Source organism: Sinohyriopsis cumingii, chromosome 12, assembly GCF_028554795.1.
Source record: "Sinohyriopsis cumingii isolate HCF-2022 chromosome 12, ASM2855479v2, whole genome shotgun sequence".
Classification (NCBI taxonomy): domain Eukaryota; kingdom Metazoa; phylum Mollusca; class Bivalvia; order Unionida; family Unionidae; genus Sinohyriopsis; species Sinohyriopsis cumingii.
Genome location: NC_142972.1, coordinates 45,634,225 through 45,774,441, shown reverse-complemented (window position 1 = coordinate 45,774,441; position 140,217 = coordinate 45,634,225). Strand labels below are relative to the sequence as shown.

The 140,217-nt window shown below is 35.3% G+C and overlaps 1 protein-coding gene and 1 long non-coding RNA gene across 2 annotated transcripts; both read right to left on the bottom strand.

Annotated features, from left to right (window-relative positions):
- Positions 1-53,061: 53,061 nt before the first annotated feature.
- On the bottom strand, positions 53,062-62,982 carry LOC149786374 (uncharacterized). The gene is made up of 2 exons (XR_016424915.1): positions 59,513-62,982; positions 53,062-59,436 (listed from the first exon to the last, which is right to left on the bottom strand). It is a non-coding gene; the product is annotated as an uncharacterized LOC149786374 (long non-coding RNA).
- A 3,240-nt stretch (positions 62,983-66,222) lies between these two features.
- On the bottom strand, positions 66,223-134,754 carry LOC149786373 (sacsin-like). The gene is made up of 8 exons (XM_089975931.1): positions 134,653-134,754; positions 130,676-130,785; positions 123,837-123,964; positions 119,912-120,025; positions 114,859-115,006; positions 100,325-101,973; positions 86,754-97,589; positions 66,223-66,816 (listed from the first exon to the last, which is right to left on the bottom strand). The coding sequence occupies exons 2-8, from the start codon at positions 130,779-130,781 to the stop codon at positions 66,532-66,534; spliced, it is 13,266 nt and encodes a 4,421-aa protein (XP_089832057.1). The 5' UTR covers positions 130,782-130,785; positions 134,653-134,754; the 3' UTR covers positions 66,223-66,531.
- Between the last annotated feature and the right edge of the window lie 5,463 nt (positions 134,755-140,217).

Sequence of the window (140,217 nt, the reverse complement as noted above, 5' to 3'; positions counted from 1 at the left end):
TGCCCTTATTAGCTATTTGATTGGACCATATGAATCAATATGAACAACGTGCATTGGCATCAAAAATCGGCATGAGAAAGATGTGCAAGATGCTGAACAAATCAATAAATATAGTCGACTGACAATTTTGTTTTTCTCTTCAAATATCAGAACAGTTTGTATCAAATAAAATTCCTCGATATTTAGTAGTTGTTTTTAGTACCTTGTTTGCAACTGATTCTATTAATAGACATCGTCCTAGAAATATTAAATATTTTGTGTAAAGATATACCTGACATTTCGAAATCATGTCTAACATGGCAATTAAGCCCCTTCAGGCACCAATACAAATATATATTTTAAGCGGTCAGACCAATGTTCGCTCCAAATGTTTATTCATGACTATTAAAAGTAATGACAAACTATCGAGAATATCTGGCTAGACAGAATTATTTAATATCAGATGCACGAGCACATGTATTGTTCTCAAGCCAGGTCCCAATATCATTATATGACATTCTGTACTTATCCAGGTTATTTAGTTTGTAACAAATATCACACAAAGCATTGCAGTAGGTCCAGGATAAACTCTTCGACACATATCTGTCCTTAGATTTCAGGTAGAGAATATATTGATCTTCGTTTTCAGCAAGTCTTTTCATAAAATTTGCGAGATCTTGAATAGTAGAAAAATCAGCAGTGTTAATATAAGTGTCATTCGGTAGCAAATGGTTGTATTCGGAGCATCCACGCAGGACGGTAATCAAATCTAGAGGTAAATACCCAAAGAATTTCTCCGTTACGTAATCCTTACAGAGAGAATTTTCAAAGCTTAGATAAAATTTGTATTCTTTCCAATATTTTCTCTACAATTCTTTTTTGGACATTTCCTTTTGCCACAGAGCCCAAAAATATCAACAGAAACATATTTTTGTAAAAGACGAACAAAGTCATCCCGTTTGCTGACGGCATTACAATGGCTTACTATCCACGCAGCGAACTTTTCCTTGGCTCGAAAGATTGCCCTATATTCTCGCTCAGGAGTGTTGTCATTTGTCAACAAGGCACCGTATGGCTGTGGAATATCTGAGTCCAGTCGGTATGTCATAGTCCAATTGAAACTTGATCTCCACTCTTTCCTTTTGAAATTTCTGTTAAAGTAGTTAAATGCTGGCTCAAGATCGAAGAAAATCCACACCTGATTAGGATCACGTTCTGATGATGTAAGTGGCACATTGCCTGGAAAACTGGCTATATTTCCAGCAAATAGTATAGATCACTCTCCTTTAGAAGCGATCGATTATATGTGACGATGCAGTTGCTTTGAATACATCTATGCATGTTTCTATTACATAACTCCTCATTATGTCCGTACCATGACGGTTTGTCGTACCAAAGAATCTTGAAGATACTGCTCGTGTTCTTAAGTATTAGGGCATTATATCCTTCTTCCGCATCAGTGAAAAGTTGCGGAACATCCACCAGTTTATATTTTCTCTGTTTTAAGATGGTAGATTCATTGTCTACAGAATTACGTTTGATATACACAAAATTACTTTTGGCAGAAATGTGTTGGCTGGTTTGACGGCCGAAGATAAAATAAACACTCCACGACACAAAATTATAAATTACCAGATTCAGCACAGTTCAAGAGAAAAACACGAACAATATAATCCATTTTTCTCTAAAAGGAATAGAAATAAACTATCAAAAGTTCATATTACATTAGGAAACATTATTTTCTTTCATGAAGGTTTACAAGTAAAAAATGTATTAAAATTTATTTGTAGACCTTTTAATGTCCATAATTCTATTTTTAGCATAAAAGCCAACCGTATAAAATATTGTTAGTTTGTAGGGGGTGGGTGGTGGGTAAAATTTTATTAGGGGGTTCACTGAAAGTTTGACAGTTGCTGACAAGGGGGGGGGTTAAAATTGCCTAAACCGGATCCGTCAGTAATAGATCATGGTGCTATATCCTCCTATACTGCTTGGAAGACTTTTACATCAATGGTTTGCAAGTGTGTAGTAATGTTCCTGACCTTGCCTCCAATAAGATCGCCATTGCTAGAAATAGAACAATCTTTGAACAACACCTTCTTATGAAGCACTAATGAGACTTTATTTAGAATCAACGTATCTGGTCGTCTTTTTATGAGAGAAACAAGTTTGACATAATGGTGAGGTAAGAATTCTTATTCATACCTATAAAAAGTAATTTAAAAAATATGGAGATTCTCTGGCTAGACAGAATTATTTAATGTTAGTGGAAAAAACACGTGTCTTGTTCTCAAGCCAGGCCACAATATCAGTATACGGCATTTTGTGCTCATCGAGGTAATTTAATCTGTAACAAATGCCACACAAACCATTGCAATACGGCTTAGGTATACTCTTCGAGACATATCTGTCCTTGGCTTTGTCACAGAATTAGGCAAAGAAATAACTTGGTTTTGTTTTAAAAACAATTAGACTATTTCTCGTTGTACATGCGTACAACGTTATATAGGGTGAATGTGTTTGCAATACGGCTTAGGTATACTCCCCGAGACAGATCTGTCCTTGGATTGCAGGTAGAGAATACATTAATCTTCATTTTCAGCAGGTCTTTTCATACAATTTGCAGATCTAGAATAGTAAGGAATTTAGCGGTGTTAATACAAGTGTCTTACTGTAGCAAATGGTTGTAGAGAGAATCATCGCTGGACAGTAATAATATCTCAAAGAAAATACTCCACGAATTTGTCCATTTTGTTTTCCTTCCAGAGAAAATTTTCGAAGCTCTAATAAAAATAAATTGCAATCTTTTTCAACATAATCTCTGTAATTCTTTCGTGGACATTTGATTGTGCCGCATCAGTGAAAAGTTGCGGAACATCCACCAGTTTATATTTTCTCTGTTTTAAGATGGTAGATTCATTGTCTACAGAATTATGTTTGATATACACAAAATTACTTTTGGCAGAAATGTGCTGGCTGGTTTGACGGCCGAAGATAAAATAAACACTCCACGACACAAAATTATAAATTACCAGATTCAGCACAGTACAAGAGAAAAACACGAACAATATAATCCATTTTTCTCTAAAAGGAATAGAAATAAACTATCAAAAGTTCATATTACATTAGGAAACATTATTTTCTTTCATGTTGGTTTGCAATAAAATATGATATTTATATTCGTGAGAAACGAACAGATTTACTATCTTTTGAAAATTCAAAACTCTTAACAATTTTAAAAAGTAACACCTTTTAGAGGTAGATGTTATTATGCATCTGCTAAATAGTTATGCCTTAATTGAGAGTTAGAACTACCATACCATAAATAGGAATAAATTCTTCGATGCTACGAGGAAATGTTACTGACACAAAGCGCATCAATTGTATAACTCATAGATATTCGAAATAGTCTTCAGACACTAGCTATCGTTAAAATATTAACATAAATCTTTACGGATCAAATAAATTGGCAAATTCAGCATATATCATCAACACGCTTTATTCATTTAATCATTCAAAATAATGTACGAACTGAAATGAGGAATATATCAATGCATACATACCTATTTTGCTATCTTAATGACATATAATGTATGTACATGCATTCGCGGTTATGATTGCAACAATAGACTTTTTCATTTTTATAAATATTATGTCTAATAATTTCAAGATGCAATTTACACGAATAGGAAATTCAAAGTTGTGTCTGACATCTTCTCCTGTTGAAACAATGATAAAAAAGATGCAGCTATTCGAAAAATGTAGAGGACATTCATGCCATTAAAACTTCTTTTAGAAGAAATAGCAAACGGACGTAATCAGATTTTATAATGATGGTAATCCTCATGAAAATCACCTATCACTCCAGTTTTGGAGGTTTCAGAATCTATCTGTATATGCATTTCATCTATTGAATTTTATCTAATTCTTCACCTAAAATACTTAACCTAAAAGTGCATTTTTGTATCCTTTTCCAATTTTGTTTAAATGTTATGAGCACTCTCTGACACGCATAAGCACGCCTTATAATATAAATGAAAGCTAACGCACTAAGAACTGGGCGTTTTAGTGGATACAGGCCTCTCAAAAAATGTTTTGCATTCTAATGTAATCTATTTTGCATGACAACTACTCAAAAAGCCCTGAAGGTCGTTTCAAGCTTATACGAAAGGAATGATTAGTTCGACCTCATGTGTATCATTATGGGTTATTTTAGAATGTATTTGCATTCTTTTTATATCATCATTACGTAAACTAATATGTTGCAAATCATTGTCCATACAAAATGAAAAGCCAGGTAAAGGATTACAAATTTCTTATAATTCTAACACTGTAGAAATCCATTTCTTCTGAATGTACTCAGCTTGAAATATTTAATCAGTAAGAGCTGTCAGTAGCCATAAAGGCAAAATGAACTACTTATGACATGTCCAAGTATTATATCAAATGTAGTTAAGCTACTGCAATTTAACGGAATAGACGATACAGTGAATTATATATGTATAATAGGTTGCTTATTAAATTCAGTTTTTTCAAATATTCGTGGTTTTCTATTAAAACATAAACAGACATCAAATATTAAACGAATCAAAGGTATAGGTTTATCTTACTCTTTTGAAAGACAAGAATTCGAATTTTACCAACTGAATGATGTTTAATTTTAAGTTTTATTATTCAAATGGATGTTAATACAATATATATCTTTCATTAGCATTGTTTGATTAGTCTTGTTAATTGTCTTAGAAAAAAACATTTTTACAACTTCAAGAGGGCTACGAATATACAGCAGAGGCAAAAAAGATCAAAACTTAGTCATACTTGTTAGGGATACTTCTAACGATGAGTATAGGTACATGTGCTTGCATGTAGTACACATAGTTCTGTTATAGTGTTAAATATAAACGTAATTATATACTCAGAACCGATGACCTGAAACTATTTATAAGAGACCCTATTTTTATGAATTTAAATCATTTTCTCTTAATTGTAATGTTGTACTATAGACATAGTGACGTTATTGCAAAACATGACATGCTATGATTGGTGGGGGGTCTCTTTTACACTTGACCACGCTGACACAGCATTATGTAAATATGTGAATGATAGCATTCGTGTGAATTGTAGGAGTGATATTTGGTGGAAACGTGACAATTTGTCTTTACCACTGCATCAGCAATATCCACATAACGCATAAATAAAGTTCAACAGGTTGAGAAAGTCTTGCTGCGATAAATAAAATGCTTCTACGGAATCAAATTGGTTTCATCCAGTGATAGCATGCAGATTATTTGCTTCGGCATTACTGAATATTATATAAAGTTGTCGCTGATACTTCGTGTTTATCAAATCTTCAAGATTCTTACATTAGGAGCAATTTCTAAATTTAGACATACAGTGTAGTGTTATAACTTAAAGGCTATAACAGATTTAGATATTCCAGTATTTCCTGTTTATTTTTACCAGCTTTTTTGTGGAACACTACATCTTCATGGAATCAGGCTTTCTTGTTTTCAAAAGCTCTTAAAAATATAGAGGAAGAATCAGCATAGAAGACAGATCATTTCTTCTAGTTGTAATATATCAAAAGTTGTGAACATTCGAGGGAAAAAATCATATTTAAAATTTAACAATTCGTGTCTTAAAAAGCTGAGAAAAAATGCAAGCATTTTTCTATTCAAATCTTGACATACATAACTATTCTGATTTAATTTATATTTTATTTAATTTAATTGTTTGTTTGTTAGTTTTAAGTTTTTACATTCCATTACATGCCATTGTATTGTAACTTTATTTACTGGATTTTACATTTTTCAGTATCTCAGTTGACCCTGACTGCGTTAAGTAAAAAACTAATAATATAAACTTTGTGTCTAATGCTGACCTAGTTCCTGACCTTGATTAAGAATCAGTAAGGATTGAAAAAACAACTTTTTAAAAAAACAACTTTTCTTTACCAGAGTAAAAATCATGGGTTTTAGTCAATGCCATACTAGGAGTACGTGATGTTAGGCATGTAAAAAGCTTCTATCTTGTTCTAGAAATATGACCATATGACTTTTAGCCGGGAATCTGTTTTGAATCTTAAATTAGCGTATAGCCGTTTTCTATAGAGTATTAAGTAATAAGGCTCTTAAACATCGATGTTTAAAGGTGTTTTATTGTGACCAGTTTGAGTTTAAATTTTAATTTTTCTTCAAATCATTTGGATTCCAGTGGAATATTTTCCTTTGAAATTACTTGTGCTCTAAATTACTTCTTGGAGAAGGACAGTTATCGAACTTTACACAGATTTCAAACACTGGAATATTATTTTCTGTGATTCAACAAAGAACTGTTGGCACATCAGTACGAGGCTGACCACAACATCGTTATTTTATTACTATTTCTTTTATCTTTTAATTATTAGATTATTCTTGGACATGTTTTGGATTGATGCGTATAACCGTAATTTCTTTTTCTCATTTTAACTTGTTTTACTACGGAAACTATTTATTTGTTAATTTGTACAAAACTTGTTCTCTTCACTCTTTTCTTGTTGTTTTTGTAAGAGCCTAAACGTTAACACAAACTATTGATTTAAATGTAAGTTTCAATGCCATTACCTTTTCTGAATAAATCCTGTCCTACTCATATCTCGGAACAAGATAATGAAAGACTAATAGCTCACTGAGTACACATCTGTTCAGAGCAATCCTACAGTACATACTGACCTCTTAAAAGATGAAAAAGAAAAAACTACATAGTTAAGGAACACTTCTGTGGTTTTCGCATCTGTTCTCTTTTTCAATTTGCACACTTCTTAATGCCACACGAATGTCTGGTTCGAGCGTCGGCCTCGTATGCGGGAGGTGATGGGTTCGAACCCCGACCGAGTCATGCCAAACACTTTCAGCAATGGTACCAGCAGCTACCTCGCCTTGCGCTCAGCATTAAGAGGTAAGTGTTAGGATTGGTCGGCCTAGTGTCAAAATAAGATGAATGGGTGCGATATGATGGAACATGTCTCCTGCATTATGTCCCAGTGCTAGACATCACTATAAACATTATGTGCATTTAATTTTGTATTATCTGTTGTTATTTTATTTCTTAATGGTTAGATGTTATATAGATTTGTATTTTGTACTTGACCTTGCCCAAATCAAGGTTAGTTTGTACCTGACTATTGCCATTGATTTTGTGAATAACATAAAACATAGCTAATATTACTAGGTGATAATATATCAAATATTTGGATCATTATAAATGTGAAAATGCTTTTCTTAATATGAGTCTTGTACAATGGAATACCCCCATTGAATAACCTGTTGTACCTGATGTATCCCATGTTCTTTATGATAGTTTCAGTAATAGGCCGTGTCTTAATGACAACTTAGAATATTCTGGAGATGAACTTTAAACCCTCATCCTGCTTTATATATAATGTTGTTTACTTGACAAATTACTTTCTATTCATGAACATCTTTAGCAGACGCAGTCTTTTTGTTGTGTTCAGTATTTCTTTTGGGTAGAATGATTAATTCAAATTAGTATTTACTGGAAATCCTAAATGCCCTTCAATAATATTATTGGACTGAAATAACAATTTCGAATTATACTGAATTCAGACATGGATATTTTGTGAAGTATATTATTGCGAAACATCAAGGGACTGTTACTACGTCATCAAACACAATAATACTTTCAAGACTAACCGCCCATCAACAGATTCAGCATTATAACTTATTTAGAATGTCATTGTAATTCACTCACAACTTGACATATTTTGACTTGCTTGTTATAAAACTTTCTTGACTCTTTATGATTTAATTCACAACACTGTGAGTTCTTTTCACATGGCTACTTTGAATTATTGGGAAAAACTTATTTGTTGAATTTTACAAATTTAATGTTTTTCGTTCTTTTATGTGAATTAGTTTAAGGCCACGGAGTATATATATATATATATATATATATATATATATATATATATATATATATATATATATATATATATATATATATATATATATTATGCATGTTAGTCACACCTCTATTTCCATATTTAGGCCTTCTTTAATTTTCTTCTTCTTTTGCCTCTTCTTATTCATCTCTCATGAGATGAACAAATGTTACCATGTGTAAGCTCTTAAAATCCTCTAGTATATATTTATGCAATCAATTAGGAGGCGCCATTAAAAACACCTAATAATCAGAAAAAATATTAGTGACTGGACTTAAATGACCTGCTTCTATTTAATACTCTGTCACCTATACATTAGCGAATAAATTTTCCACTCTAGGACAAACGGACACATTTTTAGGAAAGCTCATAATAAAATACATTTATTATTCAGGTAAATTTTAACACAGTCATCATAGAGTTTAAAAATGATGGAGAAGCAAGCCTTAAGACTCGAGGCTACATCTCTTTTCCAAACAGAAAAAAAAAACGGATTTTCTAAGGCTTATATGAGTTTCCGGTTTTAAAGAAAACACTATTAATTGTCTATCGCTATAACGGGATTAGACTAATTGTTTAGCATTGTACAATACGGCTCAACTGTCAAAGTTAAAAACGAACCGGATCGTTTTCAACGTTAACAAGTGAATCCTGTCTGATTATTCTGCATTTAAATTGTGACCAATTACAAACGGCTTCATTTGTTTAGTAAAACATATTTTGGTTCGTATATATAATGGAGTAGTCGATATATAGTTTTCCTAAAATACTGTTTTCAAAACAGCAACCTCTCAGTAAAAGATTCATTAATGTTTTCATGACTTGACGAAATTCAGCATGAATTGCATTTACTAAATGAAGATCTTGTATTTATATTTGAAAATAACAAGTTATTGCACTATTAACCATTTTATCAAAAAATCAAAATGTATGATGATAGGGCAATAAAAATGTATTCTGTTGTTTTCCCCTGTATCGTCTTATACGTAATGGCATTTGTCTACAGGAAAGAAAGTATTAGCTCAAATGAACAGAATAATGGCTTGAGCTATTGTGATAACTTTTATTTCTCAAGGGTCCGTCAGTAATAGCTTATGGTGCTATATCCTCCTATACTGCTTGGAAGACTTTTACATCAATGGTTTGCAAGTGTGTAGTAATGTGCCTGACCTTGCCTCCAATAAGATCGCCATTGCTAGAAATAGAACAATCTTTGAACAACACCTTCTTATGAAGCACTAATGAGACTTTATTTAGAATCAACGTATCTGGTCGTCTTTTTGTGAGAGAAACAAGTTTGATATAATGGTGAGGTAAGAATTCTTATTCATACCTATAAAAAGTAATTAAAAAAAATATGGAGATTCTCTGGCTAGACAGAATTATTTCATGTCAGTGGAAAAACACTTGTCTTGTTCTCAAGCCAGGCCACAATATCATTATACGGCATTTTGTGCTCATCGAGGTAATTTAATTTGTAACAAATGTCACACAAACCATTGCAATACGGCTTAGGTATACTCTCCGAGACAGATGTGTCCTTGGATTGCAGGTAGAGAATACATTAATCTTCATTTTCAGCAGGTCTTTTCATACAATTTGCAGATCTAGAATAGTAAGGAATTTAGCGGTGTTAATACAAGTGTCTTACTGTAGCGAATGGTTGTAGAGAGAATCATCGCTGGACAGTAATAATATCTCAAAGAAAATATTCCACGAATTTGTCCATTTTGTTTTCCTTCCAGAGAAAATTTTCAAAGCTCTAATAAAAATAAATTGCAATCTTTTTCAACATAATCTCTGCAATTCTTTCGTGGACATTTGATTGTGCCGCAACGCCCAAGAACATCCACAAGAACATAATTTTGTAAAAGACTGCCAGAGTCATTCCGTTCGCTGACGGCAGTACAACGACTTGCTATACTGCAGACTTTATTTGGCGCGAAGGATTGCCATATATTATGGATAAGAATGGTCTTCATTGGTCAACAAGGTACCTTAAGGATGTTGAATATCTGAACCCAGTCGATCGGGCATGGTCCAATTGAAAGCGATCTCCACACTCTCCTTTTGAAATTAGTGCTAAAGTAGCGAAAGGATGGTTCAACATTGAAGAAAATGGACACCGGACTAAGATAACTTTCATTTCATGTAAATGGAAAACTGTATATTGCTCCACCGCCTCATTTCTTTCGTATTATGAAGTTTTGTTATACTATATAATTTTTAAGATACTACACATGTTTTAGTCTATGAGGTGTACTGAATCCTTCTTCTCCAGCCATGAAAGAGTCATTGTTGACAGAATCTTGATATTCACAAGTTTAATATTGGCCAACTGGTTCGATGACCGTAGATAAAATAAATATTTCATGGTGTATAGTTATAAATTAGAAGATTCGACGCAGTACAAAAGAAGCACACAATCATTATAAAGAATGCTAGTAGGAAAAAATATATCCTTTGAACACTTTATAGTACGTTTTGAATTAGTCATTTCCTCATGATGTGAAAACATTGAAATCTGAGAATTATCTTAGTGAGAAAATAGTATATTTACTATATTTTAACGAATTCAAAGATATTTAAACCTTTGTATGGAAAGTGTAATACCTTTCCATTGAGATATATCTATCTATCTATCTATCTATCTATCTATCCATCCATCCATCCGTCTATCTATCTATCTATCTATCTATCTATCTATCTATCTATCTATCTATCTATCTATTCCTTACACACTGAATCATACCGTATGGCTTTTAAATAGATATGTGCTCCATGAAATATCAACGTTTCGGTCATACTTGATAAGACTGTTCCTGTGCGAAAAACAGATAAGAAATACTTCAGTGTCTTTTATAACGAAAAACGTGTGGCTATGTAAATTAGGATATATATATATATATATATATATATATATATATATATATATATATATATATATATATATATATATATATATATATATATATATCAGGCTGCCTCAGGGTCTGTTATGATTGACTTGATATGTTGATTATACAGTTCTGCTAATCTCAACACTTTCTGTATCAGTATTGTACCCCATCCACACATGAGGATAAACGATACTGTCACATTTTTTCAGGCCTTCATCAGTAGATAATTTTTAATTCATACTCCACGGAGATTCGAACCCAGGTCGTCCAGTAAACGGCACCCGTCGCATTGCCTGCACACACGGGCCCATATCCCCTCATGACTAAGCACTCATCACCAAACAATTACGTTACTCATAGAATTAATCATATAGAATTATAAATATACACCAGACTGAACAGAAAGTGCTTTCCCTACATTCTACAGAAGAATGATTGATATCAGTAGGCAGAATTATTTTTAAATATTAACATACAGATTAGAAATTTTTTAACATACTCTACGGAGATTCGAAGTCAGGTCCGCCAAAATTGTAATGACATTAACACCACTCGTACCCGACCCACCAACAAAACATGTCAGACTGGTCCAGTAGTTTGAAATGAGAGATTAAATACACCCCATCTCTGATTGATCAAATATTTTTAAAACATTTCAGTGGAACATCATCAAACCTGTCGTTTCAAATATGTGATTCTATTTTCAAACTATAGTGTTTTTCAATATATTTCAAGGTTCTACGTTCAAATATTGTTCATGTATTGTAACCAATGCATAAATGGTGAGGTGAATTTATTGAATTCTGCCTTTACTATAAAAAACAAATTGAAAGGGAGTTATCCTTTGAATTTGTTTACATTTGTTCTAAATTCAAAATACATACTTAATTAGTCAAAATGAAAAACAAATAAATATATTTTTCTGTAATATCGGTGTCTTCGCATAGAATTAACTTATGTTAACGGTACTACCACATATTACCTTTATCTAAATTATATATGAATGTGTCTGCTATTATTTCAATCAGATAAATAAATGTCAATCACAGACCAACATTCGCTAAGAACATATTTACCTTTTAATAACGGACAAACGTAATGTTATGCCATCTTGTAATTTTAATGGAATTAGGCAACTGTGTTATCTTACTATATCAATTTGCTTTATTGTCTGTACATGGTAAACAAAATAATCTAGGTCAACTCTACAAGATCATAATCACAGGTAGACAATTTGAGCTCTACGATTACATAATGATGATTAACATTTTGAAGCGAAAACAATTTCCAGTCGTGGGCAAGGAATGCATTTGATTGCAAGGTAATTTTTATAGTTTTCTAAGTGTGAATGAACTCTATCTGTACGACGAAAATATGTCAGGTAATAATCTATCGAAACGAGACGATTATTTTAAAACTGGAAATATGGTATGGAGAAAACAAATAGGCTTGACTATACGAGCAAATTCCAAAGTCTACTTCAAACGATCCCTACTATGACAAGAGAGCACACAAAGAAATAAACTGTATTTTCACAAAATTTAAGGAGACAAACTTACCTTTGTAAGTCAGCATGTTGTGCCCTTAATAGTCAAATTCAAAGAAATATATACGTGAGTTCCCTTCAGAACACTGCCTGTTTCAATTATAAAGCGGCTTGTTATACCCATAAGTTACACAATACCGAGTCACCAGCTACAACTAAAACTTAAGGATCGACCTTTCGTGAAGTTGCAGTTGAATGAAAAATAGTGTCACTCAATCGCATAATGTGATTAGCCGAATAATGTACAGCAGCAAAGAGGGCGAATCCCACAAACTATTTCGCTTAATAGAGCCTTCTATCGAGAACATTTTTGATAGAGCGGTTCTTTTCACAAAATAAACCCTCCAGTCAGTAAACATGACAAAATAGGCTTTCTCTGCTGACTTGAAGGGTTATCTCATGAAAATATCTACCTATACAACTATTTCTGCTAATACAAGGGTCTATCTTGCGAAAACACTCGGTGTTGTTCAGCCCTCTCTGCTGCTCTCTGAAAAATTGTCAGTGACTTTGTCGCCGAAATAAGACCGTAATAGTGAGTTTTGTAAACGCAATTGTCGCCATTGTTGTTGTCGTCGCCCTTTCTGCTGCTCTCTAGTTAAAAATTGTATCTAACCCAACTCGATACCGTGTTCGAGGATCATGTAAATTTATCGTTACAAATCCATGTGGTTTTGCCTGAGCACGACTAAAGAAATGTTTAAACTTATTTATATCCATATCGCCGCTGTACCAAGTCTGATGTATATTTCGTAACGTGTGTGTGTCAACGCCGTTGAACAGCGCAAGTATGTTAGTTGTCCCTGATCACTTTCGGGATTTGTGTATATCGTTGAGTTACATAAATCACATCCACGTTTTTATGTCTGCCGCTGAAAAAATCCTGGCAGGATTTGATTGTTTGTCCAACATCACATCGTCGTACACAACTAAATTATTAATTGTCCCATCAATATCATCGATACTTGGTGATTCATCAATACTAGTAATAAATTCAATAACATCATCACCGTCGCTTATCGATTTTGCATTCTCGTTAAAATCTTTTAACACGCTGTAGCATCGCTGATCGTCCACAGATGGAGCTACCAAATACAACTTATCCCACTTCATCCACTTCATTATTAAATTAAGTAACAACTGCGTCTTACCGCTCCCAGATGGGCCTATAATTATCATTCGAATTGAATTTGGTAGCACCGAGTTATGTTTGATTGGCTTTCGTCGTTTTGTAGCAGAAAAGTCAGTGATCTCCATTAGATATATTATTAAATAATATGAATTTATATTGTGCGTAATGTAGAACACGTACCCCAACTGCAGACATAACAACCACTACAACAAAAAATAATTGACAAGCTATTACAGGCAAGTGTGAACGATGTGGTACAAAAAAGTTCAAATTTATTCCGTCAGGTAAAAAAAAAAAAGGAGGTGATATCGCAGCCAAGTTATGAAAATTACCAGGAGCTCCGTGGGCTAAATACCCAGGAGAAAAACATCTTCCGGGATATAATTACTGCGGTCCTGGAACCCGACTTGATATCAGACTTGATGCCTTAGATCAACCAAACCCCGGAGAAGAACCAGTAAATGCTATCGATAGCGCATGTCATGTTCATGATGTAGCTTACCGAAGTAAGGATTTGCAACAGCGCCATCTCGCGGATGTGAAATTAATTCATGCGTTAAATGCCATCACTGATAAATCTTTCAAGGAAAGGTTAGCTAGCTGGTTAATAAAATCTGCAATGAAATCTAAACTTGTATTTGGAAGTGGAACTTCCCGCTCGTAATTAATTATAATGGAGTCAATTTATTATTCCCCAAGAGGATACTGGAGAGGTAGCGCAGCAATTAGTAACTTGCCAACGCAGCAGCGGTTACACGTGATACTGCTAAAAATTGGTTATCCCGACAGGCAATATGGCAAATTTACCGACCACCGCCTAAACAAAGTCACTTTGCACATTTCGATGTTAGTGTGCCAAATGAAGTTCATCAGGCTGATATATTATTTCTGCCACATGATACCATTCGTCGCCGAACATACAAGTACGCGTTAACTGTAGTTGATGTTGCAAGTAGATACAAAGATGCGGAACCGTTAGCGACTAAAACAGTATCTGAGGTTGCTTCTGCGTTTGAACGAATTTACCAACGAGGACCTGGACCACAAGGTGGTCTGCGATGGCCACAGCTGCTACAAGTTGATCCTGGCAAAGAGTTTCAAGGCGCAGTATCGTCGTTGATGAAGCAACATAATGTCACCATCAGACGAGGGCATACTGCAATTCGTCGTGATCAGGCAATTGTTGAGCGATTTAATCGAACACTTGCTGAGCGGTTATTTGGATATCAGTACGCGAAGGAATTCATTCAGGATAACTGATCGCGCGAATGGGTTGCAAGATTACCAAGTGTGATAGCTGCGCTAAATAATGAAATTACTCGAACAAACAACATGAAACCTATTAATGCAATTACCAAAAAAATATACCCGTACAACGACGTAATTTCCCGACGCAGCCAGCGCTGGGTAATGTCACTGTGAGATATTTATATGAACCAGGTGAACTTGAAGGTGGTAAAAAAAGAGCGACTGATCCTATCTGGAGTATTACCTCGCACAAGATATCCACCGTAACTAGATCCACTGGCAGACCAGCAATCTACAGGTTGGATTCAACTGCTCCTCAACGTGGATTTACACGTGAGCAATTACAAGTAATTCCCGAGGACACACAATTACCACCCCGATCACTTAACTAGCGCTGACGCCTCTACGTCGATTACATTCAAGACGGGTCAGCATCACATTATCGCGCGTATGACCACGACTATTATCTTTTCTATCTACGGTAAATTGTCTTGAATTTTTATTCGAATACTGCCATAACATTACACAATTACAGCTCTCACAGTGATTACTCTGCTGTTGTTTCAGTGTCATGATAAATTCAACATCAAGGTCGAAATCGCAATTATTTTTTTTGTCACTCTGTTTGTAACCGGCGAGTTTTTTTCTTATTATGTCGCTGTTGTTTTCATTATTAATTTTATCAGCGTTTGACTCTTCCAAGACAATTCTTCGCATTTGAGATATTCTTCTGACTCTGGACACAGCCAAGTAAACCAAGTTTGACCATTCGATTCGATCATCAACGATCCAGACAGTTTTATCACTGATAGTCAATCCTTGAGATGAATGAATTGTCATTGCGTATCCCAGCGTCCACGGGGATTTGTTCATTTTTAATGCATCTTTGACAACATTGACATCAACTGTGACAATATCATTCAATACTAAATTCTGTTTCCTTGACTCTGTCAAGTTCCCAGGAATATCAACATCTATATTCTGTAACCGTGTATCAGCTGGTCTATAACATAACGGCACTGGCAACATTGGAAACTTTTCTTGTTGTAATTGAAATAGCTGTTGTTGAAGTGTGTCTCTATCCTTCTACTTGCCACTATCAAATCGTCTGGTTTCCACACGTTCCAAAAGTCGTTCATTGAAGTTTCAGAAATCATCTCGCGCATAATTTCGCATTGAATTTTATTCGGTTGTAATCTGATTAATGTTTTAAATTCCTTCAACGTTGCATCAAGTGCTCTATGATCATAAGACACTTCTTCATAATAATCAACAAAATCTTTTAACCACAAATGCGGAGATGGACCAACAAAAGGTGGTTGTTGACCGTGATCGCCGCACATTATCACTGCAGTATTTTTTTGTTAACAGCCAATCCAGGAACAATTTTAATATATCTAACGGTACCGTACATATCGCATCCCAAATTATTTTCCCGGGAATATATTTTGTTCCCATTCGATCTGGAGTCCATACACCACCGCTGTATTTGAAAAAGCTGTAATAAGTACAAAAATTGACTCCTCGTTGCTTCATCTCCCTGGCGAGCCTGTGTGTAGGTGTTAGCACAATCATATCTGAATTTCGAAATAATTCAATCGCTCGAGTTGTCTTACCAGAACCACCCGGTCTGTTCAAATAAACAGTTTTGTGTCTAGTGATTGGATCATACACAGATGGTGCGTTCGACATTTCTGATAATTCTGATTTACAATAATCATCCTTAATTTCAACATCAGCGGATTCACAATATCCATGTAACATTTCCTTTTTTATTCTCCAAGAACTCCATGATTCATCGTTGCTTGTAAAACGAGCCAGTGATTCTGAGTATCTGCTACTGATATAAAATGAATCCGTTGCAACTCTAACTGCAGTGTCAGGAAATCGATTTATCATTGATAGCAAATTTATAGAAACATAAGCCAGCATCGAAGATCTTAAATGTGTGTATTGAGGCGATTCTCCGCTAATATAACTTACAACTGTGCCCAACTTTTCCCCGTCGGACAAGAGCGCGTCCTCCCGATTACAAAATATATTTCTTGCAACGGCATCAGCAATTATGAAATTTAATTCAGCATCATCGATAATCAATCGTGAGTGATGTAGTTTATGATCATATGCACCACCTTGAGTAAATTTACCGATTATTCTTCGTCCGAGATCTTTTGCTGTTTTTTCACTATTGCTGAGTTTAATCTTAAGAACTTTAGGAGCTTCTTTAATAATGACATCCATGGGAGTATTTGGACTCTCTCGTGCATACTCTTCAATGACTTCATCTACACCGATACGCTCCGGTGTTGGCGACCAAACTAAAGTCTGCGGTCGATATGATATGATTGCTTCACTGACAGTCAACGATACCAGTATTCGGCTGTCAAGCATATATCGCAATAACACTATTGGTGCCCAACGCTTTTCACTAAAGTGTCTGCCAAACCAAACATAACAGCACGGATGAAGTTTTTCGGCAAATTTAAACGAAGTCACACGAGCAAATCCTGTCAGGGAAAAATCGGGTAAAGGACCGTTTATAGCAACTCGTGTCTTCGAGTTCGTGGGATGTCCAAATCGCTTAAAATATTCGTTACACTCACCCATCCTGAGAAAGCTTCCCGGATAGTACGCAATCATATCCACGGAAATCATCTCGCGGTGGTCATACCAGGTATTCCACAGCCCGCCGTGTCCATACTCGACACAACTCAATTATATATCCGAGAGAAACTCACTTCGGGTTGGTCTCCACGAATTTCTTTCTCTTGCGGTGTGAGCGGCAACACTCGGAACTGTAAAACAATTAGTTAATAACTGCTCAGTATTTTTAAAATCTTCGATTTTCACATATTTCTCTGCGAGTTTTTTCATTTGTTGTTGCAGAGATTCCGTCCGGTATAATTCGCCGTTAGATCTTACAAATTGATTATATTCGCCATCTTCGGAACTTTTAAACAACCACATCGACACAGGATCATTTTTACTTGTCTGTTTAATAAAATCAAATATATTCTCCTGATAATATCTCACAACACGATCCCGCGGAACTATCGTAACTGCGTTAGTCCAAGCGTGAGCGTTATGATCAATGATATTTATTGTAGCCCCGTATCGATTATATTTCGATTAGTATAATACTTCCTCTGTTATGGTTGTTACGGTTATGGGAAATCTTAATGCTTTTTCTAGCTCGGCGACATCGTTTATTGACGCTCCTGTATCCTTGACTCGATCCGCCCACGCTGCTATCTTGGACTGTCTTAACGCAGTCAGACCGTTTCCGCGTATCGCATTTTTAAAATGTTCCATTACTCGCTCGGCTACACAATTGAGCTCCAACGACGAAGTCGTTTTCATCGGGGTGAGTTTATCAATTTTTGTTTTTTTTATCGGATAGATTCCATAAATGACCGCGGTCACAGGATACGCTCGAGCCTAATATGGTTTATCAATCCCGGTCAGCGCTTCTGGTTTGGAATCTTTACTTAACAGAACAGTCTTTCCGCTAGCAAGGACAGGGTCTAGTTTGTCACGGATAATCCACGTATCGGACTCTGCTTGCGCAATAAATTTTATTCTGAAAAAATATTTCTGAATATCAAGATAATCAATAATTGTTTTTGCTCGTGCATCATTCATTGTAGCATCGATGACTTCGTCAACACTGACTCTGTCAATGTCGCGTATAATTTTAAATGACGACCACACGTGAGATGCGCCGTCTTCGCGGAATTCTTTTTTGGCATTCCTGATAACATCAAACAGATCCGTCAGGTCTCGTCTCCGTGAATCAGGGGTTAGTCTGTCAAGATCGAATCTCCCGGCACCGATGGCAGATAATCTTTCAAACCCCTCCATATTATATTTAAGACAAATATTTAAATAAGAAATATTATATATAGAATGCACCGATGCAAGTGGTTTCAAGTTGGGTCCGTACTTCCTTGTAATAAATTCTGCAGAAAAGAATTCTGCGGGACACATTCCCAAAGCGTCCGAAGGGGGAGTTTAGGCCAATACCCTGCCTGCGATGTGGTGTTGCGATCAGGGATAAAACACAGTTATGTGCAAGTTGCGTAGGAAAACGATACCGTGAACTCAAGCGATATTACAATAAAAAAAATAACGACCTTGCGCTGAAATGTGAGCGCGATTATTTAACTAAGTTTTCAGATAAATTATGATTTAGACAAATACATTATTATATAAATGAGCCAAGAATTTGTCCCACATCCTATCATTCATAACTATCGTGAGGGAATAGTCAGAAATTGCAGGTTGAAAAAACCAGTTGATGTTGTTAGTAATACTGGTTATCTTAGATTTACTGTTGGGAAAAAGAGGTATCATAATCACAGGCTCGTGTTCGAGTGTTTCTTTGGAGAGATCAAAAACGATCTTGTACTTGATCATATTAACAACAAAAACTTGATAATTCTCTTCAAAATTTACAGGTTATCACGCAGAGCGAGAATTCTGCACGAGGTGGTACTGGTAAATTTGTAAAAATTCCCAGAGCTGTCAGATCTTTCAATATAAGTACCTGTGAGGAAAAAATATTTCACTCAATGAACTCAGCTGCCAAGTATTTAGGTATTAACCCCCGTACGGTTCAACGTGTCGTAGACAAAATATACAAGTCTACCCTCTCAAAAACATGTGGACAAAAGATTATTGTTAGGTACTTCACTATAATCCGAGGATTTTTAGTGAAAAAGGGAGATAACTCCGTTAAGCATATCTCATGCAATTAGTTTCCTCCCTTTGCACAGACTCCTTGAGATTGTGCAATACCCGAGCGGTATAACAATTGAGTTACAGTCTATAACACTTCCGCGTTCACAAGTACAGGTATTTTTCAAATCAAGCTCAGATTTTAAATTTAGTTCAGAACTTGTTAACGATATACCACAGACGGGTAAACGGTTCTCCGTGTACAGGTAACACGATCTCCAATTACTTCCCCTTTGACAAAGTCAAAGTGATTTTGTCAAAGTGACTTTGTCAAAGTGACTTTGTCAAAAACTATCAACACGGGCGGGTGTAAAATAAATAATATTTTTTTCACAGATAAAATCTTTATTTTATTACACTTGTTCGGTTTTATGGTTCATCTGTATTTATTCTGCGATTATATTTAAGAAAACAAGCACGAAAAACCGAGTGTGCTATTTTTTAATTTCCAAGTATCAGTCAACTTAAATACGATACGATCTTATTAGAAGACGGAGTTTTCGAAGTTCAACAGCAATCAATACCATCTCCTCATATCCGCTCATGGCGGATGCTTTTTGCGTCATCCAGAGGCTGATTTTGGGGGAATGGTATACTTGCTATTGAGTGTAGAAAATGACTCCGTTAGGATAGTCGTCTTACTGTAAATACTGTAAATACTATATGTCTGTGCCGTCCTTAATTACTACTGTAAATAGTGTAAATACTATATGTTGTGTCGTCCTTAGTTACTACTGCAAATAGTGTAAATACTATATGTTGTGCTGTCCTACTGTAAGCTTGCTAAAATGCGGTGGCACTTTAGAAGCTTTACAAATGTAAATATTATGTATAATACTGTAAATAGTGTAAATACTATATGTTGTGCTGTCCTACTGTAAGCTTTCTAAAATGTGGTGGCACTTTAGAAGCTTTACAAATGTAAATACATGTAAATACTATATGTTGTACTGTCCCTATATGAACCTGCCAGCATATCATTTAGGTAAGCTAGGGGCTCACATGGGGGATGTCTCGTCACTCGCAAACACACCCTCTGGGCCTTCTAGACTGTTATTTGACAGGTTAGTGGCTCACATGGGGGTTGTGTTTCCGCTCCTGAGTTTGGTAGGATGTAATAAGACACCCTAGAGACTCAAGGAGATGTGGTGTCAATTTTTTTCTTTAAATATATAATATTATATATATGAATTACGAAGATATCAATGATGTGATTGTTGCTATTAAAAAATTAGAAGAGCGCGGATTTAATATATCACTAAATTCTGAAACAATTATGTCTTATTTTGAATCATTACATGAAGCTAAATGCGCAGGGCGTTATATTCTTCCTGCTCAATATCGATTCATAAAAAGAATTGAAAATAATTTGCATAAATCGTTGGCTACAGTAGAAGAAGCACAAATAAATGAATTTGTTTCATTATCTCGTGCAATAGAAAAAATTAGGCTGGAATTAGCTCAAGATTATGAAATGAAAAAATAATAAATACGCGGGTAAGAAAGTTAAAAAATTGTATGTCCCTTGATTTCATCAAGGACGAAATCAAGGATGATGAAATCAAGGCTGACGAAATCAAGGAAGTAAATATCTCACCTTGACTTCGTCAAGTACTTCGAAATGAAACTGAAAGTAAAAAAAAAGTGATATATTTTTTTTTAATTCCTTGTTTAAAACAAGGCGATTTTATCAACGCGATAGTAGTTTCCTTAGTCGGCGGGTTTAATGCAAGAGTGTGCATAATTGAGAATTTGATCTCTGTCACATACAATTGAAATAATATGCTCGCGTCTGAGACTATCTAACTGTTGCTGTGTTAGTAAGAAGTCTTCGTCTCCGTATTCGTCAATAATGAATTTAACGTTAATTTCTTCTTGTGCAAATGCAGCCCTAACTGCTTGCTCGAGCGCTTGTTTGTCATACACGAAAACATTTATGTGGTGGTACATATAAATCTAATCTAAGATCTAAATACGCGTATATATTCGAGGATTCGATGTATACCGCAATGCGCGATCACAACATGATCTTTTGTTAGTTGCTGTAGTTGCGCATCAGTCAGTATAAAATCGTCATTACCGTATTCATCAACAATTATTTTTTCAAGGGTAACTTTTCTGGTGCTGACAGCTTCATCAAGAAGTTCTTTATTATGTATGAAACATTTCACGCGGTGATACATTATATAATACTTGCTTGATTAATTGTAAATTAATTTTTTTTCTTCTGCTTTTTACTAAATTCGCATGATTTTTACTAGCAAACACCCTATCAAAATTAGCAAATCAGACGATTTCTGTGATTTTTACTAGTAAACACCCTATCAAAATTAGCAAATCGGACGATTTCTGTGATTTTTACTAGTAAACACCCTATAAATTTCAGTGAATTTGTCAGTGTTGCAGAAAATATAAAATAAAATAAAATATTTTTACTGGAAAGTCCCGAAAATCGATGATTTTTACGATTGAAAGTCCTTAGGACTTGGAAATCCTAGGATTTCACCAGGAGACTAATATGTAGTGTTTCATTCCGTAAATTAATAAGGTGGCCACGTTGGTCTGTCAGCGCGAAATTTATTCTGGTCAGGCACGGATTATGACATCGTAGATAGACCGGATTGATCGGCTCTTGCACAATCATAAATCCAGGTGGTTCTTTCGGAGTAAACGAATAAAGAATAAATCCTTGCTGGGTTTGATTTGATACTGTCGTGTCCGTGTTGTAACTGCCATCAATGACATCACACACAAGATTGACCGCGACCACTTCAGTTATGTTTACGATGCCCGGGGATACATGCCGGCCTTGCCCTTCGGGGTTATTGTTGTGTCTGAGGACAGTTGGCTCCGGTAGTGTTTTTTTATATTGTGCGGGTATGTCATCAAAGGACTCATTGATGAGGTCGGTGACTGATTTTCTTAACTCGGGCACGTTATATCCGGGAAATTTAAAATTCGGCAGCGTGGCTTCTGTCAGTGAATATGCAGTTAGAAATTTTTGTTTATAGTGAGGGAATTGTTGCCTGAATTACTCGCTGGTTAATATATTCCATGTCGGCGGCAAGCTGTTTTAATATTTCAATCCGCGTAATCATTTCGCTGCGTGAACTTGTTATATAAAAAAGATGTTCTTGGAAGAGCCGCCGTAGCTGTGTTAGTTGTGTTTTATGTAACTCCTTAATTTCTCTAAAATATTCAATAATATGTTTTAGTTCAAGAGTAGAAGATATAATTATTCCTTGGGGACCTCGTTTACGAATAAAAGACCACTGAATGTCGTCCTTGTCGGAGAAGTCAAACACAGTATCCAACGTTGAACTTTTCATACCATCCAGACGTTGTTTATATGACGGGGAAATTTCATGATATGACTGCGCGTCAGTGACATAATCAGACTTTTTAGGTGTTGGTGGTATTGGTTGTGCCGGTGGAGCGACTTCAGGCCATCCTAACACTGTTCTGATTGAACTATTATATATATCCACGGCGTAGTCTGGGGTGTTTATTTCGATCGTGGACCACAGCGCTGGCTCATGAACAGTTATTGCTATTTTGGATTCCTTTGTTGTAATATTTTTTATTCGACGTTGTAATTCCTCATTGATTTCTTCGATTTGATAAGACCCGGTTGGTAACCTAATGACGTTCCAGTCTGGCGTGCCATCGGGTTTATTTTTCTATGCAAACACAAACGAATTATTTGCTGGCAATCCACCAAACGATTTTAATCTGATATTGGGCCAACTGTGATATACTCGTAATTGTGCCAACGCGATCTCGCTTACTGGAATTGCAGTTGAAAAATTAATATTGAATTCTGGCTTAGTTGAGGTTACTGTTAACAAAGATGTTCGCGCCGGGTTTGTATTTGCGACTATCTGTTGAAGTAATTCCGTCGACATTGTTATTAATCTGCTGTCGTTTCAAATCGAAGTACTTTATACTCTGAGTATAATCATTGTACATCTTTGCCATTTGCGCGAATTCGGAATCTAATATTGTTGTATCGTCAAGACTGGATGATATCAGCGACGACAATTTCGAGTAGGTGCTCGTGGCCGCGTTGTTTAACTTTTCATATTCGTGCAATTTTGTTAGCGCGCACGAGGATATGTTTTTCGCAATAATATTAGCAACTCCTGCAATTGTCGTTGATGTTGAAACTGTAATTGTAACCGCGATTGCAGTTGTCACTGGTGTTAGCGCTGATAATAATACTCCCGTAGATGCAACTATCGCGGATACCGAATATACTATTGTGTCTAACACGATTACACGCCGTTTGTATTTTTTTTACCTTTGCTGTGTATTTGTTAGTAGTAGTTTTTAACTCTGACTGCCATTCGCGCACTTGATCATATTTGTATTGTTGCGCTATCAACTCCGTTGCCATTTATTATTTTACGCAGTAACCAATTGAGACATTTCAGCTACAAATTCCAAACACCACCAGTAAGATGTTGCGGTTAATTTCTTGTTGGTGGATTGCAGTATAAATATTTCTTCGGTTCCGCTATTTAATATGATAGTCACAACCCCGGAATACTTGTCGGTGGAATGTCTCCAGGGATATGTTGTAAAAATCTCAAATTTTGCAGCACTGAACACAGAAAACCTGTACACGCCACTGGCTGTTGCTATATATTTGATAGTATTATTTTGTTTAGACCATGTTGCAAATCCAGATGATACCGTGTACACTATGTTGGTGATATGCCCGGGAGTAACTCCAGGTGGGATTTTAATCAAACTGGTTTTGTTAACGATCTCAGGAATCCCCATTACGATATCCCGCTGTGTTTGTTTGATCGTGTCAATGTTGGTCTTGATATCAGAAAGTTTCATGTCGATGACGGGAGGAGTTCCAAAGAACTTATGCGTGGCATCATCGGTTTTTTGAACGTTTCTTCGAAGTCTTGTGAACGCGTTTACATGAACATCATACTCGGCCCGCAACGTGGTTAGTTTACCGTCAATGGTGGTAGTGCCTGTGTCAACATATTGTTTGTTTGCGGCATCTTCCGGCGATGTTGGATCTCTCAACGCGGTTATTTTGTTACCGTTGAGATTGAGTTCACCTGTCATTGTATCACCGGTCTTTTTTACACATTCCCCTGCATCTTTTTGAGTATCATCTCGCAACGCCGCGATTGATATCAGCGAATCTCTGATTTTTCCGCTATCAGTGAACACAGGAAGGTTACCCGAAGTAGCTTCAATAACCCTACTAATTATTTCATGCCATTTGATATCGCTGGTTTTTAGTTTTCCGTGCCGGTCCTGAAAAATAACAACCTCATCTGGGTCTATCTCGGTCAGACTTAAAAGATTATCGATTTCATCCTTGGTCGCATATTTTGATAAATCCACGTCGGTGCGCTTTACTTTTCTGTTGAGAAGAGATCTTCCGTAAATATCAACCATTATCTGATAGGAAACTGTTTAAATTGACCCATGGTATACTCGTGCACAACTTTGTGAGGTGGTTTGGTTGACGCTGATATCGCATCAATAACATTCAATACTTGCTGGCCACATATCGAAGGATCGGTCAGTGTTTGTACTGGCAGTGTTGGGTACCACACTTTTGACATTGACCCTGTCAAGGACGCGGGGACATCTTTTGTACATCGGAGAAATTCGACTGGCGGTGCTAACCCATACGAATCAAAATAGATAATTCCACGTGGATCGATCGCGTAAGCAACCCAGTGAGTTCCTGGACCATCGCTGTTATCAAGATTAAAAATTCCGGTTTCTGGATTATTCGGTTGTTGTGGTAATTGATCTCGCATAAAGACGCCTCTGAAATTTTTTATATTTAATTGTTTAACAGCATCAAGCAAATCAAAATTGGACGTCGGTGAAAACACTTTGTGTTTCAAAACACTTTGTGTTTTCAAAACCGTTTTGGGTACCATGATGGTGGAGTTCCTGGAAGTCTTAGCTCTGATCCGCGAGCGGATCTTCCCCTTTTTTTTGTAGCCGCTCCCTGTGGCTTTTTTCAATGCCATTCCAGCAGCGGTTCCAACAGCTCCTAACGCGGCAGCCTTAGTGACTGCGGGAGCAGCAGCAGTGCTGGTATTGCTGCGAGAAGTGGAAATATACCACCGGTTTTAACCATATCTTTGATGGCTTTTGGAGCGAAATCAAGTTGAACTCCGGTTTTCGCTTGCTTTGCTTTATTGAAATGTTTTAGTTGGGTTTTAGTCAACGATAACTTGTTTGGACCACCATTAGCGATCTGATCATTTTTTAGCGTTATCGTTGTCCCACATGCGCTCGCGTTTTTCGATTGTAATTTTTTCACCTGACCAGGAATCAGAGTGACATTAACGTGACTGTATGACATTTTATAATAAACACGATTGATCTAATTGTTTACACATTGCTTTTAGCAATGCTACAAGTTTTCCACTGGTGCATCAACGAATCTCATCCGACCGCCAGCACCTTCAAGCAACATTGCTTTATCGCTGAGTATAACAGCAATTGCTTTGTACTCAGCTACAACCCCTCTATTCACGGTAGCTCGAAAGTGTATATCAACGACAGACTGTCTGGTTAAATCAAGATGCTCTAACGAGAAGTAATAGACTGGATAATGAGAGATAAAATCCAATTGTGATATTTGCAAACCAGTATCGATATTTAGATCACGCGCTAGATATTTCGTCAATCGTTGATATGCACGTGCAACATGATTATTACCAAAATGTAACAATCTGTTCTCAGACGGTTCTTGATGTCCGTTTATTCTCAGAGAAACGTCAGTGATACCAAGTTGATCAAATATCATATGCGAACGTGTTTCATTACCTACTCGTGCAACATCCTGAACAGCAATAAAAATATGTCGCGGCGCGGAAACTCCCTGCTGTGATGCTATATGCCATGTGAATAAACCATTGATGGCACTCTGAGTACTATCTGTGGTTGTTGTAAGCCACGATAACAACAATTTTTTGCCTTGATCCATAAAAGAAAGCAGTCGCTGTTCTTCAGTAATTGCAGGAGTCATTACCGGCATCCACAGTGATAGTTTTGTTATGTTTACCTTACCAGGGTCACCTAGAGGTCGCCATATAGCATCATTATCGTTATTTTTTCTAACAAGCACGACCGTATGTTTTGCTCCAAAAATTACCTTTCTGACATCTCTACAAAATCCAATGATGTGCGACAGCGGAATGGCACATGAAAAATTTCTACGATTACCTTTCAACATTTGTCTACGTGCAGCGAAACCTAAATTAAATTCTGTATTAGCGCTAATAATCATGTCTTCCACATCGATATCAGCAGGATTAGGGACAGCACGGTTTTTTTGGTCGTCTAATAATAACCTGATCACTGTTAGGAAAATTAGATGCGTCCTTGGCAAACATCATTGATGGACCAGCTGATCTTGTATAATCATCAGAATATCTTGCTAGACCAATTATTGTTGTAGCAACATCGACATCCTTCTGAATCGATTCGATATTTTTTTCCATCGATCGTGTAGATAGCACTATCAAACAAGGCTATAATTCCGTTTTTGACAAAACCAATTTTAACCGCATCCCCCGTATTCTGTATCATCTGTTTTTATAATTTCACCTTCTACTTGAATAAATGCTTCAGCGGGCAGGAAATATCTACTTGTATCCTGAACCTGCAATTCAATTCGTCCTCGTTTATTTGGCTCTCGTGCGTCATAGGAATAATACTGATAATCACGCACTGATTCATTTTTAAGGACCGGTTCGTCTATGTCGAATGCTGGGTCGGATTCCCGTTTAAACATTTTATTATAGAAGTTATCGTCTAAAACGAAGACCACTTCCCGCCACCAAACTTGTGTTTATTTGTTCAGGATTTATCAGCGCTGATAGTTTTTGATTTGCAACTTCATTTATTACTTTACTAACATTTGCGGGCATTTCTGCGGTGGCTGGTAATTTTACTGGTGGTGGGGTCCTGTGTATTAATCGTGCTAGTCTGTCCTTGATTGCCAAGAATGCTTTACTGGCAGCGCTACCAACAGCGCCAGTAGCTTTATCTTTGATAACGTCAATAGCTTTCATTGATAATTGTTTTGCGATCGGTATTGCTTTAGGTGTCATCCTCGCGAATAAACCCCGAACAACATCACCAAGTCCGTTTCCATAAGTCATCCTGTATACGGGTACTCGTGAATTTACAACCCTGACCATAACTGGTCTACGATGAGAATTTTGTACGATCATTTTATTTAATTAGTTATTTCTCTAATCGCTATCCGTAAGTTCATCAATAAGTCCTCGGTAGATGTGAGCATCCATGATGCCGCCGCGAAATAATCGCTGACAGATATCAGCTGCTTCATTAATTATTTCTGGTGAGTTATTTCCAACCCGCGCTCCTCCTAGGAGAACTTCTAACCGCGATACGTCATTGATAATATTGTTAGGGCGGGGAATAAAATCACCCCCCAAACCACTGCAAGTTGCGCCGATGTCGGGTACATCGTAAAATACTTCTGGAGATCGTGGTCGTTTTTTGGTTTCTACATCTTTTGCAAATTCTTTATACCAGGGATCTTTTGGATCAATAGGTAAATTTTTAGAAGCAAAATATAATAAAGGAGCCCAGTCTTCGTGTTTTATTTTTTTAACGTGTTGAGGATTTAGATAATTTTTTCTAGAATCATAACCATGTGCAGCAATATCGAGTAATTTATCCCGGTCAGTAAAAACACTAAGAGCTTTACGGGTAAAAAGTCCTACAGGTGTATACCGAGATTTCTCTTGTTGCTGCATCGATGAAGTTTGCTCAGGCAGTGAATAGGGAGGTGGAGGCCCTTGTCGTTGTTTACCTTTGTCAATCTCCTGCATTGCCTTTATAAGTTTTGCAAATTTTAGATCGTCAAATTTGACAGCTTTTTTGTTGTAGTATACACGATACGCCCATTTAACAAAATTGTCATCAGTCGTGGACTCATATTTCGTGTTTAAAACTTTACCTTTGTTATATAAACCCGCTAATATCAATTCAGGTAATTTTTCTTCTGGTGTGTTCTTAAGGAGTTTAATAAAAGACGGATCAAATTTTGCAGTCAGTTCAACACTTTCTTTTTGCTGCTTTGGGTGCAGCAGCTTCGGCGACTTCAGTGCCTTCTTCAGCGGTGGGTGGAGGTTGAGCTGCAGTATATCAGTTGGAAGATCTCGTAAAAGTTTTTTTGTTTGTTTGGTTCTTCTAGCAATCTTTTCAGCCTGCTCAGCGGTTTGTTTTAGCACTGGAAGAATACCCTTTTCATCTCCCAATAAAGCTCTTTCTGTGATCTCCGCAGCTTTCCCATTAGCTGTTGTAACGGGTTTAAATAATTCTTCTGCACCTGTTGCAAATTCAACTTGTGCTTGCTGACGTTCTTGTAATTTTTGTCTTACAGAATCTCTCACAGGAAGAAATTTTTTTATTGCGGCTAATCGCTCTCGAGCTAGTCTAACGGAATGTGCTTCTCCAATGTTGGCCATTATTGTTAACTTAAATTTTTAATTCAGAGCAGCAGAGAGGGCTGAACAACACCGAGTGTTTTCGCAAGATAGACCCTTGTATTAGAGAAATAGTTGTATAGGTAGATATTTTCATGAGATAACCCTTCAAGTCAGCAGAGAAAGCCTATTTTGTCATGTTTACTGACTGGAGGGTTTATTTTGTGAAAAGAACCGCTCTATCTAAAATGTTCTCGATAGAAGGCTCTATTAAGCGAAATAGTTTGTGGGATTCGCCCTCTCTGCTGCTTGTACACAGTCGTAGATACGCACCATAAACCGTTCCGGAAAATACTTACCGCTCTTTAATTAATGTAGGAATAACACAGCCTAAAGATGCAAACAAGTCAGGCCTGTATCAGCATCAAACTTATTAATATTCATATTGGCACAAATGATGCAAATAGCCTTACAATTCAGGAATCTTTACTTCAGACAGTGATCACATTTTGCTCATTATATCTAAGTCATCTAAAATATTAATGAAGAATGCTATCTTTCCATGGCGTCTGAGATCTTCCTTTAAAGTTTGACTCTGATGTATGCCAATCATGTATTCCTTTACGATTTGACTCAACTGATGCACAAACAGCAAATGGTCTCGACAGTAAAATGTCGGAAGTGGAATGCCGCGAAGGCTGAAATGCTAATACTAATTAGTAAATCAGTTTCTTGTCCATGCAATCTTTTAATTCTAACATCCTGTAATTACACAGCTATTTAGGTACCTCAATTGACAGGAATGGGATCAACTTTAGGTTGTGGCAGTTCCCTAGTCGGGGACTTGGGGTGAAGTCCCGGTGGAGACCATTGGGAGGGGGGCTCTTTTTTAAGCCACTGCATTATAATTACATCGGAAACCAATGTAATACGTCTCCAGACCATTTATTGAACAACAATATTTAGGAAAATTTGTCTCTGTTGATCCTAAAACTTACGATAAATTACATGTTGAAAACTCGTGTATGAAAAACGATATTCAAAATGGCTTAAAAAGCTACTATTTTGAAATACAGGTTCAAATGTATTATGCATTATTTAGCACAAAATGTAAATGGTAAGATCATATGTACCCTAGAACACCGTAATGATTTACATCACAAAGATACGTTATTCTGGTTTTTAGTGAAACATTCATTGATATTTAAATCAAGGTCCAAGTATAGGTTAACACAAGTACAATAATAAAATCCCTCCAGTAATAACTGAAATGCCGAACAGGAGGTTGTCGTCATGTACAAGATTGTCATGATTTCTAAGGTAAAAGTCAAGTACGAATACAGTATTCCTGATAGCTTTTAAATGTACAAACTCTATAATTAACTTTCATCTGGTCCTGAAGGAAGAGTCCACTTGGTTCTTTCTTTTGTAACAACAGATTAAAGGTCATAGGCGGTGACATGGCGAATTGATGTAACAACAGGTTAACCTCAGTCAATGTATCTCCAAAACAAGAGAAAGGACTTAAGAGTCGAGACTGTTTCTCTTTTCCAAACAGGAAAAAGAATTTTCTAAGGCTTATATTTGCTTTCGGTTTTAAAGAAAACACTATTTAATTTCTATCGTTATAAAATAATTAGAATAATATTTTAACATTGTAAAATACGGCTCATTTGTCAAAGTTAAAAAACGAACCGGATCGTTTCCAACGTTAGCAAATGAATCATGTCTGATTATTCTGTTTGAAATTGTGGTCATTTAACAACTACTTCATTTATTTAGTAAAACGTATTTTGGTTCGTATATTTAATGGAGTAGTCGATATATATTTTTCCTAAAATGCTGTTTTCAAAAACAGCAAACTCTCAGTAAAAGTTTCATTAGTGCTTTCATGACTTGACGAAATTCAACTTGAATTGCATTTACTAAATGAAGCTTTCGTATGTAATTGGAAAATAACCAGTTATTGCAATATTAACAACTGAAACAATACATTCAAAATATGTGATGATAGTGCAATAAAACTGTATCCGATTGTTTTCCCCTGTATCGTCTTACACGTAATGGCATTTGTCTTCCAGAAGAAAAAGTATTAGCTCAAATGAACAGAATAATGTCTTGAGCTATTGTGATCACTTTAATTTGTCAAGTGTCCGTCAATAATAGGTTCTGGTGCTATATCATCCTATACTGCTTGGAAGACTTTTACGTCAATGTTTGGTAAGTTTGTAGCAATGTGCCTGCCCTTGCCTCTAATAATATCGCCATTGCTGGAAATAGAACAATCTTTGAACAACACCTTTTTATGAAGCACTGATGAGACTTCATTTAGAATCAACATATCTGGTCGTTTTATTATGAGGAAAATAAGTTCGATATAATAGTGAGACAAGAATTCTTATTAATACCTATACAAAGTAATAAACAATATGGAGATTCTTGGCTAGACAATTATTTAATGTCAATGAAGAAACACATTTATTGTTCTCAAGCCAGGCCACAATATCATTATACGACATTTTGTGCTCATCGAGGTAATTTAATTTGTAACAAATGTCACACAAACTATTGCAATACGACCAGGATAGACTCTTCGAGATATAACTGTCCTTGCATTTCAAGTAGACAATATATTCATCTTCCTGTTCAGCAAGTCTTTTCATACAATTTGCGCGATCCTGAATAAGAGGAATTAGCCGTGTAAATATAAGTGTCTTTCAGTAGCAAATGGTTTTAGAGAGTATCCTCGCTGCACAGTAATCATATCTAAAGAATAATACTCAACGAATATTTCCGCTTTGTATTCCATGCAGAGAATATTTTCAGAGCTCAAATAAAAATAAATTGTATTCTTTTCCAGCATTTTATTATTTCGTGGATATTTGATTGTGCAGCAACGCCCAAGAACTTACACAGGAACATAATTTTGTAAAAGACGGATTAAGTCCTCTCTTTGCTCACGCCATTACAATGACTTACTATAATCCGAACTTCCTTTGGAGCGAAGGATTGCCCTATATTCTCGATATGGAGGGTTATCATTTGTCAACAAGATACCTTATGCCTGTTGAATATTTGAATTTAGTTGATTGGTTATGGTCTATTTGAAATTGACCTCCACTTGCTCCTTTTGAAATTAGTGTTAAAGTAGCGAAAGGATAGTTCAACAATGAAAACAATTCACACCGGGCTAAGATGACGTTCTTTTTGTGTATGTGGAGACTTGCCTAAAGTTCCACCACCTCATTATTTTCGTGTTATGAAGGTTTGTTGTACCATAAAAAGTTTAAGATGTAACTCATGTTTTAAACATTTTATGGATTTGGATTTTTGAACGTAGCTTTTAGCAATTTTTCAGTCATATCGTTACGATATCTGCAGTGCGACAGTTTATAGCGATGTCTAGCAATGGGGCATCATGCCGCAAACATGTGGCATGATGTCCCACCAAGTCACATTATCCTGACACCAGGCCGACCAGTCCTAACACTAACCTCTTAATTCTAAACGTCAAGCGAGGTAGCTGTTAGTAGCATTTTTGTAAGTCTTTGGTATGACTCTGCGAACCCACGACCTCCTGCATACGAAGCGGATGCTCTAACCACTGGGCCACCGGTGTGGTTATACATTTTATGGTACAACAAACCTTCATAATATGAAACTAACGAGGTGGTGGAACTTACTGTTAGGGGTATTATAGCTTACGTCTGCATCCGCGAAAATATGCGGCACATTTACCAATTTGTATTTTTTGCTCTTTTAAATTGAAAGAATCGTTGTTGACAGAATTTCGACATTCACAACTTTACTATTGGACAACTGGTTTGATGATCGTATGTAAAATACATATTCCTGGTGTATAGTTCTACATTAGAAGATTCGACGTAGTAAAAACGAAGCACACAAGCATTATAAAACAATGCTCCTAAGGAAATAAAAGAAAAAATATATACTTTGAAAACTTCATAGAACATTTTGAAATAGTCATTACCCTAATGAAGTGAAAACATTGAAATCTGAGAAGTATCTTAGTGAGAAAATAGTATATTAACACCATTTCAACGAATTCAAAGATATTTCAAAACCTTTTGTTCGGAAAGTATAATAATTTTCATATAATTACTTTCACGTGAAAATTTAGAGAGAGAAAGAGAGGCAGGTCAGCACATATATCTCATTTCAATCTAGCACCTCTTTTTCTCGCATATCTAACATATGAATTAGGTACATTCTTCCACTGGATTGTTACAATTCTAAGACTAATCTTTGCTGTATATAACAAGTCTACTAATGTCCTCGTGAATTTTGCACAGACAGAAAATTGAAAGTTGGCTTGCAACTCCTTCATCTGTTGAGAAGGGGTGCAGCTATTCAAAAAAGGAAGAGGAATTTAATGCATATAACATTTATTTATAAAGTTGTAACAAAGTGAAAATAATCAAATTTTATAATGAACAGAATCCTTGTCAGAATTACATATGATATATCTGTTGACGCGTTTCATCGATGAATTTTATAGGACCAAATCCTCACCTTAAATATGTAAATGTACTAGGTATATTTTGGACCTGTTCTCTCCTGATTAAATGTTGTCCCCACACTCGTAAGCGCGAACACACCCTTTGGATGACACATGCATGTTTGTGCAGCAAACACTGGACTTAACTTTTTTTTAAATTTGGAGGATTCAGGCCTCCAGTAAACAGCGTACATCTATAAGCATGAGGGAATGCTCACATGCACACATATAAAGACACTTCTCAGTATTGCAACTAGATATATGGCTTGACAATTTTGAGATATATTTCATGTGTATTAACGTACGATTAAATCTAATTAGCATGACAACTACTCAAGAGCCAAGAATATAGGAGTTTAATACTAAATTTGACCTCTTGTAAATAATATTTTGTTAATTTTGAACGCGTAGGTATTCATGATTATCATCGTCTTTTCTCAAATCAATATACTGCAGCTCATTGCCCATACAGAAGGAAGAGTTGGCTAAAAGATTACAAATTTCTTTAACGCAAACCATATGTTTATTGCAAGGACGTTGTGGCAGGTGTTAAGGTCCCCACTACGATCACAAACAGTCCGAAACACATTTTGCCTGGATACCAGTCTGCAATTTTGAGTCATTATGATATTAATTCTGCTAACATCTGTAGAGTACTTTTTCATAGCTTTAATTAATGTTTGTTGAGTTTGATAAAAAGGTTAAAATTAATAATTGATATTTAAGTGACGTTTGGAGTAAAACTATTACACACCATGTGCGATTTGCAAATATAGTCTGTAACTTTCAAGCATATAAGGGTAATGTATTTTATTCCAGTACGTACTTAGCTTGCAATATTACACCAGTATAGCTATTGGGGGTCATAAAGGCCAAAAAAAAAGCAATTATAACATATACGGGCTGGAGTTACCTAATAACGCATTCATTTAAACTTCTGCAGTTTAATGTTATTTATGATGCATTAATTATATCTGTATATACATTTTTAAATTACATTTGGTTTTAATTATTTATGGTTTTTATATTAATAAAATACCAGTCGTAAAGTCTAAAACGAAGCAGAGGTATAACATCAGCGTGATGCAATCTACTTTGCTCTTGCACATCATGTTAAATGTAATTTTTGGAACTGGAACAATTTTAGTTTTAAGTTTTATTATTCAAAAGGTTATTGCTACATTAAGAACCCTTAATTTAGCGCTACGTGTATTTAGTTACTTTAGTTATCTTTGACATTTTTGCAATATCGAAAAAGAAATGGTTTTATATTTCTTAAGAAAGAACAAAGTTGATGTCATCTACAGAAGAGGTACAAGTAATCAAAGCTCGATAAAACGGTCCGAGATTATTTGGCTTACAATGAATATGGTTTGTCTCTTCTTCCATCTAATCAGAAAAGCTCTGTTGTTCAGTTACATATCTGCGTAACGATTATATTTTCTGAACCGGTAACCAGAAAGTGTTGATAAGTAAAGATATATTTATATATTTAAGTCATTTCTTCTTAATCTAAATGTTCTACGACATTTTGATTAGTAGATATACTGATGTCATTAACGAAACAATGCTGGCTTTTTCATTCGTGAGTTGCTCTTTCAGACCCTTACCATGCCTTCTCTGCATTTAATACATCATGTGAATATGTGAATGATAGTAGTTGTGTGAATTGGAGGAATGGCTTTTGTTGTAATTATGTTACACTGCTAATTTAACCACTCCATCTGAAATATCCCCAGAATACAAATGTAAAATCTCACAGGTGGCGAACGTCAGTCTGAGAGAACACACATACTATAAAGAATTAAAACACGTGTTTGGTAAACTCAATTTTGTCTCATCTAATGATACCATAAAGATTACGTGCCTTTAAAATGCTGGATATTTTCAAAGTTTCACGTTTATCATGTTTTGTTTATTAAACTCCGATATTATTCAAGAATCTCTTCAAAGTAGGAATGACATCTCGAGACAAGAAAAATATCACCCTTTACCAAAAAATCAAATTCAAAGCAAAATCCCGTTAAAAATTAAATAGGCGAAATCAGATTAAATTAATATATTTTGTGCTAAACGTAGATTGATGACCGTCACAATTGTTAATATCTAGTGTTAACTTTAAAAACGTTTTATCGAGTAGTCGTGTTACTCGATGGAAATGATTGGTTTAATGACACTAGGGTTTGTTTTAACTGTCACAGCTTTTGAGCGGAATCATTTCTCTTCATGGAATCAGATTTTCTAATTTTGAATTAACGCAATGCTTTGGCAATTGTAATTCTCCTGACACAGACCTATGACAAATGTAATTCAGTGGAATTAAACTGAGCAGGCTGCCTCAAGCTCCGTTATTATTGCCTTGTGATGTAGATTACACAGTTCTGCTAATCTCAACACGTTCTCTATCAGTATTGTGCCCCCATCCACACATGAGGATAAAAAATTATTTTTGTTAATTTTTTTAGGCATTTAACAGTATGGCGAGAGTGAAGAAAAACCATTCTAATGATAATGGTACTGTCCTAGTAGTGACACAATTAAAAGATAATGATCAATCTATTTGTTTGCCTTGTAATCTGAGGTCAATAAACTGGCATATACACACACACACACACACACACACACACATATATATATATATATATATATATATATATATATATATATATATATATATATATATATATATATATATATATATATATATATATATATATATACATAGAGAGAGAGAGAGAACAAAAATAGATAGACAGATAGTTAGTGGCTCGTATTTGTCCGTAACTGAACGTGGATGCCGATATTGGAAAAACAATAATATACATGACTTTTGTCAGTTTGGTAGTAAACGTTAAGCAAAAAGACCTAACATGATTTACGAATTGTTAGGTAATTTCTATTGGAAATATGCCCAGTCTATTTCGTTGTGTCATACGTCAGGTGAAAGTCGATATCTTTCTTTAAGCTGTGTTCAAATTTAAACTGAGTGGAATGTTTAATTTAAGATATCAATTGGACTTGTAAAGTGTTCATTGATGTTTAGTACTAAGTCACTATTTTGCAATTAATGTGAATTCAGTCGTGTACACTCTGGTATATAGTACTGTGATAGACCAAGACTTATGGCACAGCTGTACATGTATACTGGAATTCATGTGTAATTCTCTGTAATTGTGGACTTCTGATTGAGCTTCCATAATTATTTGGGAGTTAATTCTCACTACTGTACGTTTCTTCTAAATGTTCACTCTGTGTTATAGGGAAATAAATTTCATGTTGAATTTTATTAAACCTTTTTAGTTTTGATTTTTATATTACTGAGTTTAAGACAATAGATTCGTAACAGAAACTGGAGTCTCGTCGTTATTATTATTTTACTAATTAATGGATGCTATTAGATGTATGATGAAAATTCATAGTTATCACGCATAAAATACTCAGGGGCAATGAACGATAATAAATATTTAATTTCCTTTTTCAGAGAAAAGCTAAGAGATATTAAGAATGCATCTGTAGAATCAGCAAATAAAACGATCGTTTCTTATAAATGCAATGTATATAAAGTTGAGACCTATATGAGGAAAACATCGGTTTGAGAATTCAACAATTCGTGTCTTAAACAATGGATACACATTGAAAAATAATACAACACGTTTACAATTGAAATTGTAATATACATAACTATTCTGAATTACATGCGAACATAATCAATTAAATATAAGTTTATAAAACTGAACTAAATCTAATATTTACGGTAACATTTGCGTTAATTAGCAACTGATGAAAGTTTTATGTATTAACATTTTATTACACTTCATGCTTATATACTTGTTCTTCTTTTAGCAACATACTCATATTGAAAAAGAGGCACATTATTCACATTTTCTTTAAAAAATACATATATTTCATGTTTCGACTGGATAAATATCATTCGATATATGGAACCTTGTTCACATTATTCTTCATAGGTTTGGCACTTGTGTTAAAATGGTTCAAATTAAAAGAATGTTTGACTATTTGATGCGCTCTACTTTAAGGGACATTGAAATACTAGTGAATGTCTCTGATATAGTAAAGACCTTTTAAATTGCTTATTGCTACGAATCTATGGTCTTAAACTAGGTACCAGCAAAGAACGAAAACCAACATGGTTTGTAAAATTCAGCAAATATTTTTCCCAGAATACAAACTGCAAAATTAAAAAGAACTTACAATATTTCAATTAAATTCCATATAGTAAACGTTCTATCACAAGTCCAAATGCATCAAGTTAGAAATGAATTCCGGTAGTATTTCAAATAAATTCCAATACTGAACGTGCTGGTGTGTCTGTGTTCACGATCGTTGTAATCTGAATATGGCCTAAAGTATTACGATGTGCTGAGAGCTTTCTGACGTATCACAATAATATAATTAAAAAAGTTATTGTCTGAATCAACAATAATTCCTAATTAAAGTTTCTGTTCAAGAATAGTATTGAGCAGTTTGCAATTAAAGTGAATAATAATTTAAATACATTAGTCAAACCAGCCCTACAATATAACACACCAGTAAGAATAATTATGTTTCTGATGTTACGGCACGAACAAGTAAATCCATAGTAAACAAGTTTATAAACTTCTAAAAGACCCAGGTTGTCTGAATATACCCTGTAAACTTTACGAAAACTTCCATTCTAGATGCTTCTTTGTCAGAATCAATACTGTATATTTAACTCAAATTCAAGTACACATGTTTACCACTACTAATGATCTGAATATTGAATCCACAATGATAGATACATATTTAGCTGTGAATTGTAGCTTACAAAATAAATGTCACTGGCAAGGTACAGCATGAACTTAATTTTGGACATGGTGTAATTCAAAATACAGATGTAATTAACATGTAATCATTACGGAAGCCAACCATTAATACAAATTAAATGTACATAACAATATACCAGCATTTGCATTGTACAATGTTTGTAAAATGTTTCCAGTAGCAAGTATGTACCAAAGTATAATTGCTTCAATATTTGTAGATATGCTCGTAGGAAACCTACCGTGTGTATGTGTGTGTGTGTGTGCTTTGTGTGTATGCATGTTTTCTGTGTGTGTGTCTAATAACAAAAGAATCTTAAAGTAGTTCTAGTTAAATTGTCAAATACATTCAGCATAGGCCTTTCTTACACACTGAGTCATACCGTATGACTTTTAAACATATATGTGCTCCATGCAATATCAGTGTTTCGGTCAGAGTTGATAAGTTTGTTCCGGTGAGAAAATAATATAAGAATTGCTTCAGTGTGTTGTTATAACGAGATACGTATGGCTATGTAAATTCGGTTTGGTGAGCTGTAGCATAGGTTTATTTTCACATAAAATGCAAATGCATTTCTGAATAAATCCAGCACTTGTCAGAGCTCGGATCACAGTCTATGAAAGAGACAAATTCTCATTGAATGAACATATCTTTCATAAATGAAATAGCACACGTTATGCACGTGTCCTAAAATGCAATCGCACGATACATGATGGTTCACCATTTCGGCTGAACATGGTAAGAAAATGTTACGGAGCGCAATCCATTGGCCAGTCCCATGAAGCAAACCTTCATCAGTTCTGACTGAACACACTTAATACCCTAATTAAGATTGTCATACTGGAATGAATGTGGACAACAGTGCAGAGACTCTCTCTCTCTCTCTCTCTCTCTCTCTCTCTCTCTCTCTCTCTATATATATATATATATATATATATATATATATATATATATATATATATATATATATATATACTGGTTACTAAATCATAAAGCTGTTATCACGTTATATTTTCGGTGGCATTCGTTTTAATCATAACACTCTCACGTGCAGTTTTATCTATATCATGTATGCATGGTAACAAGTTTATACACTGAGGTTGGTATAGCGTAAGGCTGTGTAAATAAGATTATACAGATATGTCATTTTTTTTCGTAACGTGTGCATAATCATTTCAACAAATGAAAATCAGCTGGGGTAGTTACTTGCTTTTCTGAAGCACATCGGACACGTGAAACCTCTTCCAACTGAATGACACACGAATGTAAGAGCTCTCTCTCTCTATATATATATATATACATATATATATATATATATATATATATATATATATATATATATATATATATATATATATATATATATATATATATATATATATATATAACCAGCTTCATAGGGATCGCAAACAGTGAATTGTACGAGTCAGGCCCACACAAAGCACGTAATCCTCCAGCTTTTCAAGTATTCTTGATGGGCGAGTTTTTCTTGTGGGATGGTTGTTATTGAAATCCATATTGGCAAAGATTACGTGAAGGCAGCTTCGTGATTTCTCGACATGTGTTTTAGGCGCAAAACAACATATAGTTAATATGCTGGAGAGCTTGTAATGAAAGGTACAACATAAAATTAACTTTGCGTCTATGTTTGACGTCGGATACACCATAGGTGCAAGGGTCTCTACGTCAACACATAGCCGCTAGGATTCTCAGCCATTCTAGTCATCTATTGAGCAGCAGTTCGCACTCGTTATAAGCTGGTGTTGATGGAGTATGGAGTAATAACGCAGCTCGCAGAAGAAGCGCCCGACATCGACAGGGTAAATTATTTGCATCAAAATTGGGTTGGTGCGCCACGGATGACACTAACAATGAACGAGGATGCAAAGCAGGTGTACATTGAGCACTGCAGCCACGCCACTCCCTATCAAGTAACCTTTCATATTAGATTATTCATACAGGATTTGTACTATCGCTGTAACAATCCTGCAAAATCCGCTAGATTTTCGCTGAAAATAATCAGCGAGGCTGAGACGACCCTAAGGCAAAGACTAAACTGTGGCGCGTCCTCTACAAAATGTACTTCCGAGAGGTGCATATCTGTGAATACGTGTTGGGCGGGAATCGGTCTATTGCCAACAAATTTTGCTGATCCATTGTAATTGTAATTGCTCTTGAAATCGCTACTTTGGGCTGCATTCTGGTTTCCATCGCCGCAATCTGAATTAGACGGAGTAGTAAAATTAAAAAATAACACAAATTGTTAGTGCCTCATAAATAAATACATTAATAAACTGTTGAAAACCGTTCAATTCCAGGATTTTCCACCTGTATAACTGGCTATAATTACTCGGCCATTCACACTTGGTGATATGATAGCTATCATTCAAAAATTACTATTACCATCAGAGTTAGGGAATATTTTTGACAAATACTCACAGCCTATGAGAAGTATCAAAATGTGGAGTTTGTATAATTAAACATGTCCGTAAAAGATGCCTCATCAAGATGCCTCATCAAGATACCTCATCAAGATGCCTCATCAGTCTGACTTGAAGATGCTTACAATAGTTTAGTAATAACTGGACCAGTCAGAACTATAGATGTATGAAAAATCAATAAAAGTTGCATCACCTGTTAACTGTTACATTTAATACTTTGGTTATATACAGACTAATATGAGTGCACTAAAATAGCTTACTGGATAGTTTGCACATAAAATTTACATCTGCATCAAGTTGGACAAAATTATAATTATCTGACGTTGGTTCATAGTAGCAGTCTTCACAAATAAAATGAAAAGTTATTAATTTAATCTCTATAACGCAGAATGTACCATTTACTGCATGCTTGTATGCAAAAGAAATTCTTGCTTATTGCGAGACAAAGCATTTAAAAAGCACCATTCTTAGTTTATTTAATCGGCTGTAATCAGTGCTCAGTCCAACATTCCTTGGTAAGCTCGGACATAGAGAAAAATTTTAACAGTTTCGACAAGTCAACGTAATAAAAGAATTCACACAGTGACCATATTTTGTTTTCAACTACTCTTTTCAACAAAACACTTAGTGCAACTTCTAAAGCTATGATTAGTAAATAATATTATTTTTTTCGTTCAGTCATATCAGTTACAAAACATTTACCATTATCAGGTACGTTTTAGTTTCCTCTATGCTGTAGATCATCATAGAAAGCCATAAGCGACAATCCTATGCCACTTCTATGATGAGACATTACCGATTTTGTGTACTCGAACAAACATGCTTCTACGTAAATTTAAGAATTGTTCATTGAATATCAAAGTCAGATTATTCAAATCTTATTGTTGCACTATGTATTGTGATCCTCTGTGGACAAACTTTAGTGACTGTATGAAAAGAAAACGAGTTATCGGTTATAATAATAGTCTTCGTGTTCTATTAGGTCTTCCTAGGTGGAACAGTGCCTCCTGCATGTTTGTAAATTATAATGTATTCAGTTTTGATGAAGTAATGAGAAAGTATGTTTTCTCAATGATGACAAGAATATCTAATAATAACAACTGTATCATGAAATCTCTTTGGAACAATGACATTCATTTAAATTCTCATATTATTAGTAGATAGAACAAATTACTCTTTAAATGTGCCATTTAATTTCATTCTTAACAATGCATGGCACAATTAATTTTTATAGATGTATTTGTATACCTGTATGTATGATATATATATGTTCTTTTATGTTTACAATGTTTTTAATTAATAATTATATTTTAATTTAGAGGCATGGAATTTGTAATTTGGAATAAAGAATTCTTATCTATCTTATCTTAATCCGCTACACTCTTTTTTTAATTATGGCAGCTTCTTTTGGGTTTTCTTCTCGTTTCTCAATAATATGCATAAACCTATTGAATCAGTCACTGCAAGCTCGAGTATATTTTGTTATCGCCAGTGTGACTTGTTATGTATATTTGATATAATATTTTTTTATTTAATTTAATTGTTTGTAAGTTTTAAAATCTTTTTATTTTTTATTTCATTACATGTCAAAATAATGTAGTTTTGTTTACTAGTAACTCGATATTTTTTAAATTTAGTTTGACCTTAAATATAGTGCACGATCTGCTGACATAGTTCCCGACCTTAATTCAGAAATCACTGTGGCAAGTAAACAACGTTTTATTTTATCTTATTCTTAGAGTAAAATGATTGGTTATTGTCATGGTCATATTGGGGCTACGAAATATTTGAAGTAAATACTTCTCGAAGATTCTGGAAAGTTGACCCTCATCTGGAAATCTGTTATGTGTTTCAAGTTACTGTATTATCTTTGTTTATAGAGATATCTCTCAGTTGGGCTTCTTAACAATTGGACGTAAAGGTTTTTTTTTTGGGGGGGGTGTTCATTTTGGGGAATTACATTTTAAATTTTATTCAGATTATTTGGATTCTAAAGGATACTTCTTTTTCCTAGAAACATTTGAGTGGTCATATGGAATTCTTGGACTAAGAAATTTCATTAATTCAAACACCGGATTATTGTTTGTGAATAACACTGACCTTACAACACTACAAATAATACAGTATACGTCGTCGCCTTCCGCCTTGGATTATTCATCAGGACTCGAACTTGAATTCATTAGAACATTTCATTATTAGAACTTCTAAAATTTAATTCCTGGATTGTTCTTCGGTTATTTTTGGATATCATTCTTAAAACCTTAAGTTCTTATTTTTTCATTTTTATATATTCATTTTTTTTCCTTCAGGGTAATAAATTATTTGTTAATTTTTTTAAAGCTTGTTGTTTTCACTTATTCTTCCACAATATTCTCTTTTTAATTCAAGCTGTTAGTTGGTTATGTCTTTCTCATTACAATATGATTTACACGTTCTTCTACTTATACGCTGCTCTGAGTGTGAAAATCACTAATTTCGTCAGAGAATTTTAATTTTACATGATGTGTTCAATTCCAAATGCTCCTTTCATGATCTACTAACAATTGTGGCACTTGATCAAGCATCATCGAATAACTATTGATTCTAAGGTGTAACTGCTTATCACAGTATGTCATTAGTTATTACAACAAATTGTTATTTAAAGCAACAAAATGCTTAAGGTTTAGGAAAAGAATAGAATATTCAAGCACGAATTACTATCATAAGCTAACTACTACCCCCCTCCCCCCCCCAATGTTGTAGAATGCGTGTGCTTATCTAGTTATTTACTTTCATGGTAATTTAAACTGAAAAACATACAATATTAAAATGGAGGATATAGCAATTTCTATATCTATCATACTGGAAATGGGCTGTAACTATCAACATAAGAAAATTAACTGTATACTTTGTATTGAATTCTACATGTCAATCCGTATGCATAACAAAATGTAAACACTCGACACGCAACGATATCTAACTACTGTTTTTCAGTTAAAGGTACCTATTGCCAGATAAAATACAATTATAAAATTAAAAGATTATACTATTGGATTTGTTGGTATCGAATTCCTTCTGCTTTCTAAAACAAAACAAAGCATTCGAGTCGACGTGTTTATCTTCCATTTACGTCGTGAAAGAAACACAGCTTGACATAAATAACCAGATATCTCAGAATTATTGGAGAATGTATAGTTGAATACCTATGCATGTAATCTATTTCACGGATTCTAAGATGTAAACGTCTCCTTATCTTAATTCAAGATCTTGTATTAGTTCTGCCATGTAACGTTCGAGTCTGTCATATATTTTCGATGTAATTTGTGCTCTCATTCGAGAGATGTAAAATATGTGCTTAAATGCAAATGTTTGTTGTTTTTGTAGGGTTTAACGCCATTTTTCAGCACAAGATAGGCTATACATGGCGGCCAGTATTAATGTGGAGGAAGAACCTAGAAAACCCGGAAAGAACCACCGACCCACAAGAAGCTACTGGCAAGCTTTCTCACATACACACATTAGCCGAATCCGAGACTCGAACTCACGCAGACAGAAGTGAAATGGCAGTGATCCGTAAGGTAGAGAGCTTTAGACTACTCGGCCACTCGAGGTCCCGCAAATGTTTGAGTTTGCTGTATCTGTTACCGCTGTATCAGGCATCAATATTAGTTCTTAAGGGATAAAAGTCCTCCTAGCGCTGGCAATAATCGTCATCGAAGACTAAGTGATCCATTCAGACAACGCACATTTTTAATTTTGAAATATATTTTCGGAGCCATTTCTTTAATCATATTAATTATTTAACAAAACATAGTTGCAGTTTTGATAATCTCTATGTTTCTTATTGCAAAGTCTGCAAAATCTTTTTCTTGCAATTTCAAGACTGTCTAAAAATTGCTATAAGAATAGTATTGTGTCTTACCTAAATCGTAGAGAGTTCATTTTTGGTCTAAGCGGTAGAAGTTTTAATTATATATTTTATAATGAGACACTGAAATATATCAAAGGTAGAAACAATGATGTCGTCGCAGTGGTAGGCCATTTTTATCGCCACAGTGGCGACTTCACTTTTGGAACTTCTTTCTAATCAAATTTGGGATAAATATGTGCTCTTGTGCATGTTATTCAAATGGTTTTTTTTTTTCATATTTCGGCCTGAATTAAGCAAAGAAATCTCTTCATTTTCGTTCGGAAATAGTCATTAATTTATCAGAATATACAATTTATACAACCTAAATTTTTACAATTTCGCTGTGCTAAAATGTATTGTACGCGTTTAGATGATACTATTATTTGTAGCGAAGTGCAGTAGTTAATCGTGTCGCATTTGCATAAAATGGACAATGTTTATGCAAATCGACAATTTGTGTCTAAAAGTATATATAAAAATACGTTTTAGTGGATATAAGGAAATATTTTACTTACTCGAGATAAGGCTGAAAACAGATAAATCTGGGCAATTGTAAATAATCGGTTTGATTATCTATACTTCATGCTGCATATATTAAATTCGTTAAATAAAGACAAGTTACTAGATAAAGTTCCTCCATAATGTAGTTCTTCAAATGCTACCTGTTGTCTTAAAATCTTTCATTTTTCTTTTCTAACCATTTACCAACCAATATGCTGCCAAATAAAGGCTTTGCAATTGTGTTTCTGTACTTTTCAGCTCAGTCTGTGTAAACAACTTTATGTATGTATGTTAAATGTTGTAGTCTCGTGCAGTTTCTAACAGTAACAACAAACCGTAACTTTTAGATGATGTAATGCCTTATTTATCATTTATGTGTTCCAGATGCTTCGGCCATGTCGACTCCGCTTGGCTTCATAGTTTATCTCTTATACTTTGTGGAACTATTTTTAACTTTAAATTATGACTACGCTGAAGGGATAGCTTTATTTAATGTCGTGAACCAGCGCTCTGTGTGTGTGTGTGTGTGCAAGTAGGCAAGGTAAATGAAAATTTAGATTTGTATTGAGTGGGGCCAGAATGAATATGCATCACAAAATTCAGGGATGATACAGAATTCAGGGATGACACGTTCCGTTCTGTTTGGCTAATATTTGTTATTCTCTCTCTACATACATACATACATACATACATACATACATACATACCACTACATACATACATACATACATACATAAACTATTGAATCTCATGTCTAGCTTGTGAAGTAAACTTTTTTATGATTTTATCATCACCCAAACATACCTCAATTGCAAAAAACGAAAGCGCAAGAAAACAACTATCACCGAAAGTAAGGAGATACACTTACTTTTGGGCAGCAGCATGCTGTATCTTTATAAGCCAAACGCTAAGAAAAATATACTTTAGCTTCCTTCAAAACTCAGCCTGTTTCAGATACAAAATTTTCGTGTCACAATCACAAATTTCACTAAACGAAGTCGTCATACTCTACAAAGGAAAAGTATGGTCCAGCCTTTTGTGCAATTTCAGTTGAATGATCTATATGAGTTGCTATACGCGCATGTTAATAGGCTTAGGATAACATGGCATAGTCGCAGTTACGTACTGTGACGAAGTACATGGTTGGGGTGGGGTGCTCCCAATATTTTGTTTAAACTTTTATAGAAGTTCCACCCAGGCTCTATTTTGTTGGAATTTCAATTCAGTGAACGATAGATGTACAGCTCCGAGCCCCCAGTCAGTAATGCCGATGGTTAGATGGTTAAATATACAAAAAGGTTGAAATTCAATGAATAACAATTTAACAACAATTCAATAACCAAAAGATTCCAAGTTCGAATTACACTCCTTCCGCTCGACCCTTTACCGCTCCGGTGGCCTAATGGTTAGAGCGTCCGCCTCGGATGCGGGAGGTCGTGGGTTCGATCCCCGGCCGAGTCATACCAGAGACTTAAAAAATGGTACTAACAGCTGCCTCGCTTGGCGCTCAGCATTAAGAGGTTAGTGTTAGGACTGGTCGGCCTGGTGTCAGGATAATGTGACTGGGTGGGACATCATGCTACATGTCTGCGGCATGATGCCCCAGTGCTAGACATCACTATAAACTGCCACATTGCAGACATCGTAGCGATATGACTGAAAAATTGTTAAAGCTACGTTAAAAATCAAAATCACATCACATCACATCACATCGCTCGACCCTTTAATAAGCCAATTGCAACACGTCATTGTCCTTGTTATTCTATTCATCTGCTGGATCCTTTCGCTCTCCTATTTCTCCCAATTCATTCTCATCTTCCTCCCCGACCTTTTTCCAAATTCCTTCTCATTGTCCTCCTCGACTTTTCTAGACTCCTTCTCCTCCTCCTCTTCATTTTCACCCACGACTACACTTCTGTCGACTTCGACTGTCTCGGCTACTGTCTCTATTCCGTCTCCAACTGTTGAAGACATGGAACTCAGTCGAACCGGACGTTCTCTGACCCCTACAAAGCATCCTGTACAAGGACGGTACAATATTTTTTCTTAGCCCTCTCATCTCACACAGACAAAATCTATCATCAGATAACGGCTATTAAATTTCTTCGGTCACGCATTTTTTCATATCGAGATACTCTTACGTTCATGTATGGTAAAACAAACGTCATAATACAGCACGGTATCAATTACTTCTTATACATACATCAATAAATTCCTTTGCATCAGCACATATTCATAATCCCGTTATGCTAAACAATATTACAATAATCAGTTGCATTTCCATTTCCTTCCATAAAACTCATACAAATATTCAAATATCCATGCTCTGACATATGCATACATCCAAAGTGTGTGTGTGTATATATATATATATATATATATATATATATATATATATATATATATATATATATATATATATATATATATATATATATATATATATAATTGTCGGAAAATGTTTTAATTTATTCGGATTGTATCATGTACCCTGGTATGAAAGTAGATTATACAAATCCAAACAATTTATAATTTAGAAAGCTATATTACCTTTCATGAACAGAGTGAAATGTATGTAAATCTGGATAACATTATTAAGCTCAGTTTGCAATACTCTAACTCAGAAACGTATGGAAGAAATGTTCATGAAAAGATAAGAAAAGTTTTCACAATGTTGTGGTATTGTCAATGCTTTGAATGAAAGATGGATAATTCTTCAAAGTAGTTGCATTTCTCAAAACATCCACATTCTGTCACGAAATGTTCAAAATGTAGTTTCAAACAAGAATAATAATAATACTCTCTAGTATTATCTGAAACATTTATATCTTGGTTGTCATTATGTCCTCTTTTTTCCCGATTTAAAGGACAACATAATGTAAGAACGCAGCATAATTGATAGCCATCCCATGTACGAACTTGGTTAGAAACTTTCCCAAGAAGGATCTTATCTGGTTCCGACGGAAGAGCGCACCTGGTTCTTCCTTTGCAATAACAGATTATATTTACAATGTCCTTGAAACCACATTATCCAGTCTTCGTATCGTATCGATACATGCTTAAATACCAGACGATACTGATATAACCAAATACACAAAAAGCATTAGTTCTGTTTTGCGCCTCGTGTTTTTATTACACATTATATGTCGACACACTTGAAATTATATCACCACCAATACATGCAGCACTATGTACCACGTGATAAGGACAGCACTTGAAATAACTATGTTGATTCTTTTGATTACTCTTGCTATTATGTGTTGTCGCTTGAAATGGAGCACAAGATTCAAATTATGCTTCACCGTGAGAAAAAACGTGATCAATTTTACGAAATATATCAGGAGCTGTCGTCTCATTTGTTGTACACATGTCTAGAAAAGTGCATACATTTTATTACAGCTACAGAGCTCATTTATTCATATCGGCTTTATCGCTTCCATTTGTTGTAAGTGTAAATGGTAATGTCATCAGTTTTTGTTAAATAAGTTCTTCATTCATAATGCAGAATATTTGTTTTGGCGCATTTTGGTACGTTTTAGTAATCTCTTAATCTGCAAAGATGTTTTATGAAAAGTCGGATCTGTTTATCTAATACTTGTAAAGGCGAATTGTTTTCCACAATAACATATATTATCTTGACTTCAGCCTTGGTAAAATGAGAGGACTATTTCTAGCAACTTAACTCAGCGTCAGCTACCCTCTCCTACTAAATTATTTTCAAGGAGCTGCATTTAAATGTGCCTTTTGACATCAGCCTTACCTTGTTGCGATCGTCTTATATCTTCTGCGCATACAGTACAGTAGATGTGATTTACAGAAAGTATTGACTTGACAGGCTGTTGCTCCAAACATTTGCTGCTAAATGTTGGCTTGCGTACATCAGATCGCGATAACAATTTGCTTGTTTTCTCTTAATGGGTGAGATCTAATTTTTACGTGGAAATTTACCAGAGATGGTTAGGAAACCATAAAAGCATTAGTTCAAAAAACTTCCCTGAGTTCCTACTTTCTCCAGTCAACATCGACATCGCTATCAGTATGCTAAAATTATTCACAACAGTTTTTAATAGTGCCTGTCAACGAGTGCGCAAAAAACAGCGTATGAACTGGATACTACTTACACGCTGAAGCCTTGGCTTTGGATGTTTTACACCCTGTGGCCTGGGTTTTCAGATGTTTTACACACTGAGGACGTTATCGGGCGTTAGTTGCTGTGTGAATCGGCAACTGACAGTTTATACCACGATAAACTCAGAAAAAAAAACCGTTAAACTCTTACTTAACGTTGGGGTTTATTCTGAGTTTATCGTGGTATAAACCGTCAGTTGCCGACTCACACAGCTTACATATTTCATCATGAGGGTGTAGTCACAAAACTCATCAAGTACTAGTTACAAGTTGACTTGGGGACACTAAACAACTACAAATTATAATAATTTCGCATCATTAATTTTTTATGAATGATCGTCCTCACAGTCAGCAAATAGGGACCTATTTCTTATAAACTGGACCCACAGAAAAATAGAGCTCCACGCCTGCCCTATGTTACATATTGGTTCACGAGTTGTCTGGGGGACACTAAAACATTAATGTTGTACACATCTGATTGATTTACAAACAGTTTTTTTTTTTAAAATGTCTGAACAAGCTAGGTCTCTATCAGAACTTGGCATGTTGTCAACGAATTATCAGCAAGTTTCATTGACAATTATACATCTTGGCTAAATGAAGTGTCCTCACTTCACTGTACATTAGTGTTGGTTTTTTAAAATCAAAATGCCTTAAATGTTGAGCAATATAAGGAGTACATTATCTATATAAAAAAATGTAAATGACTTGAAGTTCTATGTGACTCCCTGTTATGCGTTGGGGTGGGCTGCTCCCAATATTTGTTTGAATTACTGTGGAATTCCCACCCTGGCTCGTTTTTGTAGGAAGTGAAATTAGTGATAGAGAGAGGTAAAGCTCCGAGCCCCCAGTCAGCAATACCGACAATTAAATTATTAAGAACACAAAGGTGAAATCCAAAAGAATAACAATTTAATACAAATTAAACGATCTTAATTTCTCAACCAATCTACTTCCTCTCGACCGTGTGACAACCTACTTCATCACGTGATTATAGTGTGAGATGGCTTTCCCCTGTACTTGGTTTCTACTCATCTGTGTTTACTATGCCAATTGCTTTCCTCCTTCCGGCGTTCTCCGATTCTTCATGTCCTCTTTCCCTTTTTGTCTTCTTTTCTCCTCCTCATTTTTCTTTCTCTCTTTCTCCTTCAACGAGGCTTGTTCTCCGCCTACTTCTATTCTCTATTTCTCCTTCAACGAAGCTTGTTCTCCGCCTACTTCTATCTTGTCTCTCTGAGACTCGGGACTTGACTATTCTGTCCCCGAAAGCTTCCTACGAAAAACACAAGGACGTTACCATTTGTGTTAGCCATCTCGCTCACACTAAATCAACAATCAATCAATCATCAGATCAAGGTCATCTACATCTTTGGTCACGCATTCGTGCACATCGAAAAACACACGTTCTTATAGAAACAACGTTGCAATAAGAGCGGTATCCTACTTATCATACAGAAATCACTAAATTGCGTCACATCAATATATATATATATATATATATATATATATATATATATATATATATATATATATATATATATATATATATTCTTAATCTCATTATTCTCAACAATATCACAATAATATGACGTATTTCTGTACTTTACACTCCTACAAGTGTACACAAATATTAAAATATCCATATTATTTAAATTTACACACTGCAACTATTTCCAAAATTACAACTTAATTCAACAATTGCAAAATCTAGACTATCACATGAATGAATACACTAGTTTACTACGAAGTAACTAAATAGCGTATTACAATATCAATTCTGACGAGCGAGCAATCTACATAATCACAGCTCATTTCTCAAGTACGCATGTAAATTAAACAATCAAAGGGTAATTCTACGTCCTAACGATTCTAGTAAGTAAATATACATACTGCACTTAATTACAATTACAATGCCGTAACATTCTGCAACAATCGAGCAAATAACTCACTGACCTTTACGAAGCTTTCTGTCCTTAGAATGTACTAAGAGTTTTCCCGCCAAATCACGAGTGGCTCCCTCGGAGTGAGTATATTCTGCTTTACCAGTATGACGGCTTACAAATCACTAATTCGTTATCAGTCTGACTGACTGTTAAGTTCTGGTTCGAATTGATGGCCCCACCCTTCCTCAGTTCTGATTGGATATCAATTCTACCCCCAGTTGGTCCAGATTAACAGACGAGCGCTCAGGTCATCTGTCAAAGCGGGGAGATTTACAATAACGTTGAGGGTCCTTTGTTCTTAGAACAAAGCTTCTAACATCTATATGCGAGTGTTAACACCTAACGAGGTGGCTTTTGTACAAACAAAAATCGCCATAACAGTGCAGGGTCGACATACTCATTGCACTAACCCATTCCTTTGTTCCTGACTTATGTAATCGCGGGCAGGCAAACGTGACAATGACTATACATTATAATATTTTAGCATCATTAATTTATCATGAATGATTGTCCCCGGCATATTCATGATATATAATTTTGTGAACAATTTATCTTCAATCCCCAATCATAACATGTACAGAGGTGCTACAGTCTGCTAAACATTTTCAAATGGGGGGAGCTGTCCTCACTCCTATATTTGAGGGGGGCACAAGGTGAATGACAGGTGATATATGATAATATTGTTGTTAATTGTATGAATAACTAATTTAAAACAAGCTAATGACTTTGTACAGATTCTTTGACAATATTAATAGTATCCCTACACCTAATTCAGCTTGGTCAGCTGGTAAATATTCTCCATTTTTCTATTCGTTCTACTTCTACAAATCCATTGGAATGTTATAATCATTTACTTGACCCCTATAACATATTTACCGTCTGGCAAGTATTAGCCTATACCTTACAGTAGTGTGAATTATACTTAGAGAATGGAATCAACTCTTACAATAAACTTTTATATAATGGCAGAACCAATGCAATTACAGTAAAAACTGTTATGAGCGACCTCTGCTATGAGCGACCACCTGTCATTTTTGTCCACAATTGTAATGCATGGATTGATTTTATTATATAAATGCTCTGTTACGAGTGACCTCCTTTAGTATCAGTCTGAATAGATATGGGAACTGCTCCTTCAGTCATCCAAACATAATTTTCCACAATTCATGAATGTAATGATGCCATTCCTAGGATGCATTTGTCCATGGATTATATTTTTTGCAATGCCACTCATAAAGATGCTGTTATCAAAGAGTAATCTGAAAAAGTGTAGAATCGATTGAGATCATGGAAAAAACAATAATGGACACTGATTTAATCAACCTTAATTTAAAATAACATACAAACAAAAAAGCCTCACATTAGATATAACAAAATCATGGAAACTACAGGTAAACTGCACAACCTTTCCCCACTCTGGTTTCCAAAATTTGAGTGACTTTATTGTTTTTGAAAGAAACCTGCAATCTCACAGACTGGCAGCATCTTCAAACATACGCATATTTTCTTTGTAAATCTTGTTACGATTTTATCTTGGCTAAAATTCTCCAATTTACATTAATGTATTATTTATTGTTAGAATATATTTTTCAATACATGAATAGTATATCCCCAATGATTCTGAAAGCAGCAAAAATTAGATTTTATTGTGCAGTTTTGTACACCATTGCAGACAAGAGATGTTTGCTTTTGTTAATAATATGCAGTTTATTAATGCCTTTATAATTTATTTGTACAACTGAGAATATAGTCAAAAGTAATTATAGATGTTCAATCTTTTACATGCAAAAAAATTACTGGAAATAGATGTCCAATGTTATGCATGCAATGACAACAAAATTATCTGTAATTATAGATGTTGTGTGTTTTGCATGCAATGACAACAAATGTACTGACAATATGATTGGAAACTTTATTTATACAAAGAATGCAACAGAAAATTAGTGAATAGGTGAATAACACATTGTTCAAATATAAACTGTGAATCAAAAACTGCACCTACTGCAGACAATACAAGTTTGCAAATTCACTTGATGACCTTTGTAGGATCATGCATGGGGTGTGTTACAGCCATTTAATAGTACAGTAAAACACCAATTATCTGGACTCATTGGATGACAAAATTTGCATCTGAGATGACCGAATTTAGGTACAAAAAAACAGAACTGACTGGAAATATTTTGGATTAAATGTGCCTGATGATAATCATACATTGGACTGTATCTGTAATTAAAGAAATATTAGCGTTTTGCAGACATTTGACATGTTTAAAAGCAGACAAAGTAGAAACAATCAACTTAAGTATAAAAGGAATTTGAATAAGGTAAACTTGCTGACATGGATTCTACTCACACCTGCTCTGTAGGTGATAAAACTGTTTGCACTCATTATCTGACATAGGCCAGGGCTAAAGAATGCCTTTGATCTATCCACTATCTCTTTAATCATGCATTGATTGGATTCAGATTTCCGTAGATTAGGTAGTCACTTTGGCATTTGCTTAGGCACAGTTGGATGCAAGAAAAATGCTCTGTCCTTACAACTCTCTCAAATAGTAACATTTACTTTGACTGCAGTCCTAATAACATGTATAATCTGAGATGTATTAAATTGTGTTTGTTTCTGATTTCTGTAATTCCATTACACATGACTGGCAAATTAGTCGGATTTATAGATTCATGTACACTAAGAAGTAAAACTTTCATGGGGCTTGGTTGTCAGATTCTGAGTGAATAATCCAGATAATCTGGATAATTGATGCTTTACTGTACTCCTATAACATTAGTTTTAATCTTTTTCTCTGGCAAGTAGTTATAATTTTGTCTGTATATATATATATATATATATATATATATATATATATATATATATATATATATATATATATGGAGGCAAATGATCTTAAACCTTATTGTGCCACATACCATAATTAATGACAGGAATGGCTGATAATTTGAAAGTTAAAATTTATATTTGATTTCATTTCAGATATTGGATTGATCTATTAATATATCTACGTTTGTACTATATAATATATCTGTTTCAGAAATATATCTGTTAGTATGTATACTAAAATAATATGGTATCACAAATAAGTCAAGTACTATTTCATCAACAATTGAACTTGCTCTGGCAGATACCTCCATACACTGGGCACCTGTCCATAAAGGAAAGCTGATACTTGTCCCTTATACTCCCATCTTTAATTTTTGTAATCTATACACAGAGGACACCTTTCATACAGGTTTTTTGTGATCCTCTCACTGTCCTTTACAGGTTTCCATGTAGAAGGTCTCTGTACAGTGCAGAGGATATTATAGTCAACCTCCGTTAATATGTATGACTTGTTCTCAAGGAAACAGCTTTTAATTGTCCAAGTCAGTTTCGACAATTTATGTAAATAAAAGTACTTATCAGCTGTTTTTCTAAATTATGAAAAGAGATTTATCTGGACCTGGACAACTCTATTTTATATCACATATATACCAGGATATATTATATGTGAGTACAGGTACATTTAAATTGAGGTTGAGTATAAAAGAATATCCTGAACTACACAAAAAATGTCTAAATTACAATGAGCAAATTACAATTATCTATATAAAAAATCATTCAAATTAAGGTCATGCAATTTTTTTTATGTATTCCACATTACATACAAGTAGATCTGAGATAATGAATTTTTTTACATAGGTGTCCAGAGGAATTTTTAAGGGGGAAGGGCAAAACCAGAATCAAAGTGAGGAAAGGCTTGCAGCTATATATACACTGCACAGTGGAATTTTTTAAAAAAGGTGGTGGTCTCACTGCAGATGCCCATGCTCATTTATGTCTTAGTTATTCATGATCTAAACAATTAAAATCCAACACCTAACACCTCACATTTATTTCACATTAATTTATATTATAAACTCTTTCAGTGTACACATTTCCACTAAATGAGGTTTATTCTAAATATTAAGAGCTCATTTGCAGGATGTCATGATTTTACTCTCTACTAACAATAACTTAATTTAATAGAGTTACATTTACATTCTTTTATAAATAAAAAGATAACATACTTTATAATTTACAGAGATTTTTCTTTATATAAATTCTCAGAATATGTGAAATAACTGGATTATTTTCACATTATATTTATGGGTGTACAAAGAATTGCTGAAGAACTCAAATACACATGTAAAGGAATATAATAAACAAAATTCATATAAAAATTGAATATCCCAATCATCCCCTGCTTATGTAAAGAGTCTTACTGAAAGTAGCCTAAAGTCTGGCATGCTACATTTATACACTACTTATGCTACAATCTGTATCCATGGTAACATAAAACATTCTGAAGTAAGGAAAATTCTAAGCATAAAAGACATGTCTACACAACTTGATAGATGTGTACAAAGTTTGGCTGAAATACTTTGAATGGTTTGCAAGTTATATTTAAGAAATTGAAAATTGTTGCAGACAGAGACAATCAAGGTGACAATTATATTCCTCTATATTACATATTAGGTGGATAACAAGAACTAAAATCCATGGAGTCATCTACATAACTTGTCTGCCAATATTGTCTGTTGAGACAGAATTATTTGTCAAAGATTTCATTTTAGGAAGTTTGCGTGTACAAAATATACAGGGAAGTGATAAGAATCATGAGTTATGCATCAGAAATAAAAGTGTGGATGGAAGAAGAACAGATAAAGAAGTTAAAAATGTTTAAACTGAAGAATTGTGATATCTTTACATATAATGTGTGCATTAAATGTCATAGAAATATCTTAAATGGTTTTTAGGAGTTTTGCCTCAGAAATAAAAGTATGGCAGGATGGAGAGTAAACAGATAATAAAACTACAATTGTTGAAACTGAAAACTTATTAACAACAAAAGGCAATCTGAACCATTAATACCTGTACTGGACCATTAATAGCTGTATTGGACCATTAATACCTGTATTGGACCATTAATATCTGCAATGGACCATTAACACCTGTCCCAATATTCCTAGAGATATTTTAAATTATTTTGGATTTATGGTAAGGAGATGTAAGTGAGATTAATGGATGGATGAACAAACAGATACATTTAAAAATATTGAACCTGAAAAACTGCAAACAGCAAAGACACATCTAGTCTATGGTGTGTAGAAAATTGTACAGATCTCTAGACTGGTTTGGAGTTATGCATCAGAAAAAGGTGTGTTTGACAGAATAATGGATAAGCAGACAAGTGGATGAAATTTTTTTTTAAAAAAAAGCTGAAACTCAAGAATGATGAATAGCAAAAGGCACACCAAGACCACCAGTCTAATGTGTGTATCAAATTTCATAGAGATATCTGTAATATTTTTAGATCAAAACATGAAACATTTAAACCAAAGTAAATTCAATAGCGCATGGCACATACCGACCATTAAGCCAGAAATGTGCTCCAAATTTCAGAGAGATAAATGGTTTTGAGACTTATGCTTTGGACATTAAAGAGTAGTTAAAGGATGGATGGATGGGTGGACAGAAAATGGTTGAAAACAAAAATAATATTGAAACTTAATAAATATTATGAACGACCAAAGAACTTAATCACATGGTTTTGAAAACCAGTTACATTAATTAACTTCTAGGACAGCTCATCAAATTTGCCATACAATTAAATAATTGATAAGTTGTTTTTCTTGTAGATAAAAAAATGTGAAAGTTTTAATCTTGAAGAAAATAAAACATAGTGTCTTTATTACCTATCTGATGAATATTTGAAGATACAACTTCAGTCATTTATACATGTCATTAATTCAGACATGTATTCAGATAAATTGATATTTACCATATATATATATATATATATATATATATAAGAAAACTATCAGTCAAGTAAGATTTAGGGGCAAAGCATTAAAACTGGGAACAAACAAAACCCACATAAATCGTTCAAACTGGGGACAAACAAACCAACATAAATCATTCAAACTGGGGACAAACAAAACCCACATAAAGAGTTCAAACTGGGGACAAACAAAATACACATGATCTATTATGCCAGTAAAATTTGGTATGCTATCTGAACCATGTCAATACAGTCTCTCTTAAGTTGGCATCCTATGGCAACCAGCAAATAATGCTTTCAACTCTTGAGCAACACAACAATTAAAAATGGATACAAAACCCATTTTCATATGCACTAAGAAAGATACAGTTACAACATAAATAAAATGGACAGACAAGTATAATAACCAGAATACATATATATTCAACAGTTATTGAGTACAATCTACATGGAGTATAACTGTATATATATGATTGTTAAAAAATAAACCAGATCACTTGACCTAGTTATGGTTGAAAAAATATACAAAAGATTGGTCAAAGTTTATGTAAAGAGTTCATTTGTCCAATACTTTATATATATACAGACAATGTCCAATACATTATATGTTTCAGACATGTACAGACACTGTCCAATACTTTATATATGTATAGACATGTACAGGCACTGTCCAATACTTTATATATGTACAGACACTGTCTAATACTTTATAAATGTACAGACATGTACAGACACTGTCCAATGCTTTATACAAATCCAATACATAAAGATGATCAAGGGAATATATACTGTACTCAAATCATAAATCTCTGGGACATGTACAGAGTCTTGCCTCATTAATCTGTTTTAGTAACCTTTTATAAAATACTGGGTGGACCAGACTAATGAATTAAGAGGTTAGATTTTTGCCTGACGATCAATAATATTCCTCCATCCCTTGTGCTCTTGTTTTAGGACAATTGCTCTATTAACCAGATTAGACCACACACACAATATATATATATATATATATATATATATATATATATATATATATATATATATATATATATACTTGGAAATTGGATGTAAAGTGAAATGAGTGATCCAGCACTAAACTGCAGTGTTATAAATCTGTATATATTAGTTTTCTTGTGTTAGTGCTTTTGAATTAAAAGACAGATATGAGCACAGATTATCAATATTTATAATCTTTCTGACGAATAAATTTGACTATTTTATACATGTCTTTGTTACCTACCTGATGAATAAAAGTAAAATATATACTTGACTATTTTATACATATCTTTATTACATGTACCTACCTGAAGAATAATAATTATAGTAGAATACAGACTTAACTATTTATACATGTCTTTATTACCTACCTGATGAATAATAGTACAATATAGACTTGATTATTTTATACGTCTTTATTACATGTACCTACCTGATGAATAATAGTAAAATATAGACTTGACTATTTTATACTTCTTTATTACCTACCTGATGAATAATAGTAAAATATAGACTTGACTATTTTATACATGTTTTTCTTACCTACCTGATGAATAATAGTAGAATACAGACTTGACTATTTTATGTCTCTTTAAGGAAGACGTATATTCAAATCATTTATATCTACCATATCTAATGGCAGCTAAAAGGGTCAAAGATAAATTGTGAAATTTGTGTGTGCCTGTTTTAGATTTTTAGCATAGCTTTAGCAATTTTAATCACATCACTACCATGTCTGCTGTTGGCAATTTATTGTGATGTTTGGCACTGTGGCATCATGCAACAGACATGTAACATCATGTCCCACTCAGCCACATTATCCTGACACCAGGTCAACCAGTCCTAACACTTAACACTTTTTTCCAAAAAATGAACACATGATCTCTTTAGCTGGCATTCTACGCCTACAGTGGCATTTGTTGTTCTCAGCATCGAAGTACCAAAACAATGAAAGATTGGATAAAACAATATGAAGATTGATCTGCTCAGAGACAAACAGTCTCAACATCAACAAAAATGGACAGCCAAGTGCAATCAAAAGAATACATGTATGCTTAAGAGATTTTAGGTACAACAGAGACTTGTTCACTTCACTAAACAAAATAATCTTCAGAGATTATAAGATCACATGATATGGTTAAGGCTGATAAAATACACAAGATCACCTGACATGGTTAAGGCTGATAAAATACACAAGATCACCTGACATGGTTATGGCTGATAAAATACACAAGATCACCTGACATGGTTAAGGCTGATAAAATACACAAGATCACCTGACATGGTTATGGCTGATAAAATACACAAGATCACCTGACATGGTTATGGCTGATAAAATATACAAGATCACCTGACATGGTTAAGGCTGATAAAATACGCAAGATCACCTGACATGGTTAAGACTGATAAAATACACAAGATCACCTGACATGGTTAAGGCTGATAAAATACACAAGATCACCTGACATGGTTAAGGCTGATAAAATATGCAAGATCAATTGGCATGTTTATAAGGTTGAAAAATTATACAAGATCACCTGACATAGTTAAGGCTGATAAAATATACAAGATCACCTGACATGGTTAAGGCTGATAAAATATACCAGATCACATGGCATGGCTATGGTGAGAAGACGTATGAAATGACTGGTCAGATGACATGTAAATTGGTCAACTATTAATACAAACTTAAAAGATAAATATTATCAAGTCACAATGTACAAAATCTATGGACCTGTAGTTGTGCATGCCTTCTTAATCTGGCTTATACTGAAACTGAAAATTCTGGATGGAACAGAGTATTGGATTAAAAAGATTAGATTTAAATATATCATCAATAAACTCCGATACCCTCTCATGCCTTATATTAAGACAACTTTTCGATTAACCAATATAAACACACACAAACACTAGTAAAAAATGGGAACATGGAAACTGAATAATAAACATCAATATATCATTACAACTTTGCAGGCGTTTCCGTGAGAACCTACTTACGTGCTGACTATACCTCAATCTCCAGTTTGAGGAAGGCTTTGTTGTATTGTTACAGTTAATTAAAAGTAGACCTGCTTTATATTCTAATGTCAATTACAACATTTGTACTTGATAAAGAGGTTGAGCCAAAAACGTTTAAAGGCATCACATAAAAAGGCAGGCAAATCCCACCAATGTAAGGGCTAGTGATCATGGTACATTTAGAGCATCAGCTTATTTCAATTGATCAATGGGACAATGCTAGATATTTATTATTATGCAGGTAATTTAATTAATGTATTTAACATTAATCAGCAGTTTATCTTTTAATTCCAAATTGTGATCAAGGATGACACGGAGTGAAAGGGGTACTCAGTGCATGGAAAGTTTGTTTCAGATATGGTACATCATGGAGAAGCACATTGCAAAGTTTGTAGTCAACTTGAAATTCTTGAATTAGCACTCAGGGGGTTGCTCAAGGATGACCACTATTTTCATTATTATTTTCTACAAAATCAACAATAGAATTTAAAAAACAGTTTCATCATTGATAGTTGTTGTTTCACAAATTAAATGTGCATACCTTTTTATAAAATTAAATCTAGTTTCATTGTGAAATAACAATTCCACTCAAATATATCCATGTTCACATAAAAAAATGGTATTATGGAGTTACACATGGGATGTTGGTTAAAACCTCTTAGAGTTATATTTTTAATTAACTTTCAGAGGTTAGTTATCTTGAAAAAATACAAGGAGATAGTTTACATAGACAAGCACACAACCTAATTAGAAAAAAACAATTATCAACAGTTATTTCAAACACAATTTTAAAAGAAGTATTAAATCATCAAACAATTCCCACATCTCCTTGCCTTCTCATTGTTGATGCTCAACTGAAATGGCATACCCTTAATTTTTTAACAGTGTCTTGGCAACTTGCATCCTGTCTTATAATGCAGTCTGCTTTTGGACCCTGTAGTGTATGTGTTATCAAGGGAAGGGAAAGTATATATATATATATATATATATATATATATATATATATATATATATATATATATATATATATATATATTCTGTGTATGGGCCATAAATCAATCAGATTTTAAAAAATAAATACAAAAAGCAAATTTAAGTATCTTACAGGTGAGGTAATCAATAACATATGAATGCTGTGCATTACCTATTATATTAATAGCTGACAAAACAAAACACAGTTAAAGTATGTAGGGGTTACAGTGGGCTGAGATATGGCTTGTACTTTTAGGGGTTACAGTGGGCTGAGATATGGCTCATACTTTAATGGTTACAGTGGGCTGAGATATGGCTCATACTTTTGGGGTTACAGTGGGCTGAGATATGGCTCATACTTTAATGGTTACAGTGGGCTGAGATATGGCTCATACTTTTGGGGTTACATCTCATAATTAACATACAGCCCACAAAGAGAAATAAATCAAATTAGCATATCTGAGAGATCACTAGACATATTGACATGACACTCTGCCATGATTCAAACACTAGTTTCACTCCAAGATTCAAACATTGTAGTTTCACTCCAAGATTCAAACACTGTAGTTTCACTCCAAGATTCAAACATTGTAGTTTCACTAGGGTCATACGCTGATCACCTTCTCATATATCATATTTAAGATACATGCAAGATTTCACAAGAGTCTTGTAGTTAAAATGATAAACAGTAAAGAGTGTCATACAAAGACACAATGATCAATACAAACAAACAATAATCAATAAAAACACAATGATCACACACAATGATCAATACAAACACACAATAACCAAAGACTTTCAAATTCCTGTGAATCACCAACAAGAAATTAAGCAGATCAACAAGCAACAATATGGAGGTCACATTACATACCAAGGAATCTTCACACAAATCCTACTACATTGTGAGACTTTATCTGAACTCCTAAAATAGGTATAAATTAAAAAATACCTGAAATCTCTTACAATGAGAAAACTATTTTAAAAAAAGAAAAAGAATTTCAGCAAGAAAGTAATTTGAACACTTTCATTCATTAAAAGTTATGCTAAGTCTTCAAAATATCGAATACATTTTTAACAAGTATTTAATACTGTACATCAGTTTGGACACGTGTATCTAGTTTTGGACTCTGTACATGCATATCCAGTTTTGTACATTACCTATTTTGGATTGGAGAAATGCATATCCAGCTAATCTAAACATTTTGATATTTTTGTTAAGTGATATGCACACTGACTAAATTAGCAAAAGAACCCTCTCCAGCGCCCGATACAAAAAGAATAAAAAATGATGAACAAACATCTTTTCATACACAATAAGAAAAAACATGGAATTTTTTATGTATAAAACTGTCAGCATGTTCAGCTATGATTAAAATATTACTCTTTAAGAGAGATCAAATATCCATCCTATGTTGCTCATTTTAAGTCAAATTCATAAAGACATACAACCTAAATAATTAATAGTCATAACGTCAAGATTATTTCCCCTGCACACTCATTGGTTATCAACATGAAAAGAGTCACTTGGCAATCGTATTCTAACCAGAATGTTATGCATTTACAAAGAGTGGTTGATAATCCTCTGTACATAAAATGTAATATGTGGTGTGCCATCTTTCTTTCTTTAACTAAGTGCTTTTCCTAAGATATGAACAAATATGAAAAATATATAACAATTCCAATTTTTCTGTCTTCATTGAATGATACAGTTCTTAAATTTATCAAACTATAATTTATGTACACATCTGCTAAGAATGTTTACAACTGTAATTTTATGTAAACATTTGATAAGAATGTCTAAAAATATTTTATGTACATATTTGATAAGACTGACTAAAACTGCAACGTCATGTCCACATTTACTTAAAATGTCTAAAACTAATTTTATGTACATGTTTGCTATGAATGTCTAAAACTGCAATTGTATGTACATATTTGATAAGAATGTCTAAAACTGTAATTTTATGTTCATATTTGATAAAAATGTCTAAAACTGTACTTTTATGTTCATATTTGATAAGAATGTCTAAAACTGTAATTTTAAGTACACATTGTATCTGATAAGAATGTCTAAAACTGTAATTTATGTACATATTTGATAAAAATGTCTAAAACTGTAATTTTATGTTCATATTTGATAAAAATGTCTAAAACTGTAATTTTATGTTCATATTTGATAAAAATGTCTAAAACTGTAATTTTATGTTCATATTTGATAAGAATGTCTAAAACTGTAATTTTATGTTCATATTTGATAAAAATGTCTAAAACTGTAATTTTATGTTCATATTTGATAAAAATGTCTAAAACTGTAATTGTATGTACATATTTGATAAAAATGTCTAAAACTGTAATTTTATGTTCACATTTGATAAAAATGTCTGAAACTGTAATTTTATGTTCATATTTGATAAAAATGTCTAAAACTGTAATTTTATGTTCATATTTGATAAAAATGTCTAAAACTGTAATTGTATGTACATATTTGATAAAAATGTCTAAAACTGTAATTTTATGTTCATATTTGATAAAAATGTCTAAAACTGTAATTGTATGTACATATTTGATAAAAATGTCTAAAACTGTAATTTTATGTTCATATTTGATAAAAATGTCTAAAACTGTAATTTTATGTTCATATTTGATAAGAATATCTAAAACTGTAATTTTATGCACACATTATATTAGATAAGAATGTCCAAAACTGTAATTTTAAGTACACATTGCATTTGATAAGAATGTCTAACACTGCAATGTCATGTACATGTTTGCTAAGAATGTCTAAAACTGCAATGTTATGTACATATTTGATAATAATGTCTAAAACTGCAATTTTATGCACACGTTATATTTGATAAGAATGTCTTAAACTGTAATTTTAAGTACACATTGTATTTGATAATAATGTCCAAAATTGCAATGTCATGTACATATTTGATAAGAATGTCTAAAACTGTAATTTTGTGTACATGTTTGCTAAGAATGTATAAAACTGTAATTTTATGTACACATTGTATTTGAAAAGAATGTCTAATACTGCAATGTTATGTACATGTTTGCTAAGAATGTCTAAAACTATAATTTTATGTACATGTTTGCTAAGAATGTCTAAAACTAATTTTATGTACATATTTGATAAGAATGTCTAAAACGGCAATGTTATGTACATATTTGATAATTATGTCTAAAACTGTAATTTTATGCACACATTGTATTTGATAAGAATGTCTAAAACTAATTTTATGTACATATTTCATAAGAATGTCTAAAATGGTAATTTTATGTACACATTGTATTTGATAAGAATGTCTAAAACTGTAATTTTATGTACACAATGTATTTGAGAAGAATGTCTAAAACTGTAATTTATGTACATATTTCATAAGAATGTCTAAAACTATAATTTTAAGTAAACATTGTATTTGATAAGAATGTCTAAAACTGTAATTTTAAGTACACACTGTATTTGATAAGAATGTCTAAAACTAATTTTATGTACATATTTGATAAGAATGTCTAAACCTGTAATTTTATGTAAATATTTGATAAGAATGTCTAAAACTGTAATTTTATGTAAATATTTGATAAGAATGTCTAAAACTGTAATTTTATGTACATATTTGATAAGAATGTCTAAAACTGTAATTTTATGTAAATATTTGATAAGAATGTCTAAAACTGTAATTTTATGTAAATATTTGATAAGAAGGTCTAAAACTGTAATTTTATGTACACATTTGATAAGAATGTCTAAAACTGTAATTTTATGTTCATATTTGATAAAAATGTCTAAAACTATAATTTTATGTACACATTTGATAAATAAAAACTGAAAACAATTTAAAGTCTCATAAAAGGGTCATGTATAAGTCATCACAGCTATTGCACCAGCATGTCACGAACATATGCAAGGCTGCATATCTTGAGCTGAGATGCATCAACTCAGTTCGCAAATATCTTTCAGCTGATGCCACTAAAACACTTGTGTGTTCATTAGTACTTTCAAGACTGGACTATTGTAACTCAATTCTGTCTGGTTCATCTCAATATCTACTCCAGAAACTTCAAAAAGTTCAATACACAGCTGCTCGTATCATACTTAGAGTACCACGATCAGAGCACACCTCCCCGCTGCTCTGTACCCTACACTGGCTACCCATTCAATCCAGAATCAAACACAAAATTTGTTCTTTGTGCTACATTTCACTGTCGGGCTCTAGTCCAACATACCTATCTGACCTCACCCATGTGTACACACCAGCAAGATACTTACACTCCTCTTCTGACAATCGTATATTCATTATTCCAAGTATGAAAACAAAGTCATACGGACAGCATTCTTTTGCATACCAGGGCCCAGCAATGTGGAATGAATTGCCCAATGAACTTAGACACAAAGACACAGTGATGACATTCAAGAGGGCTCTCAAAACTCATTTATTTCGACAGCATGAACAAACTTAAAGACTTAATAATGTTTCCTACCTGAAATATTCTCAGCATGTTTTTTATTTTTTTATATATTCTTTTTAAATTTGTTTTCTAATTTCATGTTGTTTGTTTTTGAAATAATATTATTATGTTTCTTATCTTACAGGTGTTGTCTAAAGTTGTAAAGCACTTAGAGCTTCTAAAGATTAGGCGCTATACAAAGTCCTCATTATTATTATTATTATTATTATCTACTTTTATAAAATACAAACAAAACTTAAGATACCTCCTACCTTTTGAAAAGAATTCTAATCCAAACTCACCAAATTCATTTTAAATAAATAACTCTTTCAGATTTTCTCTATAAACATATCAGAGCAGACACGCATACTGGAACACTACTGACCCTTGGATATCAAACATTTTCATGTACTCTGCAGTGCCGGATTACCAAATAGGCAGAGTAGGCACCCGCCTATTGGCCTCATGCCTTTTATGGGCCCCGCGACAATAATTATTTAATAATTTTTGTTTAATATCATAAAATGTTAATTTGTTTAATAACATTAATAATTGTTAATACTTGTTTTGTGTAAAAAAATTGGTTTATTAAAATTGTTGGTTGGTAAAATTAAAAACGTATTAGGAGATAATTTGCAAGGGGGGCCCCAAGATTTTGACTGCCTAAGGGCCTCCACAGGGTTTAATCAGGCGCTGGCACTCTCTCAGTAAAGAATATCCAGATTTTTCCTTTAATGATATGAAAGCAAAATTAGAAACATTCAATTAATCTTACTTAGTTTACTATAAGAAAACATACAGCAAGTAATTTGGAAACAATTTATCTTTTATATGAATGTCATTGATATATGCTGAACATACAATAGTTCTACAATTGCTCTACAACATATGTAAAATATATTTACACTCTGTCTTGACACCTTTTCTTCCTAAATATTTGTAATCTTGAGTCCTTAATTATAATACATGTAATGACATTTATGGTTATACTGTAGTGTATCAAGCAATCAAATGGAAAGTATAATCTCTCCTGTGTCTATTTACACATATTTCTCTTTCTATATAGCATATTATCCTCATGCTTCCAGTAGTAGCATGTTATACCGAGTTACAATTATCTCAGTATCTGATCTACCAAGTTCAAAATCTGTCTAGTCAAGTCGCATGCTTTTGTTGAGTGCTCACTTGTAAAGAAATCAGCAGGAATGGATGGGATGCAAAATCGATCTGGATATCTCATACGAGTATGTTCCCCAACAAGGTCCTGAAGCTGTCTTGCTAACTCGACGAGGTTAGTATTACTTAATCCACTGGCAATTGAGACAAGGTCATGACTGAATTGCATAGCATTGTTTCCATCATGGGCAAATCTTGCTGCTTTCAGTGACTTCTCTGCAGCCTGAAATCACAAGGTACAGTTTTAAAAGTTTATAATATTCTAAATATCAGTTCCTGTGATAGTACAATCCGATGTTCTAGTCTGCCTGAGTTTAGTACAGTCTAATATTCTAAGTCTGCCTGAGTTTAGTACAGTCTAGTCTTCAAAGTCTGCCTGAGATTAGTACAGTCTAATGTTCTAAGTCAGACTGAGTTTAGTACAGCCTAATCTTCAAAGTCTGCCTGAGATTAGTACAGTTTAATGTTATAAGTCTGCCTGAGATTAGTACAGTCTAATGTTCTAATTAAAGTCTGGGATTACTACCATCCAGTGTTTGTAGTCTGATTGAGTTTAGTACAGCCCAATGTTCTAACCCAATGTTCTGAGATTAATAGAGTCTAATGTTCTGAGACTGTGTCCCATATTTTGGCAGAGCAGGGTAACTTAAGGATCAGACTGTAGACTTGTTTAAGGTCATGATAGTACATGTACCAGTATTTACTATGCTGTACAAGTTAGATCGCCTAATCACTTTCAGCAGCAGAGGGGGCGAATCCGACATTTTGTCCAATCGTTATTTTGCTTAATTATTACTTTCTGCACTCAACGATCTAGTGTCGTCAGCGCCTGGTAAAAAAAAAACGACGTCGGTCCATCTTACACGATGGTGACGTCATTTGGTTTAATTAACACCTTCTGCGCGCCGATCCCCAGCGTCGTCAGCGTCCAGTAAGCACATCGACGACCGCGTCGATGTCATCGCCCCCTCTGCTGCTAAGTGGTTATTTACAATGAAAATTATTTACAACTAACCGAATATTTGGTCAAGTCCGATACGATATCGTGTCCGAGGATCATGTAAATTTATCGTTATGAATCCATGTGGGGTCGACTGAGCATGACTAAAAAAGTTTCGAAAAACATTAAAGTCCATGTCACCGCCGCACCATGTCTGCCAAATATTTCGTAGCGTGTGTGTATCAACGCCGTTGAATACAGCAAGAATATTGCAGTTATCTCTGATTACTTTTGGAATCTGAGTGTATCGTTGTGTGACATATATCACGTCAGTGTTTTTATGCCTGCCTCTGGAAAATATCCTAGCTGGGTTCTTTTGATTGTCTAACATAACATCATCGTACACGACTAGATTGTTAACGTCGCCATCAATATCATCAATACCCGGTGCATCATTGATATCTGTAATAAACTCAATAACATTTTTTTTAGCGATCGCTGATGCATTCTCGTTGAAATCTTTCAACACCTCGTAGCATCGTTGATCATCTACGCTAGGAGCAACCAAATACAACTTATCCCACTTCATCCATCTCATTATTAAATTGAGTAACAATTGCGTCTTGCCGGATCCAGATGGTCCGATGATAATCATCCGGATCGAGTTTGGTAACGCTGCAACATGCTTAACTGGTTCTCTTGTTTTAGTCGCCGAAAAATCAATTATATTCATATTTCTATACATAAATTATGGATCTATATTGTGTGAAGTGTAGAGTACGTACTGGTACAAATGATATGACAACCGCTACAACAAGAAATAACAGATCGGCCCTTACTGGCAAGTGTGTACAATGCGGTACAAAGAAATTTAGATTTATTTCTATTAGACCCGGAGATGTTTTAAAAAAAAGCGAGGAGGTGACATCGCAGCCAAATTGGCAAAACTCCCCGGAACACCGTGGGCAAAGTATCCAGGAGAAAAACACCTCCCAGGATATAACTACTGTGGCCCCGGAACACGATTAGATATTAGACTCGATGATCAAAATCAGCCCAAACCCGGTGAGTATCCAATAAACGCTATCGATAAGGCGTGTCATGCTCATGATGTTGCTTATAAAAGTAGCGATCTGCAACAGCGCCATATCGCGGATGTAAAATTAATTCACGCGCTAAATGCTATTCCTGATAAATCCGTCAAAGAAAAATTGGCCTCATGGTTGGTAAAATCGGCTATGAAAGGTAAATTAATGATTGGCGCTGGTAATTAATAACAATCATCCAAGAAAAACGATGGATTCCATCTATTATTCTCCGAGAGGATACTGGAAGGGGAAGGCCGCAATTGGTAAGCTTGCAAGCGCTGCAAAGGTAACAAAGACCACTGCGGCTAATTGGTTATCCAAACAGGCTATATGGCAAATCTATCTACCACCGCCTAAACAAATCAACTTCTCGCGCTTTGATGTCAGCGTACCTAATGAAGTTCATCAGGCTGATATACTATTTTTGCCGCATGACAACGGTTACAAATACGCGCTAACCGTAGTTGATGTTGCGAGTCGATACAAACAAGCGGAGCCGTTAAAAACAAAGTCGGCAACTGAAGTAGCCGCTGCGTTTGAAAGAATTTATCGAAGAGGCCCTCTGCGCTGGCCAAATCTATTACAAGTTGATCCCGGTAGTGAATTTCGCGGCGCTGTTTTATCAACGCTGAAACATCATAGCGTCGCGATACGACGAGGTCATACTGCGCTACATCGTGATCAGGCAATTGTTGAACGATTCAATCGGACTCTCGCTGAACGGTTATTTGGATATCAATACGCGAAGGAATTCATCCAAGAAAAACGATCTCGTGAATGGGTTAAAAGGTTGCCAGGCGTAATTGCAGCGTTAAATAACGAGATTACCCGAGCAATCAACATGAAGCCCAGCGACGCGATTAAATACGAGTATATACCCGGAAAATTAAAAATAAATAGCGTTTCTAAGCCGATTCTCGGCAATGTCACTGTTAGATATCTATATGAACCAGGAGAGCTTGAAGGCGGTAAAAAAAGGGTTACTGATCCTATTTGGAGTGTTACCACACATAACATATCAACGATAACACGATCAACTGGTAGACCACCGATCTATAGGCTGGATTCAACTGCTCCTCGGCGTGGATTTACACGCGAGCAACTACAAGTGATACCTAACGATACTCAATTGCCCCCACGTGGTCTTAACTAGCGCCGTTGCGTCTATTACACTCAAGACAGGTCAACCTCACATTGTTTTTGACATGACCGAGACTGTTATCGATCCTATCCACGGTAAATTGGCGAGTGTCTTTATCCGAATAACGCCAACTCATTATACAATTGCAACTCGCGCAGTGATTATTCTGTTGTTGTCGTAGCGAGATTATTAATTCGGCATCAATATCAAAACGCCGCTGTTTTTTTTTATCCTGTTGGCGGTAACCCGAGAGTTTTCTATCAATGACGCTTGCATCGATGGTGACTTTGTCGCCGGCTTCGTCAGTGACTCCGTCGGTGACTTCGTCACTGACTCCGTCAATAACAATTCTTCGAAGCTGATTTATCCTTCGTACTCTGGACACTGCAAGATAGACTAGATTCGACCATTCGATGCGATTATCAACTATCCAAACAATTGTGTCCGTGATGGTTAGTCCCTGCGAGGAATGTATTGTTGTTGCGTATCCTAGCGTCCACGGGGATTTATCAGCACGTAGCGCGTCCTCGACGACGCTGATATCAACGAGCACGATATCATTCAGCACGAGAATTTGTTTTTTTGTCCCTGACGCTGTCGGGGCTGGAATTTCAACTTCAATGTTCTGCCGCCGTGTGTCCGCGGGTCTATAACATAACGGCACTGGACGCGTTGGAAACTTTTCCTTATGCAACGTAAACAACTTCCGCTGAAGTGTGTCTCTGACTATCTTTCTACTCGCTACAATCAAATCGTTTGGTCTCCATGTTTCCCAGAATTCATTCAACGGCGTTTCCGGAATCACCTCGCGGATTATTTCACACTGAATTCTATCCGGCTGTAATCTGATTAATTTTTTAACCTCGCGCAGTTGTTCATCAAGTGCTCGGTAATCAGTATCGGTTTCTTCATAATAGTCCACAAAACCCCTTAACCAATCATGTGGACCCTCGCCGACAAATGGTGGTGGTTGGCCATGGTCCCCACACATGATTACCGCTGTATTCGCGCGCAGCAACCACTCAAGAAACATTTGTAAAGTATCTAACGAAACAGTACATATCTCATCCCAGATGATAATGTCGGGAATAAATTTTTCACCCATTCGATCAGGAGTCCACTCACCGCCGCTGTATCGAAAAAAGCTGTGATAAGTAACGGCGTCAACATTTCGTTGTTTTATCTCTCGCGCTAGTCTATGGGTCGGTGTAAGCACGATTATACTTGCCCGCGTTCGAAATAATTCAATTGCCCGAGTCGTCTTTCCTGACCCGCCACAGCCGCTTAAATAAACCGTCTTGTGTCTACAAATTGGATCAGAACACGACGGTGCATTAGACCATTCTGACAATTTATCACCGCGTAAGTAGTTGTTCTCAACGGTGACATCTGCTGACGGGGAATAATCGCGTCGTATTTCATTTTTAATTCTCCATGTACCCCAACTCTCGTCCGGACTAGTAAACCCGGCTACGTTTTCCTTATACGCTACGTCAATATAAAACGAATCAACGGCTACTCTAACCGCGGTATCGGGGAATCTATTTATCATCGAGAATAAATTGATAGCGGCATAACCCAGCATAGACGCCCTCAAATGTGGATACGCCGGGCTGTCTCCATCGCTGTAGGTAACAACTGTACCCAACCTCGTTCCATTGGACAAGAAAGCTGTTTTGCAGTTCACGTATCTATTTTTTGCCACTGCGTCCTTGATTACGAAATCATATTCTGCGTCATCTATAATTAGCCGTGAGCAATATCGTTTGTAGTCGCAGTTTTTTCCACCTTGTGTGAACTTACCAATTATTCTTCTACCGAGATCTTTTGCCTCGTGGTTTCGTTGGTTAAATATCCTCCTGGACCATTCGATGATATATTCCTCGTCGGCATCAATGTGTTTTCTGGACTCGTCAATTATGCTATCTAGACGCTCCGGTTCTGGTAACCAGACTTCAGTCTGTGCCCGGTATGATATAATCGCGTCACTGACAATCAACGAAACTAGCATTTTACAATCAATCATATACCGTAGCAGCGCTATTGGAAGCCATCTCTTTTCAGCTATGTGTCTACCGATCCAAATATAGCAACAGCGATGGAGTCCTGCCGCGAATTCAAATGATACTATGCGAGCGAATCCGGTTAAATCAAAATCAGGCAGTGGTCCATTAATAGCAACACGAGTCATTTCATGTCTGGGGTGTCCAAATCGTTTGAAATACTCAGCGGCGGATCCATACCCGAGAAAACTCGCTGGATAACAGGCAACCATATCAACCGAGATCATAGCGTCGCGGTTGTATTCAGTGTTCCATAGTCCACCGTGATAGTATTCCAAACAACTGGATTGTACATCCGGTAGAAATTCCTTGCGCGTTGGTCTCCACGCATTTTTCCTTGCTGCAACATGAGCTACAACCGATGGAATCGTAAAACAATTTGTTAGCAGTTGTTCATCATGCTCTTCAAATTCCATGGCGGTTTTTTTCATCTTGTTGTGAAACGCTTCAGTGCGATATAATTCACCGTTTGGTCTTACAAACTGATCAAAGGTATCCATGTCGTTTTCAGCGCTGCGAAGTAACCACACTGACACAGGGTCGTTTTTACACAAACAAGCAATAGCATCAAATAGTTTCCTCTCCGCGAGAAAACCGTTCTCTTCCAGGAATTCCCCCGGGATATACTTTACTGTTCTATCCCGTGGAAATATTGTGATCGCGGGCGTCCATGCGTGTTCGTTATGATCAATAATTTTGATTGGGGCTCCATTTGATTTGTACTTTGATTCGTATAATACTTCACCGGTTATCGTTGTAACGGTTATTGGAAATCTCAGCAATGTTTCTAATCTCGCTATGTCGCTGATGGTTGCTCCACGCTCTTTTACGGTTAGTTCCCACTGGTTGATTTTGCTACGTCGTAAATCAGTCAATTTGTTTCCTCGACATGCATTTGTAAAATGCTCTATTATTCGTTCTGCTACACAATTTATCCCCGTTGACTGTTTCATCGGTTTCAGTTTTCCGATATCAGGTTTCTTATTTAACGGGTATATTCCATAAACAACTGCTGTTTCAGGATACGCTCGTTCATAGTATGGTTTGTCAATTCCGGTTAACAACCCCGGCTTGGAGTCGCGGCTGACAATGACTGTTTTCTTGTCGCTGAGAACCGGTTCAAATTTATCACGTATGATCCAATCACCTGATTCCACCCGGACAATGAATTTTACTCTGAAGAAATATCTTTTACCGTCAAGTTGTGATATTATCATTGCTGCGCGGTTGTCGTTCATGGTAGCATCAACAACACCATCAATTCGAAATGTTGACCAACTGTGAGATGCGCCATCACGCTTGAATTCATTGATACAATCGCGTATTTTATTCAACAGGGTTCTATCGTTTATTAACGCTTTTGGTGTGTCCTTGAGGACTCTATCGAGATTGAATTTAATATTTTTCCGGGGTTTAATTGCTGCCAATCTCTCAAACTCATCCATATAATTAAAACAAGTATTTAAATGAAAGAACATAGTATAATGAATCACTGCAAATGGTTGATGATTGGGTCGATAACCCCGTGCAATAAATCATGTAGAGGTGAATTCTGCGGGTATCATTTACAAAGCGTTCGTAATGGTTCTCTTGGCCCCCTACCGTGCTTGGTTTGCCACGTTGGTGTAAGAGGAAAATCGCAGTTGTGTATCAATTGTGGCGGAAAGCGATACAGAGAGTTAAAACGCTATTATGATAAACGAATAAAAAACGCCGTCATTGACCCCACCGCTGACTCAGTCATCAAAACCCCCCAAGACTACGTTGAAAGATTCATAATTAAACCAAATAATAAATTAGACAAATAGTATTATTATACAAATGGACCAAGAATTTCAGCCGCATCCTGTGTTCGTCAGTTACGAGGCGTCTCGCGACGGCATTGTTAGAAACCGCAAACTGAAGAAGCCGGTTGGTACCGTAAATAATCACGGGTATTTAATGTTTGGTGCCGGAAAGAAGAAATATCTCTGTCACAGAATCATCTATGAATGTTTTCACGGATTAATCGAAAATGGGCTTGTGATTGATCATATTAATAATAATAAGACTGATAATTCTCTTACAAACCTGCAAGCCATCTCTCAGAGTGAAAACACCAAAAAAGGTAAAACAGGGAAGCACGCAAAAAAAGCAAAGAGCGTCAAATCGTTTGATACAACAACGCACGAGGAAAAAACATTTCACTCCATGAATGCGGCAGGAAAATATTTTGATATTTGTATGCCCGCAGTACGATTTGTTGCAGAACGAGTATATCAAACAGCGATCTCAAAAAAGACGAGTCACAGAATTCGATTTTCATATATAACAGAAATTAGCGAGTGACAAGGTCACCAGCGCCTATGGCGCTGACAAGGCCACCATGACAGTGTGAAACGTTATTGTCTATTCCGGAAGAAAACAAAGTATGAACACCTTCGGAATTGATACACGGGGTTTCATTTTTTTTTATTTAAAAACAAGATGTTTTATAAGAATAATGAATATCGAAGACATCAATAATATATTAGCCGAGATTTCAAAATTAAAAAATCAAGGAATTGAATTATCTGATGGTCTCGACAGTGAAAAAATATTATCCGATTATGAGATTATTAACGAACAGTCGAAACGGGGGCGTTTTACCCTGGCCCGCGAGTACTTTTTTATAAAACGATTACAACATACGATTAATGAAAACTTGTACCACAATGACGCAAATGCATTCATTGGACTATTTACTGCCGTTGAAATAATACGAAAAAAACTCGGACGTGTTTATGAACGACGCCGGGAGATTTCTAGTAAGATCAAAAACATTAGAAGGATTATAGACGAAAACTCCGGCGAGAAATTAGAAATTGCGAAGCAATTGCAATAATGGTAGGCGAATCACTTACTACTCGGCTAGCCAGAGAGCGGCTAGCGGCGCTTAGAAGGTTTATACCGTTACGGGACAGGGTCCGAGAACAACTTCAAACGCGGCAGCAACTACAAACCGATTTTACTGTTGGAAGCGAACAACTCTTTGCCCCGGTAACCAAAGCGACCAAAGATGTTACGGCGGCAACTGTACCCGTTCTTGGTGCGCTTGAAAAGATAGCGGCTCAGACCGAACAAACAAAAAGGTCTTTAGAAACACTTCCTGCAAAAATAGCGGCTGCTACAACACGGAGGCCACCACCATTCGCTATAACGGAACCACAAGAACCTTATGTTACAATGGCCGACGAGGAAGAACTAGGCGCTACTGCGAAAGAACCAGAAGAAGAAATACCAGAAGAAGAAATACCGGAAGAAGAAATACCGGAAGAAAAAGAAGGGAATATACCCCGTATTGTACTCAAGAAGAGCACAATAGATCAAATTAGAGACTTCAGCAACAGGGAAGAATTAATTAATTTTACTGCCAACAATTTTGCTAAGAGCATACGAGATAAGAAGCATATCAATAGCGGTTACGAGAAAAATATAAAGTCGTTAAAAGACTGGGCAAGAATAGTGTATTTAGCAAGTAAACATAAAGATGCATTACCACATCGTAGTAAATCCGATTACGACGCATTCCACAAGGAAGTTAAGAGTATAACACCAAAAAAAGGAAAAGGATACCCTGTTGGTAAAGAATCCTACGGCGTTACCTGCCCTAATAGTGTTCTCAGTGATATATCACGGCTGGAAGTACTAATCGGAGGAAAACGAGCCGGAAATAACTCTCCGGAAATAATCAATGAGGCCGCTGATATTTGCAAGCGTTTATTTGCAGGCGGTATTATGGACATTAATGCATATCGAACGCTCATAGACGAACTCGTGGATGATTAATTGGAAAACTGGTGTTTTTAATAAGGATGATCATACACTACAATCACGATAAACAAGTACTCGTCTACGTGGTAAACTCGCGATTGCCTGTTTACCGTGCGTACTATGGAGATGGTCTCGGTAGCACCATTGCGGGGTTATTTACAAGAATGGCTCCAAAAGTAGCGCCGTTAGCCAAACAATTAGGAATGAAGGCTATTGATGTTATTCGTGATAAGGGAATTAGTGCTATTGGAGATGTTGCCGGAAGGGCGTTTTCTGCCGCGCGGGACAAACTAATGTCATTGGTGAAATCCAAGAGAAAAAAACAGAAACCACCGGTAATGCCATCAACGACAGTGATGCCTGCAAATGTCAGTAAAGTAATAAATAACGCCGTGGAAGAAAAATTAGAGTCGTTGGCGGCTCAGCCATCCGCCGATGCGGCAACCAACGCGCTCATGAACGCGATAGCGGGGAGTGGTTTAAATTCAAAGAATTTACGACGAAAAAATCGCAATTGAAAACATCAACATGATAAATAATAAAATGTTTGCGCGAACCGCTGATCCCGCGTTTGATATGGACGCCCCAGTACGCAGGGATGATTCTGTCCGCGATTATCAATATTATTCTTATTATGCAGCGCAACCCGACCTACGATCGCGAATTGAACTTCAAGTCCAAGATACCAGTAAATACTTTCTGCCGTGTGAAGCGTTTATCGAAATCGAGGGAGAACTCGTGACAAATGCTGCCGATAATACACCATACGCAGATGACCATCGTGTTCGAGTTGGCTTTGTCAACAACGGTATCATGGCGTTATTTGAGAGCGCCAGATATCTTATTGACGGGCGAGAAATTGAATCAATAGAACGCGAGGTTGATGTTGCAACGACGATAATTGGGTTGGCGAGATACTCGGATGATTATACAAGATCGGCGGGCCCATCTATGATGTTCGCAAAGGATATCACTAATAACGCTGACCATCTTCAGTACGTTAACTTGCTGATGGAAAAAGATACCGCAATTGATCAGGCTGAAGCAAATAACCCAGACCGCAGAGTAAAACCAAACGTTAATTTCAATATTATAAAAAGTCTTAACGATAATTACAATATGGGATTCGCAGCACGAGTAGGAATGTTGCAAGGACCACGCCGACAGTTTTCATGCGCGATTCCACTCCATCACATATTTGGATTCTGCAGAAATGTTAGAAAAGTCATCTATGGGGCTAAGCATACAATCGCGCTGACGCGAAGGGGCGATGATAACAATGCAATATGGCATGCTGCTGGCGTCGCTGCCGGTAAAGTCATTTTAACTAAAATGGCATTGTGGATGCCGGTGCTGACTCCATCAGTTACCACGGAAGCACGATTGTTAGCATTTATGGAACAGGGAGGGAAATCGTTGTTGAGTTGGCTAGCGGTAACAACTGATGCTAAAGAGGATAACGTCACCGATACGTTTACATGGCACCTGGCATCAAAACAGGGTGTTTCAGCCCCGCGTCATATATTCATAGCGTTACAGAATAGGGAACGATTGGGCAGTCAAGAACGCAGCCATATGATATTTGATCAATTAGGAGTCAGGGATGTTTCGCTGAGAATAAACGGACAACAGGAACCATCCGAGGATATACAGCTTAATTACGGTGACAACCATGTCGCACGTGTGTATCATCGATTGCTGTCATATATGGGTCGTGATCAAAACGTCGACACTGGTTTGCAAATATCACAACTTGATTTTAAAAACCTGTATCCGATTTATTACTTTTCGTTGGAACATCTTGATTTAACGAGACAATCCGTCGTTGATATACACTTCCGAGCTCGTATAGCCCCGGGTGGTGTTAATTATAGAGCGGTTGCTGTCATTCTCAGCGATAAATCAATGCTGTTGGAAGGCGTTGGTGGACGAATGAGAATCGTTGATGCACCAGTGGAAAACATGTAATTGAAAACATAAACGCGTTTACAATAAAATGTCGTATAGTGTCGTCAGTGTAGAGTTGACTGATGGTCAAGTCAAGAAATTACGATCAAAGTCGGCTAAACAATGCGGAACCACAATAACGCTGAAGCCGTCACAGATGGCGGGTGGTAATCATAAGATATCGTTGACGGCGCGTCAAATAAAACATTTCAATGATGCGATGAAGAATAAAAAGGGTGTTCAAATAGATTTTTCAGCCGCAGCAATTAAAAACATGGAAAAGACCGGTGGGATATTTCCGCTGTTAGCTGCGATTCCAGCGTTGATTGCCGCGGCCGCACCAGCAGTGGCTAAGGCGGCGGCGTTGGGGGCCGTTGGTACCGCGGCGGGAATGGCATTAAAGAAGGCAACCGGGAAAGGCTACAAAAAAAAACGACCCGTGGCCGGAAAGGGTCTAAGACTACCGGGAACCCCGTATTCATGGTATTCGGGAAAGGGTCTAAGACTACCGGGAACCGTTTATTAACTCGGGAGTTAATGACTCCTGAGTCTATGACTCCTATGTCTAATTTTGATTTAATAGACGCCGCAAACGCGTTAGCGATAAAAAACTTCAGAGGTGTTTTTATGAGGGATCAATTACCGGCGGCCCCAAGGAATACTGAAACAGGCATAATTAACCTCGATGGGTCCTCCGGAGCGGGAACTCATTGGGTTGCATACGCGATTGATCCGCGTGCAATCGTCTATTTTGATTCATACGGGTTAGCCCCGCCGAAAGAGTTCATGCGGTATATCCGGGCGTGTTCAGCCCGGGCGTGTTCAGCCCGGGTTTTTTATTCCACGCTGCCAACACAGCGATTAAGCGACCCACCGATATGTGGCCGCGAGGTATTGAACGTACTCGCGGCGATTTCATCATCGCGAAAACCACCTCATGTGGTTGTAAACGAATACACTAGTGGGGTCGTAGAAGCTCAACGGATTTTAGAGAATAACATTTACAATAATAATGATTGATATTTGGGGACGACCGGTTTCGGCGCTGAAAAAACCCACGGAAACGCCCGCCACCGATGACATAAAAAAACTAATTGAGGATGAAATCGCTGATATGTTGAATTTAACAAGTGTTGACCCGGGCGAAATAGTTGTATTTCAAGACCGCCAGGGTAAATTGAAATCCGGTAATATGTCACTGAATGACGTTTTAACACGACAGCGTGATGCCGACGAGGGCTCTATCGCGTTGTATACCGCCGACGGACGAATCAGACCGGGTGGGCATATATCAGCGGTGACATTAGTCCAGGACGGTTTTACAAGGTTAGATAGATCGGTGACCGAACTTGACGCGCAGGTGAAAAAATCTGCCACCGAGGTGAAAAAATCTGTCACCGATATACAACTCACTACCGCTAGTTTTTTTGGAACCCCGACGGTAACCGAACCGAATCTTGCAACAATAAAAAATACTATTTTGGAGTTTACGACGCTGTCGGGCCAATTTACCTCGTTACGAAAAAATGTTAACAGGATCGATGACAACTTTGATAAATTCCTTGGTAAAAAAAATACCAAACCGGATGAAATCACAATAACTATAAATGATATCACTGCGTATGGACAGGAAATAGAAACAATCAAAACTGATGTTGCAACGAACAAAAGGAGTGTAGACGCGCATGAACGGGAAATAGAAATAATCGGCGCTAATGTTGCAACGATCATAAATAATGTAGACTCGCATGGACGGAAAATAGAAACAATCAAAACTGATGTTACAACGATCATAAATAATATGGACACGCATACACAGGAAATAGGAACAATCAAAACTGATATTGAAGCGAACAAAAAGGGTGTGGACGCGCATACACAGGAAATAGGAACAATCAAAACCGATATTGAAGCGAACAAAAAAAATGTAGACGCGTATTGGCGGGGAATAGGATTAATCAAAACTGATGTTGCAGCGAACAAAAAAGGTATAGACGTACATACATATGAAATAGGAACAATCAAACTTGATGTTGCAGCGAACAAAAAAAGTATGACAGAGCAATTCGAAAAAATAAAAATCCCTCATGAGAACATCATCAACACAGTATACACAATTCGGCATGGATCATTCGATTGGACTCCTACACAGAATACAGTAAATATTACCGCAACTGTTAAGGGTATTTATCGATTGACACTGGTTTCAATGATGCAGTTTAATATATTATCGTCGAGTTCATCCGGGTTTAACAATACAATATCAACAATTATAGACAGGAACGCAACTGAACAGTTTACAATTTATGCCGTTGATAGAAATCTAACCCGGGCAAACATTACATGGTATGTGGAATTTGCAGCGAATCTAAGTAATTAAAAACACTAACCCTTTTAAAATAAAAATGACCACCAAGGAAGTTGAATCAGAGGTATCACCGACGTCACATCAATATCGATTCGATACCGCAAAAGAATTTTCCGCGAATTTGAAAACGCTTTCCGAACAATACCGTGCAAAAATAAAAAAATACCGCAGAAAAATAACCGCCATCGACGCGGTCGTGTACTCGGTATCGGGTATAGTAGCTGGCGCCGGTGTTATTTTATCCACGGTGACCACGATAACCCCGATCGCTGTTCCAATCGCTATCTCCGCGATGACAACAGTTGCTGGAGTTGCCAACGCAATCACTAGAAAGATATCATCGTGTTTTCAGAAAAAACTCAACGAGTATACAGTAAAACATCAAATAGTATCCGACGCATACTCGAAATTATCCGGGTTGATCTCGTTATCGATTGATAATTTGTTCGTATCCGATGTTGAATTCTCCACGATGGTCCAGTTGTATAGCTCCGCGATGTCAAAAATCGAGGATTTTCAACTGGAAGCCGAAACCACCTGGTTGTTGAAATTAGACACTAAAGACAACAAATAATAATAATGTCGCTGAACCCCGAAGGGTTTCAATTACTTCAGCGGATCGCGGAGAACACCACTCCGGTACAAACAAATATGATATCAATAACGTCAACGAAACCCGAATTCAGCGTGAACTTCCCATCGCCGGTTCCAGTGAAGGAAATAGCGCTGGCAAAATTGCGAATATATCACAGTTGGCCTAATATTCGAGCGAACGCATTTAACGGACAACAACCTAATAACTCGCTGGTTTTTGCACGGACAAATAAACCCGATGGAACCCCAAACTGGGAGGAGGTTACAATACCAACTGGGTCATACCAAATAGAGCAAATCAATAAAGAATTTCAACGCAGAATAAAATCGATCACAGGAAAGGAATCAAAAATCGCTATTACGGTTCATGAACCGACGTTATCATCGACGATTGAAATAAGCACACCGGGGTATATGGTTGATATTTATAACAGTTCAATAAGAACCATACTAGGATGGCCTAAGAATCCACTTTATGAAAACCCCGAGGGTAAACAATCGTATCATGAGATTAATCCCAATTATCGAGATGTTTTGTTTGTTATGAAAAACTCGTCACCCCCCGACTGGTTTACATTTCAAGACAGGAATACCATGTATTGGGATTTTAGGTACGAGAAAATTCCTGGATCGCACATCAATGCCGAACTTAATTTAAATGATATCGATAGGTTTTTTATCGAGATTAATCGTATTTGCCAATCACAACTAGAACAGCTACGGGAAACAAAAGCACGAAAACACATTGAGGTGTTAAATCAACTTATATCAGACATGGAATATATCAATGAAAGAATCATCGGGGTAATATCCACTAGCAGAATTGATAATAAACAAAAATTCCTAACCGAGTATAATATCGCAGAAGCCGATTTACCCGATTTCAAGTTTCCAGGATACAACGCGCCAGAACTAAGAAAGTCTCTTAATGATTTTCTCGGTCCATCAACTTATATCCTCAGACACGATAACGGGGATGATGGTAGGCATATTGCTCCATACAACGTAAATATCGCATCGGTGATAGCAATCAATCTAGTGTGTGATGTTATCGAAGGGAGTTACCAGGTAGATACCAATCAATCAAATCAAGCTCAACAGGGATATATCCTTTATTCATTTTCACCAACAGCCCCTCCGGGATTTTTAATCGTTGAGAATCCGATTAATCCGGTCTATATGCGATGCCATGATCGGTTTTTAACGAGAATTAATTTTAAACTCACCGATCAGTCAAATAACCTAATTGATCTACAGGAGGAGGAGTTAGTGATCACTCTGTTTGTAAGATCATTGTAAGCAGCAGAGGGGGCGATGACATCGACGCGGTCGTCGATGTGCTTACTGGACGCTGACGACGCTGGGGATCGGCGCGCAGAAGGTGTTAATTAAACCAAATGACGTCACCATCGTGTAAGATGGACCGACGTCGTTTTTTTTTTACCAGGCGCTGACGACACTAGATCGTTGAGTGCAGAAAGTAATAATTAAGCAAAATAACGATTGGACAAAATGTCGGATTCGCCCCCTCTGCTGCTCTTTCAACTCTTGTGTTGATGTATAATAGCCAAAACATGGCAATTAGGTAATGGTCTGAAATTTCAAAAGGATGTGCTATAAATATATTTTAAGGCATTAAAATACATGTAACACCAGGAACTAAAACATGCTGAATTGCATATATGGGTATATATGCCATGCTATCATTTTGAAAGTCAATAATAATTGTTGTTGCATTGGGCTCAATGCCATTTTGCAGCACATGGAAGGCAATACATGACAAGCAATATATCTGATGGGGAAAGAACCTGGGAAATCCCCTGAGAAGAACCAATGACCCAAGACTAAGCCCATATGGACTGAGTTGAGATGTCAGTGATCTGTAAAGACGAGGGCCTTAAACCACTCAGCCAACAAGGGCCCTTCAAAAATAATAATAATAATAATAATTATTATTATTATTATTATTATTATTATTATTATTATTATTATTATAATAACTACACTGAATTCAGCTGTGTGACAAAAAGAACAATAATGGCAACAGAAATTGCAGGAGCAGAATGATTTGTCAATAGATGATGACATATGCAAATGTACCTAGTATCACAGCCATCCATCTAAACATGCAAAACCAGTGTCATACAGTGCATTTAGCTGAGACAAAAATGGCAATAACTCTAAAAACATATTGTGGGATGAAAGTAACTGGTTGAAATGTAATACATCTTTAAATGCTGACCATAACAAATCACCAAATTTCAAACCAATCCATTGAAAACTGACACTGGTTGCATTCACAAGATCCATCACAGACTGTATTTAGATGAAAGTCAAAAAGGACAATAATTGTCACAACAATTGTGAGCATACAAATTTGTCCAAAATTTGGTAATACAAAATATTTTCTTTAATGTTGAACGTGATGTGCTTACAAGGCAACTGCAATAGTAAAAAATCTTTGCAATGACCTTTGACCTTGGAGGGATACAACTGAGGCCGATAGCTTATCATAGCTAGAGGTGAAGGGCCTGTCCACAAATAAATTGATATTGCCTCTAATATCATCTGGAACTCATGTCAAATACCAAAAAGATTAACCTGTGTGCTAAATTTGGTTTAATATATAAGCATATTGGTTTTAAAAAGATAATGAACTGGTAATATCCACAATATTTATATATATCCACAAATCAGGTTTTATTAAAATCCATTAATAACTGTGTCATCATGCTCGCAAACTATCACAAATAAATACCAGAGTCTGGCCCCTTGACTTTAAAATCAAAGACCAATCACAAAATATTGTTAAAAGTATATTGTGAAAACTCCATATTAATGCCATCATAGTAGTTATTCTGGAATTCTGATCTGCATACTACATGTTACATGTATTATTATAGCAAATAAGTGAGAATCCCATTTGTTGATACAACTGTTCATTTAGAAGTAGCCATAAAAATGTATTCACCATGGCCATCAACATTGCTATTTTAGAGGCTAGAACAACATCATTGTAATATAAGACAAATGAATGCTGCTTGAAGTAGTTTGGGGAAAATAGTCAATCAGACCATCCATTCTGGAGGAGTAGTCTTAATACAATTTTCATGATTACTGCTGTGGATTCCATACTGGGAGATTATAATGCAGGACTAAGAACATATCATAAAAGATTTTCAGTGAAAATTCCAATGCACGTATGACCATCTGTTTTGGAGAAGTAGCAGTGTCAATATTTTCAAGATGGCCTCCATGTTGGCCATGTTGGATTTCAGATTGGCACCATTTAGAAACACCTACAAGTAATTCTATGTCTTTTAGTGACAAAACACAGGTAGATATGATCAACTATTTTAGAGGAGTAAAAATAACATTTTTAAGATGGCCACAATGGGAGATTTACTGGATGTCAGATTGGCACCATTCTCGTTTAAGATCATTACAAGTCATAAGAAGTGAAAACTCCATACTGACATGACCAACTGTTCAGGCAGAGCAGAAATGTAAAGTATTTCAAGATGGTCACAAATCATGTGAAGTTTCACTAATTCCTTCAGAGTGGTTTACGAGGAGTAGCAATAACAAGCACTCAACAAGAGATGAATGGATAGATGCTGGAGGCAGGCCAATTACATGACCTTTACATGTCAGACTGATGAACAGAAAACAATAACAACTTAAAATAATCAGAAATTCAAAATAGAAGCACGATATTAAATTCCTTGCTCCAAGCTCACCAATCAGTTTCCTTTTTTCTGGTAATGTCTAAACCATACCAATAATATGTGATATTCAGACCCATAAATATGCATCGACAAATGAAACAAAGCAATTTTTGTTTGTTAAATTTTAAAAAAAGTTCTTCTTTTCAGTTGTATTTTTCCCTCATGAACAAACTACTATTTTTGTTTCCACATTATTCAATAATAACAGATAAAATGTCACAATGTAAACAAGGAAACAAACTTTAAATATAGATACCATGCTATACTGGATATTGAGAAGCTCCCTCTTAATTTAAGACCAATCACATCCTGAATAATATGCTTTTAGTGAAAACATCATGGCAATAAGACCATTGATTTTGAAAAAGAAGCAGTAACAAGATTTTCAAGATGGTCACCTTGGTGGCCATATTGGATGCTAAATTTGAACCATTTGCTCAGGAGATGCAACTGTTTAGACTTTCAAGATGTCTGCCAATGTGGCCTTAAGACCATCCAAATTTAACTTTAATCCAGGGAAGTGATGTAGAACTAATATGATTGCAAGGAAACCATCTTTTTTCAGTCCAATTGACCTTGAACTTTGACCTTTTGACTCCAAAACATTCAAGCTTCTTTCTTACCCACCAAGTGCAAATTATCCACAAAGTTTGGTATACCTTTAGATGCTGGAGAAGTAGAGTTATTGTGCAAAATTGAAATTACCAAAAAGACAACATCAAACATATTACCCATCTTCAAATAGTAGTCATATTATTTACATGTATTAAATTTTACAGATATCAACCAAAACCCACGAGACTTGTCATGCCAACAAGATTTTGTCACACAGTACAACCAGATACAGTCAAAGAAGGGCAATAACCCTAACAAAATTTGCAGGAGTACAGTGATTTGTGAATATGTGCATCTTCAGTGTGATGACCATAATATGCACCAAGTTTCACACCAATGTACACAACTGTGAGACTAGCTTGATAAATCAACCCTCCAAATCTATGTTCATACTGATGGACAGTTTTTGGGTCTGATGTCACATGTTTATTAAAATATGCAATTTTTCTGCATGCAGATCTTTCTGGAACACATCTGTGTACAGTGTAGACACTTACTGGTATTTGGTAATAGTGATATCTAGCTTGAATTTCAAAATGGCCACAGGACAGAGGGTTATGCTGATCAACATCTATTTACATGTTGCCAAATGTAGGAATTTATTTGAAAATATTATGTACATGTAGTCAATAAAACCCTTCAGCTATTGGTAGCTCCACAGCTGTGAGAAATACCGGTAAGTGTATACATGTACACTGAAGTGTGCTGACAAGATTGTCTGCAGATGTTTGCAGATTTTAATGAATAGGTGATATCAGCCTTTAAACCGCCAGTCAATGTGATCACAGGCATGGGGCTGTTTTATTGGTCTACTATGAGAGTTGCAGCATTAACAAAGTTGTGTGACAGAAACATCTACTGTTGGAAGGAAAGAAAGATGTACACATCAAAAAGTGACTTGTCCTGACCAATTTTTTAAAACTGGTTTTGTTTTTACTATAATTTTCTTTACTTTCCAGTGTCTAACGTCTAAGCTAGACTCTAAAGAAAGTAGCACTATGTTTAATTTAAGTATGACTGTATCATAATCTTAACTTAATTTTATTAGAAGCAGGATTATGCAATGTTTGTATCTGAGATGTACATGTATAGTTATGCAGTTTGTGGTTTCTGTATCACTTAATCTCCAACAGTTATGAAGTCAGAGAGTAAAACAGAAAATGCAAGGAAAACCAAAAAATATTAGCCATCCCTTAATCTTAAATGGCTTAGAAGTTATAGACCACAAAAGAATGTGTGAGGAAAAATTTCAATACTGAGCTGAAGGGTTGAGGTCAAAGACAATGTACATGGCACACCTAACAAAGATGCAGAATTAAGCCAAGTTTCACTACTCAGTCTAAAATGGTTTTTAGGTTATAAAGTGTGATGAAAGTTGGAAGACAGTATCCAGAATGAGGTATATGCAACACTTGCTAACAATAATGTATGAGTATACAAAATTTTATACCTTAATCTCAAGTAAAAGCAGATGCAATATTCCTTTCATTTTTGCAAAATGGCAGGCAACAAAGTTTTATCCCATTAAAAAAATCAATTATTTACACGTGAAATAGATTGGTAACAGATTTCAATAACTGCAACTTTACCACTTATTTCCCAATATAAGCCAAACATTCCTTTTTAAAAAAATGTGCAAATTTTCATATTTTCCCTGATATTTTCCCTTTTCCCTGTTATTAGCCTAATCCACCATCTCTACCAATCCAAAAATAAAAGCTTTTCAAAGTCATACTCTTTTGATCATAAGGGAAATAGTATGTCTGCTGATTAGTAAACTGTTATGTTTTGCAATAGAAATATAAAATTATCAACACAAACAGTGACATCATTTTCTGCAACTAATTAAGAATATGATTGCTGTGCTCTGTTGTATATGCTTACCTGATGACACTGGTAGCAGACCCAGTTGTGCAGCCTAAGAGCTTCAGCATATAAGAGAGTCTTTTCAGCTGCTGAAAGGTCAAACCTTGCTTGTCTCTGCCATCGCTGTGCCTCTCTGGGTTGAGGTGATCTTTCAGAAAAGAAATTTGGACATGAAAAGTCTGCACCACTGTATGATCCATACTGATGTCTGTGTTCCCTGGCTCTCCTTCCCATGAAGTCAAAGAAGGAGTCCCATCCACTATACCTTTGCTGTGATGCTGAAGCATCATCATCATTGTCACTATCCTCAAACTGCCCATTTTCAAATTTGTGGATTAGATGTCGAATATACTGGAAAACTTTAGTGCACAACTTTTCATTCCCAGGATTTTTGTCAGGATGCCATTTCAAACAGAGACGCTTGATAATTTGCCGCCTTTCTGTCTCATCTTTGGTCCATGCCTCCTTTAATGTTTTCCTAATAATACATTTGACCTCTTTCAACAGATCAGATGACTCTGATTCAGATGGGGAAGTTTTAAGTACAACACTCAGACTGTCAACTTCTTTTTGAATAAATCTATATAAAAATGTTGCCATGACAGTCTTTGTCTCACTTCCCAGGTCAATATCATATTTCAAATCTATTTCTGTAGAAGACATACTGGCATCAACCTTTTTCAACACCTTGGCAAACACAAACACTGGGCTTCCAACTTCCCATTTATCCTCAATTTCAAAAGCCACAATTTCTCCCATATCAAACAGAATAAAGCTGTTGTCTAGCATGGCATGGAACTTCTCTGGAACATAAGCTCCTAATTCTGGAATGGTCTCCATTTTTTGAAAACTGTCAATGTCAGCTATTTCATAACTGCATATTTCAGCTTCATCAAGAAGCTTTGCAATTCTCTCTGGGCAAGTGACACATTTAGCTATGGTCGTTAGATGCCCTTGGTCACGTAACAGCTGATTAGTACACATGTTTAAAAGTTTACTAATTGGTGACTCAAGTTTTTCGTATAGGTGCTGTTCACTACACAGATGCATGGTGAAATAAAGTTTTGTCTCATTCTTTTCTCTGTTTATCTCAACCCAATAAATGTTGTTCTCTCTTGTCCCATTAACTTTCTGATCTCTAAAGTATAAAGATGTCCAAATAGTTTGGACATGTTGCACAGTGATATCAGCAAGATTTGATCTCACAATTCTCTCTTCAAGTGTTGCATTTTCATTTTGTAGCAGTCTCATCAGGCCTATCAAAACTTCTTTGGAGGACAAGAATCTTTGCAATTGTTGGGATTTTTCACTATAAACAAGAGATAGATTTGAATTCTCCAGGTCTAGTCTCTTGGTTACAATCTTTGACAGAAATTCTGGTCTCCATTGATCTGGAAATCTAAACAGTGTTTCTTTTTCATTTTCAACCTGTATATTCATTTGCTTTAAACCAAAGAAAAACATTAAATTCTGACAAGCTTCAATTTTCTTCCTATACACAGTATGGTCTGATACAATCAGATCTCTTGCATTCACTAAGGACCATTTTTCATTTGGCAGATACAAAGTATCTACCCTAATAACCTGGTCTCCTCTGTTGTTTGCACTTAGGCAAGATAGAAGTCCCCTGATTGCACTCTGAACTTTGTTCCTATCATCTGGCAGAAGTTCACTGATCTCACATTTTTTATGAATTAAGTTTAATACCTCTGCATAGTGATTTATATTCGCTCTCTCTGTAGTTCCAAGGTACGTGAAGAGTTCATAGAAGGGACCATATTTCATGGGATACTTAAAAAGGTATGGTCTAATTTCATCTCCTTCACGAATTACTTGAGTGGCTTCAATAAAACAGTGCCCATCAGGAATAAGAAGTATTGGTCTTTTATACAAGCGTTCCCTCATTACTTTTCCTTGCATGCCATGTGTCTGGAGAAAATTGTAAATATCTTTCATAACTGAATCAATTTTGTCCAAATCATGACAATTTCCATGTGATTGTAGGTCCTCCTTAAGAACTTCACATATGTTTTGTGTATGGGTGATAACATCCTTCAAGCGAGGTTTAGAGAGGATGTTTAGTGACTCCTGTTGGTTTAGGGATATTGGAAATTCCCAGTCTGGTAGTACTGGGCAACAAGTCCAAGCCAAATTTGCGTATTTTGAATATATGGAACCTGAAAAGGCAACCGGACACTTCTGATTCTGATGTTGTCTAAAGATATTTTCAAGAAAATGGTTTACCTCAAAGGGTGGAATGAATTTGATGCATGAAACTCTGCGCAAAATGCTCTCCTCCATCAATTTTTCATGTGAAAATAAATGTTCACATAAAATCTTTGATTTTATGGCAAGCTCATCTGGCAAAGAATTTGATCTCTTATACTGACTGGAAAGATCTTCTGCAAACTGGCAGAACTGATCAGCAGTTACTTCAGAAACCATTCCTGCCAGTTTCATAAATTTTTTCCATTCTTTACTTCTGAAAGGTGGTGGTGGAAATTCATCATCTTTACACATTGCTTTGAATACGTCAACAAAAGGACTGACAAAATCACTTGCCTTTCTCACTGCGCAGCCAACAGAAATGAAAGCCCACTGTTTAATCAAAGAGATTACATCTTTCTGTCTTTCAGTGTAACCATTTAAAGGATGTTTCAACAGCATATAATCTCTTATATATTCCAAATGAGATAGCTTATTTTCTTCAGGAACATAAGCAAAATGTGGAATAATGAACTTAGAGTAGAATTCCTCATTTGTTTCAACTTCAGTTCCAATGATCCTTAGAAGCTTCAAGAGTTTTTCAATCCTTTTCAAGAAACAAACACCCTTTTGGGACATCAGCTGATTCAAGCCATCAACTGGAATGTTAATAGGTGCTATCACTACCTTTGAAAAGTGTTCCAAACTTGAAATTTCCCCTGCATGTGTAACAAAGAGTGGAAGGGATTTTAGTGACTTGATGTATTCAGTGTCATCTAACATCTCTGGTCTCTCAATTTGCTGACAAAAGTACTCCAAAATCACTATGCAGTCATCAGTAGTAATTCCAAGAATGCTTTGTTTATGAAAGCATAAACCTTTCAAAATGTCTGCAGGTCTCTTTGTTTGTGCAACTAATGTTTGTATTATTTTGATGCCTGTCTCAAACTTATCTGCTGATCCAAATCCACACATTTTTGGGAGGGACAATTCCTGAAGGACTGTCTTTAATTCTGGATTTTCGATTTTCTCAGTATCAAAAACAGTGAAGGACAAAAACAAAGGCACTAAGAAGAACTTTTGTGAATTATTATCCTCTATCATTGCTGGCAAAAGGCACCAATTTGCATGCTGTTTAAATTCTCTCTTCAAAGGAACAAATTGGTCATTTGTGAATGGAAATATTTCTTCCACTTGTACACTGATGAACTCCCAGAATCTAATTATCCATTGCTTGTTGGGAAGTTCTTTAGATGAATGGTCCCACTCAATGTAATTTTTCTGTTGAAAGGTATCTGCTGGAAGAGTGTGTTCAAGTATATCCATACATTGTTGAATATCAAGTTTTTTAAACACTCCTGTTTGCCAGATAACTGATTGATTTATGGAACCAAACTGATTTTGAAATTTGCTCTGGAAAAATTTGACCAGCTCTTTATGCAGGAACCTTCCAGCACACCCTTTGTGTAAGTCTGAAAACAGTGAGAAATATACAGGGTTGTCCTTTGAGAAGACATGTAGAGTATTGTCACTTGCTACAAGAAGGGGTAATCCATCCAGTTGTTTAATAAAGTTCTCACTTCTTGCACAGTAATACAGAAGACTCAGTACTCGTGACATATTTTTCGTAACACTTTGACTAAGATCCTTTCCAGTCTCTGACATTGTGCAAAAACGCTTGGTACTGAATTGTGATTTCAAGAATGTGACTGCAGTCTCTGGGGTTAAGTATGAAACATCCAGACCTGAATCAACCATTGACCGATAAATTTCAATATTACTATGAATTATCTTCAATCCCAAATCTTTGAGAACAGTTGTTTCGGGCTGAAATTCTGGCAAAGTATTTTCATTAGTCTGGGTCTGGTTTCCTGAAATACAAATTTCTTTTGCTCTTGGAATATTTTCTATGTCAAAGTAACCTGGGAACTCTTGCCCTTTTTCTGTGAATGGGATCCATGTTATTAAACATTCCCTCCCTTTGTCCTGAACCAATGGAAATACATTTTCTTCATTATTTATGATGTAATGATATAAGCATTTTGTAAGTTCTTTCCAGTAGTCACCCTTTGCATTTGTGAAAGATGGGAAAAACTTGAAGTAAGAGGTCAGCTGTCTTTCCATGACTATGTTTTGTACACAACTATCTCGAAAAATATCCCTTTTCATACTCTGGATGAACCTAACATAGGCTGGACTCACTGCCTGCTGCAAAAGCAATGAGTTCCATGTAGTTCTGACATCATTTTCATCCTGCCAGAGGTTTCGCCTACCTTCATCAAGCAATACAAAATGTCCATTAACATGAACTGGTAACCCTGTATAAACAGGCAAGGGAAGATTGCAAAAGGCTTTTCCTTCTACAGAGGAGGAATAGTATTGAAAATCTGATGCTGAACGAAGCCCAGCTATTCCACCTATAGGCAAACACTTTACAAATCCTGCCTTTAAGGATTCAACTATGTGGCTTGGACAACTGTCAAATCCAATGTTATGGAAGACATGCCATGTCTGTGCCACCCCATTGGTGTCGTCTATCTTCATAACATAGTCTGTTTCATGTTTGGAAAACAGAGCATCAGTCACATTTGAAACATTTTGTTTGGCATGCTGGAAAAATACAGTGCGTTCTTCCATATCCTCATTTGATAGACTTGCCTCCACTCTATACTCCAACTCAACTCTTCCATCCTCATTTACTTTTGAAAAAACAACCTTTGTGACATTCTTGACAAATAGAAATGCAGCAAATATTTCCTTCTTGAAACATTCCAGTAGTTCATCCATTTGGGAAGCTGATATTACGTTTGTTGAAATTTGTGAAACTTCAGCCATCTGTTCATTTCGCAAAGGGAATCGAAATATTGTGCCGATTTTATTAGAAAACATTTCCTTCTCAAGATAGCCCTCAAATACATCTGAGCAAGATTCCCGAATCTCTTCCAAGTCAACATATTGCATTCCTGGGTGTTGCTGGGTGGCATCTGGTATATACTGACACATAGGATCAAAGAAACACAACGTTTCACCAGTTTCTGGACCATTTGTGAGAAAGGAAGGTACATCTGTCAAGTGATAAACTACATTAAATCCGACTCCATATTGGCCTGACTTGAATCTGTCATTCCTTTTGCTACCAAGACCTAGTTTCTGGATTCCCTCTATATCAGCTTGTGTAAATGAGCTGTTATTGTAGACACACAGAGCTGGACCTTGCAGAGGAGCAAAACATTCATCAAATATTTTATCTGTTCTTAACTGACGATAATCTTTGATGAAGTGTACTTCAGTTGCACTTGCATCATCAGCATTCTGAAGCAATTCTTTCAAAATTCCAAAATCACAGGGGTATTTCTTTAATATCCCATGAAGACGAGTCAGAAGATCTTCATGCTGACCAAACGCAATCTTCCTGCTGCAGTTATGCAATACTTGCTTCCTTTTTGTTTTGATTCCAAGTGTTTTCCCAACATGTTCTGATATCTCAGGATGTACAAAGCTCATTTGCTTCGTTGACGTGATAGCCCGATCATCAAAACACAGCTGTGACACTGGTGTTAAAACACCATCACTATCCAGTGCAATAATGTTCAAATTAGAAATGATTTCATTTGTTTCACGTAACGATTCAGCCAGGCAGTAGAGCAGATTCAAAGCAAGTTTCAATGTATGTTCCGGAAGTTGTTCATCTTTCCATTCTTCTTTCATTGAACTAAGTACTTGACAAATATCAACAGACGGAATAATAGACCTCACTCCAACTGCAGAATAAAACAATTTGTAACAATCAAAATCTCTGACTCTGTAGAACTCTGGCTTGCAGTCCCAGTTATGTTGAAAATAGGCACGGTTTGGTAGCACAAAGTGGTCATCAACGAACACAACCATAGATCTTTGAAATTTAGTCAGTCTTTTTTTTGCCCATTCTTCTGAACAAATTCTGTTAAAATATTCATAGATATATTTGCAAACTTGTTTGCTGTGTCTCAAAATTTTCAAATCTCCTTGTTGCTCTTCCAGGGTTTTTGAAATTTCCAGTAGCTGTTCTTCAATCCTTTCAAAAGTCTCCAAATTTGCCACAATTTCTTGCAAACCAAGTTTACGGCAAATTTGTAATGTATCGAACTGTTCAACACTAACATCCAGAATTAATTTGGAGCAGGATATAACTTCCTTGCTATGATGCCTTTGTGAGAACATTTGGTCTGCTCTAGCGTAAGTAATTGACAATTCTGATTCTTTACTGTACATATATCCGCCCTGCTTCAGCTCTTCCTCAGCTTTCCATTTAAAAGGCCATCCTGGTGGTTTGGGCATGACTGGTAGAAAAGGAATTTTGCTGATCTTGGACAATGTCTCATCTATTAGCAATTTTTCTCTCTGGAGTTTTTCTAGGTATCTCATTACAGCTGTGTACCTTTGCAATGATTTCTGCGTGTCAGTGTTCGCTAAAACTGAAACAGACCTGCATCTATCCTCAAGCACCTCTGTGGTTATTTTTGATGTCATTATGCCCCAATCTTCAAGACCATTTAGAACAACTTTTGTCCTGAATGTTTCAACTGGAAATCTTCCATCATCATCTGAGAACATGCTAGCAATATCTCTTTGAGGGTGGACCAGTTCCTTTGGCATTCGTAAATCACCACGTGGTTCTGTTGGTATGCAGGCTGTATGTTGTGCTTCCTCATTTATGTCGTTGTCTCTTGCTCTGAGGATATACAGAGTCATTTCATTTCTTTCTTTCTCCTTATTCTTCCAATATTCTGATGCTGTGTTTGGAAAGAATATATCTATGATGAAAGAATTTTTTTTAACAGTCCTTTCCTCTACCTTCAACTTGTAACTTTTTTCAATAAGATCATAGATTCCATTTGGGATAATAATGACAACATCAGTTTCTTTCTCCTTGAATTCTGACAGTGTTTTCAATGCTATTTTGCAGATATTTTTACTTGTTGTAAGTGCTTTGTCCAGGAACAGACAATTTGAAAAAGCTGCCCAGACACCATCACCTCTAAGGATTTCCCAGTTTTCAGTCACTAACCTTTTGTAGAAGTTCTTTTCCAGGCTTGAGACTGATGATCCAAATGGCCATAGCTGAAAGCAATCATAATTCACGGATATATCAGATGCCTTGCTAAGATACTCCAAGAGATGTAAATATGCACTACACACTGCATCTCCCAAAAGAGCATCATTCCACCTGCTTTCAACAGAGACAATTTCATCTTGTGTGGATACTCTTAGCTGCTTTCTATCTGAAGTTACTGCAAATGTGGCATTGATATGTACAGGCAGTGTGGTTGTCAATGGCAATGGAAGAAAGCAAAAGAAATGGCTCTCTTTGTAAAACCCGAAAGGAGACTGATTAACACTTATTGGCATGATACAGTTATTTTCATCCTTGTGAATCAATAATGCAATTGCTCCAAGGGGTACAACACTTTTTTTCATCTTCCCCATTAACTGCAGGCACTCATGTTGTCCACTTGTCCATGAAATCAACCAGTTGGTCTCTACATTGCCTATTCTTTTATCTATTTCTTTTATCACATATGAAGCCTCCTTTTTCATCAATGTTTGTATGGAAACTCTCTGTATTGCTTGAAATAGGTTGGTATTTAAATATAAACTGTTCCTACAAAGGTCTGTCATTTTTTGAAGCATTGACTTTTTTTCTGACAAAAAAGGATCTATCTGAACAGACTTTTCAATGGAATATAACAATTTCATCTCTGCTGGATCTGTAGATTCTTTAGGAAGATGGAACAACTTCACCTTAACAACATTCTGTGTAAATAATAATATGCTTCCTCCATATTCCATGAACTTTTTCAGCAGTTCAATGCAGTCTTTTTTCAGGTATGGATATGGTTTTATCTCACTCATGCTGGTAGTTCTGAGAGGAAATCTAAATAAAGTGCCTTTGTAGGGATCTTGAGCTTCCTCTCTTAGGCTGCAGCCAAATACTTTTTGAAATGGTTTGAATTGATGATCCAGCCTCTTAAGAAGTTTACGGTTTTTCTGAGAATTAAGATTTATCCTCAATCCTGGCCTTGGTCCTGGTAATGCTTTTCCCAGATGAGTCTTGTGAGGATCAAAAATAACTATGTCATGACCTGTGACTAAAATAGGGACATCAGTTAGGTTGTACACAGAGCAAAACCCTAGTCCAAACTTTCCTATCTTTGTTGTGTCATTGGCTTTTGTGGCTCCACTTAGTTGAGTAAGATTTTTCAGGTCTTCAGAGGAAAATTCAGCATTATTATAAGCCCAAAGAGCTGGTCCTTGACATTCTGCCATTCCAACATCTAACAATCTTGTCATGGCATCATGATTTTCTCGCTCATCATAGAGAAAACACACTTCTGTTGCACAGGCATCATCTGCATTTTGTATAATTTCTTTTGGAATAGAAAATCCATCTGCATACCCCTCTTCCAGCAAGTTATGTATCCTTCTTGTCAATGGCTCTTCCTGTCCCCATTCCTCAAAACCCTCAGCATCTGAAACCAGATTCTGTGAAAGGGATTTAATTCCAAGCTGCTGGGCAGTTGTGATGGATACATCTTTATGGATGTCGAACAGACCCTCTTCCTCACTGTATCCAGTTTCACAAAGCCATGTTTGGTCTGATGAGTATATACACTCTGTGCTTGGTTTTAATATTAATTGGGAATCATCTTTTGTTTGAACAGGAAAGAGTATTTTACAACTTTCTTCATCACTCAATTGGTTTGCAAGTTCTTTCAGAATTTCAAGAATTCTTATTATCAGCTGTCTATCATGCTTAACTTCATCACAAATGTATGGACTTTTTCTGATAGTTTGATATTTTCCATTCACTTTCTGTTGAATGTCCAGCAGTACATCAGCTGTAAGATTGTAGTGGCACCCCATCCACTCAAATAATCCCTGATAATGTGACAGTTCTGCAGGCAATCTATACAGATAGGGCCTGAGGTTCAAGTCTGCACTCTTGCTGATATATACATTTTTTGGAAATGTGAACCCTTCACCATGCCATATGCAGGGAAAACTTGGTCTCTCTATCTCTGTTCCAGAACTGCTGTACAATTTATTCAGTTCGGTATAAGTATCCAGAACAAGGTGAAGCAATGGAGGTTCATACTGTTGTTCAATCAAATGCTGAAGGTGTGCATACACATTATGAGCTGGTGGGCTAGTTCTCCATTTGAAATAATCAGCAAAGGCAGGTAAATTTTCACAATCAATAAGTGCCATTGCTGAACCAACACTGCCACTATACTCAATACTTCTGATTTCTGTTGGCTTACTCAACACACTTGCTTGACCATACCATTTTAGGACAGTGGGGTAACCATTTACAGGAGACTTTTTATGCAGTATGCATTTCAAGTTCTCTATATGACATGCAAGTGGTATTCCATTTATCTCTTGGAAAAGATAACCTCCATCATTTATAGTTTCCATAAATTGTCTTGCCTTTTGGAACAAAACCTTTGCTTCAACTTCACCATGGCTGAAAGAGTCCAATACTTTTGCTGTTTCAAGAAGATCTGAGGCCCGTATGTCTCGTTTTAATCTCAGTCCAAGATCAATCAATGCTTGCCTTCTATTACTTTGAATTATGGTTACATTAATTGGAAATCTATCTTCATTGTAGAAGAGTATCTTCAAATTTTCATCCCAAGGATCAAATAGTTCGTCTGGTTTACAGAGTTTCAAAGCAGAATTTCTCATAAAGGAGATTGATTTTGCAGTACTCATGATCTCTGTGCATTTTTTATATAGACTGATATTGTCAAGCAGGTATGTCATGAATGTTGTAACATCTTCTTGAGAATAACAACCTTCTTGTATAGCTTTCAGCGTCTTTTGCACTAAACCTTCCATGTTGGCTCTTTTTAAACCAATCAGCGAAGCAAGGTTTTCTCCAGCACTCTCAGTTGCAATCAATCTACATGGAAACTTCACTGGAAACTCACCAACAGGACACTGGATTCCTATGTCATCAGCAGCAACTAACCCCATCTTTGTTTTCCCATGTAATGAATCTCCCTCTTGGAATATCTGCAACTTCCAAACAAACTGTCGACCATGCTCATTCCATTCAGAAATCTGTGACTTACCAAGATACTCCAAAAGTTCTTTTCTGCTTGATTCTGGGGCATTCCTGTTAAAATGTTCAATGCATTCAAGTTTCCCAGATTTCTGAATACTGGTAAAAATATTCAACACTGAGGCCTGAGTAGGTTGTCCAATATAGGTTTGTACGTGTTCAAAAGGAATGAATGCGGGTAGTGATGAAAGCACTATTATGGATAGATTTTCCAAAGCTTCACACATATCTACTGTTAAGGACAATGGTCCAAAACCTTTTCGCAAAAGAAGGTTATCTCTTAACTGATAGAATCTGACAAATTTCATGTCTTTCCAGCACTTACCCTCTTCCATATCTGGTACAAGTGGCAACTGTTCCACCAGATTCAATGGAATTTTGTTCTTGATCAGATATCCCCATACCTTTTCAATCCAAAGATGGTTAACCAGTAATTTTGAATCTGATGCATGTATCTCAATTGGATATTTATTCCCAAAGTGTATCTGAAATGCCTCTTGAAGGAGATTTAGGAATGATGTGTCTGGTTCAAGTTGATAAAGCTGAAAAATTTCTGGAAAAAAATATTTGAACTAGTTAAAATCATTTCCCACTGTATTTTTATACATGAGCTAACAGCAAGTTCAATGTGTAAAGATAAAACTTATAATGCACATTTTGCATTTGTGCGGTCATATTGATGACTGTAAGATGTTTTTATCTTGAGAACATGGCAGACTCAAACATGCTCTCTATTACTGTCAAACAAACATTCTGAACAATTAACTTTCATTAAATAAATTCAACAAAATAAATTCAACTAAGTGTTAAAGTTAAGACAGACCTTGAATATAAAGGCAATGTGCTTTTAACCCATAATACATTGCCAAAATATGTGTGCAAACGAAAGCAAGAGCATCACAACCAGGCAGATGCTGGACAAAATCCAACTGAAAGATGCTCCTTGTTACATTAGGTCAAACTGATTATGCACTGCTGAGATGTCATTTATTTTTAAAATTATTTTAGCAACACTGGTTTAGTCAAATGATAAATCAGAATCACCAGCAGACAATTTAAAAGTTTATTAGCAGCCATCTGTGATGACACATCAGCACTGCTTGTACAGGCTTGAAAGGCTTTTATCTTGGTACTTCCAGAATGCTCTTTTCTGCCAAATATCCACGCCTACTATCCTTATTCATAATTGGCCTGTCAGGCTGACAATATTAGGTACAGGAAGTTTCAATAAACATCCCAACCCAAGATGGCATTATGAATAACTTTACTAGATTTCTTTGGAAGCCATGCCATATCTAGGAAAACTACCCCAGACACAATTTTGGTACATTTAAGGTACATTCTTACCAAATAACCATGACTGAACAAAGTGCTAAACTGTTCTGAAAAAGCTGAAAATAGATTTTTCATTTAGTACCTATGGAGGCCACAATGCTGCTTGGTTAGCCACTAAGCGAATAATTTTAGTAGTCAATGTTCTAACAAAGCTTCCAACAAAGTTTGATAAAACTTGACCTGGCCTTTAGGGAATAAAGTGCCTTTAGGGAATAAAGTCAAACTAGATTTGCCATCTGGAAGGTATGGAGGCCAAACGATTGTTAAGGGCCCACTGGACACATTTAAGTAAACCATGTTCTAGTTGTAAACATTCATCAAAAGTGCATTAAAACTGGATACATCATTGTACAGAAGGAATTGATAATTGTTTTGTCACCTGGTTGCTATTAAAGACAAACTATTGCTAATGGAAATTATACAATTCATATGCAGACAATTTGAATTTGGAAAGTTATTCCACACACATTTTTATTTTGAGCATGCCCTAAAAATACTCCTATACAGTTCTGATCACATTGGGCAAAACCCCAAGTTCCACCTACCTATTATTCATTGACTATCATAATAATAAACATTTCTAAATTCCAATGGACTGCTATCAAGTCCCAAGCTATGTTATGTGTAACAAAAATATAGTAGGCTGTGTGTAATTGCAATGTAAAAACAAGTTGTGCATAACTGCAATGTATAACATGTCTGTAATGAAAAGTAAATCATTGTGATCTACTTTTGCCTGGTGAGAAGTAACCTTTTAAGACCGATGCACTGATTGTTTCATGATTTGCATGCATCATTTTAGAGAAACTACCGGTAAGCCAAATCCCCAACTTTAATGCAAACACCTCAGTAAAAAGGTCACTGTGACCCATATTTGTGTGGAAAGTAGCACTATCCAAGATGATTATACTTATTAAGTTTCATGACTTTAGATGCAATGGTTTTGGAGAAAACACTGACGTCTATGACACTGACAACACCATCACCATGATTAGATATATATAATCCGTAAGTTCCACTTAAGCTTTGCAGTTAAAACAATAAATTACATTAGATAAAAAAGTGACAAAACTTTCAAATGAAGGTCTTTAATTTTAGAGGAAATAAGGTGCTGACTGGTAAACATAGTTCTGTCTCTGATTTTGGATTTGCTACCATGTTCTAGATAAGAAACTGAAGTTTTAAGATGAGATCTTCATGCAAATCACATTGCACAAAATTTCTGTAAAGCACAAGTAAGAATGAAAATTTAGCCATACAAAAAAGGTAATAAGAGTCCCTAAACGGTAAATGCTCTACATTACCCCTTCTCCAAAACAAGAATTTACTGACAAACTCCATCATACCAATTCAGCAAAAAAATATTTAAATACAAGTCTAAGCCAACTAGTTCAGAGGATTCCTGTATGTGCAACACAAAATTCTTTGTCATGGCCTTTATTTGTTTTAAAATTCATACATCAATTTTCTTTTGATGAGTTCATAAGTTAATTGTTTGCATTCATTTGTCTTGAATGTTACATGATTTATTTATTCTAGGAATTTCATGCATTAGTTTTGATAAGAATTTGTAAGAATTGTGTGAATTTATGTTTTAAATTATATAACTTATGTTTGTAAAGACTTCAATAATTCCTAGGTTACTGTATTTTATGCCAATGAATTATTACATAGCAAATATTGTAGTTAAAACATGAAGTGAATTTCATTAGTTCATTTGTATAATTAAGATGTGAATTCTATAAACCAAGAATCAGATTTGTTAGCATTAATTATGCCTACCAGCCAACATTTAGTCCAGCTTGTGATTTATAGCCCACAGCAGGGTGTAGTACTAGTTTATTAAGGGATCTAAGTTATGTCATAGTCCAATTAGGAATGCAACTTGCTGTTATGGAAATAATTAATCTTTTGTACTAGGTTTATGTATCAGCTGTCAGGCTGTGTACTGACCCATATTAGCCTTAAAATGAAACTCAAGAGAATATACACAAAATGATAAACAACATTTACCATGATTAACCATTGTCATGAAATGTTCCAAGAACTGGTGTGTTGATTTTCCCACATGAATAAACCTTTTTTCTAGTCCAGGAAATAGATCAATCACATGTGGTTTGTCCAAAAAGATTTTCTCATGGCAATCCTGCCTGCTTGTAAAAGGTGCAAAATTTCCATCTTGAAGTGGGAGTAAGTGAAGTCCTTTCAGCTTATGGTAATCAGCATCCTCAATAAGGAATTCTAGTATTGAAACCTTTTCTTCAAAACTAAGCTCATGGTACTTGGGGCTGGTTGTGAGAATTTTACAGAAATGTTTTGGGCTCAAGTCCAAGATTTCTGGTCTGTCTAGGAAATAACCTCCCACATGCTGAGGAACATCCACCCAATTCTGACCATACATTTTAAGAGTTTTCTTTACATTTTCCTTACACTCTTTGGATAAGGAAGGATAATGGTTAAAAGATGAAAACAATGCATCTTTTGGAGTAATCCACTTTCCACCATCACTTTCTGTAAAGAGAATATGCATGTCCCACAAACTTTTAATTACTTTTTCAACCAAACTCCTCCATTTGTCATCAACCAGTGCCATGTCTGGAAGTGCTGCATACACTAGTTCAATCATGTTCTTTTTATTTCCATAGTTAGTACAGTGGTTAACCATCTCCTGTATCAACAAGCAGTAGGCACTGGGCAGTATCTCTTGTACAAGGGACTGGTTCCACTGGATGGCATTATCCTTGTGAAGGTCTTGAGACTCCTGTTCTGCTGATGACCACTTCAAATGACGTCTATTCCGACTCAGTGCAAATAGTCCATTAACATGCACCGGAAGTCCAGTCAAACTTTTTGTTTCCAGTGGTAGTGGCATGAAGCAGAAAATATGGCCACCTTTTTGAAAACCATCACTAAAACTTTCACACATTGCAACGCCTACATATGGGCAATATGAGAGTGATCTGTCACTTGCAAGCCTTTTTAGAGTGTCTGACATATCTCCACCTTTGTAGAAATCCACCACTGTCCAACCAACTTTAGTTGTCTTTGGTTCTTTCTCTTCCTCAGCTTTTGTTATGCTCACACAAACATGCCTACAGCTGGTTAGATCTCTGACAGAACAGCCCCCATTTAACTCTATAACCTTTCGGATGAATTTTGTCTTTCTGATCTCAGAGGCTTGATCCATCTCTACTTTGACTGCAAGTAACGGATTCACCATTCCATGATCAAACTGTGTCCCCGTGTCTGTACAAAACAACTCAACACTTACCAGACTTTTTAAAAATATGAGGATACTGTGAGCTTCTGTCTGGAAAGACTTGAACAGATCCAGGACCTTGTCAGTTGTATATGTTGTGTTAGACAGGACAGTGGGCATGTCACGTAGTGGAAACCAAAATAATGTTCCTTTGTAATACTTTTGTTTTAATACCCTAGAAGTGAATCCAAACACATTGTTCAGTGCCTCTAGACAGTCTACTCGTGTGGATTTTTTCATGTCACACAGTTTCATTATACTGCAAACTTGGTCTTCTGTTTCATGTGGGTTCAGTAACAGTAGCTGATCTCCACTTATAATGCATGGATAGTCTGTCAAAAGAAAACAAAATCACACATTCATGAAATTATTCTGTGAATTTACAGACTTAGACATTAATATAAAGCAGTGACCGTTATAAATATTTCCTAAGAGTGTGCTGAGTTCAAGAATGTTAACTTAATCAGATTGGTTCAAACTGTTTCAAGGTAATTGTGATTATGTGCTGGAAGCACCTGTCTGATGTAGGCATTTCATTTCAAATTGGTCTTCATTTTGTATGACAGCTAGGTCAATATACTGAGAACAGAACATCTGATACACAATGCAGCTTTTATGAATAAATCAAAAGATAAATTAAAAAAAACTATTTTTTTTTGGTGCTAAATGCAAATACTTTTACTATAGGTATAATCAAACAAAAGTTTATTAAAAATGTTACAGAAAGTATGAAATTTGATTCGAAACATTCCTAGCATTGATATTTTGTCCTAGATGAAGTATAATACATACATCCAAATTTCTTTTGTGTGTCTCTGATGTACAACCAGAAATGTTCAAGAACAAACTCTTTTTACATAAGAGGTTTTGCAACTTTACAAATATAAATAAATGAACAGAAAACTGAAATCAAAACTTTTCAACACAACAATTAGTTTTTCTTGCTTATGGATAAGGGAATAATGAGCTTAGACTTGTGTAAACCATACAGTCTTCTTCCAGACAGTCAAGCTTAGGATTTTATGAGTTGTTTTTTTTAATAACCATTGTGTAATAGTCAAGGGTGACTGCAATGATGTACATATAGATAGACAGAATAATTAATCAAGATTCTCCATGACTATAAATTGTAAATAATTATACTAATAATAACAGTCTTGTAAAAAGAAAAAGAATGTTTTGAATAAAAGTTATTGAACACTTTTTATAGAGCTCCATCTGACAAGACTTCAGAAAACCATCAGTACCCCCTCCCCCCGCCAACATTTTGAGTTTTGTACCCTAGATCAGACTAAATACAAGCACACTATAGCTAAACATTGATAAAAATGATTCAATTATGTTAAATATTTTAAATTTCAAACCACCATTTCATATCTAAATCCATGCACTATCATGTCCATTCCCATCCCAAGACATAGTTTAATCAAGTACCACTATGCCTTGTTCACCTAATGAAATGTTTGATACTGACACCAGTCAATATGATTAGCAGCTTAATTGTATTGTATAAAAATTATTACTTAATTAAGAAAGTGCAAGAATGTGAAATCAGAACAAGATATTTAGACAAATGGTAATACTCATTTAGGAATGGCTAATGATGAGAAGAAAAGGAAGTTAAAGATCTAATGGTTTCTCTATTTCATTTGACATATTATATCTATGTTTAAACTTGATAGAAAAATATGGGACATTCTAGATGACCAAAATGTAAAGCACAATATTTTAGCATCAGTAAATATATGCTTGTCTTTAATTTTGGTATTTTAGCAGTATTTAATTTTTGCAGCATACTGATTCCAAAATGAATTTGTTTTGGTGGTAGTTTTTACTTACCTATACCTACTGTGATGGTGATAATGATAATTTTCACTCAGATAGTGATAATGATGATTTTCATTCAAATAGATATAATGATGATTTTCATTCAAATAGATATAATGATGATTTTCATTCAACACACATCACAGACATAGCACAGTCCAACACACATCACAGACATAGCACAGGTCCAACACACATCACAGACATAGCACAGGTCCAACACACATCACAGACAAAGCACAGGTCCAACACACATCACAGACATAGCACAGGTCCAACACACATCACAGACATAGCACAGGTCCAACACACATCACAGCTCCAACTCAGTTAAATAGCTCTTAGCTGCCAGACTGCCTAACACCAGGTACCTGTAGACTGCACCATTTAAAAAACAATGGCTTCCCCAATAGCTCTTTGAAATCTTTCAGTGGTGACATGTTTTATACTGTTGATATGATGACCAATCCAAATTATCTACCATGCAAAAATATACAATTATGGAATTTCACAAAACCAACACCATCTTACTTCCCAGAAGGCAACAAAAATATGTGTAATATGCATATAAAACAACTAAACATAATATCTAACTTAAAGGTAAGCGAGGTAATCACTCAACCTCTTAAAGTCAAGTCTTGTCACGAATGTCACAGTCCGAAACACACAAGAAAAACATACAAGACCTATGTAAAGTAGTGTTAGTGCTCCATTTAATCTTATCACACTTCTGACACCATTGTAACAGGATGATCCCAGTTATATATCCCCCAATATACTTCACTAAAACATGATTCTAGATGTAATACAGTAATTCTGCTGACCCCATGACCTAAATTATTTATTTCTTTAAATTATTGTATATTATTCTCAACAGCCATCAACTGAAAACTTTACAGAAAATAAACTATACTTGATCTGTTCATTGCTGAAAACATGTTTGTACAACCAACCTTTGGCTCTAATTAGTCAATATGGCATTAAATGATTGTCAGATTTTGTAATTCAAAGCTGGCTAAAGCACACCCAAAATTCCTCTGATGAGCCATTATTTTAATCAATCTGCAACAAGTATTGCACAGAACTACTAACATTGCTCTTAACACTAAAGCCACTCCTGACCAGCAGATCAGAAATCCCTCTAAACACACCTCAACAATCATACAGATACATTAAGACATGCTGCTGCTAATCCTTCTGTGATCTATATAGTGCTTCACACAGGGCAAAAGTGGTTATATGGTGTCAGCTAAAGGTAAAGTTAGAAAAATATTAAAGTTGCACAAAAGTTTAGGAAGATAAACCCTTCCAAATAAATATAATATTTAGAATAGTGTTATGTATATTTAATTTATATTGTTTGTTGGCATTTCTCCAAGTTGGTATGCTATGTATATCTGTATTTTGTAAATAACTTTAGTCCAAAATTAAGTTAATGGTCTACCTGACTAGTGACATTTAATTTGTAAACAACACAATACATAGCTAATATCTTTCTATGATTATATATTAAATATTCAGATCACTATTATTGGCAGTAAACATGTTTATGTGAATCTGAATCAAGGACATTAGTCTTTCACTTGGAAATTCCTAAACTTGTTGATAACTTTGAATGTTTTAGAAAGAAAACTGACCCACATCCTGGCTCTATTACTTTGTGGTAACTTTTAATATCAGCATTGTTTACTTGAAAAATTACTCATTCCTATCTTATCTTATCTTAAGTAAAATTGGTCTTATTGTTGTGTTCAGTTTTTAATTTGGGTGGATTTATTTATTTTAATTATTCACAGGAATTACAAAGTGCTCATTAATACTTCTTGGACTAAAACATTATTTATGAATTATTTTGTCCGGTACATTTTTAAAATATTTTTATAGGACCTTTTGGATTATATTATTGTGTTACATCAAGACTGTTAACATATTGCCACATTCCAGGCCACTGGCACATTATCACATTCAGGACCAGAGGCAAAATCTACACATTCAATATTTTAATTTATTTGGAAAACCACTGGAATTCATTTGAAACTCTATGCATTTGGACTTGTACATAGGCCTTTAGGGCCATCTGGGATTTAATTCACAATACTGTTAAGTTCATTTTCAATGTTTACTTTGTATTCTGAGGAAATAAATTATTTGTTAAAGTTGACAAAACTTGTTGGTTTTCGCTCTTTTCTGTTACTTGGTTTAAAACCATTGAGTCATAACAACAGCAAGATACAATATAACATGTAAACATTAAAAAATTATAATATGTATATTAAATAACAATGGTACCATGTGTAAAATGCTTCAAACATGGCTAAATTTGCTCTAAAAATCATATTCTCTTAAAAAGATTTTCATGCCTGGTACATCCTTATGCAGTTTCTTCAAGCATTTCTTAACAAAATAGTTCTGTCTCACAGGTTGAAAATCTACATACTTGACAACAATGTGCTCCATTGTCAGTGGATAACTGCATGATATTCATTCCAGTCAAAGTCCACCCTTAAGGAGATATGCACAAGTCAGGTGTGTTTGACCAATGCACAATCAGACAATACCACCTCATCTAATTTACTCTAATGCATGAAAGATGGCACTCTATAAAAGTGGGTTTGCTGTTTTTAAATCTGTGAGTTTTCATCCTACATGCTTTTTTCCTACTGTGAAGCACATTCTGATTTATACATCATTTGAAATCAGTAATGGAATCTTCCATTCAGATATGGGTGACAACAGGGCAGCTTTGGCTGATTTATCTTCCCTTTTATTACCCTCAATATGAATGTGACTAGGGAGCCAACAACACAAAATACTTTGCCAAAATTGTACAAGAACACCACTTTTCTGTAATAATTGGGATATTAATAGATTATCAGATTTAAGATTCTCCAAAGCTTTCAGAGTGGAAAGGGTATCAGAAACAATGCTGAAATATGCTTTTTGAGAGACTGAAATGCACTTCAAAACTTTGAGTACGGCAGCTATAATTTCTGCACTGAAAACTGAAGCTTGATCCAGATTTTGCCTAATAAGATGATTTCATGGAGTGTTGCGATAGCTCCGGTGGCCTAGTGGTTAGAGCGTTCACCTCGGATGCAGGAGGTCGTGGGTTTGATCCCCGGCCGAGTCATACCAAAGACTTACAAAAATGGTACTTAAACAGCTGCCTCGCTTGGCACTCAGCATAAAGAGGTTAGTGTTAGGACTGGTCGACCCGGTGTCAGGATAATGTGACTGGGTGGGACATCATGCTACATGTCTGCGGCATGATGCCCCAGTGCTAGACATCACTATAAACTGCCACATTGCAGACATCGTAGCGATATGACTGAAAAATTGTTAAAGCTACATTAAAAATCTGAATCACATCACAACACATCATGGAGTGTTGCAGCTCCACCTAAGTCTCCATCTTGCGAAATATCTGCATACAGTATGTATGGCTATTTCAGGAGGCTCTTGTTTGATTGAATACATACACTGTCACACAAACCCATCAAATTAACAGCTTCAGCATAACATGTTACCAAGAGTGAAAACAGGATATAATCACTGAGTAATACTGACATTGTGATATTAAGGAAAAGCATGTGTTCCTGCAAAATACCTGTAATGCATGGACAGCAAGTTGTCATGATCTGTTATGAGAACATAATGCCGATAGATGTAGAAGTGCCGAGTGGGTGACTCCACAAGATGGACCTTGACCCCTCACTGGACAAAATTAAGTGCAAAAATACCAAGAAGAGGGGGATGAACATAGTTTTGGGTGGTAATTAAATTTTAGTTATGTAATACTTAGCTGATATTATTACTTTGGTATCTCTTTTCTAGGTGCTAGTCTACAGTCCAGGATGTAATCCCTCCTTGGATTAGTAATCAGGGGGTCATAAAGCAAAAGAAGATATATATATATATATATATATATATATATATATATATATATATATATATATATATATATATATATATATCCAGACTGAGGCCATACTTCATACATTTGGAATATTGTCCTTGTTTGACTTCAACTGAGATTAATATGACATCAGAGCAGGAAGTGAGGAGGAAAGAATATTAGGTAAGTAATATATAAACAAATTAGTTTTAACCGCCTCTTCAACCCACCAACCCCCTTATAATTTTAAAAGCAGCAATACAACACTTCTTATTACTTTGCTGACTTTTCCAACTGGGAGAGACTCATAATTTTATCCCAAGATAAGCTGTCAAAGTGAACTTGACATCATTCTAGGCTGCATACCATTGTGCTCTACTGCAGGATGGCTTGACAACTTAATGAGCTGACACAACTGGATCTAATGTTACAAATGTATTTGCTCTGGTGCAACACTGACTCTAGGTAGGATGAAACGAAGATTGAGTGAGACTGCCAAAATGCAATATTCATAACATTATCCAAAGAAGAATGGTTAAGAAAGACCTGAGATGCAGCAATTACAGCACCAACTGCACTGGGTTTGATTCTCAAGAAAGAAAGACGTGTCTCAGTGAGAGACTGACAAGCATTTGTGATAGTCATCTCCTTGAGATGGGTGGTGCCAACATAACAGTACCTTTGAGAGAGAAAAAGATGGTTTTGACCCTCTAATTTCAATATGGAATTAACCAAACAGAAACATAAAACCCAAACCAAGCAAAGAAGTCTATCTTGATCAACCCTAGAGCAGACAGAACTGAGACTGAAAATTCCCACTGGATCGATGATGACCAAAATATAGCTAATTCCGGGATGACAAAGAAGAGAAACTGAATCAAGAGTTCAACTGTCAAGACATGTATTTCACTCCTTATCCTTACTGATGCTAGGGAGAGAAGGAGGCCGTCTAAAGGGTAAGGCCGTAAAAGGAACATTCACTCAGTGTTCATAGGAGGTTTCAATAACAGCAAAGAAACACACCAAAGGTTTCACATATGCTCTAAAGAGCACAAGATTGTCCTCTGAAGTCCAATTACTTAATCACTTTTGAAAGATGAAAGTCCAATCCTATGTTGGATCCCACAGAGAACTTAAGTGTATTGGAGAGGGTTGCCCATATGGGTAGAGACTGAGCAGTTTTATCTTCAACAAGAGAAAATCCACTGCTGCAGCGAAGGAGGCATATCAGAATAATGTGCTGCTTACTCATCCAATTAAAGAATAGTCTTCACTTGGCATAGTTAGTATGGGAGGTCAATTATTGCCTTCTAGCCTGGACAGAACAGTCTGCAACCCTCTTGAAAACTAATCTTGGCTGACTGATTTTTTTATATGGACTTGAATAAAGGTGGGGAATCAGTGATTGGATTGTTGTGTACAGGGATTCTGTCTTATGACAGTAGATACCTGGGTGTGTCTACAAATAGGTAAATGAGAGAGACAAAAAATAATAATTAGGAACACAGGGAGTTATCAGCAAAATCCATGATGTAGAATATCCTAACAATATAAAGAACACAGGTGATTAATCTTGCAAGCTAGAAAGTGCAGGGCATGAATTTGATTCCAATGAAGGCATTCAACACCTATCCATTCTGATTAGGATCTGGAGATATTAAAAGAAAGGGACCTTGTTCAAACTTGTTGCAAGCAAGGCTACCACTGGCCTCCACCACCGTTGAAAAAGCTTCTCTGCTAACAACTGTTGCAGTGGCTGTTATGTAAGGAAGGAACCAAACCTGTCTGGCCTGTCAGTCTGCTAATATATTTATCTTTCCTGGAATGTGAGATTCTAAGAATGATTTCCTCCAAAGATGTCCATGAGAGGATGTTCCTGTCATGTTGACCATGGTGACCACAACACTGCAGTGCTTTTGGGCATTGATAGTCACCCTTTCAGTGATAGGAAAACAGTTCCCTAGGTTGTTCATTTAAAGAGAAGATTTCTTCTGAGACCACAATGCCTGAAGGACTACCCCTCCAGGCAATATGTAAGCATCCCACTCCAAATATGTGACACTGGTATATGGATAGTGTGAGGTTCTGGAATACATGCTGCCTCCTGATTTAGCCATCAACTCATGTGGTGAAGAAATTTGTATTCAAAAGGAATCTGAACTGAAAGTGGTATATACAATGTCTACTATGCAAGCAGCAGAAAATGGAAAGGACTCAGATTCAATCTTCCTAAGAGAACTAGAATTGCTGCCAGTAGAAGCTAGCAGACAAAAAACTCTTCTCAAATGCTCTTTTATGGATAGTATCTGAGTGGCCTGAATTGTCCCAGGATTTGTGATGAAATTCGTTCACACATAAATGAAGTGTTGACATATTTGACTTATTTTGGTTGAGGATTAGCTACAGACAAGTCACTTTTTTCCAACAGTGTAACATGTCTCTAGGTAATCATCTTGGACATCTATGGGGACCTCCAAGTCATTCAACCTTATGAATGACACTAATGTCTCCATCTTCAAGTGATCTTCCAAACTATTTTTAAATGGATAAAGGTGATAATTTCATAAAATATGTTTGCTTTATATGAAAACCAGAAAGATTCAGGAACAAAATCCTGGACATTGATGCTGCATTACTCTCTCTATCAATCTTCCAACCTCCGGGATTCCAATTTGCATTACCACATTAAGTCCTTTAAGTTTGATATCATTTATGTGAATCACCTTAAAAAAAACCATAAACAAACACTGAATATGTTTAAATATGCTGTCAGTTTGGATTAGTTCATATCTTAACGTACTTGTTTTGATCTGGAATTATATCCCACTTCAAAGAAATGATCCAACTAGTATTAAATCAGTATAGTTCAAGTGACATACAACTGATTATCTTATACAGCCAAGGGAGCTAATTAAAAACTGCAAATATGCTGACATATCTCAGTTTGGGAGAAATGTTGCACTTAGATCTTATGTAAACAGATGCAATAAGTTTGGAAGCACATTAAAAATATGTAGATCATTAAATAGGGCTAACAGTCACTGCCAAATATTTTGTTCCTAGAAAAAGTAATACTCTTGCTACTGGTGAAATGGTCATACATTCAAACATAAGTCATTATTTCTCATTACATAAGAAATTTAGACATGCCTTTTTGCACAGTAACAGAAACTAATTTGTTATTTCTAATGTTACAACTCTATGGTCATAAACCAAGTAACAGAAAAAAGCAAAACCAAAATGTTTTGTAAAACTTACAGTATTATGAATTAAATCCAAAAATAATCCTATAAAGTTCTACTCAAGTCAAAGAAGAATTAAATGTTCCAAATGAATTCCTGATCCTCGAATATACTGGTCTGTACAGTTCTGATGTATCAAAATGGCATTGTCCAGAACTCCATTCATTAAATTCAAAGAGTAATATTTTAGCCCAATGAGCACTTTGTAATTCCTATGAATAATTCAAACAAATGTTTCCTCTCAAATCTGTCTAAACAAAAACATTAAACACATTTGCAGACTGATGTTACAACAAGAACATAGGAAATAAGAATGAAATAATTGTCCAGCTCTACCTATTTATATACAAGCATAGAGTTCAAAAACACATTTTCTGCTACTAGCTATGTGGCATTTCACGCTATCCCACATTGTAAAAGAACTCACCTGACAGACCCATCCAATGAGAAAAAACTTAATTCTTCTAAGTACCAAGATAACCTTTCTAGCCAATGAGAAATTACATCAAAGTTGTCAAAAGGTCAATGTCTAGGTTGAATTTGCCACATATGAATAGCTCAATGCCTATAAAATAGAATCTATACCCATGGACACAAATTAGCTATCTATTATCTTAATTATAGATGATCACTACAATGTACAGTAATAAACTAATGTTACACAAAAACTGATACAATTGTGTACCAAAGGTTACACAAATATACACATAGATAACACCAAATTGTTCTAATTTTTTGCTGTTGGAGAAACACTTTTCAGATATATCATAAAGTACAATATTCTGCCAAAAATAGATGACTGCCATAACCTTTTCATAAGAATCATTTTGCCTGACATTAATAATTTGCTTAAATTTTTTTACAGAATTGTCTCATGATTGAAGTTAGTTATTCTATTTGCTCTATTGGCTTTGTATCCCAAATGTCACTTATCTAACACACAAGCCATGGCAGAAGCTGTTCTACTGGCTGAAACATTTTTCCAGGAATCCAAGATATTGTTATTTCTTCTGTCTTTTTACTATTTCTGATTGTCAAGAACTGAATTAATCTCAGACATTCTTGAGAAATTCCAATATACCCAATATTGTAATGAAATTATTTGCTTACATGTTTCTGTTAATATGTTCAAAGTAACGAAACATTTTCTTACATGTTTTAATTCATATTTTCATAAGATAGAAGTTACACGTGCAGTGCAAAATTTAGTTACGACCTTTGACCCTGAACATGATATCACAGATAGTAAATCATTGAACCTGTCTCAGAATATATCAATATACTCACATGCTAAGTTTGGTTAAATCTAGACATGTTTTTAGTTTTGCATACTGGTAGCAGCAAAATTGCTATAAGAAAGAATTGCTGTAAACTTAATGTCATATTAGGGAAACAGTGCTAAACCATGTCTGATTGTCTTTTATAACAGTCTACCAACAGGAAGGAACACAATGAACTCGTGGAAAAACTATAAAATTTTGTCAGCCTTTAAACAAACTATCACTTTGGACTTGTGTAGTAATCACTCATGTGACTTATGCATCATCTTGTGCAGTACCTTAGGGTATGACCACTGGCTATCATGGTTAGAGCATATGACTTGGATGCAGGAGGATGCAGGTTTGAACCCTGGCCAAGTCATACCAAAGACTTTAAAAAATGGTATTAGCAGCTGCCTTGCTTGGCATTCAGCATTAAGAGGTTATTGTTTGTCACGTTTACCCCGACCCAGAGTAGCCCCAGTTTGAAACATGTATAATCAAGGTAATTCTGACAAGCCATTGTTTGATGTTAAACATTGCCGCAGGCTACCACTAATCCCTTACGTAAGATTGCCGTGGCTAGAAGTGGAGAGCCAGACCTATGAGCTGTGAGGCCGCCAGATAGTCAATTATCACCTAGTTGTGGAAACGTTTGTCCAGATCAAAAGAAGTTGCCTGAAGAAGTGGGAGTGTCTTAACTTCTTTTCCCTGCAGACAGACAGCCAGGTTGAACTGGCCACTAAGACGATTGGACAGGGTCACAGCGCCACCCAATCAGAATCGAGATAGGGAAGAGACCCTGATTTCGGTAGAATGATATCTCCGCGTCTTCCGGCAAGAATTAGTTTGCTAGAAAGTTTGCCCAGAGGAGGATAGCGTAACTCTGAACAGCTATTCGTTATTGGCGGGAATATCTTAGAACAGGAAATTCTAACTACAGACAGTTTCAAATAAGGAAGCTTTGAGGGACAGACCAGTTACAGTTTGGTCCCGTAGTCTCAGATAGAGAGATGAAGGAAAGGAGAAGAAAGGAGAGAAGTCAGGAGAAGTTGAAGTCTAGGAGGAAAAGGGGAGAGAAGGGAGGAAGAGGTAATTGGGAGCAAAATTGGAGGAGGAGATAGTCGAGAGGGAAATGTAGTCGAAGGAGGTGTTGGAGGAACAGAAGGAAGGAAGGAATTAGCGGTAAAGAAAGAGATGAGTAGATGCAAGGACAGGGGGAAAATTGAACTCACTCTGTAAATCATGGGATGAATTAGGCTGTCACTTGGTCGAGGGAAAGATGGGTAATTGAGAGTTTATCATTTTAAATTATCGAATTTATTAAATTGTTATTAATTGAACTTCATCTTCATGTTCTCTATAATTTAACCATCAGCATTGCTGACTGGGGGCTCAGAGCTGTAAATCTACCTCACTAATTTAACTTTCTAACCCCATGAGCCTGGGTGGAACTTTTATCATAATTTACTTAATATATATTGGAAGAACCCCACCCCAATGCGTGCAACCGTCACATTGTTAGAACTAGTCAGCCTCAGGTGTCAGGATAAAGTGACTGGGTGCAACATGATGCAATATTTCTGTGGCATGATGTCCTAGTGCTAGACATCACAATAAAGTGCCACAATGCAGACATCATAGTGATATGACTAATATTGTTGTGATAACTATCAATTCTGCTGATTCAAAAGTAGTGATAACAAGGTATAAAACATGGCCACCATGGCCAGAAAATTGTAAATTTAATAAAGACCATTTTTATCTAGGACCAATGAAACAATATGCAAACTTTAACTCGATATTTGAGTAGCAAAAGTGTCATTAACTAACAAACAGACATCATAAAAGTCTTTTAGTGAATAAGTGTTTCAGTGAAATCTCATTTAAATTTAACCATTCAAAATAAGTAACAATAACAAATGTTTTCAAAATGGCCATACAAAAAATGTGAGTTACTCAAGCTTTTTGGGACCAATTAGAACTTGGTAAAAGAAAATGTGTGTAAATTTTCATGGTAATCCTCCAAGTAGTTTAAGAATAGTGGCAATAACAAACTTGTACTATTAGATCGAAAACAATGGACAAAAGGCAAATGAAGTTCTTCTGGTCTAAACATGAAACTGCTGGCCCAATTTTCAACTGCTGCTTGTTGTACAATGCAGTGATTACTGACAAGATTGGTAATACACCTTTGGATGTTGTCTTTAAACAAAATCAACAAAATCATGTCTGATCTCTCACTGACATTACATCCATCATAGGACAACATATTGCTTATAAATCATGGCTACCAATATTTAATATCAATTTTATATACACTTTCAGATCTATTCATCCAGGAAGACATCATATATACGATCTGATCACACAATATAATTTGTTTGCTCATTCAATTTGGCAAGATGTTATGTTCTCTATAGTTTTGTGATTCATAATACATGTATTTTACACTCACACTGTGATCCATTTTTTACAGCATATCAAAAGTGTTGTCTCTCAAGTTTAGATGGTGTAAAACGATGTGTTAAAAAACAAATTGGTAAAGCTTCATTAAAAGTGCTTGTCGGTCCATGTGCATTCTCTCCATGCCAGTACATACAAAAACAACTACTGTCCAACTAAAAATACTATTGCATACATAAATACCTTTACGCTATATGGATATAAATTGTTAAAGAATGGGATTGATACCCAAGAGCCTTTAATAATTCATGCACATCAAAATATTTTATAGGTTTATTATCTAAAACTCCACTGGTGATGAATACAGTTAACAGTAAATATTCTTATCTGCAAATAAAGTAAGAATTAGATTTTATATTACTTATCATTGATTTTTTTTTATTTATAAAAGTGACTACTTGCATAAATGTAAATTCTTCAAATCAGAGCATTCCACATTTCACTTCAAAATTTGTGACAAACATAGATTTTGAGTGACATAAATTAAAAAATTGTACATTTTGTATTTAAATCTTTACAAATACATACCTGTTAAATGATATACAGACTTGAATCCGAGACCAAACCTGCCAACTTTGATAGGGTCTTTTTCTTTCACACTGCTGTTCAACATGCATATTCCTTCCCAGTCCTTCTCAGTAAATTCAGCATCATTGTACACACAGAGTCCTGGTCCCTAAAGTTGGATTAAAATATTTAAGCTTCATTTCGACAAGAACAATGCTACTATTACTACTACCATCCTTTATTCATCCACAGTCAACCATGACTGCAATAAATGTGATTTCTTGTACATGTACAACCAATGATTGTTCAAGTTGCAAAATATTTTATTCTTTTTCATTTTTAAGATTATTCTGTAAAATGAACTCTCAAAGAACAAATATTGTCAGATAATGAACATAAATATCTGTCCAAATAACTAATGAGTTAAACAATAATGGATCAGTTGTCTGCAGTGTCATAAATCAGGGGTTGAAACAGCATTTTTTAAAAACCAAATTAGAATTCCACAGAATGCTGTCTCATTATTAAAAATCTTGCAAAAATGTCAGGAAAAGCAGATGACATGAACTTATTTTGTCTGTGGTGAGTAGTTTTCTGCAAGATGAATACACCCAACTTTACTGTAGATAGAACACTGTCAATAGTCTCGTTAAATCAGACTCTTTAGTGTGGGTTCCATGAGACCTCTTTTATATGTGTATCGTGTAAAAATTTTTAATGAACTCTGTTACTGATAGAAGGCAAAGTTTTGTAGACGTTAAACTACAAATACATCTATGTAAAAGATTTCTAGACATGTTTTCTGTAATCATTCAAGCTTAGATTAATCTAAAAGCATGACAAAAAAAACTTTAACACTAATTAATAAACAGACGCTGATGCAGAAGGTGAGTTTCAATTGACCAGTAAAAATGACCATGCGTATGTGACTGAAACTCTACTGTCCATAACAAATGTCCAGGAACTCAAGACAAGACCATTTCTTTTTTCTAATGCTGAGTACGGAAATGGCTTCTAATAATCTTAAGTGATAATATTATATCACAAATTAGCAGCTATGGTTGCCATATTGGATGTGTTATGTATATCTGCATAATGTTTATTATTTGCAAAAAAAAATAATGATTTTTATTAAGAGTCAATTAGTTTATGAAAATTTTATGCCTGTATTCTAAAACTGTAGAAGGCACTTCAAGGGTGAGGTCACGGCATTCATGTGATTTCCAATCTCATAAACATCACATGGTCCAATTAGACCAAGAGTGATGTGAATGGAGGTCATGCTCAATCCTGAAAAATGCTTTTGACCGATTTCTTGACTGCTAACTTGGCATCAGCTGATGTGTTGACATTATAATCATTTAAAAATTGGAAAAATAAAGTGTTTTTTTTTCTACTGCATATAATAGTGAATAGATTCAGAGAATTTTTACATAGCAATCAACATTCTTAGAGTTTGTTTCCAGCTTGGAAGGAGTATTGAAGAAAGACACTGATATTTGATCATTTTGATTTACTTGAATTAATACAAATTACTGGAAAGAAACATTTATTTAAAGATGGGATATTAATAGCTAAACTGAATTATATTTCAAAAGGATGAATGTAAAATATTCAAGAACACTGGAACTTATATTCTAACCGATCTACAGAGAAGCATTTATTCAAGAATTTGGGATTTAAAACATAGTTATTACTTGCGTAGTATTGGTACATAAGCAATTTACAGACTATAATTATCATTCTGAATGTTTGGATTTCTTGGAAATAATAGAACATTTTTAGGATTTAAGGAACCACTGTAAGTTATTTTATAATTCTTTCACTTGTATTTTAGGGAAATAAATTTATATCTTTGAATTTACAAAATTTGTTGTTGTTGCTGTTTCTTTGTTACAGATTAAGCCCACATTTATTGAAACAGATGTGCACCATTTTCCTTTATGACAAACTTGTCATCATTAGAAGACCTGGTGAAAACCTTATGCCAATATGACCATCCCCATTCAGGAGTAGCAACAAAATGATTCTCAAGCTGACATCATGGCATGCAGCCTTATTTTATATTAGACTGAGATCTTTTGCATTTAAGACAACCATATATCATCAGAAGTCTTACAGTGTACAAACACGATTACTCTATGACCTTAATTATGGAACTGAAATAACATGATTTCAAGATGACCACCATGCTGGCCATACTTGATGTCAGATCAGAATCATTTTCATTTAAGACCATCTAAACACCTTCAGAAATCTTCTCTTGAAATCCATAGATCTGACTTTTAATTCAGGGTAGTGACATTCAGATTTTTAAGATGGCTGCTATGGCAGCCATACTGTAGCTCATAACATTATCATGTTCATTTCAGACCAACTAGATATCATAATAAGTCTTCTCATGAAAACTCTATCTGAAAATCACTTACTTACTTTCTGTACTGATGACACATTTTTCGAGAAGGCAGCCATGGTGGCCATATTAGAAATCAGATTAATTCCATTTGCAACCAACTAGACATCATAACAAGTCTTCTGGTGAAAACCCAATGTCAATATGACTTCTCGTCTTGGAGTAGCAATAACAAAATAAATCTTGCTACTGTGCTGTCCATACCAGTACACCAGATCTGAATAATCATTATTTAAAAGCACATAGTCATCATAAGAAGTCTTCTGGTGAAATCCCCATGCTAATATGACTTTAAGTTCAGGAAGAGCAGCACAAATTCAAGATGGTTGCTGTGGTGGCCATTTTGTGTCAAGATTAGCCCCATTATCATTTAGGACCATCTAAACATGATAAAAAGAATTTCAGTGAAAACAAGGCTGATATGACAATGTATTCTCAAGATGTTGTGATAGGAAATTTTTCACAATGGCCATATTTAATGTCAGAATTGTACAATTTTCATTTTTAACCAACTAAGAAGCCTTCTGGTGAAAATCCTATGTCTACGACTTTCCAATCAGAAAGAGAAGTGATAATATGATTTTTTTATTTGGCCTCTGCTGTGGCCATACCAGATGTCCAGTTGGCACCGTTTTCATTTACGACCTAGATAATAAGAAGTTGTTTGGTACAATCCTATGATAATATGTCTTTCTGTTCAGGAGGTGTAGCAAAAACAAACTTTTTAAGTTGGCTGCCATGGTGGCCATTGTGATGACAGATCAGCACCATTTTCCCTTAGAACCAACTAAGCATCATTAGCAGTCTTTTAAAGACAAATCTGTGTTGATAATAGTAGTAATAGTAGGAGTATTGAAACCAAGAATTACAACCCGATCACTGTGATAGCCATACTGGATACCTGAGCAGCACTATTTACATAGTAGACCAACTTGACATTGTAATGACTGTGTGTGAAAAGTTTCATGGGAATTTGCTGAGTAGTTTAGGAGGAGTAACAATAACAAACTGGTGCAGTTGATGCAATGATTTCAAGTGCTAGAAAACAGCACAGTCATGCTTTAGGCTGTGCATTTGAAGGGAAGATTACTCCTGATGTTGCAGGCTCTGCTAATCTACCCATTCTCCAAGCCTCCAGGTGAGCCCAACAGGAATGCATGTGTACATGTAGGACTGAGGTTCCAAAGCATGTATTATTGGAACTCCAGCCAGAGACCTGTTCTCATTTTGTCGCCAGCTCATATGGTGATGGAAAGCTGGATTGTAAAGATCATGGTGAGGTGTCCCATTTCACAAAAGCAAGAGCTTTAGAGGCCACATGTGAAACCTTTTTTGGAGAAATAATATGCTGCCACATTCATATTCCCTACGAAAGAGAAGCAGAGGTGAGTAGACAATAAAGTCTTTTTGCACAGTCTTGCTATTAGAAACAATATCTGTGAGATCTTGCTGAAGAACACAAAGTGACCCTTGACAGATGATGAAATTCATCTGCATATAAATGAAATTCTGAGGATGGATCAGATTTGAATCCTTCTGATCGATGATATGGCCAAGATAAGTCACTATCTCCCAAACGAGTGACAGGTTCCTCAGAAGGATAAGTTTCTGATGCACCATTGTAGCACTGGTTCATCATGTTTTATTTTTTACCTGGATTTTGAAGTAATTAATTGTTAAGATGAAAGGGCCTGAGCTTGGTTGCCATGTACCCAATGACTTGTCAGAAACATATTTTTGACTCTTGCAGCTAAGGTTTCATTTGGCCAACAGCTACAGTAAATGTAGGAAAGAATAAAAATATGAAGCTTTCCCCCAGTTTTATATACTACACATACTGAAATGATTTTGTACAGCATGTTTAAATTCAAATACTTAAATCATAGACACTTTGTCAGATAAATCTGGGCCCAAGAAGTCTTGCAGTGGGCCAAATTGTGTTAAATGTTATGGATTACATTCATGTCTGTTTATTTTTGTGTGTTTTATTTTTGCAGACTGAAGTAGTAAGCAGTCTGAATTTTTGTTGCATTCATTCTTGCCTACCAAATTTTGATCCTGCAAAAATGTTCTTATTTACCATTTTGAACTACAAAGGGTGCATGAAAGATCCAGTTATTACTTACAAGAAACTGAAGTAACCTCAATACGTGGCTTTAAAACACCGCAGACAGAAAAAAACAGTTTCAATTCTAGACCTCTAGTATGTCAGAAACTGGGGTCATTTAGTAGAAAAAAACAAACAGGCTGCAAAAATCATTTACTCAAGAAGTTCAAACTTATCACTATCACAGGCACTTGGGTCTTGGATTTATTCATTTTTGAAATAAAATAATCACTTTTCCAGCATTATTTACATTGACTGGGTCACTTAAGAGTCAGACTGCAGCACAGCTTTCTACAACTTCAACATTAATTCAAATTATCAAATCTACACTTTTGGACATGGTAAATTTGTGGGCATAGGAACTGTCAGACTCAACAGCAACTGATTCAAAGTATCTAAGGTTAGAAAAGTGAATATTGCAAAAACTGATAAATCCATTACATGGGTGCCTGTAATTGTTCACAATCTCTACTGTCATGATCAGTATGTATTGCACAGTGTAATTATCATAATCACACAGGTGGAAGGATATCCATCTATCCATATATACACACCTTGAAAAACTTTTTGTAAGGTCTCTGAGCACTAAATTCTTGGTTACAGTGTTTTCCAGAAAGAAGCATTTTAACCTTTGTTGCCCCAGCATCTTCAGCATTCTGCAACAGTTCCTGGAGTCAGAAATAAAGCAAAAGATTATGTCTTGATTATGAAATAAAACTGTTCTTTACTCATGGATCCTAATACCATGGAGAGAATAACATTAGTGATCTTCATTCTATCAATCTATCCAGGAATTTGTTGGTTACCATACGACTACTAACTCTTGGGTTGAGGAAGGACATAACCAATTTTGAAGGTTAAAAGACCAAAGGCCAATTTCACTGGAACCCAAATTGTGATACAGCTGACTTTCACGTAATAAATCATGTCTGTTACACATTAATCTCATCAACTTTACAGGTGAAAGGTACACTTGGGTGGAAGCGACTCACTACCAATTTAAGTCCTAAAAGGTACACTTGGGTGGAAGCGACTCACTACCAATTTGAGTCCCAAAACGTACATTTGGGTGGAAGCGACTCACTACCAATTTAAGTCCCGAAAGGTACACTTGGGTGGAAGCAACTCACTACCAATTTAAGTCCCAAAAGGTACACTTGGGTGGAAGTGACTCACTACCAATTTAAGTCCCAAAAGGTACATTTGGGTGGAAGCGACTCACTACCAATTTAAGTCCCAAAAGGTACACTTGGGTGGAAGCGACTCACTACCAATTTAAGTCCCAAAAGGTACACTTGGGTGGAAGCGACTCACTACCAATTTAAGTACCAAAAGGTACACTTGGGTGGAAGCGACTCACTACAATTTAAGTCCCAAAAGATACACGATCAAGGTCAATATAGTGTTTGGTTGCATCCTGAGACGTAAGTTTTGTGCAGATGCTATTTCTCAAACTGTACAGTGGTTTGGTATAAAGATGAACTGAACTGAACTGGGAATCAAATAAATGTAATCTAATATAGATGTCACTGGAGTCTAAAACTGATTTTGTTTATGCATGGCTGCACACAGTTCTTGTTAAACTTTATGTGTTGATTAGAAGCTTGTGTAGTAGCATTTCTATTTATTTCAATATTAAGGCTGCTGGGTTGAAATCCATTCTTGCTTTTTTGTGTTTTTGCATGGAAAGTTAAAAAAAAAATTTGCAACAGATCATATTCAGAATTAGAGATGGAACTAATGGTCAAGGTCATGAAACCTGTAAAAACTATGCTTGGAAGGATGGTGGAATGTATGTTTGTTCTTTTTCAATCATAAAGTTTTAATTTCTCTATAACATTATTAATACGCACAAGTGTAAAATCTGAATAACATATGAGATTATTTATATTTATTGTCTACATATGACTCTTTATATGGGTTGGAGTATTCTTCTGATGACTGTTCTTTTTAAAAACAATTTTAATTTTTCTCAGACTAGAACTAACAGAGATGGAAGTATCATAAAGTGCCACACTCCCTACAGTCTGCTTTTTAGAACCTTGAACAGATGAAATTCTGGCTGAAAACCAAACTTCATTCAGGGGAAAATGATGTCAAAGATTGATGGAAATCCAACTTCTTCAACATCAGATCAATATTAAAGTGTATGTTCCTTAATAAAATTATGTGTAAAAACCAAAGCCTGGAGGATGGGTAATCAGGGGCCATAAATCTTGCACATGATACTGTTGAATGATTAAAATCAGTCATAGTTTCAACAATATAAAGCTGCATGCAAAATTTTATTAAAATGTCCCTATGATTATTAAAGTCATACTGAAGTAAGCCATGTTATGAGGAGGGGAGATCAGGGGCCATAACTCTGTTATAGAATGCTGGAAATTAAACTTGCCCAAAACCTTATCATCCTAAATTAACATGACAAAATTTGGTTAAATTCCAATAAATAATGTGAAGTTATATTGCAGAAACACATCTTAGGAGGACAAGCACTCTGGGGCCATAACTGTTCTAAATTAAATTAATCTCATAAAAGGAATATGTAAGTCTATGACATTATTTTCAAAACCAACTGATTCAGAATATGTTGATAGGATCTCAAGTTATACAGGTTACAATCAACATTTTGCATGTGAAGATAGGAATAATGGACCCAGATTACAGAACACCAGATTGGGGTGGGAAGAGGAAATCCTTGCAATTATTATTAGGGAAGTATTACATAATTAAAATTAGTTTTAAGTCCACAAAAATCTATTATTCCTATCTGAGTCAACACTATGAGACTGTAACTATCCTCATTCATTCCATTTTCATACCGAAACAGAATGAATATTGATGTTTGATTTTATCTTTTCTCATGTAAAACATTTCTCAGCAATGATCACAGAACTCTGCCTCTTTCATGTTCAGTCAGATCACTTTCAATTTTCTTTCTAAACTAATGCCATTTTGCTCCTTTTGCAACAATTTGTTCCTTCATTTGGCTACCAAACCTGACTTTCAGACAAACTTGTATTATGGTATATGCTCTTGTCTACCTACCTTGTACACAAAATATTTAGCATTTATAAAGGAAGTGAGCTATTAAAACAATCAACTCGTTATAGTCTAGTAACCTTTCTAAAACATTTGTAATCCAATAGAAAGGAATCACAATGACTAACATAATAGTTTTACTTTAAGATGGCTAGATATCTTGCTGACATGAGCTCAATGCTGTATTTTTTGTCATCTTGATAATTTTAAGTGGAAATAATATTCAATAATTATCAAGGTGATAAAATCTGACGTCTGAAGAACACACAGCAGGATTAATTACCTTACTGATTAAAGTCCAAAGTATCAGCAATATACTGCAAAAATAATATCAACGAGTTCAACAAATATTCATCAGATTTCCCTCTGTAAACCAGAATATGTACCTGCTAGTGTGGGGGACTTCTGAATATAAAGTCAATGGTGCCAAGGGATTTTTGGCCATAACAAGAGGGTGACTTGGACGGGGTGGGTCTAGGGGTGGTGCTGAAGGCATTCAAGAGGGGGACGTCTGCACCTACTTTTCTCTTCTTACCTGTAGGAAATATGACACCATGCCACCATCTTTTATGTACATTAGACTGATTCTCCCCCAAAACAGAATGATTACACTCAGCACTTAGTGAGGGCATTGTTAAAACTGCAGAAGTTTGCACAGATGGTGCAAGGTAATGGATTTAAATTTGTAATGTATAAATTTGTAATGTATAAAGGGGTTATATAACACTTAGCTAGATCATAACTATGCTGGGTAAAGGAACTTTCCAAGATCATAAGTAAGGTATAATTTAGAATGGGCCAGAAGCTGACTTCAGACAAAAGGTAGTGCAGCAGCATACCACCCTTAAAATAATCAATTATCAGTCAATCAAAGTTCTATGAATTGTGAATTACATTGTTCTGTTTATGACACTCTGACCTCCTGATTATGTAATCTTCGCTGTCTGGCATTTCTGAAAATGGGCTTGGTATTTATATAAATAGTGAAGTTTGCCTTTCTGAAATCATCAAACAGAACAGTGATCAAGGTCAATTCAAGCTGCATTTGATTATATGGATAGTGAGAGTGTTCTTACAGTTATCATGTACTATTAAATGAAATATACACAGACATGTAAATTTATTAGTTGTACCAATATCATAGTTTATACTGATCAAACGTGCCATCATAAAACATGGACTATGCCAATATGGCTGGAGTAATACACAATTATAACTCTTAAAATTAAGTTGTTTTATATATTAAGGTGAATGCAAAATTAAAAAAATGTATTTTTCACTTTTTGTCAAACATGATGCTTATTGAGAGTACTCATTATTGCAAGTGTACACTGTGGATTGTTGTGAGTCTGCTGCATCCTGCATTATGCCATGGCAGATCTGGAAGTGTGTTATAAAAAGATAGATACATCAGGATTTCCAAACTAGAAATCTTACTTTGATAATTTGTCCATCGTCGGGGTACTCTGAAAGGATATTCTTAAGATCCTGGATCAGTGAAGGTCGTATCATACCAGACTTTGTAACTGGATCTGATCCATTTTCATCCGATGAGTCATCACTCCCTGAAGAAGATTAAAAAACATTTTAAAGTTCTTGTGGTTCAAGTAAGTTCATCTATACTACTAAATTTCTGCACTTCATTTTTAGTGTCAAAACAGTCAACCATCTCCCTGGAAACAAGTTAATCAGTTTTGTTCAAAGCATTTGCATACATATTGTAATCTGTTATATATTTCAGTACCAAGTCTGAATGTCAAGTCTTAATTTCCAGGTCAATTCCCACTATTGGAACTGCCCACATCAGTTACGATGGTTTGTCTATTTGACAAGGCACTTAACGGTACTCCACTTAGCATTATGATTTGGTGTACCATAAAATACACCAAAATTATTAATTTCCAGCATATGTAACTGACTTTTATAAGTCATTTTGATTTATTTGGGTTTTCCAAGTGTATTTTGTTAATGGGAACAACACTTCCTTTTTCAGTCATAATAATGTTTCCATAGTAATGGAAAGGTCTGAACAACACTTCCATTTTCAATCATAACATTTCCATAATAATGGGAAGATATGAACAACACTTCCTTTTTCAATCATGATAATGTTTCCATAGTAACGGAAAGGTCTGAACAACACTTCCTTTTTTATCATAATAATGATTCCATAGTAATGGAAAGGTTTGAACAACACACTGGTGCCTAACTGTAAAGCACCTCACTATAACATGGTTCTTGATATAACACTGGTCTGGTCATGGATCCCACGTTGTAACATGGTTCCTGATATAACACTGGTCTGGTCATGGATTCCATGTTGTAACATGGTTCCTGATATAACACTGGTCTGGTCATGGATCCCACACTGTAACATGGTTCTTGATATAACACTGGTCTGGTCATGGATCCCACATTGTAACATGGTTCTTGATATAACACTAGTCTGGTCATGGATCCCATGTTGTAACATGGTTCCTGATATAACACTGGTCTGGTTATGGATCCCACATTGTAACATGGTTCCCGATATAACACTGCTCTAGTCATGGATCCCCCACCATAACATGGTTTCTAATATAACACTGAGCTAGTCATGGATCCCACATTGTACCATGGTTCCTGATATAACACTGCTCTAGTCATGGATCCCCCACCATAACATGGTTTCTAATATAAAAGGGTTTAGTCATGGTTCTCCAACTAAAACACAGTTCATTATATAACATGAATTGGCCATAAATCCCCCACTATAACATAATTACTGATTTAACATAGGTCTTGTCATGGATTCCCCCAAATAACATGAAGTCTCTCATATAGAACATGTTTGGTGATAGTCCCCCACAACATAATGGTTCCTGATATAACACTGGTTTGGTCATGGATCCCACACTGTAACATGGTTCCTAATATAACACCGGTCTGGTCATGGATCCCCAACTATAAATCCAAACATTCTGATACAGAATGCGTTTTGTCATGGATTCCCAACTACAAAACAATTCCCGTTATAACATGGTTCTGGTCATGGAACCCCACTATAACACACTGTTCCTGATATAACACAGGCCTGGTCATGGATCCATTATAATTGGTATATTTAATTTACCAGCATAATGTGCTTCATCATAAAATATACTCTGTTATGTGTAACTTTGCTTGAAACATAACCATCATTAACTTGCCAAACTAACAAAATACTGACTTCATTAGCCCACCCTGGGGCATGGAAAGAATTGTATAATAATAATAATAATAATAATAATCATGATAATAATGCAAGGATTGTACAGTGATAATAATAATAATAATAATAATAATAATGTAGACTTTGTGCAAAACCTAATCTCTAGAAGCTCTAAGCACTTTACAATATTAGATAACACATAAAAACATACACATTATGACAAGACTACAAAAACAAACACCATAAAACTACAAAACAAACAAACGCTGACAATAATTAAGGAAGTAAATATTATTAACTCTTTAAGTCTGTTCTTGTATTTGAAATAGGCAAATTTCAAGAGCACCATTGAATGAGATCAGTATCATTGTGTCTAAGATTTATGGGCAATTCAATCCATGTAGCTGGGCCTGGTATGCAAAAGAATGTTGTTCGTTTGACTTCATTTAAACAATAGGAACAATGAAAATATGAGTGTTGAAGGGCATAAGTTTTTAGATTGAGTATACACCTGGATATGGTAAGATAGGTATATTGGACTGTAGTCAGTCAATGAAATGTAGCATGAACTGGAGTCAATAACTGAAATTTAGCATAGTAAACAAATTTTGTGTTTGATTCAGGATTGAATGGGTTACAGCCAGTGTAGGTTACAGAGCAGGAGAAGGCATACTCAGTTACAATCAACTCTTGTTGCATCTTATTGCAGTCCCTATGACAATCATTAATAATTTTATTCTGATTATTTACTGGACATCTGCTGACCAGTGATGAATGTTACATGTACATGTATTTAAAGAAACAACAATAAAGACTAAACAGGAAATGAAATGTATATCTTTTTAATTCAGCCCTTCAGCTTTCATGTAGTAAACAGGTGTGATACAGCCAGTTTTAGTACTGTCACTTGCACCACCAATTCAAGTAAATTCATCCAAATGCAGAATCAAAAAATGCCACATAAACTATACCAGTGGCATCACTAACATTGGTGTCACCAAGTGTGGTAACTACTGGTGTCACCCCCATGGACCTCCTTTCTGCACAAATATTCAAAAATTGTATGGACAGTCATTTTGGTGTCATCCCATCTGATGCTGTTTCCCGGTGTGGTCCGCACCCCCAGCACTCCCTTAGTGACGCCACTGACCTATACTGATTTTCATGTATGTTACATATATTCAAACTTTGAAAAAGTATGATTAATTGTCATGGTGCAGTAAAACTTAAAACAAATGCTCTGGATTTAATTAAAGACCTGGAACATGAAGCCCTGGGCCTGTGTATCAAGATTACCACAATCAAAGCATTACTAAAACAAATGACCTTGACAATATTGCTAGAAGGTTCAATTATAGCATATATTGAGCCTACAATCAAAGCATTAGTGTAAAACAAATGACCTTAGCCATTTGGCTAAAAGGTTGAATAAGCGTATCTTGAGCCCACGATTGAAGGATTCCTATAAAATGTGTGCTATTGACATCAAGGTCAAAAGGTTAAATGAGCACGTCAAGGAATTGTCTTAGCTTCATAATGATTCATCCAACATGAACAAAATCACAGGATTTAGGAAATATAAAACTTCATGCAAATTCTTATGCATTCTGAAATTGACCCATGATCAATGGGATGAGTGCTGGTCATAGAATAAATCATCTCACCTTTATAATCATTCATCCCAATTATGAAAAAAATCAATCAAAGGGTTGAGCAATGAAAACACTTAAACCAAAACCCTGATGCACATTTTCTATGACTCTGACTAACTTTATAGTCAAATTGGCAAACATCATATGACCACATGAATTGTCTTAGGTACATATTGATTCATGACAATTATGATGAGACTTTAGCATGGGGTTTAAGATACAAGCGAATGAAAAGTTTTAACGAAAACCTTAACAAACTCTTGATGACACCATTGCTGCTATTCCCACCATCAACATCAGAAAGTGAGTAATATGACTCACTACCCTCTATGCAGGCTCAACAAAAATAAGAAAATACGAAAGGACTTTGATAAATTGAACTGAAGAACATACTGGAAAAGATCCATAATGAACATTGCTTATTCTGTTAATTAAGCATCCTAAAATTTTGTTGGTTATTATTTGAACAACGTATTGCTAAAAAATGAATCTTTTCCTATGATACCCGGCATGTAGACAGCATCATAGTTAGTAGAGGTTCGCTGTATTTCCAGTATACCAGTTCACAATTGTACATTTTTTCAGCGGTATGTACCATGGTACTTTTTCACTGTACTGGTATGTCGGTAGTTTCTGTCAGTAAGGAATGTATGGAAGTTCCCAAGGAAATGACTCTAATGATATTAACAGCATGTTTGCATTATTCATGACAAAATAGCTTTAAAATAGTTACCTTTTTTCACAAAATGATTGTATCTGTCAGAAATTAATGGTGAATATTGCAAATAGAATTTTATGTAGAATCTTTTAATCACAAATTTGACACATGTCATGTGTGCCAAAGGGAACATTGTGAAATATATTCAGTCCAAATCTAACTTTTGGTAAAATATTTAGATTAAAAAAAGGAAAGAACATAAATCCTGTTTTAGTTACTTACTAGCATATTTGAATGTATTTAAATATATTCATTCATTGGTAATACTGTGAATTGTCCCATGATTTTCAGGTATTGTACCTCGTTTCTGTCTGAACTTTATGTAATTTCTCAAGTAGACTAAATACTTTCTTTTTTGTTGGGTATTCTATAGCAGACGTTTAATCATCTCACTTTAGTTCCAGCTTTTAGACTGCAACTTGTACAACAATTAACATACACATAGCACATTCACCTACTAGAATGTACTGGGCATTTAAGTTTTTGGGGAGGGGCTGTGATTTTCTTTTGATCTGAAATACCTGGGTATTTTCTATTTTTTTTATCTCAAAATAATATTGTTTTACAAATATCATGGATATAATATTGTGTTATTTTGATAGAAATCAGAGCAAGATATTTTTCCAGTTACTGATAGACAGAAATTAAACAAAACAGTGCCAGGCCCCTTGCCCAAGAATATTGAATTGTTGGTCACTAATATAACTGCAGTATGCCTTGGTACAAATAGTGGTACATTCTTAGATACCGCAGTAAACCATGGTACATATTGCAGTACATTCTTAAATAGTGCAGTAAACTATGGTACAGATTGCAGCACATTCTAAAATACTGCAGTAAACCATGGTACATATCACAGTACATTCTTAAATACTGCAGTAAACCATAGTACATCTCATGGTACATTTTAGATACTGCAGTAAACCATGGTACATATTGTGGTACATTCTTAAACACCACAGTAAACCATGGTACATGTTGTGGTACATTCTTAAACACCACTGTAAACCATAGTACATGCAGTGGTACATTCTTAAATACTGCAGTTAACCATGGTACATGCTGCGGTACATTCTTAAATACTGCAGTAAACCATGGTACAAAATATTTTGTGGTACCAAGCTCTAATATTTAGTAAAGATTTATTCTTTGCAAACGTAGCTACAATTCGAATCAATCTGTTGCAAGTTTGCATAGTTCTGCATTTATTTACATTTTATATTGATGTAATCAACATTGTAACTGCATATTTGTTACCCATAGTAATTTATTCAGCCTTTTGGGTACTGCTGCAGTATGCATGAATAGGCAAATGTAGCTTTGGTTCTACCAATGTGATAAACCTGTTGTATTTTTTCAAGTCTCGATGACATAATGACAATAATGCTGAGTGTGTCTTCACAACAATTATCAATCCAAACATTTCTGGGAATTTCCTGTGAAAACAAGTTTGATTTGTCCCTATCAGATCATGCAGTGATCCATGACAAGGCATACATGATTCTGGTCAAACAATTGTGAAAAATATAATAATTTGTTTGCTTTCTTGGCATTAAATTTAAAATATCACTGTTCTTAACAGTTTAAGTATATTTTAACCATATAACAATTGGCATACAAATGAGTTCACCACATTCTTTTTTAATCCAACATATGTATGTCAATGTTACATCAATGTCTGTTTTTGTATTTCCAGACATGGTTGTTGTATCTCAATACTTGTATTTCACTTACATGTATTAAAGAAATGTATTTTTCCAAATTCATTGACTGATGCATCAGAAATACCCAATTAAACTTTCTGGGAACAATTTACTTCAAACACCAACCATCAAAGGCTGTCCAAAATTTGTTAAATGTTTTTACTTGAATTTATCAAATTAAATATTAAAAAATTACCATATTTAAACATTAGGTTTTTACAACTGAAATTATATTTTTCAATTAAAAAATTTAAAACTCAGTACCAATCCTCAAGATCTGATGAGAATGGAAGTGACTTACTGTGTTTAGACCATGCATTTATTAACTCTGGCATCAAAAGACACTCTACTCTGGTGCAAAGTATAATAGACAAATGCAACCAAACTTCAGAGTTAGGCTCTAATATCTGCTGCAGACACAGAAAAAAGTGCCATGTTTGTCATTTTCAAGGTATCACTACTGGATTTGGCCATTGTGGGTATGTGAGAAAGCTTGCCAGTAGCTTCTTGAGGGTCAGTGGTTCTTTCATGGGATTTCCCAGGTTCTTCCTCCACCATTAATACTGACTGCCATGTATAGCCTATCATGTGCTGAAAAATGGCAACAACAACAACAAGGTATCACTACACTAATTTAGCCAAAGAGCTGTTACTGAATCTTTCTTAAGGCACTAATAAACTTTTTGCTCTGTTTTCTTCATATCTGCTGAATGGTGAAAAATGTTACTAGTATTGTATAGAAAAAGTCATTAAACCTAAACAGAAAATAAAATGTTTATTTCTTGGCTTTTTTGTAGGATGATAAAACATACACACAGGCATATAAAAGATATTTAGAATCCATTCAGCAGTCTATTTTTCCTTATTATTGACTTCAATACTTTTTAGCTTGTTTCTTCTACTTCAAAACCCTCTCAAGGGCATAATACGTGCCTTCAAAAGCACTTGTAATAGGTTGCAAATAATTTATGTACAAGGAATTAAAATAAGCAAGGTCAACATTAGACATTAACCATCAGTATTCTCTTCCATTTCTTCAACCTCATCTGTTTCTCCTACAGGGGCATCAGCTTGGCTTGGTCTCTTCCCACTCTGACCAAACTTTTCATAATCCTCCATTAACCTGCAACATGTCATGGAATCATGAATCAAATGATGTTTAGTGATCATCAAGTAATATATCATTGACTAACCATTAACCTTGCCGAAGTGTAGGAGACTGACAATACAAGATGCATTGTATACATAAATGATACTGTTAAATTTCCATTAACACAGTTGACAAAACCCCTGCAGTCTTGAGCTTTGAATGAAAAGTACTTTAGTACATTGAGTACTGAGAATTCATTTTATTTCATAGGAAACCCACTTTTTAGGATTAATTAGTGATTGTTACCAACCATGAACATAATCCATACTTAAGAATTAAGAACATGATCAAGAATTAAGCTTAAAATGTAAAAATCATCTTTTTACATTATACATTTGCAATAACTCTTACATCAATGTTTGGCCCAAGGTTTTTTACATTATACATTTGCAATAACTCTTACATCAATGTTTGGCCCAGGATTTTTTACATTATACATTTGCAATAACTCTTACATCAATGTTTGGCCCAGGATTTTTTACATTATACATTTGCAATAACTCTTACACCAATGACTGGCACAGGATTTTTTACATTATACATTTACAATAACTCTTACACCAATGACTGGCACAGGATTTTTTACATTATACATTTACAATAACTCTTACACCAATGACTGGCACAGGATTTTTTACATTATACATTTACAATAACTCTTACACCAATGACTGGCCCAGGTTTGTTTACATTATACATTTACAATAACTCTTACATCAATGACTGGCCCAGGATTTTTTACATTATACATTTACAATAACTCTTACACCAATGACTGGCACAGGATTTTTTACATTATACATTTACAATAACTCTTACACCAATGACTGGCCCAGGTTTGTTTACATTATACATTTACAATAACTCTTACATCAATGACTGGCCCAGGATTTTTTACATTATACATTTACAATAACTCTTACACCAATGACTGGCACAGGATTTTTTACATTATACATTTACAATAACTCTTACACCAATGACTGGCCCAGGTTTGTTTACATTATACATTTACAATAACTCTTACATCAATGACTGGCCCAGGATTTTTTACATTATACATTTACAATAACTCTTACACCAATGACTGGCCCAGGATTTTTTACATTATACATTTGCAATAACTCTTACATCAATGTTTGGCCCAGGTTTATTTACATTATACATTTACAATAACTCTTACATCAATGACTGGCCCAGGTTTGTTTAAATTATACATTTACAATAACTCTTACACCAATGACTGGCCCAGGTTTGTTTACATTATACATTTACAATAACTCTTACACCAATGACTGGCCCAGGATTTTTTACATTATACATTTGCAATAACTCTTACACCAATGACTGGCACATGATTTTTTACATTATACATTTACAATAACTCTTACACCAATGACTGGCACAGGATTTTTTACATTATACATTTACAATAACTCTTACACCAATGACTGGCACAGGATTTTTTACATTATACATTTACAATAACTCTTACACCAATGACTGGCCCAGGTTTATTTACATTATACATTTACAATAACTCTTACACCAATGACTGGCCCAGGTTTGTTTACATTATACATTTACAATAACTCTTACATCAATGACTGGCCCAGGATTTTTTACATTATACATTTACAATAACTCTTACACCAATGACTGGCACAGGATTTTTTACATTATACATTTACAATAACTCTTACACCAATGACTGGCCCAGGTTTGTTTACATTATACATTTACAATAACTCTTACATCAATGACTGGCCCAGGATTTTTTACATTATACATTTACAATAACTCTTACACCAATGACTGGCCCAGGATTTTTTACATTATACATTTGCAATAACTCTTACATCAATGTTTGGCCCAGGTTTATTTACATTATACATTTACAATAACTCTTACATCAATGACTGGCCCAGGTTTGTTTACATTATACATTTACAATAACTCTTACACCAATGACTGGCACAGGATTTTTTACATTATACATTTACAATAACTCTTACACCAATGACTGGCACAGGATTTTTTACATTATACATTTACAATAACTCTTACACCAATGACTGGCCCAGGTTTATTTACATTATACACTTGCAATAACTCTTACCTCAATGTTTCGCCCAGGTTTGTTTACATTATACACTTGCAATAACTCTTACCTCAATGTTTGGCCCAGGTTTGTTTACATTATACATTTACAATAACTCTTACACCAATGACTGGCCCAGGATTTTTTACATTATACATTTGCAGTAACTCTTACACCAATGACTGGCCCAGGTTTTTTTACATTATACATTTACAATAACTCTTACACCAATGACTGGCCCAGGTTTATTTACATTATACATTTACAATAACTCTTACTTCAATGTTTGGCCCAGGTTTGTTTACATTATACATTTACAATAACTCTTACACCAATGACTGGCCCAGGTTTGTTTACATTATACTTTTGCAGTAACTCTTACACCAATGACTGGCCCAGGATTTTTTACATTATACATTTACAATAACTCTTACACCAATGACTGGCCCAGGTTTATTTACATTATACATTTGCAGTAACTCTTACACCAATGTTTGGCCCAGGATTTTTTACATTATACATTTACAATAACTCTTACACCAATGACTGGCCCAGGATTTTTTACATTATACATTTACAATAACTCTTACACCAATGACTGGCCCAGGTTTATTTACATTATACACTTGCAATAACTCTTACCTCAATGTTTGGCCCAGGTTTGTTTACATTATACATTTACAATAACTCTTACACCAATGACTGGCCCAGGATTTTTTACATTATACATTTGCAGTAACTCTTACACCAATGTTTGGCCCAGGTTTATTTACATTATACATTTACAATAACTCTTACACCAATGACTGGCCCAGGTTTATTTACATTATACACTTGCAATAACTCTTACCTCAATGTTTCGCCCAGGTTTGTTTACATTATACACTTGCAATAACTCTTACCTCAATGTTTGGCCCAGGTTTGTTTACATTATACATTTACAATAACTCTTACACCAATGTTTGGCCCAGGATTTTTTACATTATACATTTGCAGTAACTCTTACACCAATGACTGGCCCAGGTTTATTTACATTATACATTTACAATAACTCTTACACCAATGTTTGGCCCAGGTTTATTTACATTATACATTTACAATAACTCTTACACCAATGACTGGCACAGGTTTATTTACATTATACATTTACAATAACTCTTACACCAATGACTGGCACAGGTTTGTTTACATTATACATTTACAATAACTCTTACACCAATGACTGGCCCAGGTTTATTTACATTATACATTTACAATAACTCTTACTTCAATGTTTGGCCCAGGTTTGTTTACATTATACATTTACAATAACTCTTACACCAATGTTTGGCCCAGGTCTTTTGTTCACGACAAGAACAAATGTTACTGCACCAAATCTGTATTTCTTCTTTCAGTCAATGACCTTGATCTTGAACCTTCTGACCCCCAAATCAGAAGGCTTCTTACATAACCAAAGGCATTTAAAAATGAAGGTTATTGAAGACAAATGAATTCACAGCATTTGGTACACAAACATACAGTCAGCAAAACCAGTCCTAACAGGTTCATGGAAACTCAATGTACCTGACATATTGTTTACATTCCCCATGGAGTACTGATGTTAGGAAGGTTATTCTACATTATAATATTAGTTGCATGCATTTTATAAGACTAATTACAACTATTAAATTCAAATTAAGTCAATTAAATTTCAGTTTGTTGGAAATACAAATAATTAAAATATAAAACTATGTAATTACTTTGTACTACTTGTCCCAATACATCTGATCTTCAAAAAGACATGCCATGGCTACCCCAAGGTCTGTGGAACACGTTTTCATTTAAACATGGCTTGTGACATCTGGATGAGGAAAATAAACAAAAGTGTTAATAAAATGTGATACAACTCCAATCCATTTCAAAATGGATATTATAAATTTCATGAAGTCTAATTAAAAAATTATATCTGGATCTTTAATTAGGAAACAATAGTAGCTGCAAAAGTCACTTGATTGCCCTTAAATTAAGAAATGAAACAAGTCAATTTATGTAAGTGTCCCCTACTGCCTTAATGTCAGTAAGTCAAGATAGAAGCTGGACTCAGATAATTAGTGAAAATCACTCTCTTCTGCCAGAAATATGGTGCAAAGAAAATCATATGATTATAAATGCAGAAAAAACTGCTACAACTTATAAAAAATAGCATTGCCAGATAACAACAAATGCATTCTATTTGACAATGTTAACCTTCGTATGACTTCACATGATAAACTTCTTGGTGTATTTGTAGATAACAGTCTAACTTGGTCTATTCGCATTAAACATTACAATATATTTCAGAAAGGGTTCATTCTTTTCTTATGCTACTTGAGAAAATCAAAACAAGCATTCCATTTCAGTAACAGGTCATATTTTATACAAGCTTTATTAAGCCACACACAGAATATTCTAATGCAATTTGGGATAATACCTCCAATTCAAACATAATAAAATTTATAAGACTCCAGAGTGACGGCATGCAATTCAATTAAATTTATTTAAACAATTACCAGTACAAACAAGAATATTCCTAAGAAAGGCTAACTTTATGTATAAAAGTATCCAGAAAGCCATTCCTGTCTACCTAATCAATATATTTCATCAAAACAGAAGCTGATAGTACTTCAAATGCAATGTATGTTTTAAGTAAAATTACACTGAACCAAAGCCAAAGAAATTTTTTTATGCTTTTTTTAAAGCCTTAAATCATTAAATATATCTGTCTGCTGGTATGGAACAACATTCCCGGTGATATAAGGCAAGCTGGCATTTATTCTTTTCATAATCAATGACTCATGAATTAAATCTTCAGACATTTGAACAGTTCTGAGTAATATAAATATCTCCAGATTTTATTGTCTTACACCTTTATTTTAATCACAGATGAATTTTTCAGTTTGATATTTCATTTATTGCTCATGAATACTGTATGACATGAGCTTGATGAAAGTTTGATTATATAATAACTAAATTCTTTAGCATTTGCCACATTTATTTTTGTCTTCTATATACTGTATATGTCGTACTTAACATAAGGCATCAATGTAGATTAGTTCCTGTAACTAAACGAGTAACATCCAAATAAAATGGTTATTATTTAATATTAATAATATTATATGATGAAATTTATGCAATTTAGCAAAGGTAAAATTGTCACCTCAATCTAATCTTTTTCATATTTTTAATTCAGTTAATTATGTCCAGTGTGTGATAATTTGCTTCAAATTTTGTTATGAAAATTCTATTTTTCACTCGCTTTTCCAGAATCATGTGTACATTTTGGGTGGAAATTCCATTGATAACAATAGTTATTATCAACTTCGTACTAGTGATCATCACAAAAATTAACTACCAAAACATAAAACTTCTTTTTCTCCCATTCCACCTTTGTCTCTGAAGGGAAAAGTACAAAAAGATAAGATTTTTTAAACTTATGAATATTAATCTACTGAACACCACAGGGAGGGGGGATAAGAATGTCGTGATCTATAATTACAGATGTGAACTTTGCTTTTCTTTTTGGGGGTGTCCCTCCTCTGATCTTTTCAGATCACAGAGTTTGGCCCCCTTCCTAACTTTAATTGTACCCATAGGCTGAGTGTATTTTTTCAAGGTGAATGCTATTCGTTAAATTTTTTTAATGTTTGTTTGTTTTCTTTAATATTTTTTCCTAGCTTGTATTTTTGTGCCAGTGCGCTTTCTCTTATTGTATGTTTTGCTTGTTTGTTTGTTTTCTTGAAACTTGTATGGGTTGCTTGTGCCTGTGTTCTTTCTCATATTGTATTTTTTTGTACTTTTGGATCTTTTTTTCCCCTCATTTATTTTCCAATTTAGTTAGACTTGACATCTCAATTATATGGGGTTTTTTTTCAAGGTCAAGTTCCTCATCATACGATAGCTTGGAAATCATTTTCCTTTTCCTTTCACTTTCTTCTGTGGTAGTTTCCAATTGTTCTGTTCCAGATTCTTGACTTTCACTTTCTTGGTTCTTTTCCTCTGTTCTTTTTTCTGCTCATTCGTTAATGTTTTCTTTGGGTTTTCTCTTTGCTTCTGTTGTCCTATTTCATCTTGCAGTTCTCCTTTCTGCTTCTTTTGTTGTTGTTGCTGTTGTTTTTGCTCTCTTGCTTCCATTTTCTTTTGTTGTTGGTTCTGCTGTTTGCTCTGTGTTTAATATTGTTTCTCATTTGGTTCTTGTTTTTGTTGTTTCCGTTTATCTATTGGTTGTTGCTTCTGTTGTTTTTGTTGTTGTAGTTGCTGTTGTTTAGACTTTTGTTGTTGAAGACGTTATTGTCTGCCTTCTTATAACTCCTTTTCTTTTACTGGAGATTGTTGTTTTTGTTGTTTATCCTGTTTCTCTTTCGCTTTTTCTATTTCTCATGCTGGTTGTGTATTTGTCTGTTTGAGGAAGATCTTAATCTCACTTCTGTAGTGTAACTGCTGTACTCGTAGCTGTTGTTTTATTTCATCTTGTTGTTCCCTGCATCTCTTTGGTGTGTGTCCCATTTTTCCGTATTTAAGACATTTTCTGTGGAAAATGCATCATTTATACTAAGTTTTTATAAGGAATCCATGTAAAAAGAAGACCTTTTTGATTGTGTATAATTTCTCGTTTTCAACTTCTAGTATTCTAATGTCATTTTTTATATCGTATCCTGGGATTGTATCTATTCTCACCCTTATGACTTCAATTTGTAAGTTTTGCTGCCACTTTTTCACCATTGCTTCAAGTGGAATTTCCATTGGTATGTAGATAACATGTAGCTCTCCTGTTCTCTTTTTAATTTTTCTGAGGAATGGTTTTGGCTCTGTTATTACTATTGTCCCACCTGTGGTTTCCATATATCGATATGGCATGATTGGATCTGTCCATTTGGGTCTTAAAATGAAGGCATTTTGCCCATTCATGTTCAAACTATCCGTTTGCTTTTTAAAGTCTTTTTTCCTCATACTTAAAGCTGCAATCATTGACTCGTTCAGCCAATGGAATATAATTTTAACCTGGTGTATAAATATATGAGTCAGCATTCTTAGCATCACTTGCAAAAGAATTCTTGGAGATACGGGTTGTATATTCAGCGAGCATAATTTTTACATCTTTCCTTCTTTCTTCCTTGCAATCCCTTTACTTGTTCATGTTTCTTTGCACTATTATTCCTCATAATTGTAAGGATCATTTTCTTGCTCGCACTCTGGAAAGGAGAAGGTTAGTAGATTTTTCTTTTTGTACATGGCCATCGTCTACTTTTTGGAAGGACAATGACAAAAGCACTTATTATGGGTCATTACTTCTGTAAATGGTTAGATCGATATTTGAGACTCGGGACGGATCTTAAACTAGTAAAGTCTTTCAACATAACGGAAGTATGTAATGTAAACATGAAGGTGTCGACAAGTTTTTGCACCATGACATGAACGAAGTGGGCTTAAGAAGCCCTCATATTGTAATTCTCCTTATTGGGGACAACGATGTAAACGCCGATATATCACCAGAGGTAAATGCACATAAGATGGTTTCAATGCATATTATGAAATAACACATAAACATTCAACGATAACTAGGCTAGGCTAGCTCTTGTACTAATTCCGCTTTTCAATTTCAATTGTATCTGCCCACAAAGGGAGATATCAGGCCATGTCTTGTACCTGTTCCTTTGTTTTTGTAAACATCCTTAGTGTCTGCCATTGTGGAGGCACTGGGTCAGGTCCCATACCTGATCCTTTTAGATTTGTACCTGGCAAACCACTCTGGCCTACATAATAGGCAATCCCTGTAATATTTTTGTGTGTCCTCCCCAACAACTTTCATGATCATATACCAAGGTATCATTTCTCTTATTATTTACAATTGGTCTTTTAGCATCGGCTTCACGGAACATGTTCCAATGTCTTTTGTTATCTGCCCACCTTGCCATCTCTGACATGATTGTGTTAGCGCTAACTCACCGGCTTGCTAGAGAGATGAAAGAGCGTGGTGTGAAATCGTTCATGTATCACAGTTTCTTTAAATGGCGAGGTGATAAATAAGATCCAGCATGTATGGGACAAAAATATATACGGAGAATAATTATTTGGGACGAAATATATACTGTGTCCAAAGACACGCTGAAGACGTTCCTTGACTAACTAATGATGAAAAGCATGGCAATTTTCATGTGCGACGATCGAGGACATCCTCCACCATTTACAGTAGAATCCCTGCATGAACGGTTAAAAAGTTAGCCACTATGAAAAAATACTGTATGACCACCGATCGCACTATGAAACATTATGACGGTTGAAGTCACTAATCAGATTACAGCTGGACAAGATTCAATGTGAAATAATGCATACCATAATTCCAGAGACACCAATGTCTGATTTCTGGAACTCATGGCGACGTAATGATCTGAAAGCTGTATCCAGGAAAATTGTACGTGATTGACTTCAGCGTAAATTACTTGAGCTTCACAACAACAACAAAATCCGGATCTAACAGTTCAACTATGTTATAAATTTGTTCAAACACGGCTGCGACTTCAGTTGCTCTTTTAGTTGATAGCAGTTCTGCTTCTTAGTATCTGCTTGCTACATTGATGATAGTAAACGCGTATTTGTATGTGCACCGTTTACGTGATGTTCCAATGACGTCATATGGTAAACAGGATCACAAATGGGTAATGATATAATATTGAATTTATGAAATGAATTGAATAATTTTTCAATGAGTTTCATAATTTAATATTAAATCATTACCCATTTTAGATTTTTTATCACATAGCTTTGATTTCAGTGGAAATTATTTAGATAGAAAGAAGAATGAATAATTTCATTCATTCTGACAGACGTTGCATATTTCATTTGTTGTGCGTAAAAATAGTCCCAAGCAAAGTAGTATTAGCATTTAAAAGTAGATTATACTTTTCTTACAATCCATAAGTCAAAGAACAAGCGTCCTTCCACATAAACAGAACATTTTACACAGACAAAATCATTTTTCAACACAGAGTGTCCAGTGCTCAAGATGTCAAATTGTTTAATGCAGTACGGATTAGAATGCAGTGGATGGTCCATGTTTACATAACATGTCACTTTCACATCTAAACATTACATTGTTGCAATATTCATTTGACAGACGGTTTTCTGGATGAAGATATTCCCATATTTACTGTAATGTATTTGTGACTTGTGACCTGATATTTGAAGTATTTGACGTGGAACAGCCAACTACAGAATATGTAAACAAATTTCATTCTGAGTCGGAATTGCATCGCATATTTACCGCATAAATATGAAGTGGTTGAATACAT

Bases quoted from the DNA above. Each gene is read 5' to 3' on its own strand.
- LOC149786373 (XM_089975931.1), bottom strand. From the start codon at position 130,781: ATGGAGGATTATGAAAAGTTTGGTCAGAGTGGGAAGAGACCAAGCCAA. The intron at 123,965-130,675 runs GTTAATGTCTAA...AATCTTCTTCAG, and splicing joins AATGGAAGAGAATACTGATG to GGAGTGATGACTCATCGGAT. The intron at 115,007-119,911 runs GTGTGTATATAT...ATCCAACTTTAG, and splicing joins CTTACAAAAAGTTTTTCAAG to GGACCAGGACTCTGTGTGTA.